General features: G+C 33.9%; 16 protein-coding genes and 1 non-coding gene across 25 annotated transcripts; 7 read left to right on the forward strand and 10 right to left on the reverse strand.

Annotated features, from left to right (window-relative positions):
- The first annotated feature begins 2531 nt into the window (after positions 1-2531).
- LOC132278345 (probable alkaline/neutral invertase F) lies at positions 2532-6618 on the forward strand. Its single transcript, XM_059780140.1, has 4 exons — positions 2532-3236; positions 4044-4481; positions 5084-5645; positions 6117-6618. The coding sequence occupies exons 1-4, from the start codon at positions 2532-2534 to the stop codon at positions 6413-6415; spliced, it is 2004 nt and encodes a 667-aa protein (XP_059636123.1). The 3' UTR covers positions 6416-6618.
- A 639-nt stretch (positions 6619-7257) lies between these two features.
- TRNAG-CCC (transfer RNA glycine (anticodon CCC)) lies at positions 7258-7328 on the reverse strand. Its single transcript has one exon. It is a non-coding gene; the product is annotated as a tRNA-Gly (tRNA).
- Positions 7329-16587: 9259 nt separating this feature from the next.
- LOC132276808 (laccase-6) lies at positions 16588-19878 on the forward strand. The gene is made up of 6 exons (XM_059778421.1): positions 16588-16798; positions 16934-17085; positions 17223-17467; positions 17653-17781; positions 18199-19140; positions 19300-19878. Exons 1-6 carry the CDS (start codon positions 16673-16675, stop codon positions 19428-19430), a joined length of 1725 nt encoding a protein of 574 aa, XP_059634404.1. The 5' UTR covers positions 16588-16672; the 3' UTR covers positions 19431-19878.
- A 1488-nt stretch (positions 19879-21366) lies between these two features.
- LOC132276807 (pyridoxine/pyridoxamine 5'-phosphate oxidase 2) lies at positions 21367-26596 on the reverse strand. Of its 2 annotated transcripts, XR_009470929.1 has the most exons (8): positions 26422-26596; positions 26272-26321; positions 26121-26178; positions 25884-25916; positions 25642-25737; positions 24820-24887; positions 23059-23226; positions 21367-22980 (listed from the first exon to the last, which is right to left on the reverse strand). XR_009470929.1 is itself a non-coding variant. In XM_059778420.1 (7 exons), the coding sequence occupies exons 1-7, from the start codon at positions 26515-26517 to the stop codon at positions 22879-22881; spliced, it is 603 nt and encodes a 200-aa protein (XP_059634403.1). In that variant the 5' UTR covers positions 26518-26584; the 3' UTR covers positions 21367-22878. The 2 variants fall into 2 exon arrangements, 1 of the variants encoding a protein (XP_059634403.1); XM_059778420.1 differs by lacking the exon at positions 24820-24887 and having other exon boundaries at positions 26422-26584.
- A 2399-nt stretch (positions 26597-28995) lies between these two features.
- On the reverse strand, positions 28996-30342 carry LOC132276809 (transcription repressor MYB6-like). Its single transcript, XM_059778422.1, has 2 exons — positions 30060-30342; positions 28996-29873 (listed from the first exon to the last, which is right to left on the reverse strand). Exons 1-2 carry the CDS (start codon positions 30190-30192, stop codon positions 29161-29163), a joined length of 846 nt encoding a protein of 281 aa, XP_059634405.1. The 5' UTR covers positions 30193-30342; the 3' UTR covers positions 28996-29160.
- Positions 30343-34401: 4059 nt separating this feature from the next.
- Positions 34402-36183, forward strand: LOC132279728 (dof zinc finger protein DOF2.5). Its single transcript, XM_059781761.1, has 2 exons — positions 34402-34535; positions 35061-36183. The coding sequence occupies exons 1-2, from the start codon at positions 34512-34514 to the stop codon at positions 35958-35960; spliced, it is 924 nt and encodes a 307-aa protein (XP_059637744.1). The 5' UTR covers positions 34402-34511; the 3' UTR covers positions 35961-36183.
- Positions 36184-38387: 2204 nt separating this feature from the next.
- On the reverse strand, positions 38388-43208 carry LOC132276810 (uncharacterized). Its single transcript, XM_059778423.1, has 3 exons — positions 42854-43208; positions 41571-41719; positions 38388-38741 (listed from the first exon to the last, which is right to left on the reverse strand). The coding sequence occupies exons 1-3, from the start codon at positions 43037-43039 to the stop codon at positions 38603-38605; spliced, it is 474 nt and encodes a 157-aa protein (XP_059634406.1). The 5' UTR covers positions 43040-43208; the 3' UTR covers positions 38388-38602.
- A 1606-nt stretch (positions 43209-44814) lies between these two features.
- Positions 44815-50173, reverse strand: LOC132276811 (protein LEAD-SENSITIVE 1). Of its 2 annotated transcripts, XM_059778425.1 has the most exons (3): positions 49958-50173; positions 49713-49869; positions 44815-45712 (listed from the first exon to the last, which is right to left on the reverse strand). In XM_059778425.1, the coding sequence occupies exons 2-3, from the start codon at positions 49804-49806 to the stop codon at positions 45006-45008; spliced, it is 801 nt and encodes a 266-aa protein (XP_059634408.1). In that variant the 5' UTR covers positions 49807-49869; positions 49958-50173; the 3' UTR covers positions 44815-45005. The 2 variants fall into 2 exon arrangements, with proteins under 2 accessions (XP_059634408.1, XP_059634407.1); XM_059778424.1 differs by lacking the exon at positions 49958-50173 and having other exon boundaries at positions 49713-49938.
- Positions 50174-51438: 1265 nt separating this feature from the next.
- LOC132276813 (bifunctional fucokinase/fucose pyrophosphorylase) lies at positions 51439-58897 on the reverse strand. The gene is made up of 7 exons (XM_059778426.1): positions 58412-58897; positions 57978-58260; positions 56490-56854; positions 56189-56315; positions 54156-55169; positions 53082-53815; positions 51439-52081 (listed from the first exon to the last, which is right to left on the reverse strand). The coding sequence occupies exons 1-7, from the start codon at positions 58730-58732 to the stop codon at positions 51683-51685; spliced, it is 3243 nt and encodes a 1080-aa protein (XP_059634409.1). The 5' UTR covers positions 58733-58897; the 3' UTR covers positions 51439-51682.
- A 436-nt stretch (positions 58898-59333) lies between these two features.
- Positions 59334-61328, forward strand: LOC132276814 (protein yippee-like At4g27745). Of its 2 annotated transcripts, XM_059778427.1 has the most exons (3): positions 59334-59817; positions 60037-60260; positions 61001-61328. In XM_059778427.1, the coding sequence occupies exons 1-3, from the start codon at positions 59725-59727 to the stop codon at positions 61044-61046; spliced, it is 363 nt and encodes a 120-aa protein (XP_059634410.1). In that variant the 5' UTR covers positions 59334-59724; the 3' UTR covers positions 61047-61328. The 2 variants fall into 2 exon arrangements, with proteins under 2 accessions (XP_059634410.1, XP_059634411.1); XM_059778428.1 differs by lacking the exon at positions 61001-61328 and having other exon boundaries at positions 59337-59817; positions 60037-60405.
- Positions 61329-65949: 4621 nt separating this feature from the next.
- On the reverse strand, positions 65950-69861 carry LOC132276815 (serine/arginine-rich splicing factor RS31). Of its 6 annotated transcripts, none has more exons than XM_059778430.1 (6): positions 69736-69861; positions 69427-69569; positions 67162-67274; positions 66790-67019; positions 66409-66660; positions 65950-66295 (listed from the first exon to the last, which is right to left on the reverse strand). In XM_059778430.1, the coding sequence occupies exons 2-6, from the start codon at positions 69530-69532 to the stop codon at positions 66265-66267; spliced, it is 732 nt and encodes a 243-aa protein (XP_059634413.1). In that variant the 5' UTR covers positions 69533-69569; positions 69736-69861; the 3' UTR covers positions 65950-66264. The 6 variants fall into 6 exon arrangements, with proteins under 6 accessions (XP_059634413.1, XP_059634415.1, XP_059634418.1 ...); XM_059778432.1 differs by having other exon boundaries at positions 69427-69590; positions 69736-69811; XM_059778435.1 differs by having other exon boundaries at positions 67162-67875; positions 69427-69590; positions 69736-69811.
- A 4014-nt stretch (positions 69862-73875) lies between these two features.
- Positions 73876-76060, reverse strand: LOC132276816 (AAA-ATPase At2g46620). Its single transcript, XM_059778436.1, has one exon. It carries the CDS (start codon positions 75606-75608, stop codon positions 74175-74177), a length of 1434 nt encoding a protein of 477 aa, XP_059634419.1. The 5' UTR covers positions 75609-76060; the 3' UTR covers positions 73876-74174.
- A 4226-nt stretch (positions 76061-80286) lies between these two features.
- Positions 80287-80760, forward strand: LOC132278346 (uncharacterized). Its single transcript, XM_059780141.1, has one exon. The coding sequence runs from the start codon at positions 80287-80289 to the stop codon at positions 80758-80760; it is 474 nt and encodes a 157-aa protein (XP_059636124.1).
- A 9365-nt stretch (positions 80761-90125) lies between these two features.
- On the forward strand, positions 90126-90910 carry LOC132278347 (uncharacterized). Its single transcript, XM_059780142.1, has 3 exons — positions 90126-90349; positions 90452-90605; positions 90692-90910. The coding sequence occupies exons 1-3, from the start codon at positions 90126-90128 to the stop codon at positions 90908-90910; spliced, it is 597 nt and encodes a 198-aa protein (XP_059636125.1).
- A 2096-nt stretch (positions 90911-93006) lies between these two features.
- LOC132276818 (protein TILLER ANGLE CONTROL 1) lies at positions 93007-95845 on the forward strand. The gene is made up of 5 exons (XM_059778438.1): positions 93007-93058; positions 93179-93215; positions 93331-94004; positions 94231-94381; positions 95648-95845. The coding sequence occupies exons 1-5, from the start codon at positions 93053-93055 to the stop codon at positions 95659-95661; spliced, it is 882 nt and encodes a 293-aa protein (XP_059634421.1). The 5' UTR covers positions 93007-93052; the 3' UTR covers positions 95662-95845.
- A 22609-nt stretch (positions 95846-118454) lies between these two features.
- Positions 118455-120813, reverse strand: LOC132276820 (cytochrome P450 78A3-like). Its single transcript, XM_059778439.1, has 2 exons — positions 119474-120813; positions 118455-119270 (listed from the first exon to the last, which is right to left on the reverse strand). The coding sequence occupies exons 1-2, from the start codon at positions 120443-120445 to the stop codon at positions 118635-118637; spliced, it is 1608 nt and encodes a 535-aa protein (XP_059634422.1). The 5' UTR covers positions 120446-120813; the 3' UTR covers positions 118455-118634.
- Positions 120814-128846: 8033 nt separating this feature from the next.
- LOC132276821 (uncharacterized membrane protein At1g16860-like) lies at positions 128847-134412 on the reverse strand. Its single transcript, XM_059778440.1, has 4 exons — positions 134031-134412; positions 132616-132771; positions 129424-129635; positions 128847-129322 (listed from the first exon to the last, which is right to left on the reverse strand). Exons 1-4 carry the CDS (start codon positions 134355-134357, stop codon positions 129109-129111), a joined length of 909 nt encoding a protein of 302 aa, XP_059634423.1. The 5' UTR covers positions 134358-134412; the 3' UTR covers positions 128847-129108.
- Positions 134413-142428: the final 8016 nt, after the last annotated feature.

Below are 142428 nucleotides of genomic sequence, written 5' to 3' on the forward strand. Positions count from 1 at the left end.
CAAGGTAGTGAAATTTTTTGTGGGGTAAGTTTTGACGATTTGGACATTATTTTCGGATAGAGACTAAATAAAATAGACATGTATGCGAAAATGTGAACTGCCTCTGCATAGACGGAATGTCCCTATGAAGTTTTATTGTTATCTTATATTGGTTTGGGCCTTTCCTGGGCAGCTTAGGTGGGGGTCTCTTTGGAGTGTGTGAATTGTGAAGTGGGGAAGTTGGTCAAGAATTGGATTAAAACAACATCAGCTTACTTGCTATAGTTGAAGGGCCCATAAATAAATGAAAGTTCAACCCATAGCCAAGTACTTATATGGCTTCAGAGACCAATTGAGCTGGGACTTGGGTGGGCCTAACCTGAACAATTTGATTCCCGTTTGAAAATTTTACTAGTGTGGATAAGATACTTGAAATCATGGGATGAGACTGAATTTAAAATTTAAAGTCCAAATTTATTTTGGACGGGATTTGGGAATTGGTTTTACTTACCCAAACAATCCGAAGAACCCAAAATACAATAAAAGTGTATAATTTTTATATTTTTAATGTTATACTGATATATATGATTTAATATTTATAGTAGGGTATTCACCTAACTTACACACACTTGCTTTAAAATTATAAATTGAAAAAAATTAATAGTAATTGAATTTCAGTCAAGAAAACAAAATGATAAAGAATATAAGATTTGGATTCTTTCCAAATTTTAATAAGAATGAATTTTATTAAGTCCAAATCTTATATTCTTTATTAGAATGTGGTTGAACCCTTTTAGTTCCCACATTCTAATAACATAGTTTGGTTGATTTATGTCCCTTTTATGTTTTTGTCAAGTGTACATATTATATATTTTAATGTTTATTTATTAGTAGGATACTATAATTTGGGATGATATGAGAAATCGAAAAATCCGTGTGGTATTGCGGGAGTTGAGATGTGATGGGTTCTCCAAGACTTGGGCTTGGCACGGGCTTAGAACCTTGGGTTTGATGTGGGCTAACCCCTTGGCCCACCCAAATCTCACCCCTAGAGACCAAGGACGAAAGTTGATATGGGGCCGGACCGTCTGGGGTCACTACTCACTAGTTGTAAAAAACTTACCAAGCTTAGCCCCAAGGCTGACAGGCCTCATGTAATGGAGCCTCATAAAAGAGATTGAAATGCTTGAAAGCAGATAAAATATTGTAAGAGATTTGTGACAAGTGTTAGCCGGTTGACTATACAAATAGATCTCATACATATAATACTACTATTTAGAGCTTACTGATAAAAAATTCCGAAATAACATATGATTGATATTAACTTAGGTATTTTTGTGTAATTAAGTCCGTAATTTTTTGGACATATTAGAATATAAATATTTGAAAATGTGTGGGATAAACTATTAAATCTAAATTGTTAAATTTAAGTTTAAATTATATGCTCTAAATAGATTCGTTTTAAATATTTGATCCAAATAAAAATAAATTGAATGCTAAATGGGCTTTTTATTCTCTTGCTAAATTTGTCCTTCTAATCTGTTATCCATTTACTCCGTATATTAAAATTTCATTTCAACATAAATGGATAATGTTGTCATACTTCCGTAATCATTATACAATTATATAAAAATAATAATAATACATGCAAAAAAATATAAATAAATAAATAAAAATAAAAAACCACACAAAATAGAAAATAATACATACACAAAAAGATAAATAAATAAATAAAAATAAAAAAACCACACAAAATAGTTGTCTAACAGATGCTTTAACAGCTTTTGGTTATGCAATTTTTCAATCAAAATATTGTCTCCAATTAGATCTCGTTTGTTAGTAAAATATTTTACTTTAATAATTTTATCACTATGTTAAGTTGAAAATCATGTCATCAATATTGGGCCTAATAAAGGAATTTTTTTGAGAATTGAAGCAGAAAATATTAACCTAGAGGTTAGCGTACGCATAAAAAATGCCGGGAACAGAAAATATCACAAAAATACCCTTTCATGATTAGTTAGACCTCTTGAAAAGGTCGACACGCGTTAATCAATCATTGGTCAATTTAAAATACAGTTACCCTCTCCTCTATCCAGCTGGAATGGAGAACAGTGCATTCCAGCTACTACTACAAACGCCTCGATAGATAAAAAGTTGATTCAAAAGACGATCATGCCCGTCATTACATCCCGAAAATACCTACCTACTCAAACCCACACTTTCCACTTCATGCGTCAATTTTCTTCAATAAACCCGAAATGGCACATCTGTAAATGTAAAAGATGGATGGGCGAATTCAGAGACTGCACGCTCAGCCTTCCCGATTTCCCATTAACTGACCGCCAACTGAATTCACACACCACATGCTCACTCGTCTCTCTAACAGTTTCTTGCTTCTTGCATCGCCACTACAATTAATCGTCCCCAACCCTCTCTCATTTTCTAGCTTCTTTTCTGTTTCTCTCTCTACATTACCTACTACTCTACTCTGCGATCGTTTCTTTTTCTCTCTCTACCTTACTTACTCCTCTTCTCTTTCTCTCTCCAAAATGAATGTCGTTATACCGGGACCGATCGTAACTTACCCCTCCAGCGACGACTATGATCAGGGATCTTCGTCGGAAAATAAACACACTCCATCGGACGATGACAACACATCGGAAAATATAATTGTTCGATCGAAAGTGGAGAGAAACGCAACCGACGATTCAACTGACACGGTTCTCTTCCTCGATATTAGCAAAGAAGGCACAGCTCCGAGTGATCATTCTCCCACTGGTTCGACGTCGGACGACAAAAGTTCAGAATCTTTAGAGGCAGAAACGTCGAAGGAGAAACCTCCGGAGCAGGAGAAACCAGAGGAGACGTCGATGTTGAGAGAAGCGGAGAAACCTGCGGAGCCGGAGAAACCTCTGATTTCTCCGGCAAAATCTGCCGGTGAAGAGAAAGAAAAGGTGAAGAAGACAGTAAAAATGCAGAGTACGTCGGAGATCAAATCTGAAGACGAGGCGAGAGGAAAGACGACGACGGCAACAGGGACGCTGAAGCCGTCGCCGAGCGTCGGTACGAATCTTGAAAACTTCGATTCGATCGTGTCTTCTGGAACTGGAATTAGTAAGCCTTTGGAGAGTGGTTCGACGATGATGGACGAAGCGTGGGAGAGACTCAAGAAGTCGTATGTGTACTTCAAAGGAAGGCCGGTTGGTACACTAGCCGCTCTTGATCCTAGTGCAGAGGCTTTGAATTACAATCAGGTACAAATCATGCATTCTTTGATGCTTGATATGCTATTAGAACTGGAGTATAAGGTTTTTCTTGATGATTAATCTTGAATTAATCATGTTCTTGATCCTTTTATATAGATATTTCTATGTGTGTGTGTGTGTGTGTGTGTGTGTGTGTGTTCTATTATCAATTTTTTGCGAGTTGTTCGTTTCCCATTGAAACAATATATACACATTAAAGGACACATAATTTTAGTGCAAAAGGTTAGTCATTTGGTCTCCAAATAAGCTGTGTGTAGAGAGAAAGATGACCACGGTTATATATATATATATATATATATATATATATATATATCTAAATGTATTTAATTATTTATGTGTGTATGTCAAGGGATTGAGTTTACCTGAATCAGAAATCAGTTCATGATTTGTTTCTTCACTATTTTTAAATCTTGAACCTAGTTGGATCTCTAATAGTGCTTATTTTGGCGGCTTCTTGTTTTATGTTACATTTAATTCTCTATCCTATTATTATGCTATAAAAAGTTGGTTCATCATGTCTCTTGGACTTCACAGTTCACACATTTGGTTGCCCCTTTCCTTTTTGTATATATATATATATGATCTCGATTACAGTGTTGAAATTATAAAAAATCTTCCAGTTTAATGCGAGAAAGAAATTTACCACCAGAGATTTCATATAGGAAATGAATTGTTCCTAGAAACTGTTTGATTTAATGGGGCTTCATTGCATATCTTGAGTGTATCAATGGTATGCTTACATGCAATTGCTACTTTTTCCGTTGTTTATAAATTCTGCTCATTTGTATGCGGCAGGTTTTTGTGAGAGATTTTTTTCCCTGTGGCTTAGCCTGTTTGATGAAAAAGGAACCGGAAACAGAGATTGTAAAAAACTTTCTGTTAAAGACTCTCCACCTCCAAGGCTGGGAGAAGAGGATTGATAACTTTACTCTTGGAGAAGGTGTGATGCCTGCTAGTTTCAAAGTCCTGTATGACTCGCACCGTGGGAAGGACACCTTGATTGCTGACTTTGGAGGAAGTGCAATTGGAAGAGTTGCACCTGTTGATTCAGGGTTCTGGTGGATTATATTGCTAAGATCATACACCAAGTGCACACGCGATCATACTCTGTCAGAAATGCCTGAGGTCCAGAGGGGAATGAAGTTGATACTCAACCTTTGCCTGTCTGATGGCTTTGACACTTTCCCAACACTCCTTTGTGCAGATGGGTGCAGCATGATTGACAGGAGGATGGTTGGTTTTCCTGCTATTTGATCATTTTTCGAAAAATTTATGATATAGCCAAGGGTGTTATGTACATTACATGTGTGTGGCATTAGTTTTGCAGTTAGAATGTTTAACCTCCACATATTGCACAGTCCAAATTTTATTTTACTCATTGTTAGGTTGAAGTTGTTTTCTCTGCCTTGCTTCATATGATCATGTAAGGCTGTAATTTGATTCTACCTTAACACTTCCCATGAATGAAAAGATCGACTTAAGAGTTTAGCTCCTCCTTTTTGGTGTCAATCCCATTTGCAAATGGTCAGTCACAACTTGAACACTGTTGGACAAGTAGCTAGGTCCTTGATTATCTTACGAGCAATTGATGTCATATATTGCTCACACTTTCACTTATTTGGCAAATTGATTCCAGCACCTCCCTGTACTTCATTGTGTGAGCTTTAAGTTGTGAGCTAGGTGTCAAATAGATTGGTACCAATTAATAGGGAGGGACGGCTTTTGAAGTTAATTCTAGGATGGGTTAAGAGTTAAGTCTAAATTGGTAATTGGGGATTCCAATAAAATTGCTCCTATTATATTTATGATTCAACTTTGACTTGCATTTGAAACAGGGAATATATGGTTATCCAATTGAAATCCAGGCCCTCTTCTTTTTTGCTATGAGGTGTGCACGGCACATGCTGAAACCAGAGCGTGGTGGCAAGGAATTGATTGAGCGAATTGACAAGCGAGTCACAGCTCTGAGCTTCCACATCCAAAACTACTACTGGCTCGACTTCACACAACTGAATAACATTTACCGTTACAGGACTGAGGAGTACTCCCACACTGCTGTCAATAAATTCAATGTCATTCCTGAATCTATCCCAAATTGGGTGTTCGATTTCATGCCCTTGAGAGGAGGGTACTTGATTGGCAATGTCAGCCCAGCTCGCATGGACTTCAGGTGGTTCTTAATTGGAAACTGCATTGCCATCCTGAGTTCTCTAGCTACACCAGCACAATCTACAGCCATAATGGATTTAGTTGAGGAGCGCTGGGAAGACCTAATAGGGGAAATGCCATTGAAAATTACTTACCCAGCTCTGGAGGATGGGCACGAGTGGAAGATTGTCACTGGTTGTGACCCAAAGAACACACGCTGGAGTTACCATAATGGGGGGTCCTGGCCAGGTGAGTGTCATGTAAACACTGTTTGATGTCGTTTCAAAAGCATTCGTACACCTTAATTTATGGTATTTCATGCATTGCTAGTATGAGTTGCTTAATAATTAGTATCTGTAATAAGCCCTTGATATTGTTGCAATTGCTCCAGATAGGTAAATGCATTGTGAGAAAGTTTGACCCCCTATTGTTAATCTTAACAAATTATTAATCTGAAAGAGTTCTATTTACAATGAATTGATCTAAAGCAACCCATCATAGCCTATTCTGATTGCATATATCTATTAAGAACTGTTTTAGGTAGGAAATGAATTATAACCTGAGAGTTAATAAGACTGGTGTTACCGAGGGAAGAATGTCTGATATATTATTGGCTGACTGACAGCAAATTAATGTTAGAGATGGTTTATTGCAGTCAGGATATATAGTACAAACAGTGGGCTAACGATATCTTGTGACAATCTGATTTGTTTTGTGTAGTTTTGCTATGGCTACTGACAGCAGCGTGCATCAAGAGTGGAAGGCCTCAAATTGCAAAGAGAGCGATTGAGCAGATGGAGCAGCGCCTCTCCAAAGATGGATGGCCCGAATATTATGATGGCAAGACAGGGCGTTACGTCGGGAAGCAAGCAAGGAAGTACCAGACATGGAGCATTTCTGGCTATCTGGTTGCGAAAATGATGATAGAGAACCCATCCAATCTCCTCATGATTTCTCTTGAAGAGGACAAGAGGATTGCCAAGCCAAGGCTCACCCGCTCCATGTCATGGACTTGTTAGATTGTTCTGACCATTCTCTGCATCTTAGAGGAGCCAGGTAAAACGTGCTAGGATGGAATATACCCGCAAACATTTGAACTTCTATGGGTTAACATTCTAGTGCTTGAGTTTCCTTGAATTTTTTGAATGGTGGCAAATATTATCCAGATCACATTCATAGACATAGTTTTGGCACATTATTACCGTAAACATGGAGATCTGATTTGGACATGTACACATTCCACTTGAGTAATAGTGTTCTATATTGATATTGTTTTCTGTTGAATCTACTCTATTCTGAATACTTGATATATATTATATATGGTTGGCTTGCGTAATGCACGTGTAGTCATACTTGTAGTGACTCTGTAAGCTTGAGGAAATTAGCCAACTTATCACACTTGTTGTGATTAATTCAGATTAGGCGTTTTAGTGAGAATTTGTGTTTACACTGTCAAATCTGGGAAAGCATTGTGTATCACATGGGTGATTTATGATTTAGACTTGTTGGGGCATAGTATGATATGATTGTTATATTGAAAAATATATATATATATATACACACACATATAATTTTCTCATATAGTTTATATAATGAAGATAATAAATATACCAGAGGCATATATGATAGACCACAGGCTCATAATCCGTCAAAATGTACAACTACAAAAACTCCTAAATCAAGAGGATATGATTGTTATATTGAAAAAAAATATATACACACACACATAATTTTCTCACTTAGTTTATTATGAAGATAAAAAATTTTCTCACTTAGTTTATTATGAAGATAAAAAGACCATAGAGGCATAATAGATGATATAGACCAGAGTCTCATAATCCGTCAAAAATATCAGAGGGAATGCGCATCCAGGGAATCGAACCCTGGTCAGTACCGTGGGAGGGTACTATGATACCACTACACCAGATGCGCTCGGTGATGGTGGAAAGGAGTGTATTTTATAGTTATCTAAACTTGGCATCTACATACTTCAGGGTTTTAGACCACTTGCAATGAGTCAAAGACTCTATGGGAGTCATGACTTACCATTAACCAACCTAATCTCTGTTGGATAACTAAAACCACAAATCGTGATTTCAACATCTATATTTCAAATTTCAGTTTGCATGCTTGATAATCATTTTTTTTTTTTGGCCAAACGACCTTAGAGATTAGAGATATATATCATAAGATCAACTCATTGATCACTTTTTTAACTTCTTCGTTTTTTTTTTTTTTTAATTTCTTTTCCGGTTTGTTGATTTTGAGTTTTATATCCATGTAAAATGCCATGTGTTTAACTCTCATTAACTCAACGATAATATTTAATGTAATAGAGTAATTAACTTAGAACATCCAGACATCTTTGAATTATGTTTACAAGCATTTTTCCTATTGAATCATATCTTTTATGAAGTCGCACTTAATTATTTAATTAATTAATTTAAAATATTACTATTTGAACCCAATTTTTTTTAAAAGCCAGACCTGACCTCTTATTGAATTGGAGTAGATCTACTTACAAAAATCCTATCTAATTCTAATCATATATTTAAAATGGATAGTACTTAGCTACCAAATAAAAGATAATAATGTATATCTTTAATTACCAAATCAGGACTTAAGTATTGTCTATTTAAAATACTATTATAACTTTGATCATTTTGTTTAACAAGAAAGTTTGAGCTTTATTTGCACACACAGTTCAAAATTATTCAAAATCAATCAAATTTAAAATTAAATTAAAGGGTAAAGTACACCACACCCCTTGAGGTTTGATAAAAAGACACTCAGAGAAAACTTACCGATTTTTTGGATAAAGACACTCCCTGAAGGTTCAAAAATGGACAAAGACACCCCTTTATATGAAAAATTGACCAAATTACCATTTGACCTTTTATGAGACTTTTTTAACTTTATAATTTAATAAATTAGACCAATATACCCTCATGAACAATTTATGCATTAAAAAAAAAAATTAAAAAAAAAAGTTTTTTTTTTTTTTTTTTTTTTGTTATTTACTTTATAAATGTCCCAACTTCTTAAAAATGTAGACGTCTAAAACGATTTTTTGATCCAACACATATATTTCAACTAAATTATATTTTGTTATTACTTCTTTTCTTTTTCTTTTTATTTTTTCTTTTTAAATTAAGATGCTTAATTCTTTCATCTAAAAAAATTAAACTAACTTCTTTTCCTTAAAAAGAAAAAATATGGTACCAGTATAACTTTATGTATCTTAAATTATATATCAAATATTATACATTTCCTAACATAAAAGGGAAAAAATATATATAATAAATCAAAGGGAAAAAAATAATAAAACAAAGGAAAAAAAAATAATAATAAAACAAAGGGGGAAGAAAAAAAAAAGAAAAGAAAAGAAGGCATGCATAAAGTTAAGATATATAAAGTTATACTGGTACCATATTTTTTATTTTTAAAGAAAAGAGATTGGTTTAATTTTTTTAGATGAAAGAATTAAGCATCTTAATTTAAAAAAAGAAAAAGAAAAAGAAAAGAAATAATAACAAAATATAATTTATTTGAAATATATGTATTGAATCAAAAAATCATTTTAGACGTTTACATTTTTAAGAAGTTGGGACATTTATAAAGTAAATAACCAAAAAAAAAAAGTGAACAATATATAGTTTTTTTTTTTTACTTTTCCTATGCATAAATTATTCATGAGGGTAGATTGGTCCAATTTATAAAATTGTAAAGTTAAAAAAGTCTCTTAAGGTGGAAGGGTAATTTGTTCAATTTTTCATGTAAAGGGGTGTTTTTGTCAATTTTTGAACCTTCAGGAGGTGTCTTTGTCCGAAAAATAGGTAAATTTCCTCTGAGTGTCTTTTTGCCAAATCTCAAATGATTGTACTTTACCCTAAATTAAATTAATGAGATTTGAAATCTCAAATATAACTTCTAATCCCATGTAAAATGGTAAAGTTTGACAAGATTTCAATTCTAATTACTAAAAATAGAAGAGTAAAGAAAAAAGTATTTTCTTTAAATAATTAAAATTTAATTTTTAATGCAAACCCACAAATAGAATTTGATTCCATTCCTTTTCTTTCTCAAATACTACTCTGTAGTAAATAATAATAATAATAATATAGGATATTAGGACCATAGTGTTGTATCAATCTATGATTTGTCCCTTCCTAGCCGGTCATCTGTCCCCTCTGTTTTTTCAGGGTTCCCAAACCAAACCAAACCAAACCAATCCGTGCTTCTGTCTCCTGCTCCAATTCTCTGAAACCTCGTAAATTCCTCCTCCTCAAGGCTGAAATCACCATACTCGAACTTCAATTTCATAGATATACATAGCGATGGAGAATTCTTGCGGGTTCATGTCGTGCGAGAAGCTGGATCGAATGGCGAATTGGGTAGGGACTAGCGTAGCCTCTGCGTTCTTCGCCTCTCTGGAACGTTGCTCCTGCATAAACCTAAGCACCTCTCACGACGACGTTGAAGACGAGGAAGAGGCCAAGGATCGTCCCCTCATGCTCACCAAACCCTTCTCTCCCAGCGATTCTACCCACAATGTCAACGATAAGCTCCCTCCCGTCTGACAACTATACATACATATATATATGTGTGTGTTTGTCTTATGTTATCTGTTTCTCTTTTAATTTGTTTTTTATTATATGCCAAATAAGAGATAGACCCTTTTTTTTTTTTTTGGTATTTGTGATGGATGAATGCGCGCTTGTAAAATTTTGTGACTAAATGGATGGGAATAATCTGTTTATGTGAAATTATACATGATTTCTATGTCTTATGTCTAATATTGTGCAGTTACTGGGAAAATGTAGGTGATTTTATGCTCTGATGTTGTTATGACTTGAAACCCTCCTTTTATTTTTTTTATTTTTTATTTATTTTCGGATTTCTTTTCCATTCTTTGATCTTTTTTTTGTTGGTATGAATTAAAATTACGTGCTAAGCTTATTTTCATTGAATTTTTCATTTTACTACTAGGATAGGTTGTTTTGATGCGCTTGTAATGGTTGGTTTAAGCAGTTCTCATCTTTTGTTTTTCTGAACTTGACAACTCCTTCAATTGCTATGGTTTGGAGCCTGGCTTCTCAAAATTTAGAAAAATGGCTCATTTACACACATAAACACATATTATATATCATGGATGAAATTGGGTTCAATATTCGAGTGTGGTTGGTTCTTTTGTGGAATACAATGTGGGAGGATTGTCTTGACTTGGATTGATATTGATGTCTTTCAATCTTTATCCTCAACCAATATACAAATTTTTAGATGAACATCTATGTTTGAAGTGGGTGAATTTTAAATTTCTCAAACTATTCTATGCATTATTTCTAGATCACAAAGATGTCTAAACAGTTTATTCCAGATTGTAGGCGTCTTATATTCTTAAGCACTCTTCTAGTATCGACATTATGCTTTCTAATTTCTAGCTATTCAATGACGTTCGAAGTTAGGGATTACAGCTGGAATTAGCATATTGGTTTTAGGTATGTCTTAGTGTAGGTTGGTGGAAGGGTGATAGCTCTGGTTACTCTTATGGCACCTTCCAACTTTTGTAGCCAAATGTACATAAAACTAGCTGCTTTAGCGGGATCTTAATCTTAGGAAGAGCATAAATTATTGAACGTCTAGCATCAGGTGATAGCATTCACCAGATTGATTATCAATATTTTGTAAAATTAGTATGACCCTTCAGATTTGATGTGTTTTGTTGTTTTCCCAAATCATTTGATTATGCTTTGGTAGTTCATTAATCAGTATATAAGATATAGGGATTATATTTGTTAACTTATCATGTCTATTGGCTTCTATTTCAGGTTAAAGAACTGTTTTCTTTTACAATATAAGGGTCTTAGTGGAGTTTGAATGAAATTGCATCTTTTCTTTTCATACTCTGCTGTTCTTTGGGTGAGTCAACTTGTTAACATTTTGAGTGAATACTATCGTATCTATGTGTGTGTGTATATATATGTAGGGCTTTCATTTATTTTGGTAAGCTTTGAAATCCTATTTCACCATTCACCATTCCATTATTTATAGGGTGGATTTGTAATTAAAATTACATGCTTTTGCATATATTGTGTTTAGTTTTCACCTCATGGCATAAATTTTGTGAATATTATGTTGTCTTCTAGTAAAGATCAAGTGGAAAGTACTAATCAAAAAAAAAAAAAAAAAATCAAGTGGAAAGTGAAAAGAAAAACAGAACTCTGGCGTTTCCTCGATGTCTTGGCATCATATTGTGAATGTCATAAAATTGATTTAGAAATTTCCTCTACGTTACGTTATTTAGAATGTTACACACTTGACAGTATAAATTCTATATGTTCTCTTGGCATGTGAGAAACGAGTTTGATTTTTCTGTCATTCTTTTTTCTCAAGTACAATTATGAAAAACAACTTCAAGTTTGTGAGAAACAGGTTCGATTTTAGGAGGAGCAAGGGAAAATATATCTCTGAGTTTACACTTATGTGAATCCCATCCAATCAGGCACCTGCAAATATCATTGATAGGTTTTCTCATCTCTTTTGGGCAAGCATGAGGGCGCTAATACATGCATCATGATAACATACCCAATTGGTTTTTCAAAACTCTCGTACCGTTAGTTACATGTTTCTTCGTGCATGTGAGATGTCCATTGTTAATCATAATTGTTGGCTTCAAATTCCTGTTTCTTCGTGCATGTGAGATGGGAGATTGCATGTGACTGATTGTGAGATTATAAATTACATATAGTTGGTAGAGGATTATGATAGTAGAATAAGTTGGACGGTACCATCCCCTAACCATAAAAAAGAGAAGGAAAAAAAAAAAAAAAAAAAAAAAAATTTATTTTCAGTATCTAGAGGTTAATTATTTCTTGTAACCGTGATCTCACTCTTTTTTTCTATAATATTTCATTTTCCCTCTTTTAGGTTATTTCATTTTTCCTCTTTTAGGTTATGATGATGACATACCCAATTGGTTTTTGGGTTGTTTAGGTAAGATGATTAGGTCATTGATCAAAATAAATAAAAAACAGAAGTACTCCAAACAAAGTGATCATGATATGATTTTCTCTCACAATAATAGAGTTGATAAACTTAAATTAGAGGTCTAAGGTTTGTTGCTTGATTTCTGATATAGTAATTAGTTTGTTAGTGACCAGCTCCTGATTGTGTCAGATGCTGCAGCAACAACTCAATTGATAAACAAAGAGGATGCATGGCTATGTCTATCATGTTACATCATCAATTCTGCAATAAAACATATGCTAATTAGTCAAAGATGATAATTTGCCTTTTGATAAATATAACCAAATTACACCCTAGCTTGTGACATTGAAACACAAGTGATGTAATGAAACCAGGATATATATATAAGGTGGATCACTAATTTAAGAGTCCATCAAATTTATAAAAGCTGGGAGTCAGTCCAAAACCAATTATGCTGTCTGAACCACAAACACTTTTCATAAGAACATCCATGTTTTTGGACATGTGACACAATGATCGACTAGGTGTATTCTGAAATTTAAAATATATATTATATTTTTAATTTTCAACATATTTGCGATCCTTGCTTCCCACTAAAACTTTATATTTTTGGACTGGACTACATGGAAGATTATTTCAGGAAGGGTACAAGTCCCTTGAATATAATTAATACAGAGCACAAATCTTTTTACACTTTTTCGACCATTAACCTGAATTAAATGAACAATTTATTTTTATTTTTTTTTTTATTTTGGGTAAATCAATACAAATGAACAAAATTATTGAAGATAATAATAATAATTATAATAATTATTTTTTTGAAAAGTATAAACAGATGATTTTGGGATCTCTTGTATTTCTATTTATATTTAAAATATATTATGCACACACACACATAGCTAGATAAATTGAACATTCATTGATCAGATCCTCATTCGTATAAGTTGACCAGAGTATGGTGTATATATACACATATAATACACACACAAAGAAGATAATAGTGGGAAAAAGAAAATTATGTAGAATAAACACACTCATATACATATATATAAATATATGCATATATGTATATATAAATAAAAAATTGAAGTTGTGAAAATTTGTTAGTTGTGGTGTAGTACTTAATTAAAAGATAAAAAAGGGTCAACTCTTTGGAGCTAAACTTTTGTCCACATTTGTATGGCACTAGTTATTATAGTATATTTTGATTGAAATTTTGTACAACGCTGACATCTTCATGCAACTAGACATAATATTCCATGCATTTCATTATAATTTTATAAAACAAACAAACGCATCGCATGCATGTTGTGTTTGTTATCTGAGATTCTGATTTTGATAGATGAACTAAATAAAGTTAAAGGGACAAGAAATTATAGAGCAAAAAGGTCTAAGCTATGGTTGGAATCTCAAGTTTTTAATTGGTGAATCTGATCATTTAAATAACTAAAATTAGTTATGGAATAGCTAATGTCTTCTTAAGCTCTCGCGTTTACGCGGACTTTGTAGGCCAACTGCTCCCATGAACTACTACTTTGTCGGATTAAATTAAAATTTTGAAAGATAAGAAAAGAAATATATATATATATATATATTAAAAGAAAGAAAATCTCAAAATTTATAACGAATTTTGATTATCAGTGAAGAACTGCTATATATAAACTATATATGTTGACAAAATCACCTGCAGGCCAGCAGTGAGATGCATGATAAAAGTTTGAATATCATGTGATTTGTAGACAATCATAAGGTCGGCCACACTATTTTTTTAGCTTGACCCCACTTATTTATATATAAATCACCTCATCTTAATATATAAATTTTGGAGTTTCATATATAGTTTGTACGCGTGGCTTTCCACCATTCCTACACCTTAGTTGTTTGTACGCGTGGCTTTCCATGTTTTAATTTTATATTCTCGTTCCCACAATTTTTTTTAATAATAAAATCCAAAACTAATCCGTGGTTTGAGATTTAATTTACTATTTAAATGTTGCATGCATGTAATATGGTGGTTGTTGCGGTGGTGTTACAGTGGTGATGAGTGATGACACCGGTTGTCCTTTATGATTGAATGAAAACATGGAATTATGTTGATACAATTATATATATATATATATATGTTATGAAAATTATAATTAGGGGTATATATATATATATAGTTTCCGTGTAAATCAACATGTAATCACACAGGCAAAATTGATTTCGATCCCCTTGGCGGACAACTATATATTTTTCAGCATTATTTCACTACTAAGGGTCATCGAGCTACACACACTCACAATATTATTTCTAATAGCACTCAATTTTTATTTATTTATTTATTTTAAAAAAAAGATAGATTTCGTATCATCTCAACTAATATCCATTAATAACCTAAATTTAATCTGACCAAAAAAAAAAAAAGAAAAGGTATGCAAGTACAATAGGTATATAAAAATTAATTTTCTGATTCGATCATCACATTTTATTCATCTCTAAATTCAATGTTGGGAGGGCGTACTAGGAAAAGTGTTTTCTGGAGGCACTTCAAAATATGTTATTTTTTTCGATAAATAATTTTAAATTAGGTTATAATAGTATATGACATAGGAAAGAAAACCCGAGGGCAGGATATTTGTTGAAGTGCAATATTACCACTATGAAATATTAGAACATCTACGAGTTAAAATAACCGAAGTATTTAGTGGTGGTGGTCACATTATAAAAGTAAAAAATATTACTTATATGAACAAAGTCAAAAATGGACCGGAGGTTTAGTAGGGATTACGAAAGCCTTCCACTAAAGGAAATGTCACCTTCGCGTAAAAATAACACGATAAATCAACCAAAAAAGGAAAGAAGTAGCACATTTTTATTATATTATTAATAAAGTTAAATAATATTTAACTTTTCGCTATCTAGTAGAATAAAATGTGAACTTCTAGCATCGAAACAGAGAAGTGTACGGTACATTTTTTTTCAGCACCAAAGATTTAGTTTTATTTAGCATTCAATTTTAGGTTTCATTTTTAAATTTTTTCTTTTTTTTTTTTCTTTTTTTCCCCTTTTCTTTTGAGTTTTAGGGGTTTCAATGGTAGAGAAAGGGTAAGATAGGGCGTGCACCAACTGCTTATGAGTAATGATTGAGCAAAAAGAGTGTTGAATAAAAGCACAGCACAAACGACACTTTTCTTTGGTCACCTTATGGCTTATACCCTTTCTCTTAATTAATATATGGGTGTATTATAAACTAACAACTTTTGGGTACTACTTTATTATGTCAACTTTGATATATATATATATATATATATATATATATATATATATTTCTCTCTAGACTAGTTATCTCAACTACAGTGCCATCATGGATGAGGTCGGACAAGATTAGAAGGTGCCAGCTGATAAAGTTTACACTAGAATCTTAGGAGGTTTATGCTTGGGAAGGGACTACCTTTTGTGAAGCCCCAGTCAACGGAAAATAAATAAATATATATATACATACACAAGGAATACACAAAGCCAGAAAAATAAAAAGAGGTTGGTACAAGGTAGAAATAATAGAGGTGGGGCAAAAGTAGAATAGGATGTGTAAGGGGACAATTTTGTGATTTTGTTGGAACCTAATGCGAAGAAAAAGCCACCTGAGATTAATAATTAAAACACAAAAAGAAAACAATATATACAATAATCGATTATTATTTCAACTTGGATCAAACTGATCTCAATCAAATCAACTAAAATCAAACTTGATACTCTTACTCTGCATGTTAATGATAAAAGACTTCATTGCGTGATCAAATGGTTAAGAATCAACAGAATTTGGGAGTTTGAACATAACCCTTTAGTGAGAAATTAAGGTGGGGCAAATAGTTCTTGGGATGGGTCCGAATATGGTGTTGGAAGGAAGTGTCCGTACGTTCTCAGTCAAAATACATGATTTCATTGGGTAAATGTTGATGTAATATTATGAATCAAAAAGAAAATGTGTGTGTGTGTGTGTGTGTGAGAGAGAGAGAGAGAGAGATGGCCAATCTCTTCTTCCCCGCAATTGGTCACATTGAATAAAACACGCTCCCAACAACTTATTATTACAAAACCATGTTAGAGGAATCATGAAAGCTGACAAACATAATACATCTTCACAAACCCCTTTCTCTTCTTCCCCTTTTAATATAAATAAAAGTATCATCATACTCATCACTACTCCATTTAAAACCCTCCATCCACCCCACCTCTAATCTCCACTCCCAACACTCTCTCCCTCTCTCTCTCTCTCTCTCTCACACACACACACACACACACACACAATGACCAACTTATTAGTCACTTTGTTTAGTACCCTATGTCTAAGCTTAGCACTATTCTACACCCAGACTGTTCATGTTAAGGCACAGTGGCCAGGAGGAAGATCAACCAGGTTCTATGATTTCAAGGTGCTATTAACTTTCATATATATATATATACACACACACATAATATATACATATATTTTTACTTGCTAAGAGTTGTTTCCATGCGAGTTTATACATGTCAAGTAGTTTGATCCTGAAATGTTTTATGAACAATAGGTACAAACCATGACAATTACTAAGCTGTGTAAAAGCCAAGAAATCGTCACGATCAATAAAATGTTACCTGGACCAGTTGTCTATGCCCAAGAAGATGACAGAGTGATTATCAAGGTCACCAATGAAACCCCATACAATGCTACAATTCACTGGTAAACCTTAGCATTGCGCTATATTCAATCATGCACCTAGCTAATACTCACATTCAAAGTTCGAGATTAATTATATATCAGACTAGTAGTACTCTCTCTTCATACATTATTTATTTATTTATTTTGGCTAATCGCAGGCATGGCGTCCGGCAGATACTATCCTGCTGGTTTGATGGTCCTTCATACATCACCCAATGCCCGATCCAAGCCGGACAAACGTTCACATATGAGTTCACACTGGTGAAGCAGAAGGGCACCCTTCTATGGCATGCTCATTTTTCCTGGCTTAGGGCCACTGTTTATGGTGCTATTGTCGTATATCCTAAGGCTGGGGTTCCTTACCCATTTAAGTATCCTTATGAAGAACATATCATTATCCTAGGTAAAATCAACAGCCTTCATTAGCAATTAAATTAATGGACATCCCTAAACTTGATTCATTTGTGTATTTTCTATTAAATAAGGTGTTTATGCATATTGTGTGTGTTTTATGCATACATATATGAACTCTATGAACTTATATTATGTTTATTGATTCAACCATTAAAATTCTTGGAAATATGGCAGGGGAGTATTGGCAGAGGAACCTTGTACAGCTTGAGCAGGCAGTTGTAGCGAGTGGTGGAGGTCCTCCACCGGCAGATGCATTTACAATCAATGGTCACCCTGGTCCTAACTACAATTGTTCCAATAATGGTAATTAAAAATTAATGCAGTATATAAACATATTGTTACTAGTAAGCAGCTAGCTAGGACACTAACAAAAATGATTTTCAAAGAAAAAGTCTTAATCACATAGATAAGACGAATCCAATTTCTGATTTATTCATTCAACAACAAACAATTTCATAGTTTTGGACTAATGATATCTCTTTAAACTATCATAGAAAAAAGTAACAACTACAAAATGATCTGTATTTTCTTTTGACTAATGTAATTTAGCACTGGTGAGAGAACACATGGACACTAGGTGAAAAATCAGCATGTAGAACCTTAAAATAATGAATTTTGTAACGTATCTTACTAGCTAATCTATTAGTCTTTTTATTAATATATCTGTTGTCTTCTCTTTTAATATATATAATTCTGAGAGACACAACTTTGTTATTTCAGATGTGTATAAAATTGATGTGGTCCCTGGGAAGACGTACCTACTAAGGCTAATCAATGCAGCCCTGAACATGGAGAACTTCTTTGCCATTGCTAATCACAAATTAACAATTGTTGAAGCTGATGCTGAGTACACAAAGCCGTTCACTGCAGACCGTGTGATGCTCGGACCAGGCCAGACCCTCAATGTCCTTGTGACCGCTGATCAGCCGATAGGAAAGTATTCCATGGCCATGGGACCATACATGTCAGCTCAAAATGTCCCATTCCAAAACATTTCAGCAATTGCCTATTTCCAGTACTTAGGTGCCATGCCAAACAGCCTAACTTTACCAGCCCCTCTACCAAGGTTTAATGATAATCTCGCTGTTAAGACCGTCATGGACGGGCTTAGAAGTCTTAAACCCCGTAATGTACCAAAAGAAATTGACACAAACCTTTTCATCACAATTGGATTAAATGTTCAAAAATGCCATTCCAAAACACCAAAAGCGAATTGCCAAGGCACAAATGGAGGGGTTATGGGTGCTTCTATGAACAACATAAGTTTTATTAAGCCTAATATTTCACTTTTGGAAGCTTATTACAAAAAGATTAACGGTCAATTTACTGAAGATTTCCCCGGGGTACCCCTTAAATTTTATGACTTTGTTAATGGGGCACCTAATAACATCCCTAATGATACCAACTCAATGAATGGGACTAGGACCAAGGTTCTCGAGTATGGAAGTAGGGTGCAACTCATTTTGCAAGACACCGGAACGCTCACAACTGAAAATCATCCCATTCATCTTCATGGCTATAGCTTCTATGTCATCGGATATGGTACTGGGAATTATAACCCACAAACGGCGAATTTCAACTTGGTGGATCCGCCTTACATGAACACCATTGGAGTTCCAGTAGGTGGATGGGCTGCAATTCGATTTGTTGCAGACAATCCGGGTAAGTACATACACACACAGACACAGACACACACATATATATATACATGTACATTATGTATATGCGTATGTTTATAGTAATTTATGTATATGCATATTCTTGATCATAATATAAGTTCTTGGGTTATTAATTTTTTATGGTGATTTTGATATGATGTAGGGGTGTGGTTTATGCACTGTCACCTTGAGATACATTTGACATGGGGCTTGTCCGTTGTGTTTATTGTAAAGAATGGGCAAGGACCTCTAGAGACCCTTCCTCACCCTCCTGCAGATCTGCCTCGGTGCTAGAGGATCGTTGGATTGTTGTTAATAATACAAAATGGATGGTTGTGATCTTTCCAATCAAGAATTCTTTGGGACAAGCGTGCAATTTGTTTGGTCCATTTCTTTGGAATTGTGGTGTAAAGAAAGTAATGATTGGGTGCAATAAAACTGGAAATTGCTTTTGCATTCATTTGTTTGAGTTTTATGTATGTGTATCTTTTCTTTTTCTTTTTTTTCTTTTCTTTTTCTATTTGGGTAAATTTTATATATGGATACATACAATTTGACGTACTCACCTGCCCAGATGTGGATGGTTGATCTAATGAAGAACTAGGGTTTGGCATGGTAGAACTATCACAAATGAAAGTCAATTCTCTCTCTTATTGGATAAAACTATTTTTTTCAAATACTTATCTATACAAGGTTTTAGTAAAGTAGGGAAAAAAAATTTGGTGAAGATAATTGTACAACACCGTCCCCAGTCATTAGATAGAAATCACCAAAAATTTGTGATTGACTGCGGATCAAAGAGTAGAATGGATGGTTCAAAGAGAGGAAACAAAAACCTAATAATGCATTCTAAGATTGATTTTAAGGAGAGATAATGAAAGGAAGTGATGATAATTCTTGGACCAGCCCGTCAAAGCATCCAAAATCAGGGCATGTATACCCAAATTAACATAAAGTTCTTTGGATATAATGATTAAGTACCAATGAAAAACCATCGAAAAGAAATCCCCGTGTGGAATCACAATCCAGGAATATGATAATCCTATTAAATTATAATTCAACTCCATCACCACCATCATATTTTTCAGAATGATTACTGCTAAATATATGATCCGTAATCTATAGTAAAAGATAGAGTAGGACAGGATATGCTAAAAAAAAGGGAAAAAAAAATAAAAAATAAGTGAGATTTTGGTCTAATCTGCAACTATATATATATAGATCAGTATCACAAGTTCAAGTTTTTATACAACATTCAACCCAAAAACTTTTGGCTTGTTATGGCTTTAAAAGTCATGAATTAGTCTCAAATCACTCTCAGCAAACCACACCTCCTACAAGTTGTGTGAATCAAAATGGACCTAAGTCACAAGTGACACACAACATGCACATAGACAAATACAGGAATAATTTCCAACCTTATTTTTACTCTCGTAATGGATTTGTAAAATTTCATGTTTTCCAAAAAAGCTAACAATGGCTAAATAGCCCATACAAAAGGGTTACACATTTATGAATGTCATAGATGCAGATCATGCAGTTGAAATGAAAATTGAAAGAGGTCTGGAATCGATGTGTACCTCATGAAAATTGAAAGAGAATTAGCAAGGCAGTAAGACAATTCAGTTTGTATGATGTCTATGAGTGGATAAATTCAGAATTTCTGATAAAAGTAGGTCATTTGTTAACATCCTGCCCATACTTGTAGGTGCATAAGATAAGCAAATGAAATGATTTATTTCTCAGCAAAGACACAATGGATTCATTCGACACTGAAAATACAGCACAACAGACTATATGCAACATTGGTTCAAAAAGTGAATAGAAATGGAGGAAGATACACAAATACAACCAAATGGGGGATCCTTTGAATGTTGGTTAGCTTCAAGCAAGCTGAAATTCCCACAGTATCATAATATAAAATTGGATAAAGGAAGACTGCGCAGCACAAATCAGAAAGGAAACATGAGGTCTGGAATCGATGTGTACCTCAAAAAATTGCAGCTTCAATTTGGATGCAGAAAACAACTTTCAACTCTGCGCACTCGATCATATTGTGAAATTTCCACAATGATATTCCTATGAAGAAGCATCAATCTAGGATTTTAAGTTTCATCATCTGCTGAATAAAAAATAGGACATATTCTAATACAAAGAACCATATGATGAGACTTCACTATATATATCCAGATACATGAATATGAAGAAAACAAACAGCCATAAATAGAAATTTCCATGAACCCAAGTCAAATACATTATTACCCCCAAGTAATACTAACTCAGATGAACAAACATAAATAGGATTTCCCATGAACTCATGTCAAATACATTAGTACACTCAGGTAGTACTAACTAACTCAGGTGTAGTACAATGAATTTAATGAAGTACAAACATCATCCATAGTATAATGCATCGCAGCAAGCTTCCCATGAGACTTGGAAATATGGACTCCCTTAAAATACTCAGCTACAACGCAAAATAATTGATTTTATATAAGGAAAGAATTACAGAGCTCATCCAACAACAAAAGAGTCCATACTTTACAAGGCTGGTACAACCACCCCTCAAGATATTGCTAGTCTTCATATATAGAGTACATAAAAAAGGGATGATATATAGACTAGCTCCACTCTTTTGTTTCTAATTGAAAGAGAACTATTGTTCAATCCTTTCCTTGGAAAGGCCTCTTGCTCAAATGAACATTCCACAATCTGAGTTAAGAAACAGAAAAGTATGAAGTTTCTCCACTTGGTTTTCCTTCAAATTTGGAGTTTTATCTGGACATTAGTTGAAATAATACTCATTTAGGCAAGATGATTTGGCATGAGAATCTTACATTCACCCACTGCATTGATCTCAAAGGCCGTATAACAAATAGAAGTAAGGAAAATGTTACAATTCTCAGCACATCAGTATTCTAATAATAACATATTTTTTACGCTGACAGATAATATGATGAACATTCAGACACAAGATTAATGCATACACAAACTTCAGGAAATGAGTTTTTAGTTTATTTGTTATTTAACAGCATAATATAAAGATGCAAGCAATTATTCTTGCATAATTTTTAGGGTTTTACTATTTCGTAGCTCTTAAATGTATATAAGTTCCTTTCGTCAGCTTACAATTTCAAAAAGAATTGTTGATTTTAGCCAATTTTATAGGAAACATAGCAACAATTTATTGCGTTGAAATTAATCTTTACGTATATTATAAAGGAATGTGATACTAGCACTCCACTTTTGTAGTCTTACACTCCACTTTATTTTATTTTTTTTCAAAGTAAAATGAAATGATTATCCTTCTAAATCAAAATAATGACTAACCAAACTTTGCTTAAAGGAAATTTGTTACCACTAAATAAAATCCCCTTCAAAAGCCTATCACTTTCTTTCCTCAATCTTCTCCCTTACTCCATAAGGACACCAACTGAAGAACCAAAGATTATTATACCATTTCACTTTTAAATTTACCACTTGTCAACCTCTAAACCACAGGCTTATCTAAGGAAGGTGGGAAAACGAAAAAAAAAAAAAAAAAAAAACACAGACTTATCTATAATATGATGAAATTTAAGGATTTAGAAGCAGAATGCAGATTCATGCAATTCACAAGGTCAGGAAATTGAGTTTTTCTTTTCTTTTTTCAGCTCAATTTTACATAAGCAAATTTCATCACAATCAATCATCAATAATTAAATAATTTGCCATCTTCAAATCTTAAATTACGAAGAAAAGGTTATGGGTTGATTTTCTCTGAGGTCCAAAACTTCTCTCCGTTGATATTCTCTCTGGACGTAAAGATCAGCCTCTCATTAATCTTCAAGTTTACGTAATCAACCTGTGTACAAGACAAATCTTGTAAATCTTGAGTGAAAACAAAGTCACAGGAAATGGAAAAAAGATGAAGAACTTGGACCTGGTCGGCATCTAGAACTAGCAGACAAAATGCACCAACTGGACCTGTAGAAGGATCTAAAGAGGGCGCCAAGGGTGGTTGTTCACTTAGAGAAGGAAGACCTGGATTAGGCCCCAAGTACTGCAGTCTTGACCTTGGGGAACTAGCAAACCAAGCTTTCTCTCTTTGCTGCATTGCAATTTTGATGAAATCATTTATTATCTGAAAGTAAATGAAAGCTAGTATAATTGCAAAAAATCATTAATGCAGCAGGTAGCATTGCTATTAGGCATAAACAATACTACAATTTGAGAAACAAACAATTTCCCTTGTCCAAACATGAACTGATGGTGTTTCACTAGGGAACCGTCTCATTTGACAGTCTGGTTTTGACAATTTTCTATACCCATTACTGTGGTTTACATAATTGCTCCACTGATTGACCTCATCAAGAATGACTAATCTTACAATTCAAAACCAGAGCCTAGAAGAATAAAATTTCAACAACTCCAATTTGGGCACTATGTCAGTAGCTGTAGGTACAAAGATGCTACAAATACAAGAATGAGAATGCTTTGCGTAAACCCAAAGAGAACAGATTTATCGGCAAATGAAATTGCATAAAATAAGGTTCCCATTATAAGCACAAGATAGAGGATAAAACCATCTAAAAGCAGTTTGTTTTAGTAGTACTAATCAGCTTTTCGTGGAATTAAATTGAAGACTCAGACTACAAGAAGTCCTTTAAATTAATGTAAATTTGCTTTAACAAAAGAACACCCAATTTTTGTGCTACATAATCCCTTCTCCAACAAGAAATGAATTTTTAATTCGTATCACTTGGAATGGAAAAGACATCTGAAAGACGTGTCAACCAGTTCCCATAATTGAGAAGAATTATAAGTTATTTGCATCTCCAATCTTATAATGGCATGGACAGTTTTGTTTCAGAATTCTTATCACTAGAAGATGCGCACATTGAATGATATGTTTCACAATTTGACAAATATTTAATTGCCTCAATAGTGGCTTTACTTGTCCGTCCAGGAACCACTGGGACAGTGTTGAAAACAATAAATTGTTTTACAATTTGTCAAATAATTAGTTTCCTCAGTAGTGGCTTTGTCCAGAACCACTAGTAATCCTAAAAGTGAAAAATATATAAGACAACTCATGCAAATCCACAGACCTTTGAATGCAACCCACAATACTTTAGGTAAGTTAACCTTGAACTGTTTAATGTGACATAATAACAACTAGCATATCTCTAGCTGCAATTATTCAAAAAGAATGCTCTTTATCACATCAACTTCAATTTGAAAAGACCATCTCTTTAACATGCCACTATTGCAATCTCTGCTGCCTTAAGAGATTAGTACAACTACTAATCAATGTTGGCCCACATTAAATGGTTTAGGGTGAAGTACTTCTAAATCTAGGCATCTCTGCGAGTTAGGGATCTACTTAGATCCTTGTAAATGTTCCATTTCCAGTTTGCCATCTTAATCCCATTCCTAGGATTGTCTCCATTTTCAAGGATGCTCCTCCAAATCTAGGAAATTTTTTAACTGGCTTTATTTTAAAATTTTGAGCTTTTAGTGATATAAATTTCCCTCAAAAGCTAGGACATTATGTGATTTCTTTCATCAGCCTTCTCCCTTACTTAGGGAGGAGATCAACATTGAAGCACCAGAAAGCTCGAGTCATTACACTTTTTAAGTTAGTTATGGACAACCTCTCACATGTCCTTACTTAAACTTGATCTCACCAGACTGCACATACTTGAGTTCCGACCTCCAGTCTTCGAGCTTCTCTGGTACAGGCTGTGAGACTTTTAGCAGCTTATGCACCTGAAAAGGATGTTTGCACTTGAGAGAATCTGACTTTCTTATACTTATCCAAACAAAAAAGGATTCTGACTTTCATTATCAAAAATATGCCTGCTTGGCTTGAGGTTGTACACATAAAGATCTAGAGTTCACAACTTTTTTCCCTAATATATGCTTCTTTGAAAGAGTAGGAAGGTATTTGTGCAGTAAACAAAGTAATGAAATGAAAGCCAACCTGGAGTTAATCCTAACTACCACTAATCTATCCAATTTTCTTATTTTTGGAGGAGCTAAGGAAGAAAATACAGAAATAGAGAGATAAGGAGTCCTTTTGCAACCATAATATCTTCAGTCCAAACAACACAATCTCCTCTAATAATGTAATCATTGGGATCTTACAACGTAAATCACCTCCATCACACCTTATATATACCTTTATTGGCACCACTTAGTTCCCAGGGTGTGATGTCCCCTGCTTTTGCTCCCCTCTGAGCATTGACAATGACAAATTTAAATGGCTAACTTGACGGTTCAATATTAAGCTATTCTATTGTGTAATTCTATTAAATATATATTCAAACTGACTCTATTAATCATGCTGAATGTTACATAATTCAAGTCAACAAAGAGTTTTTGGCACAAGCATACGAATGGGCCTGATCGATATCAATTCATGGTGACTGCAACAAACTGCTACATTCTTATGCAATGAAATAAGAACATGAAAAATGGCATATACAATGCAGTTGAAATCGCAGAAGGGATCCAATCTTACCTTAAGCTTCACAGGGTCGGCATTTGACCCATCAATGACATCAACTCTTCCATTGATTCGGAATTGCTCCCAAGAGTCGGTGAAATACCAACATATCTAAATCATAAAAATAATTTGGAATCAATTCGAAGGAATAAAATAATCAATCTTGAAATGAATTTTAAGTGACCAAATCAATAATACGGAGTATTATTGAAACAATAGAACAGTTTAACAATAAATTAATTGGGAGAGACATATACCTCAGCAAATGGGCAATACTTAAGATCATCAATCTGCATGTTTAAGAAAAAAAGTGAACTCCAATCAGCAAGGTTCCAACGGGTATAAGGAGAAAACCATCTCAGGATTTAATTAACAAAAATGAAACACGTTCAATATTGAAAAGTCTTGAATACCACAAAATTTACTGAGACTATTTTTAGTTTAATAAATAAAATTGAAAACCAAAATAAAACGGGTATAAGGAGAAAATCAACCTTGTGACTTCGGCAATCAGTGTTGATTTGAATCTTGTCACTGTTGTCTTGGAAACCTCTAAATATCATTAAAAAAAAAAAAAATTTGAGAAATTTCAAGACTTTATATATATGTGTATGTATGTATATATTTATATAGAGAGAGAGACACCTGAAAACAACAGTGCGATTGGAAGGCCGGCCATTAGATCCGATTGTTGCCTGAAATGCCCCAACAGCAAAAACAAAATAGAACGATTAAGAACAATTAGAGAAGACGAATCATTATATATATATATATATATAAAGTAGAGACGTATACAAGCTGAAAGTAGGAAGAGTGCTTGAGGTTGGAATTGGACTCCAACGCTTTCAGAAGTAGCTGCTTCCATGGCATTGTTAATGCTTCCATCGCCATAACTCACTCTACAGTCTCTGATTATTTGTCCCAAATTCAGGGGACGTTTGTGATAATATCAGAATCTCTGGGTACTTTTGCAATATTTACTTTTACGTCAACGTATTTGTTCGTTCCTGTGAGGTTCAAATTAACTGCTAAATTAGTAAAAATAAGAAAAATGCCCAAAGCCCACCCTGAGCCTGCTATATGCCCGAGCTCGGCCCATACTTCCTAGGGCTAAGCCTCCTGGGCCCGTGTAGACCAACCTCAACCCTGCAGACAAGCCCGACATGCCTTTTTAATTTTTTTTTTGCTATTTTTATACAAAAATAAATAAATAAAAAATAATAATAATTGCATCTAATGAGTTTTAACCTACAACATTTCTTTTGAAGTCACAAGAATATTCACTGTACTTGAATATACTTGAATTGAGACGATTAGTGAAGATTCAAATTAGATTTAGAAATTTTCTATCAAATTTGTCACAAGTTTAATCAGAGTCGGAATAATTTAAATTTGAATTCAATTTAATCCATCTCCAATTTTAGAAAAATATCTAATTGGTGATGCATGGTATATTCGCATAATGATCAACTCTCTGTCCCTAAGCCTATGAAGAAGCATCATTGTCCTTGTCATGTCTATTTCTTCTGTTTTTGCTAAATCGTCATCGGCGTGTGTTGTGTGTGAAATTGTCAAATTCTTGAATTGAAGTGCGTGCCAATTCTTGAATAGAAGTTGGTCACGAGTCCAACTAACCCCAGTCCTCAGCTACACTCGATCATATGAAAACAACATGCATAAGCCTAGGCCCATGGACTTAAAAGCAATTATTAATTTATTTTTTGTATTAAAAAATGATTCTCTCTTCTTTGCAGATTAGCTGCTGATTGGTAAAATCCTAATAAGCGTAACATCAGCTTCTGTTCCTACTAGCAGAAACACAATTAAAGATTTACACGTCACTGACAGCAATATATTTTGAAAATTAAGAAAACCCATCTGCAAATTAGTTAGGTATCTAGAATGAAATTAATGAGAGTTGGAAGCTTAATTGAGCAAAAATAGTAGACCCTTTCTTGTGATGTAAAATTTGGGTCCAATATATATGCAACCTTCAAGACCAATTAAACCCTAGCTACGTCCCAAAAATGGTACTCCATTTGACAGTTATCCATAAACTAGTGGCATTGTTGGACTACTACTACTTAGTTCATTGATCCATCCTCCAACTGCGCCCTATTTAATTTTTTTTTTTTTTAAATAAAGAAAAGGCTGATTAATGAAACAAAACAGATTATTATCATTACATCAACATCTACTCATATAAAATTAGTGAAATTTGTTTAGGGTCAAACTCTTTATCATTACTATTTAAAGTATCATACCCATTCATGAATATTAGAATTGTTTAAATCACCTAAATTTCATCTTTTTTTAGAAGGGAGGAGGTTTTGAAGAGTGTAAGCTTATCAAAAAAAAAAAAATCACAGGCCTTAATAAGACACCAATGTCATCGAGCGACTTCATATTTGCCTTCCTCTCATTTTATGTTTGTGAAGACAGGAAATTGATCATATCTCACCTTAAGAACGATTAGATCGAGAAGCCAATTCTTCAAGCACCATGTTTAATTAAAGGAGAAACCTCTTCCAAAGTATCATGAAAATTATAAATATATATGGATACAAATGAATCTATTATTTATGGATAGTCCTAACTCGTATATATAAGCATAAATAAATAAATAAATAAATAAATATATATATATATATATATATATATATATATATATATATTGACAAGTTTCATAATTCTCTACAAATAATGAAAATAATAATAATGATAATAATAATAATAATAATAATTTAAAAGAATTATGTTCCACCAGGAATCAAGTTAAGTACACAAACCAACAAGTAGTGTTCCAGAATCTGAAGTTATTCGCAACCTTAATAATGAATCATAGTTTAAGTTACATAATCTTTCTAAATAGGTGTTCTTTTTCCGTTCTGAACGCGCTCCCGCTCTTACGCTCTCACTAAAATTCTCACTGTTTATGACTTAATTTTACTATTCTCACGCTCACGTTCCCACTTTTGAATTCACTTTTATTCTCGCTCCCGCTTTATGTGACTTGAATTTTTAATTATAACGCATGTAATGAAAAATAGTTCAATTATCTTAGCCATACCCATATGGTTTTAATATTATTATAATTTTTGAAGATTTACGGTATCACGACTTTTCACACCTTACACATATTGCCTGTTTTATATATTATTCTTTTTCGGTATTCCTACTTTTTTTCAACACATGTCCATATTCTACACAGTTAATTTTTTTCAACATATGCCTATATTTTGCAAAGTTAGAAGGTATCCACACATAAAGTGATGATATGAGATATCACCATGTTGTGATAAATGGAATCTTAATCGTTAAGCATCTTATGTAACATGCACGTATAGTACGCGCATACACACACACACATGATAAATTTGGTAATTTCTCATTTTTCAAAGAAATTTGTGGAGAGTCTGGAGACTTCGTTTGGCGAGGAGGGTGAGCACGTGAAGTCTAAATTTCAACACGTGAAGTCTAAATTTCAAACACAACATTGGAACCCAAATCTTAAACCATTAATTCTACGTACAATCAGATCAATAAAGACTCAACAAAGGAGTCTGATTGAAGTTGATCCCCTTCTGTCTTGAGCAGTTCAAGATACTCATCATAGAGCTTCTGTACATGAGACTGACATTCAAGATCTGTGCCGTTGATCACAAGACCATGATCTTGATCATCATCACCCAAGAGAAATCTGACATCATCATTATCATTGTCATTACCACCATCTTTAAGGTTGGAATACTGTGAAATAATATCTACAAATTCTGTTCCAAGTTGTCTCTCTCCTTCATGGCTTGAAGTCCCATGATTAGCTCTAGTACTCCAATCAAATATTCTGCTTTTTCTTGACATTGAGAAAGAACTCAGAGTTACCCTAATGGGCTTTGGGTTATGAACCTTCACCTTTTCTGTCTCTAACATGTTCTTCTCCTTATTGTTGCCTTTTTTGTTTCTCTTCTTCTTGGACTCTTGTGGTGGCTCTGGTAACTTTTTGTGAGAGTCTGGATCAGTTCCTTGGCTTCTAAGTCTTTTACTGATATGGGTGTTCCAGTAATTCTTTATCTCATTGTCGGTTCGACCGGGAAGCCTTCCGGCAATCAGAGACCACCGGTTGCCGAGAAGAGCATGCAATCTGACGATAAGATCATCCTCATCTGGGGTGATGTTCCCTCTCTTGATATCTGGTCTAAGATAGTTCATCCATCTTAGCCTGCAACTTTTTCCACATCTAAGTAGTCCTTCATGCACAAATATAATATTTTTAAAATTAAAATAAAAAAATAAAAAATAAAAAAACACAAGAAGGTTAGAGAGTTAGTTTCTTCTCAATTGAATCTCCAAATATGAGTGAGAAAAAGAAAATATTTATTGCTATATATATATGTGTGTGTTCTTCAGAATAAAGAAAAAAATATATTAAGTACCGGCTTTCTTAGGCAATGATCTCCAATTGCCTTCACCATGAAGCTGAATATAATTCTTAAGCAATGTGTCCTCTCTAATAGACCAGGGACCTCTATGCAACCCAACTTTGGTACAGCAAGGAGCCCTTCCCATCTCGTAGTGTATATATATATATAATTATATTTTCATGTAAAAGACGAAGAAAGTGAGAGAATTTGAGAAGGAAAAAGCGAGCTAGGCTGATAGATTCTCTTCTCTTGAGCAGCACAAGAAAATCACAACCTACCTTGCGTTTCCAAACAATTACGATCTGGTCGATATATATATATATATTAATGATGGTGTGATTTTCCATAATTTTCATTGTAAAAGAACATTTTATTAATTTTTGTGGTCAACACTCAACAATACAAATAGACAGCAGGTGCCTACCCACCCTTCATATTATCTGCCCTTCTCCTACCCAAGTCTTATACATGCAGAAAATTACAAATCGGAGATTACAACTACATGAGAAATCATTTCCAGTTTTCACATTCATGAAAATAGAAAAAATAATAGGCACATATGATTAGACTTTAGATATTTATTCCTTCTGTTCTATTTTAAATGTTTCTTTCGAAAACTGTAAGTCACAATACTTGTAATTAGTCACTCTGTCAAAGAGAAGTACACTTAGGAGTCACATTTGATATATATAAATCACAGCCGTTCAATGGGTAGAGAGAATATATAGCAGTAATGTCAATCCTTCGAGTGGACAGTGTCCAAATTTGGAACTTCATTGAACTGTCACAGCTAGCTAATCGTTCTTGATGCATGTATGTTATTCAGACTCAGTGCTTTTGTTAACCGATCACTTTCACCAATTATGCATGTGGAGTAATGTATCATTAGTATGATGACTGTTCTGCCACGGTAAAAGCAAGCTGAGGTGGATCAATATATGCCTCTCCTTGCATGGAGATTAATTAACCAATGAGCAGCACCATTTAATCTGGACTATTATTTGATTTCACTCTCAAATTTTAATTTATTAATTAAATACAATGATTCCTACTTTATTTTTTCACTTTTATATTTCGTAATTTTTTTAATAATTTAAAGGATAATATTTAGTTACTCACCGATGAGTAATTTCATGCTACTCTCCCCTCATGTGTTCCAATAACAATATACCATATCAATTTTAATAACCAAATAATCCACGTTCTCAATATTTTCTCTGATCAATTATTGAATAACTTTTTTATTAAAACTGATGTGGTATGTTGTTATTGGAACACATGAGGGGTGAGTAGGGTGAAGCTACTCACCGGCGAGTAGTTAAGCATTATCCTAATTTAAATATATGACATAACTATTCTTAAAAAAAAAAAAAAAGGAGTATTTTTTTTTTCTAAATATCCTACAATTTTTTTAAATGATTCCTTACACTATTGTTTACTCTTGTCTAAGTTGTTTTTCTTTTTGTCTAACTCACTTTCTTTTTTTCTTTGTGAGTTTTCGCATTTTTTTTTTTTTTTTGGGAAGGAACACTCAATCTTCTCTTTTAAAAGAAAAAATTATATCATTTGAACTAACACCCGTACATAAATTATTAAACAAATTAATAAAATTTAATTACAACAATGGTGTGTAGTTAAGTAACCTTCCAAGAAAAAAACAGAAAAGGTAAAAATAAAATAAAATAAAATAAAATGGGTAGAGAGAATATATAGCAGCGATGTCAATCCCTCGAGGGGACAGTGTCCAAATTTGAAACTCCATCTGACACAGAGTGGACAGTGTCCAAATTTGAAACTCCATCTGACACAGCTATATTCAAACTCATTGCTTTTGTTAACCGATCACTTTCGCCAACTATGCAAGTGGAGTAATGTATACTGTTCTGCCCCGGTATAAGCAAGCTGAGGTGGATCAATATATGCCTCTCCTTGCATGGAGATTAATTAACCAATGAGCAGCACCATTTACTCTGTACTATTATTTGATTTCACTCTCAAATTTTAATTTATTAATTAAATGCAATCAATTGTTAGAATCAATAGGTTTTCTTATGATCATGATACTTCTCAAAAATTGATATTCTTGATCAATGGAGGAAGTATTTTTTTTTTTGAAAGAAGCACTCAATAATCATTCCATTTGAACCAACACTCTGTACATAAATTACTAAAGAAATTAATAAGAAAATTAACAGCAACTACTAAAATTTTATTACAACAATGGTGTGGAGTTAAGTAACCTTCCAAGAATAAATAAATAAATAAATAAAAAGGAAAATGATTCTTATACAGAATAGTCACACTAGACGTACTTTTTTAATTGGTTAATTATGCAACAAATAAGGAAGTAAAGCCCTACACTTAGTTATATTTGGTATAAATAACTAATTAAAAATTATTCCGTAATTCACTACAAGTGTTTAGTGGGTGTGGAGTAAGTATCGTGGGATTAACATTTGTAAAGTATATATAAATGGAGTTTAAAAAGGCCACTCCAAGCCCAGCCATAAATATCTGAGCCCGTCAACTCTTGTCCAATTAATAGGCCCAATACCCCAACTTGAGGTTCGTACAGGATCGACCTAAATCACTGCTTGGGCTTTTGGACTCATTTTACACATCTTCTATTTTGCAGCTTTGGTTCTGAAAATTGAATGCCACAAGTTGTGCACTCCTTTTCCAACATACTTGAGTTTCCCAAAAAAATCAAACATCATTTTGCTTATTTAGTAACTACAACGTACTTCAAAAGCTTATCTATAAAATACTTATCCAATCAAAATTCATATACAAGTTTGTGTTTTTTTCCTAATTATTTATTTAAAAAAAAAAAATAGCATTTCTCTTGGGTTATAATTAGATTGGACCATATAATCGAGTACCATTTAATAATTTATCGCATTTGTTGGTCCATCTCCTTATGCGATTTCATATCAATAATTGCATCTCTTCCAGCCAACTAATGAAATAGTGTCATGAAGAAACTTTAATTAAGTGATTAAGAACGTTTTCGATGATATAGTACTTTAACCAATATGAAGTTTGAATCCAGATTAAACTAAAAGTGATGATAAAATTGTACCTATGTTTAAAGATTAGCCTATAAATATATAATAGTCTAGGTACAAAGTGGATTTTGTGAGTTTCAAATAAATAAATAAGTATTGAGGACCGCTAATCACGTTGTTGATGGTGGGCTATGTTTAAAGGATTAGCCCAAAACTGTACAAGGAAGAAATTAATCAGAAATTAATAAGGAAGAAAGGGTCCAAGTCCAGGCTTTTATGATGGAGCTCAAAACATGAGAATAACTCTCAATTTGAAGCAGATTTTGGGTGTGTGGCGGATTGGAAGAATTCAAAATGAAATTGCGTGGTGTCGGCATCAGAAGGACCATCGCCTCCATTCTACCGCGCCATTAATTTGGGTCCCACTAATGTTTCCTTTTGTCGGCTTTTGTTGCCTAGCGGGTCGCGGCCCGCCGGAGGCGGGGTTGTTGTGACCACTGTTGGAGTGGATCCCATCTCATCATGTACCGTGTAAGGTTTGGAGTTTGGACCGACCTAGAATTAAGCTGCTAAATGAATCTATATATATATATATATATATGTATATGTATATGTATATGTATATTTTCTCTTTAAGTAAACAAACTCCGATATCCATTTGTCTCTAGCCTGCAAAGGTAAAAGAGTGGGATCAGGAGATTCGGCTTCCCTTCATTCACCGTCTCTAAGCATTTAGAGTCCTCAATTAATTGTGGATAAGAAAATATATGACCATTCATATGTTAAGAATACTCATTTAATCTTGTTAAATCATAATTAAACTCCTAACACCTGGATTCATAATATCTCACTCAGAATAACTTGTTTTTTATTTCCAAAGCATTTTAAACAACATTTGTATTTTTTTTACCGTTTCTTGCAATAAGTGAAAATTACAAAAGCAATACAAATGAGGCGGAACAAAAATGTTGTAATTAGATACAAATATATTTATTCCAATTCGCAATTTCCACACACAGATGTCACACACTGGTCACTCATTTTTCGGCTTTCCCTCCAGTCACAAATCGGTGATTAGGGTTAAGAGGGCGGTAGGAGGAAATAAGAAGTCTTCCCTCTCATAGGGTCAACAGAGAGAACCCCACCTCAGGACACACACTCATAATTCCACCCACAAGGAATAAAATAAAATAAATATACAATTAAGAATTAGTCAAAAATACCCACCAAAATAACACTAAGATACGATGAGATCATGAGCCTACTAAAAACAAACCATCTTTGTTTTTATTTAATTTTTTATTTGATTATTCATAAAGCAAGCCACCACATAAAGCCAACACACAAACAATAAAAACATTCTTTCTTCCATCCAAGGGCAGTTGCAGATAAAGGAGGTGAATTTTCTTTCCCTGAAGACATCACCTCCCTTTCTCAACCTTTTTCCTCTGAATTCATGGATACAGCTCAGTGGCCACAGGTGAGTGTTTACTTCTATATTTATTATGTAATTATATTTTCACTTTGAAAATTTTGAGATTTATCCTTTTTCTTTCCTCTTTGTTTGGCTACTATGGCTAGTTAATTAGAACTAAGCTACTTTCATTAGTTCTTGAGAAAATTGTTGTGGAGGACTTGTAGCTATTTCTTATGAGATTTTGGTTCAAGACTAATGCAAGTTGCATTCATGTTCAATTTATTTTATTTTATTTTTTGTTGTTTTTTCAAATTTAACTTTTAATATAATGCTCTTAAAACATAAAATCACTACTGCACTTTTTCCCTTCCCCCACCCCCTTTTGTGTTTTTTCCACGTGATAACTGATTAAAATTGAAAAAAGGTATTATTTGTTGTTATCATCTTTTTTTCTTTCCTTTCAAAATGAAAAAAATATCCTCAAGTGAAAACTATTTGGTTTAGTTTTTTTGTGAGCTAGATTGCTATGATCGGTTTATTAATGTTTCCTAATTAAGTTTGTAAGTGATGATATCTAATTTGTTTCAGGAGACTGGAGCGGTGAAAGGCCGTAGAGAAGATGAGATGGGTGGTCCGAATAAGGGTGGTATGTTAGAGAGAAAGGTGAGGGGTGCACAGAAGGAGCAAGAAGCCTTGAATTGTCCAAGGTGTAATTCAAGCAACACAAAGTTCTGTTACTACAACAACTACAGTCTCACTCAACCAAGATACTTTTGCAAAACCTGTAGAAGGTACTGGACTGAAGGTGGGTCCCTCAGAAATGTTCCTGTTGGAGGAGGTTCAAGGAAGAACAAGAGATCATCATCATCATCATCACTAAAAGTAGTCCCTGATCCAAACCCACCAACACTGCTTTCACACTTTTCTACTCATCAAAACAGTAGGACTAGTACCCATGAAGGCCAACATCTTAACCTAGGCGTCTCTCAATTCCTTAAACTGCCCAAAATTGAAAACCACAACAACACTACTACTAGTTCTTCAACTTCCTCCAGTAGTAGAACATGGCAAGTTTCAGCCCTAGAGCTGCTTAAGACTGGAATTGGTTCTTCTAGTGAATTAGGGTTGAATTCATTTGTGTCAACAACAACAACAACACCAACACCAGTACCTATGCTGAATTCAAATAATAGTAGTAATACAACATTATACACACCAGTCATGTTTCCTTTGCATGAATTCAAACCAAACTTGAATTTCTGCGGTGATCATGTTGGGATGAGTAGATTTGGGAGCTTTCAAGAGATTAATGTTCATGACGGTGGTGGAAGAGTAATGTTTCCTTTTGGATCACTACTACTAAAAGATCAGTTTCCAAGTAGTAGTACTAATAGAAGCACTGAAGTTGATCAGAATAAGGCGGGAGCAGGTGGGAATATTTATAGTAGTGGTGGGCAGTACTGGAATGGAATGTTTAGTGGAAGATAGATCTCGTATTGGCCGGTAATAAAGAGAGGACTAAGAGCAGCAGCAACTTTGTCTTTTCTTTTCACTTTTTCTTTTCATCTCTTTTTCCTTTAATTTATACTTTATTCGCATCGTTGTTTACCTGCTCGGAGTAAATTGTTCAGAACTAGCTAACATATAGTTGTAGAATAGATATGGTTTCTTTCTTCTATCACTTTACTAGTTAATTATTGTGAATATTATTTGAAAGTCACTATATATATATATATATATGTTACAACATTTCTGTGAATGCCAGTACTCCACTTTTCATTCCGAATATATCACACTCCTTTCCTCGTGTATCATGTGGTCTAATCCAATCAAAATTTATAGTATTAAGAAAAAGTGAACTATAAGAGTTTAATAAGGTATTAAATAAATAAAAAAAACTATATGAGTTTTGATGGAGAATGTTTAAATGAATCGTGGTGTGTTCATGGGTAATTGTTTCATGATCATCCAGAGTTTCGATCTAGCTTTTGTCACCTGTTTTGTTAGAGAAGAGAAAAATATATATCGAATTTTCTTGTTAATTATTTATTTTTACCCGTAAATTTTTTAATCAGAATATTATTTTTATAATGAAGTGATTTCATAATCACTAAGATGCATAAAATGATAAGGGAATTAAAATTGTTTTCTTTTTTCATTTAGCAAATAAATTCAACAATGATTTTAAAAATACTTAAACCCTCAACTTTTTACATTAAAAATGAGAAAAGGCACTACTAAATTTGCATGTGTGATGAAATTTTTCTGGTAAATTTCAAATTAAATCCTTTTCAAGGGGGTGATACACATTTTTCATATTTGAAATCCATTATTTTCAAGGGACCCACATTATTGTTTTTTTCAAAAATCTACTGCTGCCTTGGCCTCTTTGGTCAACATGTAGGTTCTCATTCGATGGTATACAACTAGAGAATCAAATTTGAAAACAAATATATGTTAGAGAATTTGAAGCAGTTAGGTTGTCCCACCTTGATGAGAGTAATTTAGGTTGCTACAAAGTATCTCTTTCTTATTAAAGATGTCCCATAACCCTTTGAAAAGTAAAATGGAAAACATTATAGCTTTCTCAAATTATGCTTCATTTTTGAAAGCTTTCCTGAACAAATAATAATCCTTAAAAGTTCTTTTGAAATTTCAAAACAAGACATGCTTTATGCATCTGTTTTGAAACTTTTAAAATATTGGAATTTTTAAAGGCCAGCAGGTTATTCTGAATATAAATAACCATTTTGGTTTGAAAATAAACCCTCAATTATTATTATTATTATTAGAACTTAAATTTAAGCTACTTACAGACTGTCTTGTCATAGGTCATAAGTGTCAGGTCTGACTTTGATATCCATAGCAGTTCAATTCTTGCGGCCCATTAAAGCACTTGCAAAAAGCAAGCTGGAGCTAAAGGAAAACAGAAACCACGTACGTGATCTCATTTCTCAATCTTTACATCACTTTGAATACATCACAGTAGAGCCAGTAATGGGAGAGATTAATGCAAACATTATCTACACTTCTCATTGGAGCATAACTTAGAAAAAAACAAGCAACAAAAGTTGCAAAATCTAAAGCCACAAAGCAAATTGAAAGTTTAAAAAGACCATTTACCTGCCTCAACTAAAAGCTTACCTAATCATTTTCTATATCCCCACTCAGTCTGCAGATGTCCCTAATATTGGAAGACAAAGAAAATTGTGGCCAACACCTACCACACTCTGCGCTTCAATGGGTCCCTCCAAACATACCTATAACCAAGCATGCTTGCAAAAAATTCCTCCACTCAGCCCATCCATTCAAATTTGAATACAATTCATTACTTATATATATATATATATATATATCATCTCCTTTTGTTTTTTTATTACTCCATGTGATTTCGTCAAAATGGTAGGCTCACCAGTCACCTCCCTATCATGGAAGTCCCTGTTTTTTTCTCAGTTTAAGCTTCTCCGTAAAACAAGCACTGTTTAAGCACTGGCATGCTCGAAATTAGGGTTTTCAACGTTGGATGACAAGTATCTGCACATGGCTTGCAACTTCATATAGCAATGTATTAAACACAATGTCAAGTCTTTCAACATTTAAAACACTGCAGCAAGACAAAATTGTTCAGACAGACAGATTGGCTGGGACGATAAACGCGGCACTTCAAAGCCTTGTCAATTAAACAGGCGAGCAAAACTAACATATCATTTCTAGTTCTTGGAACCAATATCATCCATCTCCTCGGCACTCTTTAGCAATTTTAGTTGCACCTTACTAGTATCTAAAAAAACCTTTCCAAACCTTTAACATTACATGTCCGGTTATATCATATATCAACTTTTTTCAGAGAAACTCTTTTCACGCACTTTCAATATATGGAATTAAGTTGAGATAATCGTGTCATCATCCTCCAGATACACGAAAATTCTACTGTACATATTTAATTTAATACAATTATTCTTTCAATATCCAGGGAAGACAGCTTGTAGAACTGTCGGGGCACAAAAACATTACATATCGAAATCATTTCCAGTTCTGACTTCTATACAGGGATCTAACCTTTCAGCAGCAGAAAGGATTGGAGGTTTTTACACCGTCAAAATTAAATGGTTCATGATGCAGACCAAAACTCACTGATCACCATTGATTCCAAAGATTCGGACCTTGTGCATGTTGGGGAACTTGGCGATAACTAGCACAATCACTGCAAGAGTGTTGAGGAAGAGCATTGGGTGTTGGTAGTCTGTTGTATGAGAGGCTATCAAGTACCTGTCAGGATAACAAAAGGAAATTGATTTGTGATGATCAGTCCTAGCTTCATAAAAGAACATATATATACATGCATGTGTGTCAATGCATATATATAATATGATATCCGGTTAAATATACATCATAAAAACTTAAGACATGCAACAGTCAGCAAGCCAAAACAGTGCATGGGTTTCAACTGTCAGTGTCCTACTTAAAAAATTCAAAGTGTGTATTTATAGATCAAAGAAGTTCTACAGACTTTGCATGATGCTCCATCCATATCTAGGTCAAACTAAATCAATTTCTAAGCATTATGAAATTTACAGTATGTTCATGGGATATGCAAACTAAACGTTGAGCATGAAATTTACAGTGCGCCAATTTCTAAACATTAGGAAAGGTCGGGCAGTAAAGGTCGAATTCCAGGCTTCCTAAAATTTCTAAACATTTAAAAAATTAATTAGGAAAATTTAGGCATCTCAGCTAGTAAAAGATTCGTATCTAGGTCAGTTACCATTTTAAAAGTCTGTGACCCTATGCTTGAAGGACAATCTTCAATCACAGTGTCAATGCAAACCAATGTGGAAGTGAATCATCCCTAACAGCCTAATTTACAGCGTCCATGGGAATCAAACACTTTGTTATGTAGTCCTAACAAACATGATACAAGATTTCCACTTTTTCCTTCTTGCAAGGTGATTCTAAGTGAGATTCCTTGCTTCTCCACACCCAACCCCCCCCCCCCCCCCCCCCCCCCACCCCCCAAAAAAAAAATCCTCGTCCCTCTGGATACTTGACCCCTGCACCTTAACAACCCTAAAATTTCTTCTTTCTACAGCTAAACCTTAATGTATCTAGCCCTAATTAACCTGACCTATTCTCCTATTCGAGTCCTATAGTTTAACACTAAAAATCCAAAATATCTGCTGTCCAGAAATTCCAACATACCTTTTGTCCTTAATTTCCTCCAAACCATCACTTCTATAACCAAGTTTAAATTCAGCCCATCTTAAACCCCAAACCTTCAATTTTTTTTTCCCACTTTTTACAACCATAATCTACAAACCCTCGTTGACCTTAGCCACCATAAATCAATCGTAAGAAGCACCATCAACAACTTCCAAGTTGTCGAATAAATTGTGTTTGGAAGCTGTTTATTCATTTTTTTTCATCTTAGAGGTTGGTTTGAAGGAGATGTTTTAGAATTTGCACTCTTAGGTTGTGGACAAGATGGATCACGTAAAACTGGAGCACATTGTTACCTTCTCCTCAATGCAGATTGCTAACAACATTAGTAACTTGAAGAAATTATTGGAATTATGACACAAGAAATATATTTTTGACAAAGATTATAGAAATATTACCAAAACTAATGTCTGAAAGAATTGTTTTCTTATTCGCTTCCTTGCCAACACACCACTGAATGCAACTGTGGTTTAAAGTAGCAAGTTCTTTTCTTGTCTCTGTCTTTCTTTGCAGTACTAATGTCAATTGCTAACATTGTTCAAGAGGTCATGAATAAGTATTAAAACAAGTCATCTTTTTACTAACCGATGATTGTACAGCATCACCTAAAAAACCACTTTCTATGTAATTCTGTGATATAAACATATATAACAACATTTACTACAAGGACCTTTAATGGAAAATGGTGCCCACAAAAAAACATGCCATCTCCTGAAATATAAAGAATTAGTGGAAGCTAGAAAGAGTTGCACATATATGTTAAATTGTTACTTTCATTTCTGACTCCAAATGAAGGCGATGGCTAATACATTTGATATGCGAGTAGAATCGTTACAAAAAGAAAAGAAAAAAAAAAATAGCATTTTAGAATCTCCATATTTGTTTTGGACCTTTGATAGATAGGAAGGGAGGAAGGTTGACCCAGAAAGAAAGGACAAAGTTACCAAGAAAGAAATAAACAAAGAAATACACTGCAACCCAATACCCACTAACTCGATAATGACTCGTAGATTTGTATGAATCAGTCATTCAGGTGAATGTTTGCAATCAAATATTACAGAATTAACAAATAGAAGGGAACATGTACAAATATAAACAGACTGAGAACGTACAAACCTGTAAACAGCTGAAAGAATATTAAACAAGCTAATGCAGAAGATTGCCAAAGTGCCAGATTTATCAAATCCTCAAATCGAAGGGCAAGGGAAAAAAACTAATATATATATATATATATATTTTGATTAAAAAAAAAAACTAAAATATTTATAATAATTCTTAATAGACTTCTTTTTCTTTTTTCTTAGTACTCGCACACCCATGCCTCTACTAAGACTTGAAGCCCTAGCCTCCCTTTGAAAAGTAGGGACTTAGTACCGCTGGACTACTGACCCATTGGCAATAGTCTTCTTTTTATATATAGGGCGCAATAGTGATTTATGAAAATAAAAGTCTCCACATGGGCACTCCCATCATTTTGAAAATTTGAGCCAATAACATCCAGACCATGGTTCGTCATATTGTCCGATACACGACGCATCGGCCGATACGCGACCCTTTTTTAAATCCGATATGCGACCCGGATCGACCAATTTACACTGATTTTGTCCGAGTCCGTTACACCGCAACCGTAACCGCGATTGCGAGCTATGGTCCAGACACAAAAAATAAATAAATAAATAAATAATTAATACTAATAATAATAAAATGCTTGTTACATGCATGTCCAAATATATATAATTGTCATGTGACCCACACGGGTAGTTTATTCAATAAGAAAAAGGCAGTAACATATACATAAAGATACTAAAAAGACATTTCTAACTAATGGCACGATAGTTAGATTTCCAAACAAAAAGACCTATACCATAAGAGTGAACTTACAGCACCACGGGCACAACAGTTAGGAATTTCCTGTTACGTGTGAGCTGCTTTCCATTGTCAATCTGCTCCCACCAAGTCAACCTATTATAGATCCCCTGGTCATCAGCAAACGGAGTTCCTTTTTTCCAATGAAAGAAGTGATAAGTGACCTAAATGGAGAAACATACTCCTCAATAGTTGTTAAACAAATTATGAAAACATAAACGGCAAAGTAAAGAGGAATTAATAATTTCAGCCTATCAAATAAACATTTTAAGTATTAGTTTTTCAATTCATAGTCCTCAAAACATATAAGAATAAGACAAGACATGAAACATAATCTTTCCAAATTCAGCTATATTTCAAATAATTAGGACTAGGAATAGCATAAAGTTTATGTTGATAAGGAATTATAGAAGAGGGATTTGGGAGTATAACATGAGTTCATTAAGTCATTTTGAAAGGTATCAGTAAAACAGTGAAACCATCTATAATGCCAACAATTAAGAGAAGAACCTAAGCAGACACGTCTTTTAAGTAAAACATCAAGCTGCAAACTCCAGATTGAATGCTCACCGCATCTAAAAGAGATGACTACAGACCTTTTCCATAAAGACCACTTATTACAATTATCCCCACCCTTAAATTAACTAAATAGTAAGAATAAAACAAACCTAAATAACAGGAATCTAAAAGGTAAAATAACAATAACTAGTCCATTCCTGCACTGTCACAAATAATCAAAGTAAAGTAGCATGACCATGCATTGCTACAACGGCATTAACAATACTCGCAATGATGACACAACACAATATAACATAAGAAGCGTGCTAGAATGGGAGGACTAGAAATAAACCTAACATCAACATAAGCAAGATATTGCCTGAAGTAACAACAACGAACCAAAACAAATGACAGACACTTGGAGAGAGTATAATGACGGAAAAGTATTCATATACGTAAAATCAAATGATTGGTAAAAGCTTCGCTTATGTATCCAATTAATCTAGAAGCTTCCCACAACATTGCCCATCAAAAATAGAATTATCAATTGCATCCCTGTTATACTCAACCACTACAACCTGCCTAAAACCCTAAACATACAAAAATACATACTTCAAATTAAATTAATATGTGAGCTGAAACCAGGAATCAGAAAACTACTCAGAAACCCCACATCAAAAAATACGAAATCCTAATTCAATATACGAAATCACTAATCTAAACAATAAGTCATCAAATCAATCACTTATGGAAGAACAGTTATAAATACAATTAGAGAGACAGAGAGAGGGGGGGCTTACGACGAAATGGGAGAGATTGACAATGGTCCAAGCCATGCCGGGAGAGCAGCCGAAGACGGAGAGGACCATGAGCCAAGAGAAAAAGAGAATCAATATATAGGTGGTCCAAACCCCTGGGTATGTAAACCACTCCGTGTTCCTGTTCAGATCCGGCGGTGGCACCGCCTTCACGTACAAATTCGCCATTTTTTCAACTCTCTTTTTATATCTAACTGACGACGACGACGACGATTGAATCGAGTTTTGTTTGAGATAAGGAAGGAGTTGAAGAATAGTGCAATGATTTCAATCTCAATCTCATCAATACCGAAACCTACACGTTATGTGTGTGTCTCTCTATCTGTGCCTCCGTGTCATATACTAGTCTCGACTATATCGTTGGCAATTGGTAAAATTAAAAGCACACCTGAAATTAATTATCCGCTGGCGATATAAAGTGAACAATTATATCTTTAAAGGAAATAAAATTAGCCGAATTTTTTTTTTCCTTTTGTCCTTTTTATTAATAAATAAAATAAATCAACCAATTTAATCGAGTCAAAAAAAAAAAAAAAAGTCAAGCATTGGGGATAACTTGATTCATAAGTTACAATATAGAAAAAGGCAATTCATTAATTTCGGACACAAATAATTTCAAATATAAATTCATTAGATGTGTTGTAAGGTTTAATATAGAGATATTTAGTTCTATACCCAACCAATTCTCTACCATAAAAATTGTGGAACAACACATGATTTGAAAATAGAAGAATATTTAGAATCAAGACAATTTGGACTTATTATTAGTGATTTATACAATTAGAGTATCATTAATATAAGTGACATCACACATAAAATAAATTCAATTTGTCCAATTCTTTATCATTACTCTTTAAAAAATTTAACCAGAGAAAAGAAAAGTTTGAATTCAATGCGAGTAGTTTGCCACAAGGCAACTACAACCCACCTATCATGAGACAGTTGATTTGGATGGTTGCTGTTAATTGCTTGAATAGGTGGGTTGTATCCGAACAATTGCTAGGCCAGCTCCAAATTTGCTCCAGTGACTTGTTTAGATTGGCTCCATTCCTAATTGCATCATTTAATTACTTAGATAATAATGCAACATCAACATGTGTGTTACCAAACACATTCTAAAACTTGAGTTGCTGAAGTCCATATTCAAAGCAATGGATGAGATATACAAAGCCTTCTCTCAGAGCTATCCTCCTTTAAGTTTAAGGCACCACCGATTGTTAATGGGAGTGCTGTCGCGTGGTAAGTATATGAACAGAGCTGGTGAGATGGTTGGTGTTCAGGTTCTTGTAGAATTGCTTGCTCAACAGGTTGGAGTCAAACCTTCTTCAAGGATATGCCTGCTGCTTCTTTACATATTGTCCTTGCCGCCAGTTATCAAATGCAGTGTTCAGCTAAGCCTTGAAAATAGCCGGCCAGTAAAAAAACAATCATGTTAACAATCGAACCATTCATAAAGGCTCTAAACAGACCCTTCAACAATCCCTTTGTTTCATCCTTCTATGTATATGCTGATATGGTTGCCTGAATGACATGAAAATTTATCTCACCCCACCTGAAATCCACAGACACACCATTTACTACAGCAGTAGAGTTGCACCCTGAAGCTAACGCTATATAATCTATTCCAGCACACACACACACACACACACACAAATTCTAATGCCTAAATCAAAACATACAGCTGCTAGTGAAGATGATGCGCTGGCAAGAGAAAGACTCAACGAGTTTGTTTAAGTTCAAATATAACAATATATCATTGAACAGAGATTGTTTGACAACAGTTGGTGTCCACCTTTTCTTGCATTTACCATAAAATTTATCCAAAAACTTCAGAGATTTATGATCCTCAACATAGGAATTGAAGTTCTTCAATTCATGATCAAATTAAGCATTATACCAACTATAAGAAATGAAACTTAATTATCCACTACAATACCACCCAATGCAACGAACTTCACTGATTCACAATTGAATTAATAATGTTTTCATTGTCAATGCACAAACTTCAACAAAAAGAAAGCAACTTTCAGATTTCACAACCGGAGGCATAATATAGATCATTCACTCAGAAATGATATTTTATTAATGTCAACTAAATTCTTACTTATGTCAACCACTATATATGTGCACAGCTTCATCTGAAATCAATGAGATCCATATCACCTGAATTAGAAACCTGATTCTCCTCTGGTACCTCGTCAACACCGCTCCCCCACCCAAGGTTGACAGCCAGATCCTCCACTGCTACCTTGATCACATCGGTTCGTACACCGATATCAGTAGCATACCTGCTCATACAGTACATCCCAGCTGTTACTGTTGCCACACCAACAGGACTTGGCATTAGCAACTTCAGAGGGGAAGAAAGAAGGGCGGCCAATGGAGCTCCAATGACAGATGAAGCTTGACCGCTTCGTCCAACCCCCAACCTGTCAACTGTCAGAAGCCCTGTTTTACAGTACAGGGCAAAGTCCTCACAGTTGTTCTGGAATACGTCATAATTCCCAAATCCATTTTGAAGCAGGTACATTGCTCGGTGGACGACTGTTTCAAGTGGATCTGATGCCGCAGTGGTGCAAGTGCCACCCCGTACTTTGGCAAGAAAAACAGATGGGCTAACTCCATATTCAAAGCAGTAAAGGGATCCATTCCGAAGAAAGCAATCTAGACAGGTGAGCACTACTCCACTATTGGGTTGCCTAAAACCACAGTCAGGAAAGATTGGACACGACGACGGGAGAATTGACATTTCATCATATGAATTGAGAGTGGTGTCAGAGCTTGAATGCACATCACGTCTGGGTGTAAAATGAACCACTTTGCTTCCTCCAACAAAGATACCTGCGTTGTTTGATGATTTACAATAGAAAGGTTGTAATTTGTGATTTGATTGGCTAGCTCAGACCATACAAGCAATACAGCTCTACAGCTTGTTTATTTATAGTTAATAACACAAACTAGAAAGAGATGAAATCATATGAATAATGAACCAATACAACATGAGCAACCCATCCATCTACCACCATAATAGGAAAGCAGTGTGAGAAGCCAAAAAGCTTAACAAATTTGACTTCAAATCTGTTGCTGCATGACATGGCAAGGGGAACTTTTGTTACGGATGAACATACAATTATTGTATACACTTCAATAATGGCATTTTCATGACATGTCAAGACTTGCAGTGCACTGGAGTGCAGTTAGTTGATCATTAATAATTTCAGGTTACTTACAATCATGTTATTTTCTTTGCTTTAGCAATTACATTTAATGCAAATATCTTAAGCAAAAGGTGTAAATCCTAAGTTAAAGTATAATGCAACAATACAGTGGTGTTACAGCTAATGAGAGTTAAGCAACTAGAAGCAATTTTTATTCAGAAAACTAAAGCAGGTAATAAACAACATATGCCAACAGACAGAGAGAGAGAGAGAGAGGACTAGTACAATATCAAGTTAAACATGCAGATAAACCAGGAGACCAACTTCATAGCCAAAAAAAGAAGAAAACTAACCATTACGAGAGATACTAACATGAAGTGAGGCAACAATGTTATGAATATTTAGCGAATATGGATCACAATTTAGATAATAACTCAATCTGATTTAGTCATCAACATGAATCAGGCCAAAAGAAGGCCAATAATTCAGATGCAAGCAATCAGAGCTCATTAGTAAATTGCAGATTGAGTGATTTGATGATGGAAAGGGGACTAAAACCTTGCAAGTGAGGAAGCACAACACAGAAGAGAACAAGGAAATTATTTCCTGTGAACCCCAAAGGCTAGTTTTTTGTTTTTTTTGTTTTTTTTTTTTTTTTTTTAACACATACTCATGAGTCATTCCAATTTTCATAACGTCATAAAATATTTAATTTTGATCATTTTCATACAGCCTGTCCTTAAAATTGCTTGTGATTTCAACAAACTCCAAAAATCTGTTATGCAGTTTATGCCAGATCAGCACACCCATGTGCAGCCTGTTATTTCCTCCTTAAACCCTCCATATATAGAGAAGTAGCCTTACGGGAAAAGGGAAAAAAATCTGCAACAACAGTGCAGTTATATGTAGTAGTACCAGGATCTGAAGAATGTGTGCCTACAAGTGAGCATGCAGATCTATCAGAAAGTGCCTGATCCGTTCCTCCTAGGTAGCACCAGCAGTTCCACTTCAATAATTCAATCCTTCTTCAAATTTGAGGTTTAAAATGTGATGATCAGGACAGGTCGATGAGAATCTTAAAGGCAAAATTTCAAGATCCCAAAGACAGATGATGATGCGTTATGAAACAATCCTTCAGGTAATTTTCCACTAGAGCCTTAAGTCACTGAAGTTTTAGTAATTACAACAATTTTTCTTCAGTCACGCTTGACTAAATGGTTTTAACTTATCAACAATTCTAAGATCTCTTTCAATGATTTTAAACATATTTTTGTGTAACCATTTCATCATTCTGATTATCACAAATGATCAATAGAATACATTTTTTGTTAGCTGGTAGGGTTAGGGTGAGGATGGGGGAAAGGCTGGTTTAGAATTTATGTATGCAAAGACATATCCACAAGATTTTTTTCACTAGCTTAATGCTTCCTGAACAGGAAGTTCACAGTAGAAAATACAATAACTCAAGGATATGATGCCACAGGGAATGAGATAAACTAATATAGCTTCCATTAACCATGCAAAAGGGCTCATTACCAAACATTATTTTCTACTTTGAACAGGTAAAAGACAATGTAGAAGCAAAACAGCCTATTGGGACAATCACAATCACAAACTCCTACTATCTTAGGCTTTTAGCTCAATCTTCTGTCGAGGCAGAGAATTCAAAGTTGTGCTAATGAATGATAAGCATGACAGTAACAAGGTAGGCAGCTTACATATATAGTTAACTTCATATGAATGTCAGCTACTGTCCTCTCCAAGTAGCAAGAAGAAAACAAATTTCAACCTTCCCCTCCTTCATGTTAAGTAAAAAACACGGCATAAAATGTGTGTGACATATAGAACTCAAAATTTTCAAAAGTTAAAAAATGCAACAAGTCCCAAAATCATTTTGGGCTAGTTGCCCAAGGTAATATTTTCTGAAACCAATTTATGTTGGTAAAATGAGATACACTTCGTGCTTCAGTTTTTAACAGGATGAAACAAGATCAACAACACTGATGTGACATTAGTCCCCACCTAGGCCTACTAAAACATCAAAAGGTATTAAAATATAGGCCAAAACTACCTCTTGTGGTGGTCTAACACTATCGCAAACAAGGGATTGTGGTTCAATGGCCAAGGAACAAATTTCCAGGTTGGCAGACCACCGCCATCAATGCCATAAATGACAACTCACAGGAGGGGAGAGGATTATCCCTCCATTATCCCCTGTAGCAGTCCTATATCACCTTTGTGTGCCATTAAAGAGAATCAAGGAACCACCTGTGCAAGTGACATTAATAAAGTGCTCCAATAATGTTTTTGGTTCTTGTTTTCTCCAACTGCTCCCAAAAAGCCCATCACTCTCTAATGTGCTCCAATCTCACACCACTAGGCCATGTTCAGACTAACATAAACTAATGAATTGAATCATTTTGCAAAATACATCAAACAAGTCAAGTGCTCAAGTTCTTGGGATAATAATGAAAAAACAAGAAAAAATAAATATGGTAACATGTGGTTTGACTGAGGCTATAGTATTATACAGGACATAATGGGAAGGGAAAAAAAAAAAAAAATCAATATAGCCGATCCCAAATATTCGGAAAAGTGCTTTGTTGAGTTGAGTACAAACTGTCCATCAAAACCATCAAGGGCTTAGGTTCGAGTCCCTAATGAGACAGGCAATAATCACTCACCTCATGAAATGCAATCATATCAACCTGAATAAACTGAACTGCAATTTGCCAATAGTTTTTTGAGAAAATCTAAGGAACACCAGAATTCTGATTTTCTTGTGTTGTGTTGAATTTGTTATTTAAATGTATAAACTCACTCTAACAACACAAACAGTGGAATTACACCCAGTTGTGTGGATGCTTTGGTTTATTCAGGTTCCAGATCATAAAAAGTTTAGGATCCAAGATGTTTCTCTTCAGTTCCTACTCTGAACCACAGAGGAAAAACAACCCAAAGAAATAGAGTACATTTATTCACCAAAATCCCTCAAAGAAACCCATTCCTAGGCAACAAAACATTTTGATGCTTTATGGGTAAAAGTTACAGCAGGATTTCCCAAACCAGAAACAGCTCAACAAGTAGTCAATCATGAAAATTTCCAAACACGAGGTTCCCATTCCTTGGCCAATGAAGGTGCTTTAGTAAAGGCATCAACATGGCATTTTTAAGTAGGCATCAGTATGATGAACTTGCAAGCAAAGAAAATTAGCAGAGATCCTTCCTTCAACGCCCGTAATACCCTAAAAGGAAGTCAACTTCCATACATTCCACAAAAAGCAGACTGACACAATAAAGAGAGAAAAAAAATTAAATGCTGGATTTTATTTATTTTTTTTTAGCCAATATCAGACATCATGATGAAACACAACTCAGAAATTGTGAACATAACCCTAATACCCTATACTAACCACAAAAATAAAAACAGAAAAAGGAAAACCCTAATATCCAATTGCACATTCACTTCAGATTCTAAAAATTAAAATAATTGAAACGAATATAGAAGGAAAAAAACTTAAATTACCCATTTTCCGGGGGAAAAAAAAAAACCAGTAACAAAAAATACAAAGAGAACCCACATTGCATGTTTCAGAGAAGTTCTTGAAAATCATCATTGTTGGGTCAACAGTACAGAGAGAATGCGTGCGGCGAGAGAAAGTAGAGAGAGAAAGTGTGGTTACCGTGGTGAGAGTAAGCGAAGACAGCTCTATAAGTGTAGATATGGTCGCCTGGTCTGATCTCATTTCTCTCGACTCTGTTGGTAAGGAGCCCCATGTCTTTCTCTCTCTCTCTAAATCTCTATCCCTCTGCTTCCTCTGCTCACAGATCACTTCTTACCTGCAACAAAAAGAAACCCAAACCGCTTCCAGAAATTAAGCTTCCTCTGCTAATTTAGCAAAAACAAACAAAATTAATTAGTACGTACAATTAAACCAAACAGTCTCTCTCTGTGGGGCTCAGAGTAAAAACAATGATAGGCATCTAGGTGTGGAGAGCGATGATTGGATGAGCAGAGCATCTGTCTGATGAACAACCATCACCAATAAAGCTAGTGATTATTGATGATGACGACGTTTATGGATGGTCTTCTTTTGCTTTAGCTTTTCCTTTCCCTTTTCCTTTTCCTTTTCCTTTTGACTCGAGCATGAGATGGGAAGGATTTGATTTTATGTGTTGATTTACATTGAGTAACGTTTGGTGTCTGCGCTTTCTTATTCCAATCAACATCGATATTCTTATTCGTTCCACGGAATCCAAGGAAAGTTTTGGTTTGTTTGCCGTCACACTGTCAATGCTTTAAGAAAAACGTCGTCGTTCTAGGGATTCACTAATCACTGATCTAGGCCTTAGCCCATTCAATCCCACATGTGACGTGCAGGTCAACCAGATTTGTTAGTCATCTTGACCATTTCCAACTTTTTAATATTTTCTAATTTGCAAAGACTAAATAAACTTTAGAAAATAATTGAGATCACTCATCGGTAACGATGAAAAGAGGAAGCTGACCAACACGGCAACACCAATTCAACCACTCTTCTCTTCTTTTATTTTTATTTTTATTTTTTATTTTTGGTCCCTTGACAAACTTGTGGGCTCCAACATTGGATGATGCCCACAAATACATTCATTTCCAAAATTAAAAAATTGGTCACTTTTTTTAATTTATTTATTTTTAACTTAACAAGTTAAATAAACTCTCTATTTAAAAGTTAGAAGAGATATTAATAGACTGTAATCATAAGCGATAAGTAAGTCAAAATGGCCTATAAATTGTTTGGAATTTAAGTTTGAAGGATAGAGTTCTTGATTAAAAAAAATTCTATTTCACAAGATGTTATTTCAAACAAACTAGTAGTAATTTTAAGAGTTAAAACTCCATTAAAGTGATGGAGCCAAAAGAAGAAATAAAAATATACTAATAGCTTTATTTGTTATAATTAGGAGGAGGAAATATGATAGTATAAAATAGAAAATGAAGTATTTGACAGTTACTCTTCCGTCTCATTAGTTGTTCCATGCATAGTTGAATATATATTTACACGCATATAAATATAAATTTATAAAGTATCTGACACATTAATTTATTAAATTTGGACTGTTTATTGAATGCCAAAAATATGGTTTTGACAGGATAGTTGGGACATTTCACATTTTACTCGTGCATTGTGTAGCATTGAAAACAGTGTAAGAAGTTTACACGGAGAGATTTTATTTTTTTATTTTTATCATTTGCAAAAAATTCATACACACCACTCATTTTGCCCGACCGAAACTCTCACCATCTACTCTGAAAGGTAAAGGAGATTTTGCTAGACCACAAAAGCCTTGGTTTTTTCCACTAGATTTACTTGTGTGCATAATTTTAAAAATCTAAACCTCCAAGTTCCAAACATATGCACATAAAAATTCTAATTATAATATTTTGAATATCATTCATTTGAGTTTGAAGAATAAACAGCGTTATTGCTAAACTTTATTGAACTTGAGTTACAAGAAGTTTCATAAATTTCCTAAATAAATTTAATAAAGAATCGCCATGAATTCTCCTAGGCATCTTCGCTCGAGACATTTTTTACCACCACGCTATACATAAACATATCTAAGAAATACAGTAATAAGCTACCTTCCGGAAACAACCTTCATCGAACTTCTAACTTTCTAAAAAGATGTTCCAATTGTAGATTTTCACATCAAATTCTGAATCCTCTTCTAGCGAACGTTTCAGTTCAGTGGCACGCTCAGCATCCTTGGCCAGTAACAATGCAAAACCCCCACCACCAGCACCCACAAGCTTGTAGCCGCAGCAGTACTGGTCAGCAAATGCAAAGAGTCTATCAACAAATACATTACTACAGTAAGGGTCAAGCTCCTGATGTAACCTCCAAGCTTCCGACATTATCACCCCAATCTCATCTATGTTGCAGTTCATTAGAGCTTCCCTCCCAACCTTTGCCAGTTCAGCAAGGCGCTTAATACTGGATACAAGCAGGTTGTCACGTCGGAGATATCGAGTTACCACCTTTTGTAGGACTTGATGTGCGAGTCGAACCTGCAAAGTAGGTGGTTGCCAGTATATAAATCAACAGATTTCAGAAAAGTCATACCCAACATCATCCATCGGAGTTATGATTGTTAAGCATCATGTCTCATGAATTCAGACATGTAAAAGTAATCATAGAGAATACATGTCAAACGTAGCTCATAGTTCTAATAAGCTTTGTCTCCAAACCCGACTAGAACCAAAAAAGAAGCTGCAGCAGGGTGGCTTCTGACTTCAAGGTAAACAACAAACAAAGAAGCAGTGGATGGAATCAACGTTATCAAATCCAATACCTAGGTAATACAAAATTTCATTGGCAGGACAGCGAATCCCAATAAAATTTAATCTCCTTACCTAATTTCTTTATTACCAAATTTAAGAGAAAGGAAGGGTTCAAAATCATCCGTGAATGAACCGATGCCAACTTTTTATGCTTATATATTTCTCACTAAGGCTCTACCGTTGGTAAGCAAGAGGAAGACCACTCATCTTCTAGGGATCCATAACAAGCCCTGAGAAACGTAAAGGATTGAGAACAAACCAGTTGGCTTCATAAGCATTTGAGTCCCAACTTAGCAATTCATCACAAAGTTAGATTAGAACCGGGGAAAAATAAATAAATCATTTGTTGGTTAATTTATGATAGTTGAATATTGCAATATCTAGGCATGCTGCAAATTCAGAGCAAAAGGTTCTACATGGGACACTATATTCCTATTGGACTTCAATGAATGGAGATGCCCCCACCTAGAGGGAAAGGTAGCCAAGATTGTGAGACCAGTTTTATATATTACATGATGTGGAAGAGAAGTATTATCTTCATTGTAATGTAATTAATATAATTTCCTGTTCATCTCAGGGACGTGGATTTCAGGAACCGCGCCAGAACCTCATTTTAAATTATTATATCATTAGATTGCATACTACTATAAATTCATGTAAGGAAATGACAAATTTTAAAATGCACCTTCAAATTGAAAAAAAACAAAAGAAAAAATAGCATGCTTACTTGACCAGTGAATACTACAAGCAATCGTTGCTGCAACTCTCTAATCAGCTGGCTAGAAGCCAACAAGGGAATGACTTGAAGCCGCAATGGTACTCCAGGAAAACTTGCAGTGAATTTAATGCCAGGGTATAAACCTCCAATTTGATCCTGCCAGCCTCCTCCTGTGCCCATGAGCTGTTCCAGTACCAAGACAAGTCTGGCAACATTTTCATTGCTTTCATCTCCATTGGTTATTTGGAGAAGTCCTTTTACAACAGCTGCTGCTAAGATGCTAGAAGTCCCCAAACCACTACCACGGGGAACATTGGCCCATGTCCTGATTTGCAAGCCCATGGACAGAAGGATCTTGTCATGAGTAATACCTGTCACGAGCAATGCAGATTTGACAAGCCGGAATGGATCATCACTGTCAAATGGAGCTGCAATAGAGCTACAATCTTCAATATACAGCTGGTTTGTAGCATCATCTCTAATCATCACCCCAGTAGTTTTTTTCGTCTCTATGATGGTTCCAATTGGTAGAGAACCTTCCAACATTATTGCCATATTCAAGACACAACCAGCACGCTCTAAGCTCCATGGAGGAGTATCACTCCAACCTCCAACAAAATCCACGCGAACTGGTAACTCAACCTTTACAATTCTAGACCAGAAATATTGATCTATGAAACCATCAACATTATTGACCTGGTTTTCTGCCACAGAAGTCCTATTGGAGGATTCCAAGAAATTCTCTAACCAAAAAAAAAATATATATATATATATATATATATAAATGTTACTTCAGAAGATCAACCAGGATAATAATACCTAGAAGAATAATATATGAATGAAATATTCCACTGGGTAAATTATAAATCAAGCAGAATAATAGAATGACGGATTGAAAAATGTACTTCATATAATAATAGAACAAGATTGCTGATGCATTTTTATTTTTTTTTCATAGTTCTTTCCCTGCTCATGATTTCTTCAAATTTTCAGCACATTATGTTTTTGTGATCATTAATGCCACGAACATTCATCATTACCACCACTCAAGAAAATACATAGATATATATATATTCATCTTACCTTTAAAGCCATATCTCACTGCTGAAGTAGTTTCATCGGCAACAGCAGCCCAAACTTTGTGCTCCAGTTCACATGCCATAGTTTCGTCACTACATGCTCGAAGAAGATCAACTTGCACCTGGTATGCCCTGCTTTTAGGATGGATCCTAGAATTTTGTTCCCTGGGGTTGGGACACATGGTTAGAAAATCTTTGCATATTTTGACTCCCGAGGCTTTGTTTTGCAAAATTTCTCCACACAATTGAGACAAGTTGCGCCCAAGCAAACCGAAATTAAGGCAAGCTTTAACAATTCCAGTCGCAAGTTCTGCCTGATGATTGCCAGAGCCCAAGCAAAGTTGCTTAAAATCGATTGACCTATGCAACTCCTCCAAACTGACACGTGGTGCCTTTTTCCATAAAGGAAGTAAAGATTCCTTTCTTTGATCACTCAAGCCCATCAGCCATGCCGCCAAACTAAGCATCTCAAAGTAAGAAAGTATAGGAAATATTTTTGCATTCCACAAGCACTTTTCCTGAGTGCTAGTTGAGCTCCAAAGATCAGATTCTTGGATGGCCAAATCATCTAAGATTTTTTTCCAGGGTCTCCCACAGAAAGTCCCATCCCTTGAAATTGAATTTTTTGGGTTATCATGGAGGCCACAGTACACAATAACTCGTTCAGTGCATCCTACTAGTGGGACCTCCCAAAGACAATGGCGATCTGGAAGCATGAACCTGAATGGATCATCTGCTGTACTATTGTTATCTTCTGGCACATTAACACCAACAACTATAGCTAGGGAACCAATTTGTGTCCCACCCGAAATGGATGAATCATATATAAGAGAATCTTCCCCAATTGAGACACCAGGTTCAATTTTACTAGAAACAATAATAGCAGATGCAGCAATGTCAGACATAGTGGTTGCCGGAGTGGAACACAGGTGTCTACGACCTAGAAGTTCTGAACTAGTTCCACTTAGGTGTTCCAAGACTTCACTTGAGGTTCCAAAATGTAAGAACAATAAATCATCTGCAGGGAAATAGATAAAAGAATCAGCGTGGAATCTTCTGATGGCAGACACATGATAATTCTCAAGAATTTAACAGTCAAATATTCAATCCAGCCATTGGTTTACAATCATAAAAAGTAAAATAAAAAATAAAAATTCTAATAATTATATAATTAAATTATAGTATCAAGTGTGGCTATAATGATAGAGGCAGAAGTGTGGGTAAAAATCAGCCTCCTGGAGTGCAAGTTCAGCATATTGACAACCATTTTAGAGAATTGAAATACATCACCTGCTTTTACATGGAAACAAACACAAATCAATACAAGTTCAATCAAGAAGGAATGAAACACAACAGAACTTTATTTTCAAGGGAGCATGATTATCAAGCATTGTTCCCTCAATTCTCCCTTACCCGGCTTCAGGAAGACAACGCAATAAACTTAAAATATTAATGCACCTTAATATCACAACTATTTTCATGCAAGGAAACATGGAGAGGTACACAAGCATAAATACATATACACATACAAAAATTTAATATGCAGACACACATATTCATATGTCTACACTATAGAAAAGAAGTCAACATTTAGAGTCAAATTGAAAATACAAACAAGTTTATGCAGAACTATGTATGTTCTTTCCCCAAAGTTATGCTCCTAGTAATTTGAAGGGAAGTAAAAGGTTAACATGCAGAGGCCACATTTCACCATACTCAAAAACAGAACGATCTTATATGGATCTTGCAAAAGTCAGCCTTAACATGTTACTTAACCACAGCTATGGCATGCCATAATTCTTTTACTTCAAGAAACGTGTATGTTAGTGTTTGGAAGAACCATTTGAATTGAATGGTATGCTCATTCAAAGGGTTTTAAGGGCCTACACTAAGCCCTTTACTTAATGAATTACTTAATGAACCATGTAAGTTAAAACCACAATCATTGAGAATGAGGCAGCATCAATAAAGCACAAAATAAAGTCAGTAACAGCACTATCAGTAACATCATGATACAATAAACGAAGCTCAACATACAAGCACAACAGCTGAACATCTGTTGTCTTCCCAATCTGTTGACAAGTTCTTCACCCGTAGGGCGTGGTCGCAACCATTCATGTTTTACAGGTACCCAAGCTGCTACAAGATCTTCATACAAACTCATCTGCGCAAGTTCATGGAATATATTTCAAAGATTAACAGACGTCAGTATTAAAGAAATCCCTTAATATTAGAAAACCAAATAGCCTTAATGATAACATAGAAAATATGAAATTTCAGGAAAAACCTAAAGTTAGATCTGACAAAAATAGTGAGGATTGAAAATATAGTGGCTTGCCTCTTTTCTGCTCTTTAGAAGCTCTGAAATCATAGGTTTGCTGGAACAGGCAAGCGTAAGAAGATCCACCCATGCTGTACCTCTAACTGCTATTATTCCAGTGTCAAGTAATGTTCTACCATCATCTAGAATGGCCCTATGATTAACAAGCTCCTCCATACTGGGTTTCTGAAGAAGATTCTCCACTGAACTGAGTGAATAAGTTTCATCCGAGATCCCAGTTTTGGATGCCACAATAACACCATGGTTAGAAGCAATGTCAAGGGTGATAGGAACAGTGATGATGCAGGATGTGTCATCCGGAAGAATCATGGTGGAGGCATCAAAACAAGGTAGAACATCCCCGGTCATAATAAATATCCCGCCTGCAGAGATTGAAAATTTTGTTCAGAATCCACATTGTAATAGGAGTTACCTTTTTTATATTAACAACTGTCCTAGCATGTAATTCAGAAAGTTACAGAAGTTGATAAAAATAATACAGTTCAAGAAAAAAAGTTTCTCGCTACTCAATTTAACAATTCTTCTTACACGAACTGGAATTTGCAAGGTAATGTGGCGATACAGGATACTTACCCACAAAACGTGTGGCAATACAGGAGCTTAAGGATAAACAGAAATGTAGACATATGACTCCATACAAGTAATATAGTTGAAATCAAGATACATATCAAAGTATCCAATCGAGAATCAGTTAATAGATTCAGTTATACCACTTGTAGAAATTCTGCATCATATAATAAATTAGGCAGGTCAAAGGCCATACATGGGCCTAATGTCATGGTGGCTACGAGTAGAATGTAGTGGTATAACTCATTTTCTTTAAGGCAATGAAGTGGCAACATAGCATTAATGGTTTTACTAGGTTTTAGCTCCATACCTAAGAAGGTAGTGGTATAAATTAGCTTCATAAGTGTAACAAGATAATTGTAACTTTAGCTCTATACCTCAAAATGTTTGATGCAATAATTCATACATTTGTTAATTTTCAAGATTCATATTACAACTTCCAAATTCATAAAGTTTGAATGGCAAAATTCACATAGCTCTTTCAATTATAAAAAATTCACATAGCTCTTTCAATTATAAAAAATTTACATGTATGGTCTCTTCCTTTGATGTAGATAAAGATAAATCCAAATGGCACCATGATAATTAGGCTAACTAAAATTTTTGGACTATGAGAAAAAAACAAAAACTCAAAACACGGATCAAAGAAACAGAAGTCAATGCATATTTGAGGCAATGACACAGTTCACACCTTATGGTCCATATGAAAAAAGACTAAAAATGATATATCCCAACGTTGTCACCTCTACAATAAGTAAAAATGTGCACCCATGTAAGTATCACATAGTTCATGGGTATCATAAGTGATTTATCATACTAAATATGAGAAATAGAGTGAGATGAAATGCATGTTAATATGCATCCAAACATTGCCAGTATGCAGCATTTCCTCAATTGCAATAAAGAGGGCTATGTAACCTTCATTTTTAAAAGCTTGTCTTGCACAAGAAGAGATTGCAAGAATATGGTCAAAAAGCAAGGGAACTGGGCCATCAGGGTCATCGGCGGCCAAATACGGAAGTGGTAGGAAAACTTTCCCCATAGGATTCGCCCATGGGACCCTTTTAGAGTCACCTCCAGCAGGAACCAATAGAATATGCCTCTTGGCTATCAAGTTGATGATTGACTGGTCAGGAACTCCATTGTTGGATCTTTCCTCAGGTATGGAAGACCCAGAACTAGTATTGCTTGCATTTCCTTCCTGCTTATGAGAAATACGCTATCAAACCCAGAAATTAAAGGTTTTTATACAATGGAAAGTTAGAAAGTAAAGAAATTTACTATGATAATACAACGTATCGATCACAATAACTGAAGTGACGATTCAACAGAATGGATAGCAACTGAACTACCTGTGCATCGAGCTGTTCATAGTGGCGAGCAAGGGCAAGAAGTGCATTGAGAGTGGCAGCGCCGGACCCGATCCGCTGGCCATCCGGGTCGGGCACGGCTAGAGTGACGGTGGAGCTGGCGATCCGGCCGCGGAGCTTGGCTCGCTTGAGTTGCCAGTCGTAGAGTTCAGATTGCTCGGGGCTAGCCGCCGTGAGGATGATTGCATCCCATGTCGGAACCCTAGACGAGTGTCGGACCGATAACCTTAACCGGTACCAAGATTTACGTAAAATTGCGGCCAAGTCCACCTTCTCTCTGGTCCTCCTCGATCTCTTCTCCATTATTACGTGCTCTCTTGAACAGAGTGAAACCCTAATAAGTCATTTGTCTCGGCCAATTAGTTCTTGCTTCGCCATTCTGAGATGTACCGACAATCTCTCAGTAAGAAGATATTACTTATGAGAGTGTATATTCATGTAAGTGTGCGTATATATGTACATGTATATCTATGTATATATTGATGTTTGTATTTTGTAGTTAATAATATCAGTGATGGTGATGAGGTGAAGGGTGATCGAGTGCAGTAACTGTAAAGAGGAAGAAACTGGATCACCCGCTCTTTAACCGAAATGGGTAGATGGAGTGGACCCTTCTTGACGAAATGGAAAACTAAAACGATGTCGTAAGTTAAACCAGTTGGTTGATTGAATTTGGGAAAAGCACAAGAATGAATTGGCGTCCCTCGGACTCGAACCGGAGACCTTCAGTGTGTTGGACTGACGTGAAAACCCACTACACCACGACACCTTCTTTCTTTTAGGCAAATGAATTAATTATTCTTGTGGTTCAAACAGTTCATACGTTCTTCCACGATTCCTCATCCTCTCCGTCTATTTTTCTTCCTTGAAACCATCCACTTTGCAGGCGTAGACAATTATTTAGCTTTCACTCTCTCTCTATTTTCTTTATTTTTATTTTCTAGGTTTTATTTCTTGATAGGTTAGGTGATGAGTGGGTCCATGTTTTTTTTTTTTTTTTCCTTGGGCTACAAGAGTGGGTCCATGTTGATTATGGTTATTTTTAGACCATCTACATCATACAATTATAATTTGATAGGTATATTTTGTTTGCACAAAGGGTTTTAGTGTTAGAGGGAATCCCATCATATCAACACCTAATTGTTTACTTTGATTTCTGTTATAGTATCTTGTTCGAAATCATCACCCAATCTAATATTATAGTTCTATTGGCCTCATCAATTCCTTGACAAATCATTGATGGCCACCGGGAGCAAAGTTCTGATCAAGATTGATTGACCAGTGATTCTTTCTTGATGGCGGATGTAGTCGGGCCACGGTTGTACAGCTGCTATAATTGCCGGAATCATGTTGCCCTTCACGATGACATTGTTTCTACAGGTTTTCAGGTGAAGTACCTTTGATGATCTTCTCCAACTCTCTTTTGATAAGCTAATTTGATTCTGAAATCAAAATTAGTAGCACCCTTTTACTCTAATAGATAGACGAGGATTTTGTTATAGTCACAGAAAAAGAAACTAATCAAACAGAGTCATAAGTATGTCATTTTTCCCAAGTGTTTTATACGCCACATATGAAATGCTTATTGAACACAAAACTTTATTCAGGCAAAAAATGGGCGAGCCTTTCTGTTTTCTCATGCCATGAATGTTGTGGCGGGGCCTAAAGAGGACCGGCACCTTATGACCGGACTTCACACAGTTGCTGATGTACACTGCTTGGATTGTGGTGAAGTTCTGGGTTGGAAATATGAACGAGCTTATGAGGAATCTCAGAAGTACAAGGAAGGGAAAGTCGTGCTCGAAAAATTCAAGATTGTGAAGGAAAACTGGTAGGGCTGCTCTTGTTCCAGTACCATTGTATTGTTGAAGCAAGTATTGTGATATGTTTGGACCTTACATATATTGTATAGAGACTTTTGATTCACTGTAATTAAAGTTGGGTATTGTTTGTCGGTGCTGTTATTCATTCATGAATTTCTTGTTAATTACCAATCTAGAAATAACACCAATCAAAACAGAGCAAAGAAATACTATCATGTAAAGGTATACTGTATTTTTTTATAATGTAATATATAATCCTATTACATCTAATATATAACTTCTCAATTGAAATGGTAATGTAAGTTTTAACCTTTTTACGTTCCGTTGAAAGTAAGAAGTCGTTTAAATTAAAACTTTTGAAAATTGCTTAGATTTCGTAGTAGGTGTGATTATGAAGTAATTTATTTAGATTCGGATATATCTTCAGTGAGAATTTGAAGCGTTTCAGTTTCCTTTAGAAGATGTGGGTGATATATATATATATATGTATAATGTAGTGAGATAATTGAGTAATACTACTATTGAAAGCATTTTCTTCTTCCATGGAGGAGTTGGTTGGATCAAGACTGTACAGTTGTTTCAAATGTCGAAACGTGGTCGCTATTCATGATGATATTGTTGCTAAGAATTTTGTGGTAAAAGTGGTTTTTCTGCTTGCTTATTTATGTTGTTGTGTGTTGTGTGAATATATATGAACATATTTTTTCTTCCTTCCTGAATAACTATGTGTGTATATATATATATATAGGCTGGAGGAGGAAAAGGAAGAGGGTATTTGTTCGGTCGTGCGATGAACTTAGTGGAGGGGCCTAAAGAGGATCGGCGATTGATAAGTGGAGTGCACATGGTTGCGGACGTTTACTGCTCGGATTGCAGAGAGAAGTTGGGATGGAGGTACGAACGATGTTACGATGAAAGAAACAAGTTCAAGGAAGGCAAATTTGTTTTTGAGACCTTCAAGATTGCCAAAGTACACGATCCCCCTTTTTATTGTTGATGTTTACCACTACTACGTACGTCTCTTGTGACCATTTTATATGCTTTTATCATCATATGATTTATCAATTTTCACTTGATTTTGGGAATGACTCGATTTGTAGATGTGTTATTAGAACCGCAACCTAAGCAAACACTAATCCCAATAAGTATCTCCTTTCTTTTCCCGAAAAGAAGATACAAATACAATCTCCCCCCTCCCAATCGACTCTATCTTGCCTTCACAAGTTTACAAATATTTACTGGTATGGTATGATCTTTCTTCCCTAAAAATTTAAAAAAAAAAATGGTTTAGAGTTTCAGTGGTACAGAACATATGGTAGAGCCTTCTTGGCACATTTACAACTAACTTTTAACCCCTTGAAAACCAAAAATGCATTAACCATGACGCACTAGTAAGAGGTGAATATGTGTAACAAAGAACTTTCACATTACCCTCGGAAAGCCAAATACATTTGGCATGACTCCTTATGAATGGATTTGTAATTGTTATACCATCCAGTCTTAAAAATATTAAATATGTATTTTATATACAAAAAAAAAATTAAAACTTACATATATAATGGAATTGGGCAGATTTTAGACAAAAATTCTTGATATGTCTCTTATGAGATTTGACCTCCCTTTAGAAAGTAAGAGACGAATACAAATAAGCCCTTGGCGTGTTGGTATCCTTGAGAAATTGTCATTCCTAATAAGCATAAAACCTCAAGTTAAATTTTTTTTTAAAAAAAAAAAAAATCAAAACCCTGAGGAAATTGTCATTCTAATTAGCATAAAACCTCAAGTTAAAAAAAAATAATAAATAAATAAATAAATAAATAAAACAAATCTAAGGCTTTGTTTGGTTAGGTGAAAACACCCAGTAACTTAATCGTGCAAATTTCTCTCCAAAATAACTTCTATTCTGAGTTAAGTTCCAAACGCAAATTATATATTTATATATGCAGAATATCAATGATAATTTGGATAAAATTGCTCAAAATAAATCATGTTTCTAAATAGAATTTTTTATTTTTTTTAATTGTCTGTTTTATATTTCAATTCTAGCCTAAGTCACATAATTCTTATCAACAGGTGTCGCTTTCACACTCCGAGCGCACACGCGCTTTCGCTCCAAATTCTCACTATATATGACATAATTTTGCCGTTTTCATGCTCTCGCTTTCAAATTCGTTCTCACTCCCGCTTTATGTGACTTAGATTCTAGCTACTCATAATCCATACATATATATATGGTGAAAATTTTAATTTTTCTCCCAAACAATATTATTGCCTCCTTATCTCTAATTTTTTTTTTTTTTTTTAAATTTGTTTATCTTAAACTAATAATTAATTTTACTTAAAAGAAAATATTATGAAGTTCTTGAAAGTCACCTTAGCAATGACATGGTCCAATGAGGAGTCAACAAGTGTTCAATATGTTTTAAGAGAAGTCGGCGAGTTGAGAAAAATATTATGAGAAAATTTAGATTATGAGAGAATTTAGGATAAGATATTCAGTCACCTCATCAATAAGATTGTTACTGAAATGTAGCAACTAATATTTGACTTGAGTCAAATAGGTTGTTCATTGTGAAGGAAAGGCAATGATATTATGCGGAAATGTAGCAACTAATATTTGACTTAAGTCAAATAGGTTCTAGGAAGGAAAGACTATGGCATTCGGCTAAGATAAAACAACTAAATCCCTGTGAAATAGGGATTTTGTTAGAGGAGAGAAGGAAAGATTCAAAAAAGGGCAGCCAGTAATGACATGGATAAATTTAAAAGCCACAAGTAGTTGTTGGGCCATTTAAGGGAAGATACGGCTGCCAAATCTATGATTGGTTGCTAAAAATTAGAAATTGAAATTAACTAAAGTAAGGAAGTTTGCAGCCATGATGGGAGATCAAAAGAAGGTTTTGGAAACGAAAAACAAGCGTACAAAAGGGCAAAGCACTCCAAAGTTCGACCCAATTTAAATTACGAAAGGAAGAAAATCAAGAAGGAGATTCTTGGAGCAAATAAATAGGAGAATAAGTTGATTAAGACTTCTATAAATAGAAGTATTGTAATTCATTCAAAACCATCCAGCACCACCCACAAAAAGCATGAATCAAAAATTTATCAAATGACTTTACGTCAATTATCTTCAAATCTTTTGTCCAAATCTAAGTTCCAGTAACTTATCGTTTTTCTTGTAATGTCTAATTATGCTATTTACAATTTAATCATTATTTTTATTCAATTGAATTCAATAACAAATCTTTGATCAGATTTTAGTCATTTAAATCCTATTATTTCTATTTTACTTTACTTTACATTGTATTTTTATTTCTTTTAAACACTATTATAAAAAGTTCTTGCATCAATTGCCTGAAGTCAGCCACCAAAAAGAGATAGTTTGGTGTTCAAATTATTTTTGAGTATTTATATACTCGCCCGCAAACTCCATTGGCCTTGTGATGCTAAAAAAAAACAGAATCATTATTCTAAATATAAATAATAGAAAGGAATATAAACAATTATATATTTGAATTTAATAATCCATCATTTTACTTCATAAGAATAGTTTTGGTATGCATAATTACTTTTTTTTTTTTTTTTTTTTTCACTTTCATGCTATCCAAACTAACAACTAATATTTTTCTACAATTTTCTTAGATAAATTTTCATACTAACCAAATATATACTAAAAAATCTTTTTTCTTTTCATTCATTTTACTTTTCTCCCCGTTTCTTTTTTCTTTCTTTCTTTTTCTTTTTCTTTTTCTTTTCTTCTTCTTCTTCTTCTTCTTTTTTTTTTTCTTTTTTCATATAACTAAAGGGAGCCTAAGAATGTTGCTACCTTTTGGTTAATCTGTCGTCAAAAGGGAGCACTTGTTGTCACATGCTCTTACTTACACCTTTAATCTCAAAAATACCCCTTAATGGTTTTTATTAATTGCAATTAGTCATTTTCTTCCCACAATTCCAACAGACCCAGTACTTTTAAGGTGCATTCTCATAGACCTCCATCAATAGAACATTGTTCCCCTTCCTCTCTAATATTAGAATCTCTTTCTACATCCACCACCACCACTTACCACTTACCACTTTGATAAAGCCAAAGCATCACAAGAAAAAGAACAACATTCTAGAGAGAGAAAAACTCAAAACAGAGGATACATAATATTATATACACGCATATAATCATCTCAATTACAGACCCTTGGAAATACAAAAATTATACAATCCCTAATGAAATTAACAATCAAATAAGGAAATACTAAAAAAAACGTAGCCGCACCAAAGAATCAATCATACATTTATTTGAGACAGATGATGGAAAGGCTTGAGAGAGTTATGAAAGCAAGTTAAGGCTTTTCAATGTGTTCAGCTAGGGTGAAACCTGGGCGTTTCAACTCGACCCAAACCGAGTCCACACTGTTTAAGCCTTCCAAGGCATGAAACAGTACTGAAACGGTAAGGTTAATTTGTTCAATTTGTAAAACAATTAATTCAACTGGAGTTTTCTGCACAAATTTGAAAGTAAAAGGATTTTTTTGATTTTTTCCCCAAGACAAATATTCCTATATATTTGTGCAAAAAAAAAAAAACATTCGCTATATAAAAATATGCACAAATACATATATATACATATGCATATAAATTCCAAACCCATTAATTCAAATAAAAAAATTATGAAAACTACAAAATATCCTTAATAATCATTACTTTTTCTTTTATTGTCTTAAAGGGATTTTAAGTATTTTAGTTTTTAAATAAATATTTTAGATATTTCATTCTTCAAATTAACAAAATGTCCTTATTTACTTTTTTTTTTTAAATATGAAACTTTACCCATTAATATATTGTGATTATTTGCTGTAAAACTTGCAAATATTTATCAATAAAGAAAGTTGAGTAGTTACTCAATTAGAGCAATCTTTTTTTTGTGTTACACAAAAATTTTGAATTATTTATACTATACCTTTTGTGTAAAAATATATCCTCAATAATAACAAACCAATGTCATGTTTAGGCCCCACATAATTTTTACAAACAGGCTGTTTATTCCTTAATGTAATGAGGAAGGAGGAGAAAATGTATAAGTTGATTCATTAATGTGACGAGAGAGGAGAAATAAATATGTTGATGTGTATGGATAAAATGGTTGTGTTAAAATACATAATAATTTCACATTGATGATGTAACAGTGTATCTTAACAAACTGCTGAAGATAAAAAAAAAATAAATAAATAAATAAATAATATAAAATAAAATAAAATTACGCATTATAAATTGCAATTGTCTACCAGAGAGAGAAAAGAGGTCTGAAGATATTGAGAAAATGATATGCCAGCTTCATTCCCTCGACACGAACTGCACCAATTAACATTTTCTTAAACATCAGGGGAGAAAAAATATATATAATAAGAACTTGATTTAGCTGCCAATATGTCACGTAGTACAATTAAAACTTCATTACTCACTAGGGGAGATAAAAAGAAGTATTTAAGAATCACATTAAGTCCTTTATGACATTTTTGTAAAAAGTAAGCTCACGATAACATCACCAGACAAAACAATATTAGAAATTAGAACAAAAATTGACTGCGACATTTTTGTACAAAGTAACTAAGACAACATCAAAGGGCAAAAACAATATTTAGGAATACAACTAACTTTTTTTTTTTTTTTTTTTAACCCCAATAACACCAAAAATGACTGCTCGGCTGCTCGCTCAAAAGAAAAAAATATATTGAGTAAAATTTAAATCATGAGTAAAATATAAATCTGCCAATAGTAGTAATATAGATTAGTCTGAACAGAACTGGAAAACCTACATATCCACTTCAGCCTCGCAACCAACCAGCTGAAGTGTGTCTATCTAATGATAACCAGAAACCCATGCATATTTCAAACCCATCAAATAAAAACTACTAAACTAGTGCAACCCCTACATGATGTAAGCAAAAACTGATGCACAACCACAGTACCCCACAAATTGACTAGCATTAAGCACATTGATCCCTTCAAGTTGATAATCTCTCAGGTTCTTGACCTTCGCACAGGTGATCGGCTGTAAACAGGGAAAGCAAAACCGTAAATGAGTATGTCAAGAACAAATGAGAAAAAATAATAATAATAAATAACAAAAAATGAGCATGTCAAGATTGGTTGTTCCATATCTACCTCCGGTATCTGCCATATTCAGGACTCCTGGCCCTATCAAATGCTGGACCATTGTATTTATCATAGACTGGACTGTGGGCCCTCCCATAGTCGGGGCTAGGCCGACCCCTACGATGCACTGGACTTGGTGACCGTCTGTAAGGACTATCTCCACGCCTACCATAACCTCTTCTAGGGCTATCGAATCTGTCTTCCCTCTCACCATCATCTCTTAGAGCATATTCAACTGATACTACCCTATCCAAAATCTTGCTGCAAAATCATGAACCAACATATAATTTAGCAGATATACTAGTTTAGAACAAGGGAGATATCAACATTTTCAACCAACAAATATATATATATATATATATATAAAGACATATATGTGTGCCATTTAACCTCATGTGAGTACGTTCAAGAGCTTTTGTGGCATCTTCCTGTGTTTCAAACTGCACAAATGCAAAATTTCGCCGAATTCGGACATGAAGAACCCTCCCATGAGGCTCAAAGTGTTTTTCTATGTCACGAACCCTTGTGTTAATAGGATCGAAGTTTATCACAAACAGAGTTTTGGTGGGCCTCTGGTTTGCCATTGATCTAGAACCTTCACGATGCCGGCCACGTTCACCCTGCCACAAGCAAATTAAATTTTCTCACTAAGATTAGAATTATGATGGAATTTGAACTTCAGGACTAGAGAGAACAATGGACCTGCCACATATTACTAGAAAGGTAATATAATTTGCGAGGGATAATAAGAAACCAACATACCCTAGCCCACTCCACCGACAGCCTGCGCCTGTCATATCCAAATGGTGCACTGTCAAGACCACGAATAGCATCTTCAGCATCACGCTCATCCTCAAAATAAACAAATGCAAAGCCTGCAGAAACAAACCGAAATAAGAGGACGTAGTAGTAAAACATGACTCTGGTCTCAGATCCACTCAGCAGCAGGCAGTTTATCAGCCAAATCAGTATTTTTGTTCCCTGGCAAGAACCAAGTAAAAATACGACACCTGCAAATAAGGATGTAGAGGCCTTGCATGATGAACTAAATCATGATGATGGCATATTAAAGGTTTAAATCCAAGGTTTCAAATCTGAGTTGTCATTGCAAGGCATGCTTCGCGATTTGAGCACGAGTTCAGTAATGTAAGGCATTGCATGATAGAATTCATTGATCCGCTTATGATCAGTTATGGTAGTCATGGCATGATAGAAATTGATCCCCTTATGATCAGTGGAAGTAGGCATGGCATGATGATTTGACAGATCCCACCATGACTATTCTTGTGAAATGGCAACTTTGGACGGTGAGGTGAGTGAGAGACAGATGAACGAATGATCAGGTGAATGAAATGCAGAACAATTCCATCTGTGAGTAGAATGAGAGCAAGCAGGCAGGTATATTTCCTTTGCATTAGAATTTTTGGCACAGAAGTTGCGAGCCAGATAGAAGCTCGTTTCCCTTAGTAGATGTTCCTGCGTCAAAACAAACACTTAATATGGAGGTCTTCTCCAAAGAAATTTCAATATTTTGGCTGCCATTTTATTTACCGCCAGGATACAGGATTGGATATACACACTACATAAGTAGCCATATATCCATATCTACAGAATCAATGGCTTGACAAATTATTCAATGTCAAAGTCATCCTTGTGCCTTGTAATTCAAGGGGCGAACACAACTTTTTTTTTTTGATAAAAAGGGGCGAACACAACTTAAGAAAGAACCTTTATTCAACCAAAAACTTGGCATAGGTATGCCCTAAACTGAACAGTATAGACACAGAAGGGAGGAAAAACAGGTATTGCGAACTAGGTAGGGGGAGACAGAGAGAGAGAACCCATAACAAAGATGACATAACCACGAAGACTGTAAACCCTCCAAAAAAAAAAAATAAGCCACATAAGCGAAAATATAGCTTCTTTTTAAGTAACTACCCAGGCCTGTCTAACAATCTCTAAAACGGAAAACTCAAATGATTAGAGGAACCAATAACGAATAAAAGCTACTGATTGGATGCATACATGATTGAAACAGGCATGGACAAGAAAATCCTAGACTTAATATTTGAGAAACATGGGGGGAGTCTAACAAAAAAAAATGACATACGCACCCAATCCAAGATTGAGATCCGCTAAAGAAGAAATGAAAATAGATTAAAACCTCATGTCTAAGAAAAATATCATGGCTCCTATAAAAAAATCTATATTAAAAAAATCAAATAATTAGAACTAAAGTTTCGTTAAAAGAAGAAAAATTGAAAAAATAAAAGAAACTACTGATCAACATATAAATGATTAGAAATCACATGGGCAACATTACACCCAATCCAAAGAGTCCGCTTATAATAAAAGATCATTATAAAAACTAAAGTAATTACATAGGCAACACTACACCCAAACTAAAAAGTCCGCTTATAATAAAAGATCTTTATAAAATCTAAAGTAATCACATAGGCAACACTACACCCAAACTAAAAAGTCTACTTATAATAAAAGACCGCTAAAAAAATCTGAAAATATTGTGTATTCAAATCTAGGTAGGACGGAATAAAGGTAAAACCCACACAAAAGAGAGAAGGTTTCAAGGCTGATCAAGGCAACGGAGAATTGTGTTCCTAAATGAGGGAAAGAAAACGGCATGTAAGAATTGGTCCTTGGTTAGGTATAAAGGATTCTCCTAAGTGTCCCAAATCAACCACAATGGAAGATCAGTATCAAATTTTACAAAAATTAAATATTGAAAAATACCAGTAACTTGCATCATTTGGAAAAAAAAAAAAAATGTGTTATAGCACCTCCGGAATAAGACTAATCAAAGTCCCTTTAACTTTTATCGCACATTAAAGTGTTATTTGTTAACCATATCAAATAAGATTAGCCACAGGAAACATCAAATACCATATAATTTTCTATGGGTTATATATATATATATATAAAGAGAGCAAGAGAATGCTCATACGATAAAGAATAAGATGATATATATTAAAAAAAAATAAAAAATAAAAATAAAAGCAGTTAAAGTACCAGATTTCATGTCGACGCGCTCGACCCTTCCATATTTGGAGAACAGTCGCTCCAAGTCCGTTTGGCGAGTCTCGTACTCGAAGTTACCACAGAAAACAGGCCTCATTTTCACAATTCTCTCCCTAAAAATACCTTCAGATCACCTAAAAATCCATCATTCACAACTGAATGAACTCGTGAAAAAAGGAAAAAAAATGTTTAATTGCCAAGAAAACTGTACCTTGAAACCCTAGATTTTGAAAAGTGAACTTTTGCAAATAGATTCAGAGAGATACTGATAGCAATCATCGAGAGATTAATAAAAGGTACCTTGCTCTTCGATTCGACGATAGAAACCCTAGCAAAGAACGAGAAAAAAATCGGAGAGGAAAAAGGGGTTTTGGCGGATTTATAAAGCGAAACAAAGCCCTAATTTAGGCCCTTGCATCAGTGGGTCACACGTGGCATGGTGCTGTTCGTCTAAAATACTAGGCAAACGCCCAACAAGTCCCCTAAAACACTCCGAATTGACTAATGCGTCTTGGCATTGGAATTCTAATCTTATTTTTAGAGAGAATGAAGGGTAAGCCTGAAAATTAAATATATTGTTTTTATACAGTAATATGTTAGTTATATTTTTATAATATGTAAGTTATATTATATTACTATAATCTCCCTCCTAACTGTTGTCGTCCGCCACCAAGACTACCGGACTAGTATTGCTCTAAAGTCCTCCAGCGTCCTTCACTAGGGGTTACAAATCGGATTGTCACTTAATAATCTCCATTAACAGCTAAATAGGTTGTTAATTGCTGTTATTAGGTTTGAATTTTGGTCTTGGGCTTTCCTCAGTTGAGCCTCCATTTTGGCTTGTTACCATTTTGGGTTGTAATTGGCCAAATGGCCCACACTGTAACTATCCTTATTATTTATATATATTTGCTTAAAATTCCAAAAAAAAAAAAAAAAAGTTAAATTATATTATATTCAAATGATTAAGTGCAAAAAAAAAAAAAAAAAAAAAAAAAAAGGGCATTCTGAACTAGTGCTTTTTTACAAATAGCATGCTCCACTGAATTAATAATTTGTTAGGGCAAAATCATCACAAAATACTATTTTATTATTTTTTATTAAATTTGTTATTTTTATTATATTTTCTTTCATTTAAAAATTAATTATATCATTTACCTTAAATTTATTATTTATGTCAATTTATCATAAAAATAAATAAATAAATAAATAGAGTTGTAACTATCATTTTTTTTAAATGATTAACTTGTTATTAAAATATTACCAATTAAAACAAAACTTATTGTTTTCGATTTAAACTTTTGGCGTACAAAATTACCTTCTTTAATTTTTCATACAATTAAAAATATGTTCTTTTCATGCAATATATTTATGAAAAATTAATAAATTATTTTAGAATTTTTTACTTAATATTTTGATTTAAACAATTAATTACGAGAATTAAAGATAATTTTTTGCAAATTTAATGGAGAATATGTGATCAAATTAGTATGATTTTATTTTCATAATTTATTTTAATAAAAAAAATAGATCAAATGTAATTCAATATGGAATGACATTATTGTCATTTAATGAAAAGTAGCCAAACAAAATATACTTTAAGAGGTTATGCAATTTTTTTTTTTAGCAATTTATTCAAAAGATGTAAGTTATATTATTCAAATGTTTATAATATATAAATACCATATATGCAATTTTTTAAAATAACTAATATCTTGGCTTAAGTGGATTGCATTCCACAAATGCTTAGGGATATTAACCCGTTGTGTCTTGATCTTATTGGAACGGAATTGAGATCACCCTACGAATGGAATGGAATGTCTATTTCAATCATTTATTTGTTTGAACTCCGCACTATTAATAACGAATATATAAATAACCATTTCTCTATTAGTTATAGGTTTTGTTGTGAGATAACTACACTTAAGTAGGGTTAGGAATCTTAAAGTAACAAAATTGACTATTTTAAAAGTTCATATTTTTCTTTGGTTGAATTATGTAAATTAATTAAATATGCATCAATAACTATTATTTAGGTCTACACTCCAAGATCTTATTACAAAATATTAAATTATTCCCCTAAAATCAATTACTTTCTTAAAATAATTTATTTACTTAAAAAATTTAGGAAAACAAGATCTTTCCCTTAACTTTGAACAATATGGTTGCAACTTTCACATACATTAGGCAATCAAAGATTAGTTCTCAAAAAGAGAAATGTAATTAAACTCTTTCATGCAAATAATATATAAATCCTCTTTTTGTGGTGCATGCTTGAGATGATCATCATTTGGCTAAATTAATTATACTTTTTTTATAAATATAAAAATGGTTGGTATGTGTACCATTTACTGAAACAATCATTTGGTTTTTTCATGATCTTCCTCCCCGCGCACGTGTGTGTGTGTGTGTGTATATATATATATATTTCTTTGCACAAGAAAATTTTCACATTTATAGGTTTATATTGGTATAAATTAAGAGATATGATTAAGGATAGTATCTACCTATTTACCGGTGAGTAGAAAATTTATACTTACCCTGTGGCGTAAAATTAGAAAACACGTGTCTCTATAATATAAAATAATAAAAATTAAAATATTTGAGAAGTATCCCGATTAAACTCAATATGATCACGCTACTCTTTTTGTCCAGAGAGTGAATGAGAAGGGGATCTTGTCAAAAAAAAAATATTTTAAGCTAAAATTCCTAATAAAATAATATTACAAGATACAAAGAATAACTATAAATGTAATAATACATAGATATTTGTTTTCCGCCAAAAGGAAAAGAAGATCAGAAATAAGTAATAATAATCTATCATAAAAAAGATCACTATTTACAGATTAGGGTTTTAGTGGAATAGTTTGAGAGAGAGAAAGAGAGGGATAGTTATATTAGGATTTGATTTGTATCCATTTGGGTTGACCGGGTGAGTAGGCAAGTATTGTCCTATATATATATATAATGAATGATATTTCTACTGAATTATTTGTATATTTTTAAATTGAAATATGTATGTTTGAACCGATATAGATTAGCACAATTTTTTTTCTTTATATATATATATATATATATAAGTTTTTTTTTTTTTTTTTGGTAATATATACATCACATGCAAAAATGCCCTTCAAGTTTAAAGTCAACGGGAAAATCTTGTTTTTTTAAATTTATTGAATGAAAGAATTATTTGATTTAGAAAGGATATTTTGGTATTTTGAAATAAGAGTTGAGGAGGTATTTTAGACCTAAACAATAGTTTTCAGTACATGTATAATTATTCTGCTTAACTCAACGGAATTGAAAAATCAACTTTTAAAATAAACTTATTTGTTATTTAGGGCTCTTAATTCTACTCAAATGTAGTTTTTCTTTTCCTTTTTCCTACATTTTTGAGATAAATTTTAATTTTAATGATAATTTAGTTATTATGATTGTCAAATGTGTGTTTGTGTTTAAATTTTTGTATAAATTTAAGTTTGGATAATGGTGTCCTGAGGCATCCATGCAAATCTATAAGTATTCTTTGAAGTTGTATTTTTTACTAATTCATTGGGTGTAAATTTGTGAGCATTGGACTAATTGATAGACCGTCTAATTTCGTGAACGGTGTACCCAAAAACCTCCCTTAATTTGCCGGTGTGTATATATATATATATATATATATATATATATATAAAAACTAACTAGATGTAAATTAGTGAATGAAACTTGTACCAGGGTAAAACTCTCTATCCACACAGATCACCAAACATAATTATGAGGGTAGTGGTGAATTTAGCATGGTTTGCCCATGCTTTGGTTTTTTTGCAACAAATGAATACAGAAATCATAATTTCGAATTAGTTCTTTTATCGGATTAAATTTATATGTTCCATTTTTTTTGGTTTTTGTGGACAAAGGAATACAGAAAAAGATGGTCACCTTGGAGTTGGTTGCTACTCGTTAGTCATCACTGTCATCAACAGCAAAAGCAATTTGAGAAAACAAAGATAATCAAGAAGATGAACAATGCTTATTTCCGCATCATAATTTTCTCTCCTTTCATATATGTATTTTTGTTGCTGCATTCTTTGCCAATCGGCTGAAATGAAATCCGATAAAATCAATCGCTGAAATCCGGGTAAAAACAATTTTTTCTCCTTGGTGGAACGAAGGATCTGTTTAACAGTTTGTTCCAACTCATTTTCATCAAATTCTTAAATATGGTACAGGCCAAAAACATGCCTTTCCATTTTTTTTAAATCTTGTCTTTCTTTTGTTGTGTGTTGACTCCCTGTTGAGAACACATTTTCATTAACCATAAAGAAATATTACTGCATTAAAGTAAGCTTTATTCTCATTTACCAATAGGACAGTATCTTGCTTAGTTTGTTGCCAATCCATGTATCCTTAAAAAAACAAAAAAAACATATACATCTATCTATATAGATATAAACATTTGTGTACACAAACACGTGTGTATATACATATATATATATATATGAATCAATATAATTGGTATTAAATACAAAATCGATGAATTAAAAAAAAAATACAAATTTGATATCACCTTTAAAAACAAAAACAAAAAATCTAAATCACAAGCTTCAGTTTTCTATTTGATTTTTCCTATGAGATAACACATAGATTTCAAAGAAAATCCAAGTAAAAAAAGATCAAAATTGATTGAGAGAGTGAATTTACTAGTAGTAGTATAGTCTTGTATGCGCATAGGTCCAACTTATGGGCATTTATCATCACCTTGTATCCGAAACCGAATCATGATCTGACGGTGCAGTTTTTTTACAACTCTTCAACCTCAATAGATCGTACAACTTCCGGATCTCTTTCACCGCCGGAACACTATCTTTCCAAGCTGCGCCACCGGACTCACCCGAACCTTCAGCCGACATGTCGCTCAACCGCCGTCCGATCTTCCCGGCCACCCTAACATCAACGTTGGTCTGCAACGCCGTGATCACCGATTTCAACGCTCGGCTCGGCGAGCTCCGGTTCATAATCATGAGTTCGCCGATCTCCGCCGGACTCAGCGTCGCCCCGCCGTGGAAAATCTCTTCCACTTGCGGGAATAACTTGTGGTCTTTGAGCCCTAAATAGCTGTTGGCCAGGGTTTTGAAGGAGTTGAAATCACAGGGCGGGAAATATATATGAACATCGATGCGTCCAGGTCTCAGTATCACTGGATCGATCTGTTCTTTGCTATTCATAGTAAAAACCATCACTTTCTCATCACCACAACAGGAATTCACAATTCCGTCCATAAAGTTGAGCACACCTGATAAGCTCACCGCCGTTGATTTCTTCCCGACGAACCGATCCAGATCTTCAATAACGATCATAGACCTGCTTGTGGTTTGTAACAAAAGCATTATGAGATCAGAATCGTCGGAAACTCTCGAGAGATCGATGTCGTAGACGTCGTAGCAGAGGAATTTGGCCATCGCAGCGACGAAGCTGGATTTACCGGTACCAGAGGGGCCGTAGAGTAGATAACTTCGCTTCCAAACACGGCCTAATCTGTGATAATACTGCTTCGATTTTAGAAACGTTTCCAGATCGGACTTCACCTTGTTCTTCAGATCTAAATCCATGGCGATTGTATCGAGAGTCGACGGATGCGTGAACGGAACGGATCTCCACCGTCCGTTGTACTGATGATCCGATTGCGCGTTCATGTAAAGCTTCACTTCTCTCCTTCTCTGCTCAATTTCGTCAGAAACCGTGTGAACATGTTGCAGATAAGATCGAAGAATCCGTTTCTTGTCCTTCCTTTTGATCTTCAAAACGAAAGTTCTTCTGCAACTTTTTGCTTCATCTTTGAGGACTTGGTTCGTCCACGAGACTCTGGCTCCGAGAAACGTGTCGCGAACGGTTTGATTATCGTCAAGACATAGAACGATATCATTTGATTTCTTGCCGGAGAAGAGATTTGTGAAGTCCGAGTCTTCAATGGAAGCCAACGAATTCACGTAAGTGAAAACTTTTCTATAAAACTGATTCGCTTGATTGTTTTCATTCAATTCTGGAACTTTGAAGAATTGATGAACATGAACCCGATCTTCAATCCAACGAGACCATTTTTTAAAAACATAAATTAAAGCACTCCTATATAACAAATATCTTACGAGAATTAATGCACATACAATCACCAACAGTGTAATCAAAGGCATCTTCAATTCAGCTTTGGTGAATTCTTCGTCGAAAATCCAACAATTTTAACATGAAAACTTTTTGCTCTGGGAAGAGCAAATCATTTTCGCGAATAAGTGATGCAAAAGATTGTTCATCGGCGTGAGAGCTAAGCAGTGATTGTCTCTAACTTTATTAAAAGGCTAATGAGTGTAGAAGAGAAGGTTAGGAGAAGAGAAAGGGATGAAGGAAGGGCTTTTAGGCTTGATTTCTTTGTATAATTTTTGGTTTAATATATATATATATATATATGGGAATTGGGGATTTTGCTAACCCAATTGTGTGTATATATATAATAAAAATACACGCACACAATATCATAATAAGCAATGAATAATTGAATACTCCTCTGTTTCTCCGTTATTTCTAACTTGTTTCCAGGGTGGACTCCTCTAGTCTTTATTATTAGGTTATGTATACAGTTGGTTCTATTCATATATATGTGTACGTACGCACTTACTAAGTCGGTTTCGCTCATAAAAGGATTGTTACCTAGATAATTCTAATCTAAGAAGCTCGATCTAACCCTATTCTTATGCATAGAATCAAATTAAGTATATGATTTTTTGGCTAGCTAAATTGTCAATTTTTTTAATATGTATATATTTTTTTCTTTTTATAATATGAAATAGTTCCGTTTAATTAGATGAAAATAACAAAGAAATGAAATATAAACACTCTATAATTTTGGTTAATAGGTAAAAATTTATTTTTACATAAAAGAAATTTTTTATGAACATACAAAAACTCTTTTTTATTATTATTTTATGGTAAGAGTCATGCTATTCAAATAATAAGATGATAATTTTTAGCATGAAGTATAAAAAATATAGCTGGGGAAGAAAAAGCTGAATTAGTTGCACACGGTTTGGACGCGGTATTACCACGGCACTCGACTTTATCCTACTTTTAAGGCCACGGAAATTGATATGGCACTTGTAAGATGATCCAAATGTTTTAACTACTCTGTTTGACATTATTGTCTTTATTCCTTTATTTCTATATAAAAATTAATTCTATATTACAAAATGGTATTATTATATTTTCCCTCTAAATTAATTCTATCCGTCAACTCCATACTTAAACGTCAACCACTCTGTTTTTCTCACTCAATTGTCTACCATTTTTTTTAATATTTGCAATTGCTTGTCGTTGCTGTTACGACATTTGGACTTCTTCCTTTGTTCGACGCGTAGAGAAATTGTTCGCATATTTCGTCACTCGGTGGCACAGACAAGACAATGTATGCCTCCACCTTTTCTTATTTTCTTCTCCTCTTTCATATCTATTTTCCCTTTTGTTTGTGTTTTGTTATCTCTTTGTTTTTTTGTTTTTGTTTTTTCTTTGTAACCGTTTAAAAGATGTGCACTATTTGCCTTGCCCTAATTTTATTTATTTGTTTATTATTATTATTATTATTATTATTTAATATTAATATTAATAATAAGAAAGAAAAAAAAAAACATTCACATACTCAAAAATGCATGCCCTTTTATTTTAAAAGGAAAAAGTTATACTGTCATGAGCTAAAATGTCTTAATTGTTCACTGTCATTGTCAACTCAACCGTGTGCCCCTAATCTTCGTAAAGACTTTTGTTCAAGAATAAAAAGCTTCTACTTTAAGTTGCTTGGTTATTACAATTCTAAAGTGGAAAATACAAAGACAATATTGTTGAAAATTATCATGATCTCTCTGTATCATCTTTTCCTTTCCCCAGTTTACTTTCTTGTAATCTCTCTAGGACTTTCGGTTTATGTTGTTATGAATAAAAATATGAGTAAATTACATATCTCATTTGAGATTGTTACCCTTACCTTTTTATATTTCAAGGTAAATTGTACTAACACCTCCTCCTGAGGTTTCAGAAAATGTCATTCAAATGCATGTCAAAGCTTTTTTGGACAATGATATCCCTTCAAGTTTAAAAAAGTTGCAGATACACCATTTCACACGATAAAATGACCATTTAACCCTTTGATTTGTCAACAGTCACATAAAAGTGTAAATTTACCAATATAACCCTTTCTAACTAATTTAAGGGACCAAAATAACCTCTCCATCTCAACCTAAATCCCACTGCTGCCACTACCACCACCACCACCATCTCTTCTTTCTTTCCCTTATGTATGTGCATATATATATAAATATATACACATGCATATACCACGAGAATATATAGCAAAAACCATTCAATCCAAAATACTGCTTAGTAATCCTCAAAACAACCGCATCTGCCTCCACACCGAAACCTAATTGAGCATTCAAGAATCCAAGTAAAGCAAAAAATAATAATAATAATAACATACTAGCACCTAGATTGGAGCTGATTTAGAAGTAGAAAAACTTTCGTAGAAGTCTCCAAAAGTTGAGACCCCCCCCCCCCCCCCCCCAAAATTGATCAAGGATAGGGGTGGCAAAAATTCCCAATCCGGTGGGGAACCGCCCCACCCTCGCCCCATTTAAAGCGGGTTTGGAGAACCGTTTACTTAAATGGGGTGGGGATGGGAGTTAAAAAAAAAAAACCGGCCGGTTGCGGGGCGGGGGCGGGGGGACTAAGATCCCTGCCCCATACCCGCCCCGTTTAATATTTTAAATTATTAATTTATCCTACCATGTTAATATATTTACCAAATTAACCTTCACTTTTTCTCTCTCTCTATATATATTGAAAACCGTATACTCATTTGGTTTCAATGTTTCATACGCACTGCTCTTGTGGGACCTCCTTGAAGTTTGGTTTCATTCTCACATTTATGATGCATTTGGTAGGAGAAAACGACATCGGAAAGGACAGGGAAGAGTGAAAAGGAGAGAATTAAAATGTTGTTTGTTTGCTTTGGTAAGAAGGAAAGTTGATTGAATTAAAGAGAGAAGGGGATGTTAATTTACTTTTTGTAAGAAGAGCACCCCACACGCGAGGCAGAATTGTATAGATTTCCTGATATAAGTAAACTTAAATGTCTGTTTCACTCGTTTTTAGCACTTGATTTTTGTGAATCCAAAATTAGCGTACTGGAAGGAACCTTTGGAGCCAACATAGAGACCGTGAATATAGGGAAAACATAATCAGACAAAATCACATCTCAACATGCGTAAGTCAGAGTGAAGACACATGCATATAGGAAAAAGTAATATTACCCTTTTTTGTGAACAACAATCCAAGAACCAACGTGAATAAACTTTGATTGTTGCACATGTGCATGCGTATTAGAGAGAGACATGGATTCAATATGCGTCTCCACAAGCACAGAAGCATTGATGGATCATGGACACCATTCTGCAATGGTTGACGTGGAATGTGTAGCTCTAGAAACTGCAATTATGCCTATACTTTACAAAAATAAATTAGAATAATATCTACAGCTTTGGACTGTCTATGCTTTTAGAGGCCGCAGGTTGAAATTGGTCTAATGAAAAACCTATGACACCGTTAATTATTTCTTCTAAGGGCCCAGAAAAAGTTGAAGTTCAATTCATTAGGCTCTCTCTTCAAGAATGAAATACTTCAGCTGATACTTGATGCCAATCTAGTGAGATTTTCTGAGTTGAATTAAGGTGCTTGATGAATCCGATACCTCTCTAACTATAAATGACAGCCTTCATTTTGCTTAGATATACAACTTGCTTGGAATAATACCCTTCCTAAGTACTCATCATATCACCTAATTATGGCGAGTCAGCAACCACCAGCTCGTCCATGGTTCCGGTTAGCTTCTATGAATCGCCCTACTGCCCCAACCACTTTGGCTCAGGCTCAGGCTCAGGCTCAACCGCCTGCTCGCCAGCCAAGGCCACCATTTGTCCGACCCACATTCAGGCCCCCAGTACCTGATCAACCTCAGCAGAATTAATTCTTTACCTCGAGCACCTGCCCCACCTCCAACACCACCTGTTGCTGCAGCTTCTCCTGCCACTGCTTCGCCACCAACACCTCAACCACCTTCTCCTGTTGCTGTACCACGTCCTGCCACTGCTTCGCCACCACCTCAACCACCTTCTCCTGTTGCTGCACCACCTCTGCCACCACTTCTGCCCCATCATCTCCAAGCATCATCCATTCTACTCCTCCATCTTCTTTGCCTTCTCTAGTACCAAAACAATCTCCAATCATCTTTTTTTTTTTTTTTCCTGAATGAACCATCTCCAATCATCATCCTTTCTACTCCTCCATCTTCTTTTCCTTCTTCTCCAGTACCAAAAGTATCTCCAATCGTCATCCATTCTACTCCTCCATCTTCTTTGCCGCCTTCTCCAGTACCAAAACCATCACCAAAGTCCACAGTTCCTCCAGTTGCAACCTCTTCTTCAGTGCCACCTTCTCCTAATCAAATAATACTTTCAGCTGCTTCAACTTCATTGCCCACTTCTCCAGCTCCCAAAGTAATGTCATCACCGGCACCACCTTCTTATACCTCCGCCACCGCCACCGCCACTGTCAATGCCCGTGCCGCCACCCCAACATACTCCCCAAAATCATCAGCCCTTTGGCAAAAACCTCATGTACTCTATCCCCCAAGATGGAGCCCGTTTCTACTCCACCCTCTCCTCTGGTCCTTCCTACTGCCCAAATAAAGTTTGATGGCAAGCCGAAAACCAAGATTCCAGTGAAACCTGAGCAGAAAACTATATCGGTGCAAGAAACCATTAACAACCTAGAATGATACCCGACACCTCAACTGGTGACTTTGAAAAGCATGTCAATGTTGTTCATAACGGGAAGTCAGAAGTAAAGATCAACATAGAAACCAAAGATCACGAAGGTTTTCATAAGAAGTATTTGGATTATGAAGATTTTGGGAAGAGAGTTATAACAATTGCAGGTGAAAACAGAGGTGCTATTATGGAATTGAGTCCCTCCCGCAAGAAACATGACATTGTGGGCAACCCTAATGGTCTTCACAAGAAAGGCGGCAATCCCACAGCTTCGATCAGCGAATGTGAGAAATCCGAAAGGGAGAGTAATGAAGAAGGGAAGTCAGCATTGAAAACTACATTCATGAACAGCAACGTGCAGGGTGTGAACGATTCCATTCTCTACAACTCTTTTTTCACTCACCATGATCCTGGTGTTCGCCTCTGTGTCTTTGGAAAGGCCAACGGTGGTGGCCATGGAGCTCAGCTCAATGACTGAAATAGTTGGAGAGAGAGAGGGTATAAATAAACTTGAGTTTTACAAATTTATGTAATGGGAATAAATGAGTGATTGATGATAAAAGAAGCATAGGTTCTGATTCCCCATTCTTACAATTAATTCCATGCTCATGTTTGTTTAAGTTTGGCATGATTGAATAAACTAGTAATGGAGGAAGTAATAAATGGTGGACTTTTGTATGTATAATAGTATTACTATTTGAGCAAAGTGATTTGATGCTATTATTTGTTGAAATATTTTGGCAACAGTATATAAATGGGTTGGAGAGCATGAGGAGGGATGGAAGATGGAGTTGAGCCCAATTCTTTTTTGCAACTGGTATATATGTGGCCAATTACTAGGCCGAAACATGGGTTTGATGGCTCGGCACGGGCCTTCCAGCCCAAAAATTCCTGAGGTTGAGGTTGATATCTCACGCACCACACACGCACACACAAACCCATGTCAGGAACTCATTCCAACAGGGTTTATGTGGAGGAATAAATGATATGATGGTGTCGGGTGACAAAAGAAGGACAATTGTGATACCAAACACATATATCTTAATTTCTCGTTCATGAGGTGGATGTGGAACCCACTGGAATTCAACAAGCGAGAGAAGGAGACCATAGAATAGAATTGTGTTGGTCATCCATTGTACTTAGCATACAAAGCCAATAGTATACATACGTTATAAGTGGGTCAGTGCATGTGAATTAGTTAAACAGCTGGCTCATCAGAATGTGCGTCTCTCAGTTCCCATCACGACGTACTGTACTTCTACCCTGACTACATTGCTATTTTGTGAACCTAATGCAAATGGAAGGAAGGAACTATTATATATTCTGCAGAATATGAGGACAGGGTTAAGTATGTTGGGACACAGCGAAAGCAAAAGAAAGAAAATAATAATTTAAATTACAATACAAGATATATACGTGGTTCACCCAAAATTAAGGTTACATTCACGAAAAAGAAGAGATTCACTATATATGTACAGGTATTATAATAGTAGAGAATTTCAACATAAGACCATACACACAAACTCATGATCGAGTTCTACGTGTACTCCACGAGATTGCCTCTTGCCATCAGTGTTCACTCTACCACTACCAAACTCGTAACTCACCCTTACCATCAAAGTACTCCTTCACGAGGTTACATCTTTTTTAACTCATAACTCTCAACAATAGTCTAAGTGTTTATTTATAAAGTCACATACCCAATTCCTTTGTGGATAAGGATTACAATTTATTAGAGCTCACAATTCACGTCTTTATAAGAAATTACCATAAAAATACATTTTAAAATAGAAACTAATAATAATGGGAATTTGAGACATAATTCCTAACAATCTCCACATTGGCTCAAATTCTATTTTGTCAATCATCGCTTCTCATGGTAATTGAATCTGGACAATTTTTAGCAACTTCAATCTTCTTGATTTTATTGCAGAACTCGGATTATCCCTTCACTATATGTTGCTCAATTAGTCAAACCCGAAGGCTCCACCTTGACTACTCAAGCTCCATGCCATGTAACCATGCGATTGACTCCACTTACAACTGAAACCCGTTGTAGCACATGTTTCGTGTGTTTTCTGGACTCCACTTACAACTGAAGCCCATTGTAGCACATGTTTCGTGTGTTTTCTGGATTTCCTTCACCTTTGGCTCTTATACCAGTTGTTGGGACACAGCGAAAGCAAAAGAAAGAAAAAAACAACAATTCAAACCACAACACAAGATATATATGTGGTTCACCTAAAATCAGGGTTACATCCACGGATAAGAAGAGATTCACTATATATGTAGAAATATTACAATAGTAGAGAATTTCAACACTGGACCATACACACAAACTCTTGACCGAGATATTACAATAGTAGAGAATTTCAATACCGGACCATGCACACAAACTCTTGACCGAGTTCTCCGTGTACTCCAGGAGATTCCCTCTCGCCATCAGTGTTTACTCTACCAAACTCGTAACTCACTCCTACTATTAACGTACTCCCTCATGAGACTACATCTCTTTCAACTCATAACTCTCAACAATAGCCTAAGTGTCTATTTATAGAGTCACATACCCAATTCCTTTATGGACAAAAATTACAATTTCTTAGAACCCAATTCACGTCTCTATAAGAAATTACCATAAAAATACACTTTAGAAACTAATAATAATGGAAATTTGAGACATAATTCCTAACAAACTACACACATAATTTTGAGTACCTCATCACCATTTCTATCCTCTCTTTCTGTCTCTCTTTCTAGCAATGTCCATGTTCGATCTGCCTTCTGGTGTTTCAATGGTGGCCTCATGAGTCATGCTGATGCCTATATTCATTGACATGCCCTTACTGTTTCTACCACGCCACTCCCTACAAACAAAATTTAAAGTAAAAAGTTACATACTTTCCCACCTTCCACTTCCTTCTGTCTATATCTATTTTTAAATTTTTTTATCCAAAAATAATAATAATAAAAGTTAGTGTTTAAGAGCTCGTTTGGAAGAAAATAATGCAAAATGGGTTTCAAATTGATCATTAAACCCTCCCTGTACTTGCAATGAATTACCTTCCATATTTTACCCCTTCTATGCCCCCTATAATTTACTATCTGGCTTCCAGAAAAAGTTGATTGGATTCAAAATCAGGCATACCATCATCATATCACGTATACTGTTACTTTTGGCTTAAATCACGTCAACTCTCACCTTCAAGCCATCTACACCAATCCATGTCTTCTCAGGGCACAATGCAACTTCACATACCCATTATATATATATATGTATGTATGTTTACCTCGTCTCTGTAGTGCACATGACTCTTAATTTGTACTCCACTTCTTGTCCTACTTTGTGCTACTTTTAGATCTTGCCCTAAAAACCCATTTACGCATATCTTTAGGCTTAATTACAACATACATATAATTTGATTTTAACTTCTGGAAAAAGACAGTACAATGTTGCTTATCATCTGATGCATGCCAGACAATTCACATTTCAATGATCTCCACTGTAATTAGAATCTGCAAACCCAACATCACCACCAAATTTATGTCGTTCATTAGAAATGTACTCGTCCTCCTCCTTGTACGTGTTATGTGGTGATAGAGCTATTGAAAGGCTACAAATGAGCAGGGAGATGTTCAAGCCTAGGCATGGCCAAAAAGAGTGTGTGTTTCTATGTTTGTTTGCTTAACGTGTGTTTGTTTGCTTTGCCATTAATTCCAAAAAAGAGACAACAGTCAATGCAATTTAACAAAACGTTTTCTCATCAAATTCACTATTAAGCTAGCTCAGCATTAATCACACTTTAAACCTTTACTTCCACACATTTTCTTTTAAAACATTCCCTTAGCAGAGTGATCATGTCATTAAACTATATATATACACACACGCACAGCAAATATATATACAATATGCACATGCATTTTCTGTTGGACTGTAATGCAGACCACAAATATTGTGATGAGGAATGATTTAGAATGTGTTAGCTTCATAAAAATTCGCGTGAAAGGGATGATACAGGGCGGTATCCATTGGTAGGTCGGCAACATGAGCTTCTTTAATCTTTATATCATCTAAAGACTTTGAGTGCTGCGCTATGGTTCACTAGATTCGCTTTCTAAAAACACATTTTCTTACTTTCTGGAAATATCTTTTTCTTTGCCCTACCTGTAATCAAGAGGGACCACAAGAAGCAAACCTACTGAACCATTAGACATCTCCCCCCCCCCCCCCCCCCCCCCCCCCCCCCCACTCTCAAAGTTGAATCACTTATTTAGCTTTTGAAAGAATCCGACACGATCAATCTTATCAGCTTTAAGGCAGCACCAAGAGCTAGATAGCAAATAGTCCATGGTCTCCATGTTTGAATGATTTGAGCTTTTTCTACAACAAGACATCTCACTACCAGTCAAGTTACAGCACTCCTAACAAAACTACATCTAGTCTTCTATGGCGCAATGTTTTTGACCTCAAATTAATTCACTTGGAACATTCTATTTGTTAACATTTGATTTGCCCTTCAAAGTAACAACTGATCATTATGCTTGCTTCATCTATAGGGGACCTAGCTTAATTACTAATTAATACCCTCTTTCTTGTGTCTCAGCTAATTAACATTGATCCTGAATAATGTTATCAAGTCATATCAAACTCAAGAAAAAAAAATTAAAAAAAAAAATCTGAAAAAAAAAACACAGAATTCAATTTCTAAAAATTCCAAAATTGACTGGCTGGAACTGATCAAAGTGGATGGGAAGGCTAGGGATTGAAACAGAATGAAGTTGATGAGATGAGGCCAAATATATATGTTTGATCTTTTTTTCATTCTTATTTTTGTTGGGTACTTAGCAACACAAGTTGGGGTTTTTGATCATATTCTGGTTTTTGTACAGAGCACTGATATGAAATTTATAGCTTAGCATTTATATACACTCTACTCTGTATTTGTTAGGTCCTCCTTGAATTCAACTAGACGTCAATGTAAATGAACCATAATAAGTATGAAATCCACACTCAAAATTTTGAATTAAGGATTATATTAGTTCAATATTTGAACATAATCTTTTTTCTGATTCCAGTTCTAATACATGAATTCCATACTATATATCCTTAGTTGTGTATCAGAGTTGATATATATATATATATATATAAAGAAAAAAAAAAGAAAAAGTGGGATGATCCAGCTATAGTGGGTGGGCTCCAAATAATTTCAGAACAGAAGTTTCGAAGACAAGGAAGTGGAAAGCCCTTTTCTTTATTTAACCATGACCACCAGAGAAGAATGAGCCCCGTTTAATGCTTTATACTCTCTATATGGATCCATAAGCTACTTTTCTATTTGTTGGTGGAATGCATTAGTCAATGTCAAATGTGATACATAAGCTACCATATTTATATATAAGCCTGTGAGTCAGTGGCATTAATTGATAAAATGTTGATGTGATTCACACTCTTGCATGTGCATAAAAGTTCAAAGGCGAAACCACAGGGCATAAATCACTTTATTCCATGGGCATAACCTCTGTTGGACTGCACATTACTTTACAAAGAAGCATATGATTAAATAAGATTCATTAAACCCCATGAAGTACATGATCCTCCTCATCTATCTGCTCATTAACCAAAACTACAGAATTTCCTATAATACGTTATTATGCTAACCGCCATTCTGATTGCCATCAAAGTGTTTGTGATAAAGACTAAGTTTTCATTGTGTTAGGTCAAATTGGAAGCAAACTCAGACCCATCAGGTGACGAGACCCATCAAACTCTTGGATGATGTATAAAATTAGTCTAATATTTTAAGGGAGAAATGAGAATGGAGTGCGGTTCCACGATTCTGGATCCCCACCTAAAGGGATCTTTCCTTCGTTTTGTATCCTTCAACAATTTGATGATAAAATGTAACATCATAAAATAATGATTTAATATAATTATTGTATAAACAATATAATATTATTGCATAAAAGAAGTCATATAAAAGTTGTAAATGTTCCTAATGCGGCACAGGAGAGATCCCAAATCATGGACCCATTCTGGTAACTTCACAGGGATGTATAAAAATTAAGTTTTGTCAACAAGTCATCTTTGACCCTTTCATTGTGTTACGTCTGGGTTATCCTAAGTTAATATATAAATCAAACATTTACAAAATTAAATAATGTGTTGTTGGGGTGATTTTGGGGTTAGACAATGAATGGCCGTTGTGGCAGAAGGGGTTTTTGCTACAGTTTCGCTGAAATAACAATACATCCATATTGACGGTGAATATTGACTCTCCGATCAAAACAAAAACTGTAATTTAAGATCAGATAGATAACATAATATTGTATCTCTTTCTATCGATTTTATTTTATCTGTTTGAGGGTTTGTATTCGTTCACTGTTTCTGGGGACGACCTTCTTCTTGTTCATCTGTATTTGTTTGTTGGCAGATCTCTCTATTCTTCCTTCCAGTCTCATAGAAACTCAAATCATCCCTTAGAAAGCCTTCCAACCATCAGTCCACAAAACAAAGGTTCATCTTCTAAAACAAAACAAAGGAAAACCAGTTTGGAATGTCATTAGTGAGGTCCTTTGTTAACGGTATCTATGAGTTTCTCAATATAAAAAAATTGTTTTAAACATTTTTATTCATAAAGTGATATTGCAAGCTCCTAACACTTGAATTTTGATAAAGATTAGGTTCGTTTGTTTCAACGGTAAAATACTCTTTCCAGAAAATATTTTTATTTTTTTAGGTAAAATATTTTTTTAATTTGTATTTTTCGATATTTGGCAAAGTTCTAGATGAAGTGAGCTGGATGTATAAAATAACTTAACAAAAATTTATGGATAAATTATTTTTGTAAAATTTTAATATATTCGTAAATATTTTGCAACAACAAAACATCAAAAAAAAAAAAAATATATATATATATATATATTTTATATTCAAACAAACGGAGCCTAGGTGTCAAATTTATATTATTTAAATTTACGATAAGAGACTATTTAACTTAAAGGATCCAAGCCCATTTAACTCAGAGAATCCAGATCCCAAATTAGAAGCAGCTCAGGTTTAGCATACCTATCACGTGCCGAGACTCATCAAATTAATGGATAATAATATATACAATCAGCCAAACATTTTAAGGGAGAAAAAACAATGGAGTATGGTTCCATGGAGTATGGTTCCATGGAGTATGGTTCCCTCAAAAGGGAATTCTGTTTTATGATCTTGTATGTGGAGTGCAATGTAGCACCGCAATAACTTTATTTTAACAACTTTTGACAATTTTAAAATATGAAAGGTTTTTTGAGAATTCATTGGAGTGCCTTATTTGAATCTGAATTCCCTCAAAAGGGAATTCTATTTTATGATCTTGTATGTGGAGTGCAATGTAGCACCGCAATAACTTTATTTTAACAACTTTAAAATATGAAAGGTCTTTTGAGAATTCGTTGGAGTGCCTTATTTTCAACTACTTGCTATATTTTGAGTTTGAGAGGTTATTTGAGAGTTGCTATATTTGGTAATGCTTTTGATAATTTCAAAATATGAGAGTTCTTTTAAGAGGTCATTAGAATGCCTAATTTTCATCCACTTGTTATATTTTGAGTTTGAGAGGCCATTTAAGAAGAAATTTGAGATGCTCTTTAGAAACTATTTAACTTAAAGGATCCAAGTCCATTTAACTTAGAGAATCCAGATTCCAAATTAGAAGCAGCTCAGGTTTAGCGTACCCATCACGTGATGAGACTCATCAAATTAATGAATAATAATACATACAATCAGCCAAATATTTTGAGGGAGAAAAGACAATGGAGTATGGTTCCATGAACCTGAGTTCCCTCAAAAGGAAATTCTGTTTTATGATGTTGTATGTGGAGTGCAACGTTCTGTAGCACTGCAATAACTTCACGACAAAGTGTAACATCATGAAATAGCAATGTAATATAATTATTGTATAAGTGATATAAAATTATTGCATAAGTTATTTAAAGTTATTATATGAGTGATATAATTACATTTTGTACCTATATGAGTGTTTTTATAATGAACTCGTGCTTTCATTATTTGGAGCCTCTCCAAACAACAAACAATTTATCTACTTTACTATTCTTCGAGCTAAATGGAGTATAACATTTAATTATGATACATAACTCATTATTGAATCCTATATAGTCCATGTAGATCGTCAGGTGGCCAAACGACATGTTGATACGTTTTTCAAGACAATATCAATGAGTCCATTTTTGACTCGAAAGAACAATTTTCGAGTTAAAACGGGTCAGACAGCCGAATTCAGTCATTTAAGGCCAATTCAAGCAATTATTGATTGAATTCCATCATTTACGGCCTCAAAACCCTATTATTCTATCTTATAAGAGGCTTGTTGATTATTTCGGAATTTGTTCCACTCGGATTGTTCACATTATTAATAGCTTAAGTTTTTTTTTTTTTTTTTTTATTTTTTTTTATTTTTTTTTAATGAAATGTGATTTTCTTCTTATGTAATAATAAGGTTTGCTGAGGCTGCTAGTTTCCTTATGATATTTTTTTCCCATTATAAATACATGTATTAGTAAAGAGCACAATCATGTTTCGATTATCAATAATATTTTAGATTTTCTTTTAACTTTGGAAAGTGAGAGCCCGGGACTTTCTCTTCTTTTGTTTTGAGAAAATAAATAAATAATAATAATAATAAACATATAACTAAACCAAAAATCATTGATTAAAAAATTTTCAATCAAAATGGAGGCTAAAATTCATCTAATCATCTTTCTTTATTTTTTTTATATATATATTATTAATTACCAGAATGTTTTATTTGGTTGGAAAAAGGGTTGAGAAGAGAAATTGTTAAGAAAAATTTAAACAAGAGATAAGATGACGTGGTAAGGATAATCTCGGCACAATTTCAAGTTCAAAGGGATAGATCATCTCCCCAACAAATCTGGTAACAAACAAATCTCCTCTGATTTCACAAACGAACTGAGGGAGAGCATCGCTATAAGAATGAAACTTTACCAGTAAATCAGGTATGACGAAAAACGATTATTAAATTCCTGCCATTCTTTTAGACCTTCGGTGAGTGACTTGATCGTCGGAGAGCTCTTAGCAGGCACTACACCGGTATTGTCAAGATTCATTGATCTTCTACTCTTTTCTTTGCAGGAAAACGGTGTCGTACCGGGCCGCGTGAATTTCTTCCCCAACAGTTGGCGCCATCTGTGGGAAACGATGATTCCCTTAAATTAATAAATTACTCGGTTGGGTATATGCATTTGCGGTTCGGTATGGTAATTGGAGGTGAAACATCTTTGTAGGGATCCAGTCAAAGAGAAGGGTTTGGTGAACACCCCCAGACATCCCGAATGATCCTAGTGGGATCACTACCTCAATAAGAATTATCCGACCTATATCCTCCCAAACTCAATGATGGGGGAGAAAATGGGGAAGACCGAGATAACGATCCTCCTTACAAGTTCGTGGCAAAACAAAGCCAAGTCAGAAATCGACATAAAGAGCCTCTTCCTCCTCGAAATCCCCAGCCTCAGACAGGCACAACCTTTTATGTTGAGGAAAAGACAGAGAAAATTACCTATTTCGACCTGCAAATTGAGGATCTCAAGGCGAAAATGGAAGATGTAATGTAGGTTATGAAAGGGAAAGGTCCTACCGCCATAGATGACCTGGTGCAAAGGACCAACTTGCCGTTCAGCCCCGCCATTATGAAATGCCCCATGCCTAGTAAGTTCAGGATGCCCTCGTTTAAAAGCTTCGATGGGGCCAAAGATCCCCTCGATCATCTGGAGACCTTTTAAGCTCTTATGCATTTACACGCCGTGTCGGATGAAATCATGTGTCAAGCCTTTCCCACTACACTTAAGGGATTGGTAAAAGTTTGGTTCAATAAGCTGAAGCCAAGAACCATCGACACCTTCAAAGAACTGAGTAAGCAGTTTGTGAGCCACTTCATTGTAGGTCAGAGGCATAGGAGGTCAGCCACCTACTTGTTGACTGTGAAACAGCAAAAGGGAGAGTCGATCAGGGAATACATCACCCGATTCAACACAGAGATGCTGTAAGTAGAAGAGGTGGACGACAAGGTGGTTTTGACCGCTTTCATAGGAGGACTCCAAACCACCAGATTCTTGTTCTTCTTATCAAAAGAACCTTCCACCAGCATGGCAGAGTTGTTGATCAAAGCGCAGAAGCACATGAACATTGAAGACACCATGAATGCACGGAAGGGAAAGGAAGGGAGGACAAGAAGAAGTCATCCACAAGCGCCAGGGATGAAAAGGATACCAAATATAAGAGATCATTCTTCAGCCAAAGTGATAGGACATATCGTGAGAAAGACTCAGATAAGTATGCCGACTACACTCCTTTGAATATGTCAATTGACCACATTTTCTTACAGATCCAAGACGATGCGTCTTTGAAATGGCTACAGAGGATGAAGTCTGATCTAGCGAAAAGATCTCGAGATAAGTATTGCAAGTTCCATCGGGATCATGGGTACACTACGGATGATTATTTTGACTATAAGAATCAGATTGAGAATCTGATTCAAAGGGGTTACTTACAAAAGTTTGTTGCCAATGAAGGGACAAACCCTAATAAGCGCATTCTGGGGTAGCAATCAATTAGGGAAATCAGTATCATCTCTGGATAAGTAGACCTGGGAGAATCCAACTCGGCTCAGAAGGCTAGCGTGATAAAAATTGTCTCAGAGCTGGTATTAGCCTTATCAAGTCATTCAAAATAAAGATTGGGGGCATGTCAGTTAATCATTTTAAATGGAAAATAGCTCCTCACATGTTTTTTTTCTCTCTCTCTCTAATAAAGTCACCATCACCAATGAGATGGATGGCCCTCATTTTTTACGTAATAAAATAGTATGTTTTTAGTTACCTACCTATGTGGTAATACTTTACAGAAAGTTAATAAAAAACCAAGCTCCTTTAATAAAGGGATTAAGCGAGTAAAGCTCGTGAAAACAGTTCATTTATTAAAGGGATGAGCTGAGTGAAGCTCGTAAAAATTAATTCCCTTACTAAAGGGACGAGCTGAGTGAAACTCGTAAAAATTAATTCCCTTACTAAAGGGACGAGTTAAGTGAAACTCGTCAAAATTAATTCCTTTATTAAAGGGACGAGCTAAGTGAAACTCGTAAAATTTTATTCCCTTACCAAATGGATGAGCTGACTGAAACTTTCAAAATCTACTATTGGATTTTCAAAAGAAAAATCCAACTTTACATCACTAAGAGTCATTAACTATGGGTTTGAATCCATGTCTTTCCTAAACAGAACCTTAATTTGGTATCTGTATTAATTTCACCATTGGGAATAGTACCAGCAGGAATAATGCCCGAAGGTAAAAAAAAAAAAAAAAAAAAATTGTACCTGCATGAATAGTACTCGCGGGAACAGTACCCTCGGGGAAATAAAAAAAAAAAATGTACCCACGGGAACAGTGCCTGAAGGTTAAAAAAAAAATTTTACTTGTGGGAACAGTACCCTCGGGAACAATGCTCGAGGGTAAAAAAAAAAAAAAAAAACACCCATAGGAATAGTACCTTTGGGAACAGTGCCCGAAGGTAAAAAAAGAAAAAATTTGTACCCGCAAGAATAATACCTCGGGAACAATGCCCGAGGGTAAAAAAAAAAAAAAGTACCTGTGGGAATAGTACCCTTGGGAACAGTGCCCGAGGGTAAAAAAAAAAAAAAAAAAGATGTACTCGTGGGAATAGTACCCTTGGGAACAATGCCCGAGGGTAAAAAAAATTAAAAAAATTACATTCCCAAAGCCAAGCGAGCAAGCTTGGGAATGGGTGACAACTAATAAGGAGAATTTAAATAAGAGATAAGATGACTTAGTAATGATAACCTCGGCACAATTTCAAGGTCATCTATCCAACAAATCTGGTAATAAACAAATCTCCTCTGATCTCCCAAACGAACTAAGGGAGAGTGGCGCTATAAGAATGTGGCCCTACCAGTCAATTAGGTACGACGAAAAAAAATTATTAAATCTCTGCCTTTCTTTTAGACCTTCGGTGACTGACTTGATTTTCGGAGAGTTCTTGACAGGCACCACACCGGTATCGTCAAGATTTATTGACCTTCCACTCTCTTTTTTGTAGGAAAACGGTGTCATACCAAGTTGCGTGCATTTCTTTCCCAACAAAAATGATGGAAGAAACTTTTATTGCTTAATTAAAAAGAAGGAAAGAGAGGGAGGAAACAGGGACCCTCACTAACATATTTTTACCCTTCAAGAATTTGGACAAAAGAAATAAAAATTGCTCAATAGACATGAACACCTTTTTTGTCCCACAATTGTTTACAAAATTATTTTGTCATATTAATTTATATAACAAGATTGTATAGGAAACATTATTATTTCTTTATTCGAAATGTCTTGTCCATTCTCCTCTTCCATTCATTTTTTAAATTTCTCAATCTTGTTACCAAACGGAACACAAAAAAAAAAAAAAAAAAAAAAGAAAAGGTAAGGGCATGCAGGACATGTCGAGACTAAGAGCACAAAGAACATGCCACGGGACGCTGAGATGTAGTGCTTGGTCAAACATTCCAGGCAGTCTCCTTAATAATTTCTCAAACAAATTATAGGCATGTTTGCGGGTCCCATTCAGTTTTACACGTGTCGCATTATGAGCCTTCCACTGATTTGGTTCCACTTTTAATTTCCACTCTTATAAGTCTCTCTCGCACACATTTTCAATCTATGATCAGCTAAGTTGCACACAACAAACATGAAGGTACACACGTTTGTTTACTCATCAAAATCTCCTTCAATTTCTCATTCTTTTCCTAAATTAGCCACTCATTAATTATCTCTCTACTCTTCACTGATATTTTTTTTTTTTTTTGATATACAGATCTTCAACTGGGTACATCGTAGGTTTCATCATAAAGGTCTATACACATTTTCTGATATATTATTGTAATTATTACATATATTTGTGTGTAGTATGTGTATATGATTATGCATGCTTATTGGATCACATTCGTTGAAATTTTTTATGTGCAGATGGAATTGGTGGAAATGCGAAGAAGCCCGAATTCGTTAGAGATGATTCGGACACACAAGCGTTACTTGAACGGGTCATCCTGATTGATGTGTTTGATGGTTGGAAGGATGGTATTCTCACAATTGGCACACTCGGGTTCGAGCCATTGAAAAATTTCAATTATGAAAAATTAGAATATCCAATCACCGAGGACAATGATGAAGAAGAAGAAGAAGACTGTGATGATGGGGAAGAATGTTTTGATAATGAGGATGAAGACGATAACAATGACATGGAAGTCGAAAGTGAACTTAACCCTCTAGTGGTCACAGCATGTAGGCATGGTTTTGGTATGGACAGTTTTACTGGTTCAAACTGTGATGAAAATGCTGCTGCCAAAGCTGACCTCATCATGGCCATTGATGGCACTCCTCTTTGTTCGAGTCCTCATGGACTTTGTTTCGACTCAAACAACTCAGAATATGGTAAGAATAAGAAGAAAGGAGAGCGAACCACTCTTGCAGACTTGTTCTCTGCTGATTCTGATGCCAAAACAAAGCCAGATCATTGCAAATCCTTGCCTGAATCCGGTAAGATTCGCACTAGTCATAGTGAGAAGAATTGCCCCAAATTCTCCAAGAAGGGCATACCTCGTGATGGAGGCGATTCACATCCCATACGAAAACTACGCGGAGTGAGTACAACTTTTTTCTTGCATTCTAAATGTGTGTTTGTGTGCACAATGCACTTGTATTTCAGTAATTAGTTGGTGATACCTTGTCATTGCTGTAACAGTTGTGTCAAAGTTTTTTCTGGAGTTTTCGGATTCTAAGTCCTCATTGGACATGAGAGTGTGTGTTGAGTTGGATGTAATGTATTTATAGACTCACTAGTTGATTTTGTAATGCTTACATATGTAGTTGATGAAAAGGATGATGAAGAGGAAGATCCATCCAGACCTTGAAGGCAAGATTAATAAGAAAGACAGTCAAATTAAGCCCTGTGGGTTGGAACTTCATAACGGGGAATATGGAGCCAATGGTGAATCAACTACTCTTCTTCGAACTCAGGGTATTCATTCTTCTCATATTTATCAATATTCTACTTCTAATGGGATTTTACAGTAGCTTTTTACAAATGAAACTTTATGAAGTGACAGTCTTTTGACGTTTTTCTTCTTAAAAAATATTAATAATAATTTCTCTTTAAACTTACTTGGTTAAAATATTCTCACGAGGGGCTCATATTAATGTACATAGGGTTAGGGTGGGATCCACCATGTTGTGATAAGTCCCACTCCAATTTGTTGGGGCCGGATCCCCTGTTGTTTATAGGGGATCCGATGTCCATTATTTTGATGTACAGTATGGCGCATAAAACAGAGAAGATCCTGTCTCACCTGTGAGAATCGACTTGGGTCGAATTCATGTGTCTTTAAAGATGCTATCCAACGTGGATAAATAATAAAGTAGTGACTGTCATTCCCTTACCCTCCCACAATTTACCAACATTTGCATGAATCTCATGTGGTTCAATGTAACCAAAAGCAGAACTACATTAATTTTTCACCCTAACGTCAAGTTTCTTTGCTCCTCTGGCTTAATTCAGCAAGTTGTTAGCACCATCTTCTACTTGTATGTATTAGATCTATATATATAAGTAGACAAATGGTTAGGTCAATGTGCCTTTGTGTCATTTTCCTCTGCGACCTAATTGCACTCATCTAGTGGTTTTGGGTCCCTGCCAGAAAATAACTCAAAACATGACGCCAACTAGAAAGTTTCAAATTTCCTCATCAATTTTCTTTTCTTATATATATATATATATATATATATATATATATATATGCATCCTAAGGAGTAATGAATAATGATCCAAATGCTTCCCCTCCAATCAAGTTCAGCTCTGGCCCACCATATTATGTCTTGTACGTATGGCTCACTGCCACGTATATAGATTCTTTGCTTTTTAACCAACAGACTATGCAAAACCAAAAGAATAATGATAGGATATTCTATTGGAGAGTCCGTACATGACGCACAATGTCTAACTCTGGTAGCGTAAAATTATGGTCTTATAATCGTTACCAAGTGGTCTAAGTAGAGCATTTAACTTTTCAAGCGAGTTTATTCGGGTTCAAATTCTCTCTCTCTCTCCCTCTCTTAATTTGTGAAAAAAAAAAAGAGTTTAGTCTTATAAGAATGAACGGATAAATGATATACCCCAACTCTCACACAAACATGATCTTTTGACTACATAGCATCATTGCTTTATACTGATTATAATATATAGTAGTATGGTTAATTGTGGCACTAATATCAATTTTGTGTGTTGCAGATGCTATGGTATGAGCCGAGTATGAGGTTCTAGAAAAGTATTATTGCTACTGTCCTGAAATATTAAATTTTCTTTTCCAATGATGTATGTATCTCAAGTTCCTGTATTTGAACTTTTGAACCATGTGAATTTGTTTTTATGTCTTCATTATTGTTTTGGAATTTTTATGTGGTTTATTCAGGGCTTGGTTGTCACAAATATTACAGGCTTTGATTTATTATGTTTAGGCAAATTGATGCCACCCTTTTTAACTAATTATTGGACATTTATTAATGATAATATATATATATATATATATATTAAGAATGACTAGTAGTGCACACTAGTTCGTAATATGATATATCTCACCTAACTAAAATCAATCCGACTTAACAACAACTTCGCAGTGTCTTCTCACTATAGATAGTTAACAGTAGTGTTGTTGGTCTTTATAATAGTTTTTAGAATTAGATAGGTAGAGACATCCGTTAATTAAGCTAATGACCTTTTTTCCTTGTTGGCCACGTAGATTCGTCCCATCAATCAACTCCATTTGTCGTTTTTTATTTGATAGTATACCTTGAACAAAGTTGTTTCTACCTACACTTTTTTTCGTCTACAAAATTTCAATACACTTTTAATTTGTATAATTTCTTATTATTATTATTATTATTATTTTTTTATCATAAATCCTTCCCATCCTCTTTGAGGTATAGAAATAATACAATTGGACTAATGACCCATTAGTTTTTAATTAATTTGTAGTTTTTTCTTCTTATGATATTGGTCTTGGTAAATTTAATGAGAAAAATATAATTCAAAAAACGAAAAAAAATGTAATTGAAATAAATAGAGATGAAAAGTTAATATGAGGAAAAAAAACACATCAGGAGGAGAGAACAATAAGTTTCATTTAATAAGAGAAGTGGTAAAGAAAAATTATTAATTAAAAATTAATTTTTCTCTGACAATTGTATTTTCTAAAAATTTAAATTTTTGAAATTTTGAGTACTTTGAATTCAGTTTGAGAAAGATATATAAAATTATTACTTTAATAAAATATTAATACTAAAATAAAGTACCATTTTAACTAAACAATGTTGTGCAAATTTTTTAAAAATATGATTACTAAGGGTGGCAAAAGTTAACACGACCCGCCAACACGATTCGAACACGACACGAGTTAAACGGGTTTGAGTTGATCTTAAACGGGTTTCAGTCATAAACGGGTCAACACGATTAACCCGTTTAATTAATCGTGTCGTGTTTGAGTTGAGGGGTTCAACCCGTGTAACCCGTTTATATACGTTTAACTATATATGTCGTAAATAAATTTGTATTTAAGTTCTAAAATTACTATATAAACTCGTGTCTTATAATTTAATCTTTTGTAAACTAGAAACTATTTAATAATTTGGTTGCTTAAAACTTATATATATATATATTTTTAGTATTTATTATTTTATTGAGTAATATTAATAATTTAAATAATATATATTTTTTTTATTATAAATAGGTCATTAAACGGGTTACATGTGTAACCCGTTTAATAAACAGGTCGGGTTAGTGTTGAAAGTTCTTGACACGATTATTAAACGGGTCGTGTTCGGGTTGAACTATTTAGTATAATACCCTTAAGTTGACACGACACGATTACGACCCGCGAACACGAATTGTCACCCCTAATGATTACTAAGAACAAAATAGAGAAGTACTTTAATAACATATAAGGAGTAGCTATAGAATTTACATTTAACAAGTGACAAATAAAAATATTAGAATATCTCCAGCGGTTTGTTAAAATACTCTTTTATGTAAAATATAAACTGTCACCTATGATATGTAAATTTTTTCCATCTCCAGCAGTCTTTTAAGATATATTGCCACATCACCAATGTGTAAAAAAGTTGTATATTTTACATAACCTTTTTACACTGCTAGATCAACATATTTTATTTCTTATTCTATTAAAGAATCAACCATATATTAAGTAAGTTTGTAAAAATTATGTGGGTCCTGGCATGACACTTGGCTAGTTATTATTGGGAGATATATTTTTACACAAAAGGTATAAAACAATCGTTGGAGTTCAAATTAAATAATTCAATTTTTTTTATGTAAATCCATCATGACTCATCAAATTTACAAAAAAAAAATATATATACAGCAGTTGGAGATACTCTTAGCATATACGAAATTATTAGTATTACTGACATTTTTGTTATCTTAGTATAGACTTGAGTTTTTCTTTTGTCCCAATACTCTAAAGACTCTGTATATGGAAATTAGTGTACATTTAACAAAAATGTATGAGGAAAAATATTCATGTATCTTTACTAAAAATGAGGGGACATTATGTAATTTATCTCTCTCTTGAATCCCTATAATCAATATTATACATTGTGTGTATTATTGTAAATTTAAATGAAGTAATGATAGGTTACAGCAAAGTTTACCTTAATAATAAACTTATATTTTTATCTTCTAAAATTATTCACAAATGATCTTGACCTTTGAATTTTTTTGGATACTTGATCTCTTATGCGTTTTCTTTTCGTTGATCAATAGGTATACATCTTCGATCGATTGATCGAAAATGTTCTAGGCATCGATCGAAGACTACTAGTACTTCAGTCAAAGACACCTACAAGAGAAAACATGCAAATTGCGTGTTGGTACGAAAATTGTATATGATGGATAATTTACCATATATATATTTCCATGCATTAAAGTTTCATTTTAACCATGAATAGTTTTACCAATGGATAAAAGGAATTTCTTACACTTATGAAAAAAATAATAATAATAATAAGGAATTTCTTATACCTATGTCTAAAATGCAGGAATAAAATGCAAAATAAATGCGACAATGCATATTAAAATTATAACAATAATACAATTTTAAACAATTATCAGCAATTAATTTCAAGATTCCCCCTCAATTGCTATATTTTCATTCTAAATTGAGGAAAATTTAGTTAAAAAATATTTTATACATGTATTTCTGTCTATTATATGTATGCTTTATATGTGTGGATAAAAAATAACATAATGAACACTGATTGATCATTGATGCAACAAACCAATGTCTTCAAAAAATACTTGCAACTTGCAAGCAAGGTTATATCATCTTATATACAATGGTTGGCCAAAAATATACTATTCAACAACTTTAGAGTGGAAATGGACTTGGGCCTTAGTGGTTCATTGATGAATGATCGAAGAGTTTTTGGATATGAGAAGATAAGCACGAGCAATGTTCACATTTGCAAATGGAAAATATGTATTGGATCCATTTATATGTGTTGGACTCCAGGAGATAATGTATAGAGGTTTTAGTTGGACCAAGGCCCAAAGAAAAGAAAAGGTCTAGTCAGTAGAAGTTGGGCTTTAAGGACAGCAAGATAAATGCCATTTTTATGCTTCTCTTTAGTTTGGTGGAGTACTTTCAAATACTAGTGACAAGATAAGCCCAACCCAACACTTCAGGCCTAAAGCATCCCAACCATGGCTGCTCTCATTTGGGACTATCGCCCCCACACTTGGGTGGAAGTGTTGAGCTTGCAAACCATAGAGCACTTGTGGGCCCATCAGCACCTCTCGGCTCTCCATTCGGGGGTTCCGACATTTCAAGCAAATCATTTCTGATTTTTATTTATTCAGTTATTTTCATATTTTATTTACCAACCGGATTAAAAATTAAGGGTCTTAACAGTTTTCAATATATCTAAAAACACAACAATTTTTGAAGAATTAATTTTTATTAAATTGTGCTTTTAATTCTTTTAGCTTTGTATAACTAAAGAATTTTCTTTCTATTTTTTATTTTTAGTAATTGAACACAAATAATCAAGAAGGTCCTAAGTTATTCTCTGCATATTTTCACTCACAACTCTTTACTGATTTTTTTTATGAAAATTAAATAAAATTTAGGCCAGATTAAAAAGTAAGGGTCTTAACAGTTTTCAATATTTTAAAAAACACAACAACTTTTGGAGAATTAATTTTTTATTTTTTATTTTTATGAAATTGTGCTTTTAATTCTTTTAGCTTTGTATAACTAAAGAATTTTCATACTATTTTTTTTTTCTTTTTAGTAATTGAACACAACTAAATCATGAAAGTCCCAAGTTATTCTTTGCATCACTCACAACTCTTCACTGATTTTTTTAATGAAAATTAAATAAAATTTAGGCTATAAGTTAATAGAAATATTTGAAAAGTTGTATCTAATGTAAGTATTCACACACACACACTTTTACTCACACCGGGCTCGAACCCTCATCTCCTCACTTCTTCGAGGATAGAGATGTTATACCATTGAACTAGAGGTCCTTTGGTAGAGCACCAAATAGACTTAAGCTTTTACTTATTTATTATTATATTCAGGAATGTTATAATTAGAAAAAATTACAAATGCATGGACTTTTTTAGATCACCATCTACTATTTTTATGGATTCAAAGTCATGATATTTAAAAAATGAATTTAACTAAAAGATTGATGGGAACATAAGAAAAATAATGTTCATATTATTCAAGTTCCCAAACAACTCTTACTATTTTGACAATCGGTGATATAAAAATAAAAAAATAAAAAAGAACTAAATTTTAATCAACGGCCATCAAAATTATACCCCCTACAGCAAAATCACTTTTAGATCACCAAAATCATGAGAATACTTTTGTGTGTGTAAGTACCACTTTGGTGAAAAGTGCCATTTTTTTTTAAAACAGACAACAATTTTTGTACAAACCATTTTGATGACCGGTGGTAAAAGTTAATTCATTTTTTTTTATCATCGGTCGTCAAAATAGTAAGGTAGTTTGGACATTGAATATAATAAATATTGTTTTTTCTTAAATATTGTAACTGACTTCATAAAAAAGTAAAAAGTGGTCTAAAAGTTCATGTATTTGTTTGTAATGTTTCCTTATATTATTGAACTAGAAGTCTTTTACTTATATCATGCATGTTATTATTATTAGGAAAAATTACAAATGCATGGATTATTAAATCACAATTTACTATTTTATGAATTTAAAGTCATGATGTTTCAAAAAAAATGAATTTAACTAAAAGATTGATTGGAACATAAAACGATAATGCTCATTTTATTCAGGGGTGCAAACAACACTTACTATTTTGACAATCGGTGATTAAAAAAAAAATGAACTAAATTTTAATCAACGGCCGTCAAAATTATACCTTTGTGAAAAAAAAAGTGAAACCACCTTTACATTGCCAAAATCATGAGAATACTTTTGAACATGTAGGAACCCGTTTGGTGAATAGAAGTACAACTTTTTTCTATGCACACAAATATAACTTTTTGTATAGACCATTTTTACGAACGTCGATAGTTGAAATTCATACATGTTATTGTTAGGAAAAATTACAAATGCATGGACTTTTAGATCACCACTTACTATTTTATGAATTTAAAGTCATAATGTTTCAAAAAAAAAACTAAAAGATTGATGGGCACGTAGAAAAATAATGTTCATTTTATTCAAGTGCTCAAACATTACTTACTATTTTGACAACAGATGAAAAAAAAAATGAACTAAATTTAATCAACGGCCGTCAAAATTATACCTCTGTGTATAAGAAGTGGTACCACTTTAACATCACCAAAAATCATGTGAATAATCTTGTGCATGTAGGTACTACTTTAGTGAATAGAAGTACGATGATAAATGATAAAAGTTAGTTTATTTTTTTGATCACCTGTCGTCGAAATAGTAAGGGGAGTTTGGACATTGAATAAAATTAATATTTATGTACAAGTTAGTTTTTTAGTCAACCTCATTTTTTTTTTTAAATAGTAACTTTGACTTCATGATATAGTAAAAAGTGTTCCTAAAGCTTGTATTTGTGATTTTTCCTTTTATTATTGAACTAGAGGTCTGTTGATGGCACTCGAAATAGACTTAAGGTTTTACTATATTCATTATTATTAGTAAAAATTACAAATGCATGGACTTTTAGATCACTATTTACTATTTTGTGGATATAATTAACTCATGGTGTTTCAAAAAAATGAATTTAAGTAAAAGATTGTTGTGAACATAGGAAAAAGATGTTCTTTTTATTCAAAGTGTCCAAACAACCCTTACTATTTTCAAAATCGATGATAAAAAAAATAACAAAATTTAAATAAATGACCGTCAAAATTATACCTTGTGAACAAAAAGTGGAACCACTTTTACATCACTAAAAGCATGAGAATAATTTTGTGCCTATAGGTACTACTTTGTGAAATAGAAGTACAACTTCTCATGTACGCATGTATCACTTTTTATACAGACCATTTTAATGATCAATGATAAAAAGTTAGTTCGTTTTTTTTTATTCATGCATGTTATTATTAGAAAAAATTACAAATGCATGGACTTTTAGATCATCATTTACTATTTTATTAGTCATGATATTTCCAAAAAAAAATAATATTAACTAAAAGATTGACGGGGAACATAGAAAAATAATGTTGCCCAAACAACCCATACTATTTTGACAATTGGTGATAAAAAAAAAATGAAATAAATTTTAATCAATGGACGTCAAAATTATAACTCTGTTAACGAAAACTGGTACCATTTTTACATCATGGAAATCATGAGAATACTTTTGTGCATGTTGGTACTACTTTGGTGAATAATGCTACCACTTTTTATGCACTCAAATATCGCTTTTTGTACCATTTTGACGGCGATAAAAGTTAGTTCATTTTTTTTTATCATCGATTGTAGAAATAGTAAGGGAAGTATGGACATTGAATAAAATGAATAATAATTTTTTTTTTCAAGTACACGTCATATTTTTAATCAAATTCTTTTTTTTTTTTTTTTTTTTTTTTTTTTGAAATATCATAACTTCACGAAATAGTAAAAAGTGGTTTAAAATTTCATGTATTCATAATTTTTTCCTTAAATTATTGAACTAGAAGTCCTTTGATATAACTCAAAAAAGACTGAAGCTTTATTATATTCATTCATGTTATTATTAGGAAAAATTGCAAATGCATCACCATTTACTATTTTATAGAATTAAAGACATGATGTTTCAAAAAAATGAATTTAACTAAAAGATTAATGGGAACATAAAAATAATAATGTTCATTTTATTCAAGTGCCCAAACAACCTTACTATTATGACAACCAGTGTTAAAAATAAAATGAAATAAATTTTTATCAACGACCGTAAAAACTATACCTGTGTAAACTAAAATTGGTACAATTTTTACATCACCAAAATCATGAGAATAGTTTTGTTCATGTACTTGGTGAATATAATAATATATCACTCATTGTACATACCATTTTGATGACCGGTGAAAAAAGTTATTCCATTTTTTTATTATCGCTAGTCAAAATATTAAGAGTCGTTTGAACATTGAATAAAATGAATAGTATTTTTTTTTTCATGTACACGTCAGCTTTGAGTCAATTTCATTTTTTTTTTGAAATATCATAAATTCCACTTCATGAATTTGTAAAAAAGTGGTACAAAAGTTCACGTACTTGTATTTTTCCTTGTATTATTTACCAGAGGTTCTTTACATATCTATTACATTCATGCATCTTATTATTAAGAAAAATTACAAATGCATGGACTTCTAGGTCACCATTTACTATTTTATGCATTTAAAGTCATTATGTTTCAAGCGAGTTTGGTTCTTCTCCTGGTGTGTAAGGAGTTTGGTCCATCTTAAACGAGATTGGATGTCCATGGTTGGATGATTGGTGAGTAGCGTGTAACAGGATATCGGATATATTCAAGTGTGAGTCGTCAGTCTCTGGTGAGTGTGGGGTTCATTACTTTCCTATTTGTTTTGGTCCTTGCAAGGACGTCGTTTGTCGTATGTCTTGTCCTTTATCTAGGAGTTGTGCGCATTCGTAGATGAGCTGACCCATGTGTGGTTTGTTTTGCTGTTAAGTTCACCGGTAAAGGTTTGGTTGAATGGGTCAACTTACTCCCACAGAGAGAGGGGATTATAGAAAAATAATATTCATTTTATTAAAAAAAAACCCAAACAACCAATACTATTTTGACAAGCGGTGATAAAAAAAAATGGACTAAATTTGGTCGTCAAAATTATACTTCTCTTTTCAAAAGATACTACTTTGGTAAATAGAAGTACGATGATAAGTGATAAAAAGTTAGTTCATTTTTTTGATCACCGGCTATCGAAATATTTAGGATAGTTTGCTCTTGAATAAAATGAATAGATTTTTTTTTTCTTTTTCATATACGCGTCAGCTTTTTAGTCAAATTCATTTTTTTAAATATTATAACTTTGATTTCATGATATAGTAAAAAGTTTGCCTAAAGTTCATATACTTGTAATTTTTCTGTATAATATTGAACTAGATATCATTTGATAGTACTCCAAATAGACTTAGGGTTCGTTTGGTTAAATTGAATCAACTAGAAAAAAAGGAAAGAGAAAATTTTTAAATTTTTTTAGAGTTTGGATAGATGGAAAAAGAATCGTAATAAAAAATATAGTTTCTCGCATTAGACTAGTTTCCCCCAAAACTTTTCTCACACAAAACACACGAAAATAATATTTTTTCGTGAAAACTATTTCTTTTTATTTGATGTTCCTATTTTATCCAACAACTTAATCATGTAAAACATCTAATTAAGTTTCTCTTATAATTGAGTTTCTTTTCTACTGCGTTTCAAAGAGGCAAGTTCTCTAATAATAATGGACTTCTAAAAGGCAAGTTCTCTCTAAACATGTTCTCTTACAATATTATTTAGACGATTTTTTTTTTTTTTTTTTTCCAAATATATAAATTATATCTGATATATATATACACCTCTATTATATGTATAGATAATAATATATATTTTGCTCTTTTTGTGTTCTCTAATTGAAAGCCCATGAGCCCAAATTTTTTTTTTTTTTTTTTTTTTTAAGCTTCCTTATTTCTCTGAAATGAATAGTTAGTTCTACTTATACCTAAGAAGCCTTGAAGTATTGTTTTAATTTAAACAATATAAATGAATATAAATAATTATATTATTAAATTTAATAATTTATCATTTTATTAAAACTTTGATAAAAATAGACATCATCAAATACAAATTTATTTATTTTTTTAATATTTGAAATCATAAGGGTAATTTTGGTATTCACAATCCTTTTTTCTTCATTTTCATACTATCAAAATTAACATACTAATATTTTCATACAATTTTCCTGAATAAATTTTGATGCTTATCAAATGCTTGATAGAAAATAACTTTTCGTTTCATTTTCCATTTCTTTTCTTTTCTTACTTATTTCTATTTAACCAAACGGAGCGTTAAAGTTTTACTTATATTCATGCATGTTATTGTTAGGAAAAATTACAAATGCTTGGACTTTTAGATCACCATTTACTATTTTATGGATATAAATAAAGTCAAGGTGTTTTGAAAAAATGAATTTAACTAAAAGATTGTTGGGAGAGAGAAAAATAATGTTCTTTTTATTCAAGTGCCCAAACAAAAGATAATAAAAATAATAAATAATAAATAATAAAAAAAACCTATATATATATATATATATATCAACGGTCATTAAAATTATACTCTGTGAACAAAAAGGGAACCACTTTAGCATCACCAAATCATAAGAATACTTTTGTGAATGTATATATCACTTTGGTGAACAGTAGTATCACTTTTTATGCACACATATATCACCTTTTCTACAAACCATTTTAATTACCAATGATAAAAAGTTAGTTAATTTTTTTTTTTATCACCGTTCACTGAAATAGTAAGGATAGTTTGTACATCGACTAAAAATGAATAGTATTATTTTTCAGGTATGTAAGTTTTTTAGTCAAATTCATTTTTTTGAAATATCATAAATTTAACTTCATTAAATAGTAAAAAGGTGTCCAAAAGTTCATGTGTTTGTAATTTTTCCTTATATATTATTGGACCAGAGAACCCCAAATAGACTTTTAGCTTTTACAAATATTCATGCACATTATTATTGGCAAAAAATACAAATGCATGGACTTTTAGATCACAATTTACTATTTTATGGAATTAAAGTCATAATGTTTTAAAAAAATAAATATAACTAAAAGATTGATGGGGAACATAGAAAAATAATATTCATTTTATTCAAGTGCCCAAACATATAAAAATAATATTTTGACAATCAGTGATAAAAAAAAAAAAAAAAAACTAAATTTTAATTAACAGACGTTAAAATTTTAACTTTGTTAACAAAAAATGTTATCACTTTTGCATCACCAAAATCATGAGAATAACTTTGTTCTTGTGTTCCTAAAGTTCATGTATTTATAATCAACAAAAAATGTTAACCACTTTTACATCACCAAAAAGCTACCAATTTTTATGCACACATAAATCATTTTATGTACATACCATTTTGATGACTGGTGATTAAAAATTAGTTCATTTTTTTTATCATCGATCGTCGAAATAGTAAGGTTAGTATGGACATTGAATAAAATGAATAATATATTTTTTTTAGGTTAGTTAAATTCATTTTTTTGAAATATCATAACTTTGACTTCATGAAATGGTAAAAAGTTGTTCAAAAGTTAATATATTTGTAATTTTTACTTATATATTGAACTAGAGGTCCTTTTACTTATTTTATATATTCATGCATGGTATTATTGGAAAAAAAAATTAGAAATGCATAGAATTTAAAATCACAATTTACTATCTTATGTTTCAAAAAAATGAATTTAAATTGATGGGAAAATTGAAAAATAATGTTCATTTTATTGGAGTGCTAAACTACCCTTACTATTTTGACAATCGGGGATTAAAAAAACAATGAACTAAGTCAACGGCCGTCAAAATTATACCTTTGTGAACAAAAAGTCGTACCACTTTTACATTACCAAAATCATGGAACACTTTTGTGCATGTAGGAAGCACTTTGGTGAATAGAATTATCACTTTTTATGCATACATATATCACTTTTTGTATAGACAAGGGCGGAGCAGGATCTGAAGGTTTATTATATTCATACAAAAATATATCTAAAAAAAAAAAAAAAAAAAGGACACACACCCACACAAAAATACATATATACATACAAAATTTATATAGAGAAAGGAACAAAAAAACTTTGAGATTAACCTAGATTGCAGTGTGCGTAAAAATTATCTACATCCATGAGAAAAAAAATGATTCAGTAGGTCAATAAGGTTATGGAAAGAATCGTGATTGAGTTGGAATTTTAGGATAATAAGATAGTCACATTATGGAAAGAACTCTGTGTGAGTTAAAATTTTAAGATAGTCACATTAAATTTTTATATGAATCAATTTTTATCGAGATTCTATAGTCGTCATTCAAATCACTTTCCTTTAGATAATATATCAATTATCTTTTAAATGTTAATTAAAGAAAGAATTTTTTTTTTCTTAAGAGGGCCAAGTATAGATTTTATACCATATTTGCTATATTATTTTTATTTTTATCTATACTAAAAAAAATTACAAAACATAGGGGGGGGGGGGGGGGGGGGGGGGCCTGAAATAGTAAGGGTAGTTTAGATATTGAATAAAATGAATGGTATCTTCTTTTTTCTTTTTTTAAAATGTAAACATCCGCTTTTTAGTCAAATTCATTTTTTTTGACATATCATAACTTTGACTTAATGAAATAAAAGTGGTCCAAAAGTTCATGTATTTATAATTTTTCCTTATATTATTGAAGTAGAGGTCCTTTTGGTAGAAAACCAAATATACTTATTTTACTTATTTATATATGCATGTTATCATTAGGGAAAATTCCAAATTCATGGACTTTTAGATCACCTGTTATTATTTTATGGATTTAAAGTCATGATGTTTTAAAAAAATGAATTTCACTAAAAGATTGATGGGAACATAGAAAAATAATTTTCATTTTATTCTAGTGCCCAAACAACCTACTAATTTAACAATCGGTTATTAAAAAAAAAAAGAACTAAATTTTAATCAACAACCATAAAGATTAGACCTCTGTGAACAAAAAAGTGGTAACACTTTTACATCGCCAAAATCATGAGAATAATTTTGTGGATGTAGGTACCACATTGCCAAATAGAAGTACCACTTTTTATGGACACAGATATCACTTTTTATACAGACATTTTTTATGGATGATGGTGATAAAAAGTTAGTTTATTTTTTGATCACCGGTTGTCGAAATAGTAAGGGCAGTTTGGACAATGAACAAAATGAATAGTATTTATTTTCTTGTGCACATCAACTTTTTAGTCAAGTTCATTTTTTTTGAAATATCATAACTTTGGCTTCATAAAATCGTAAATGGTGATCCAAAAGTTCATGTACTTGTAATTTTTTCTTGTATATATTGAACTAGATGTCCTTTACTTATTTATATTCATACATGTTATTATTAGAAAAAATTATAAATGGAAGGACTTTTAGAACACCATTTACTATATTATGGATTTAAAGTAATGATGTTTCAAAAAATGAATTTAACTACAAGATTGATGGGAACATTAGAAAAAAAAAAAAATGTTCATGCCCAAACAATCCTTACTATTTTGACAATTGCTGATAAAAATAAAAAATGAACTAAATTTCATTAACTGGCGTCAAAATTATATCTCTGTGAACAAAAAGTGGCACCACTTTTACATCACCGATATCATGAAAATACTTTTGTGCATGTAGATACCAGTTTGGTGAATTGAAGTACCACATTATGCACATAGATATCAATTTTTGTACAAATCAACCGGTGATAAAAAGTTAGTTCATTTTTTTATCACCAGGGTGTCGAAATAGTACGAGTAGTTTGGATATTGAATAGAATGAATAATAGTTTTTTTTTTTTCATTGTACACGTCAGCTTTTTAGTCAAATTCATTTTTCTGAAATATCATAACTTTGACTTCATAAAATAGTAAAAAGTGGTCCAAAAGGTTATGTATTTCTAATTTTTTTCTTATATTATTGAACTAGAGGTCCTTTGATAGATCTCCAAAAAAACTTAAGTTTTTACTTATTTATTTTATAATTCATGCATGTTATTACTAAGAAAAATAAAAAAATGCGTGGACTTTTAGATCCCAATTTACTATTTTATGGATTTAAAGTCATAATATTTCCAAAAAATGAATTTAGTTAGAAGATTGATGGGAACGTAGAAAAATATTGTTCATTTTATTCAAGTGCCCAAACAACCCTTTCTATTTTGACAATTGGTAATAATAAAAAATGAACTAAATTTTTAGTCAACTGTCTTCAAAATTATACCTCCTTTAACAATAAGTAGTACCATTTTTACATCACCAAAATCATGAGAATACTTTGTGCATGTAGGAACCATTTTGATCATCGGTTGTCGAAATAGTTAGGGTAGTTTGGACATCGAATAAAATGATTAGTTTTTTATTTTTTATTTTTTATTTAACCTTAATGGAGGTTACTGGATCACTTTCTGGACAATTGTCGTGCACAATTTGAAGAGAAGTGGACAATGGTAGCTCTGTGAGGGAGGATTGACTAAGCGCACATAGAGATTGATAAGGAAGAGAGAGAGAGTGAAAGTAAGCAAATGGTTGTCCTATGGAAAATGACCCAAAGATTTTCATTAATTTTCACCCTCCTTGATATTTTGATAGTGATAGCAGCAAATACTACTTCAAATGATTGAGTTATGACCATGGTGAGATGTTATGCCAAGTTACAATTATATACATAATTAAAGGAGATAATTATATATATATAATGTCCTCATACAATTACATCTTTCATCTCAATTATCGGTTACTTTAATATTTATTTAAAGAGTTCTTACCCAAGTCCTTATTTAATACAGTTTCCTAGTACCCAACTAGGGAGAACACTGTATCGATCCAACTAATATATATCCCAACAACAACACCTCTTAACAACTTTATCTAAAAAAAAAAAAAAAAACTCCTCTTAACATAAAAAAATACAACCTCGTTTATGGATCTTTTGTAAGATGGACAATATATATGAGCTGATTTCAAATCTTGTGAGAGACGTCATAATTGAATAATCTCAATTAAGGTGGTATGAGAAACACCTTCTAGGCATTCTATCAACTCAACGCGCGCATATGGTGGCCGGTGATGATCAAGAAGTTCAAATTAAAGAGTCATCTGCTGCTATCTGTAACACAAAGCAAACACGGTTCCATGAGTTTGTTAGTTAGATTTTGTGCTTCTTAGAGAAAGAATTAATATTCAAGATAACCTTTCTAGTCTAATCAAATAGAACACGAAAACGATGTTTGAATGTATGGTCTAGTGGAGGAGTCACTATACGAGATTAGGGAAACATCACGATCTTGTGTTAAGGATAATTCAATTCATTTTGTGAAAGCAAAGAATACAATTATATGTGGATGAGGAACATCAAGAAAAAAAAGTCTTCGGCTTCTATGATTAATACTTGTTAATCCGCCCCGTGATTTCTGGGATATGTCATCTAGCTGCAATGATGAACGTACTGTGGTTAGATTAATAATCGTGATTAAGCAAGTTCACCTACTAGCTACACAAATTAATAGCAACAGTTTGTAATGAGACACACATTAATAAGAAATTCAATTCAATTGGTTAACATTATAATTTCAACATCGATCGTATCCACACAAGTATAATCAAGAGTTGTATCCTCCTAGTGGTTGGGTACTTGAGAGTTGAGACACATGATGTGCCTGCTTAGCTATTATAACCTCAGAGGAGAGTGAATTGTATTGCTTCAAGGACAAGATATGTTTGCCTCTTTCTCTGCCATTTTAACTGTACACCACATTCTTTTGTCAAAACGTACACAGTTGCACCATCAACCATTTCTTAATCTTTTGCCTCAACCTCATATTACAAGACCCTTCCAAGCAATCACATCACAAGTGTGCACAAATGCATTTTAATGATGGAAACTGAATAGACCCTCGTAAATCATTCAACATATCTTTTTTTCTCTCTCCATATATATAATATACACACTGCACGTATGATTACATATGTGTGTGTGTATATATTTGCTTCAAAATAAAGATATTAGCAGTTCCGATACCTGTTGAACAAGTACTCGAGTATCCACCAAAAGCACTTCATGATAAAGCAAAAGAAACAAACCTTTGCACAGTTCTACCGCATAACTCCAACTATTCTTGTGTGTTCCAACTTCCATGCTCCTACAACAAAAATAAATATTACAATGATCTAAATATATTCCCTGTATATATAATAATAATAATATTAATAAGCAATAGTTAAAGTTTTAATTATTTATTTCAGCAAGTTGCAAAAAAACTTTCCACTGACTATTCAAAATTAGCACAAAATCCTCCACTGGCTAAAACTTTGACGGAAAAATATTATTTACCTCCCATGAGATTAGGTCTAAATATAGACGGTATTCCTAACATTTCAAAAATTACCGAAATCTTCCTCCAAATTCACTTACGCTTTGTTTCCGTAGTTATCATTGTCAAATGACGGTAAAACCCTATAATATTTTATTAATATAACATAAAAATTAATCATTTTTTGAAATTACTCAATTGCCCATATAAATAGTTTTGGTGTAACAAACACTGACGGGGCGTTATAGTTTACCGCCACCTCAACCACCATCCCTCTCTTTCTTCCTTCTCCTGTAATTAGGTAGGGAGGTAAGTGATATTTTCTCAAAGTTTGACCTAAAACTCTCCTTGACTCAAGAATTATTGGAACTTTGACACCTGAAATTTGCACTATTTATTTTTTTGGGTAAATAATTTGCTCTATTTATTTCCACTACCAAATAGTTTTTTAATTACAATTTTGGGATGCTTTGTCTAGTGAAGTTTTGTCTAGTGGTAACCATCCAAACTTCCATCTATCATATATATATATATATATATATAGTGACAACTAATTAATCTGGAGGAGGAGGATCCAGCTAGCTGCTAGTTGATTAATGAATTAAAATATATAACCAGTTAAGAAGGACCATCTTATAGTGAACTTCATTTGTTCCTTATCCAAACATAGGAAATCATGACGGGTTTTGTTTCTAGTGTGTGGGATTTATTTTCAAGTCACAATCTGATAATTTCCAGGGTTCCAAGGCAAGCCCAGATGAGAGATGCTTTGGTAGACAATTCATACTCTTATCTTCATTGAAATCATATAAGAATTGCACCGTTGGGAGGTCTTTGTCAATTCATTAAGAGAAAGGTATGAGTTGTTCATTTCATTACATCATTGTCATTGGCTCCATATATGTCGCTTAATTGTCCTAATTACATCGCACAAACAATCAAACCACACAATGTTATGCACAACTTTCACATTTTCCATACAAACACACCCACAATAATACTAATAAATTTGAATCCCAACAATGTTGCAAAACTAATCTTCGTCTAGGACAAAACACTATCATGATTGATATGTTTTAATTTAATTACCATATGTCATGCTTAACTTTATATCCAAACAAATTGGGCAAGAAAACTAGCAGGATGATGAAATTGTGACACAGCCATCAACAGGAATTAATTTTTTTTATTCATAAATATATTTTTATTAGAGTGAAATGGAAGGAAACTGCAAGCAAAAGAACAAAGAAATGAGAAGGGACCAGAACCATTAACTATAAAAATTAAAGATTAAACACTAATTAATGACAACCATATAGCTTTTAACACAAGAATTTTTAATAGGGGGTGTTGACACCAAATTGACATGACAATTTGTCATTTATACAGTGGTCCAGATCTTTTTTGTGCTACATTTGTGGACCTCCACGATTGATCCAACTTGCAAAATTCCTTAGCTTAATCTAAACAAAATTTTGTGTTACTCAATGAAATACACCTGAGTGGTTCATTTTAAGAGGTCCTAGTTTTTGAAATTGAAGACTTCGATCCAAATATGGTCTTGCTGAGGTCAGTATCATTAAAGGAGAATTTTTTTTATATGACTCTAGATTACATAATCTAATCTCTGTCAATAAATACTGTTACGTAAATATGTAAATTTTATTTAATTTTTTATTTATGTGACTTTTTATTATCGACTCCAATCATATAATTCCCGACGATGAAATAATTTCCCATCATCAATAAATCAAAATGTTTTTAAAATTGTTGAGCCCACTCTATATAATAGCATATGTCTGAACCTAATACAGTACAACCACAGGCTCACATACATGTATTCTTGTTTTGAGTTCACTTCATTTATTCGCACAATAAGATTCAATTGACTGATGGTGGGCACAAATCCTTTGCAGTGAGAATCCTATGCGATCCCTGTAATAACTTTTAAGTGACTTATATTTTGCCATATTATTCTTCATTTAATAGCTCTTGAGGCAGCTTTTGGTGCATCAATTACAAAAAATTAAAAATCTTTTTCACCACCATTTATAAATATCTTCACTCTCAAAATAAGGTATGCATATAATGCAGACTAAGTAATGTCACATATAGACGTAATTCAATTTAACATATTATGTTTGACAATTACATCACCATTTATAAGTACATTTCACTGTCATTTATAAATATCTTCACTCTTAAATTAAAGTATGCACATAAATGGTGATGTTACTTTTTAGACTCCTGTAATATTATTTTTTAATGATATTATTTATAAATAATGGTATAATTGCTAAACAAGATCTTAATCGTCAAATTATAATAAATGATGTGACCAAATATAGATCATATACAAACTCACTGCAGGGGGCCCAATATCAAGTTTCCCTAAGAATAAAGTGGTGACGTGAGTTAATGTCTTCTAAATAATTCACATAACATTTTTATGGTACAACTGAATGGAATTAATGATTGAAATGAATGGGATTTGACTTTTGAATAATAGATTGGTTGCTTTTCAAAAAAAAATAATAGATTGGTCACACTGGATTTAGATTGAGGGGACAAAGAAGATGTTACAGCATGTGTTATAGGGTCAAATGCAAAAAATATTTTTAAAATATATTTATAATGTATATCACATTTTTTATATATAAAAAAATTCCAAAATTTTAATTTAATATAAATAAGTTTTTTTTGATAAATTTAAACTCTAAATTGACTAAATTATTCTTACTGAACCATTTTATAAAATATATAAAAATAAATAATTTTGTAAAATAATCGAAAATGACATTATTGGACGATACCCCAATCATCTCAACAAAAAACATCTCTAAAATTTCAATCTGGTGCAAATAGAACCCTTTGACAAATTTATACCCTAAGTTGACTAAATTATCCTTACTGAACCATTTTATAAAATATATAAAAATAAATAATTTTATAAAATGACAAAAAAATGACACTATTGGAGGACACCAGCAATGGATAAGTAAAGATAAAAATATAAAATAAAAATAAAAGTATAAAAAAAAGTAAAGATAAAAAAATATATATATAAAACAAAGATAAAGTAGTGCAAAATAAAGAAAATAAAATTTTTCCTAATTCCGAAAACCAGGGCACACTGATATTGGGATTTTTTTATTTTAATTTGTTTGTCTAACATCGTTGGCATGAAAAAATAAAAAAGTAGAAAAGAGTAAACTGGAATCACAAAAAATTCAAATTCTAGTTCTACAAATTCTCAATGTTTTAAAAAAAATGTTTATAGATATATATAAAGAAAAGTTTCAAAAAAAAAAAATATATATATATATATATATATATATATATATATATATATATATACATACATATATATAAGGTAATGTGCAAAAAACACCCCTATACCATAAAAGGGCAAAACGGGTATTATAACAGTAATTTAAGTCAGAAGGGGATATTTTTGCATAATGTGAAAAGATTAAGGGCGTTTTTTGCATACTTTTTTAAATAGGAATAAAAATATTACGCGAAATATACTTTAAGGGTGTTTTTTGTATTTATCCCTATATATATATATATATATTAGTAAGATCATTTTGATACGAGCCAATTTAGAAAACAATGCATTTCACCATATTTATTTTATATTATTTTTCTCAAAATTTGTTAAAATGAAGAATTTAAACATACAAGGGTTTAATTTTATTTCTCATAAACCATTCAAAGTGATGAATAATTTTATTAAAAACGTCCCTCCCAATTCTTTGTCATCCCAGGAAGGTGGGAACATGATATTTAGTGACACTCTTATCAAACTAATCCGAGCAATCAACACCTTAATGGGCCCAATCAGGCCTACAAACAAAACGTTCTGTTTAAAAAACATGATCATCTTTAATCCCACGAATTTAAATCAAGAAAGCAAACACAAAATACTCAAAATCCTACCGAAATACAAATACTTAAGTAAATATTTATTTTGATGATGTAATACTCATGTAACATAATACAATAAAATGCAACATTACAACGCGTTATGAAAAACAAAAATATTGCGTAGTGTTACAATCCGGGACCTAATTGAGCGAAAAAATGCAGTACACAAAATTGTACTTGAAAATTTCAGGTCCCTTTCTTTTATATTTAGGGCAAGTTAACGTCACTGTCTTAAACAAACCCATATTTGTCTATTATGTTTTTTGTTGTGTATAAGATAGTATCCGCCATTTGAATTAGACAACATATCTGGACCATCTGGTTATGGGAGTGGTATAAAAAATAAAAATAAAAAAAAAAACCTAGTGGTCCTAGCGCTAATCTCTCAACTTTGGTGGCAATATATATTCTCGGCCTTTCTGGCAATATGATCATCATCTCTTGGAATTGTCCAAGACATGATCATGTAATGGGCCAGTCTCATGGATACTATGTCCTCTCCACCATATAAATTACGGTGTTGGATTAGCTTCAACTTTTTTGCTGACACAGGTCAATAGGACAACACCCTGGTGTGACTCAAGTATCTCTTTGTGGGTCTTGATTAAGAGGGCTGCCTTTGAACCGTCGCGACCAGTCCCTGTCTCACATTACCTGCCAAGAGTGGCTCACGGTCGACAAGGGAAAGATCACGGAACTAGACCCACACTTATTTAAAATGCCACGGCATTTTTCCTTTGTATACAGTAAGATACGTCCAATTTTCGAATACTATCATTTTTAATACACAACACACCAGTTGTTGTTGCTAATTAAATATAGGTTGATGCTATTATAACTAAAGAGCATCACCGAATTGGTGCACCGAAGGACTGTCAGCTCTCAAATGCCTTTATTGGGTCCCACGGGCCACTGCAAACATTTGAGAGCTGAGAGTCCTTAAGTGGGATAATTGGAATCTCTTATTTTTCCTAAATAGATAGGCTATTTAATTATAATATTTGATGAAATCTCCACCTATTGTGCAATAACTAATAATTATAACAAAAACTAGGAGGAGTGATCATTTAATTAAACGCCCTAGTACTGAGGAGCCTTAATTAATTAATCTTGTGTTTTCATCCTTCTACTTGTCTCATATATTTCCTATGTGAATTAGTCGTATTTAAGAAACAAATTGAAGTATTCTTACCCAATTATTTGGTCAGAAAGTAGCAAGTCTAGTTGCAGTGGGTATTGACTCAATCTCAAGAGCCTTGAGTTATGAGGTGGGGGCAAAAATGGTTCAGCCAATAAATTAATAAATACTTAGATTTCTTGTCAAATCTTTTCTGACCATTTCTGTCATTTCTTTATTTTGAGGTTGACTTTAAGTCCGGTTCATTCAGAAGTCGTTGGCTGTTGAGGAAATTAAGAACATAGAAATGTTTGATATGTTGAATGAAACAGTCATTAAGCTAACAAGAATCTGCAATCCATCTTAGGTTGTTAAATATAAATAATTTTGAGTAAAATGGAAATATGAAAAGTTTGAAATTTCTGTTGAAAGATCAACCAAATGAAAGGATTTTTTATTTTACTGTGGGAGATGAAGAAGAATGATCTTTATATTAGTATTTTTATAAGGAAAATAATTAGTGCAGTGAAAATTATAATCGATAAATAGTGCAAGTGGAAGGCAAACATGAGTCTCACTTTCATCATCTTTGGTTATAATTTTCACTGTTCATATTAGTAGTACCATCGAATTAATAGTCCGTCGTGCGAGCTTTCTACTGGGTCCTTGCGCCAAAAGCGAGAGAGACCTTATCCTCTCTCTCTTTCTTTTTTGCCCCAATGTCATCAGACGGGAGACATGGGGACGTTAAAAAAAGGGATGCTATCAACTTGTAAATTTCAAATTTTGATTTAAATATTAATTTATTAGATGGCATAAGTTTTTTGACGTATTATCAATATTTTCAGTCTGCTATAACAACTTTTTACCTCTTCCTTTCTTTGGGATTGATTTGTGGCTGTTTAAAGCTATTTTTCTAACTTGAATTAGCTTTATGTTTTCCCTTCTTCAAATTTATTTCTTTTCTTTCAGAGTTGATTGCATTAGTTTGGTATAAGAGCTTTGGTTTTGACTTTTCGACGGCTCATTCATGCCTAATTGACAATAACCGAAAGGAGAAAATCGTAGGATACATGTTTTGACTGAACCCTTCCCCAAACAACATGAAGACGAGATAAAGTTTTTGTAGAGACAAGTTGAGTTTTTGACTCAACTATTGGATCAACATGTCAGATGATGATAATGTTTCGGTGGTGAATGATGATGTGTCAAGCATCGAGAATACTACAGAAAGTTCGTTCTATATTCCGCGTTGCCATAGATCACCTAACAAGCGGACTAATCGACATTAGCTAGTAAATATAAAATTCGAGATTCTGAGTTTCATGAGAGGGAGGCCAATCTTGAAAAGGATTTTTGCAAATCGTTTTTACAGTAACACATCCCCCAAACTAATGCCTATTCTATTTGATGAAAGGTGTTGGGATAGAGAAATTATTCATTGCAACCGTTGTAACATATATCAAATTTTTTTTTTTTTTTTTTGTTTTATTGTAGGTCCATTTTGCTTTGATGAAATATTTATAATCATGTGTTGCACCACGCACTGTTATAATGGTTGCAATAAATAATTTCTTGTTGGGATGGTGACTTTAAGGAGGAAATTCCTGAATTTGCAAAATATCTCAGTGGAGAAGAAGAAAGAAGAAAATGAAGCTAGTTGACTGGAGTAACCCTTCAATTTTTTTTTATGTAGAACTACACATGGAATCATATGAGTCAAGAATATCTATGAATTGAGATGAATTAGCCATGGATAAGGAAGTTACAAAAGAAAAATCTCAAAATGAAGAATACGTCGTTGATGATGAAGCTTTTGGATCCACTGGGATAAAAAATAATGAATGTCACTTTTATGACATGATTTGAGGTGAATTTTTGGAGCGTACTACAATTGCTAGGTGCTTGTTGAAAGAAAAAGTAAAGTTAATTACACTTGTAGTTCAAGATATGTGTTACCTCAAGTTTTGCAAATCTATCCAATTTCGAAGAATATCTATAAAAATTCATATTTATTATGTATTCTTTATTAGTATAAAAAGATTAAAAGATTAAAGAATTTGATACGAGTTTGAAAAAGAAAAAAGAAGGGATGAAAAGTCATGCTCGGATTTTTAATTGACCGTGAAAAATTGCTCCAAATTCAGTGGCCAGTTCTTTCCAACCGGGAACTCATACAGACAAAATTTCTATTTTCCTGCATTGAATTATATATTTTTTAAGAAACTTTTCATATTCTTAAATTTTTCTTACTTTGTGTAATTTTCTGATTTATATATCAATATCATGGTAGTACAAACAAAAAATGAGTCGGAACTATGAACCAAACACAACAATTATTAAGAGAGATTTATGATAACTGTAACTTGTATTACTTTCACCCTGTATATACATCAAGTTGAAACTAAAAGAAAGAAACATTGATAGTGGGTTAAGAAAAAAAAAAAAAAAAAGACTTTAAGAAAATAAAAAAACCAACCATTGCATAGACGAAGTAGAGACAGGACATTTATATAGAGATGGTACCCATCTCAAGAGTGACTTTTCCTCCCCCCTTTTTTGTTTTTTTTTAATCCATTTTTTCCTTTTGTCTTACATCACAACTTACTAAGACATTGAAGTAGGCGTACGCCTAGGGCGCACCTTTGCCTTGAGCGGTTTCGCCATCTCACTCGAGAGCTTTAAAACCTCCGAGAGGTCCACGCCACTCCGGTCCGACGGTCCCCACTCGAATTCGTGTAACAGCGACGCCACCCAAAAGCTCACCGTGGTCAACCCCAAAGCCTTCCCGGGGCAAGTCCTCCTACCCGACCCGAACGGTGCCAGTCTCATATCCGACCCGAACACTGAAAGCTCCACTTCTTGCCCTTCCATATTCAGGAATCTCTCGGGCTTAAATGCCAGTGGGTCAGCCCACACCTCTGGGTCCCGCATGATGGCCCACATATTCACCATTGCCGTGGTCCCACTCGGCACTTGGTACCCATCAACCTTCGTGTCAGTAATGGCTAACCGGGCCCACGACAGTAGTGGGCCCGGCGGGTGTAACCTCAGAACCTCCTTCACCACCGCTGGTAGATACACCATCGCCGATATATCAGATTCCGTTACCGCACGTGATCTCCCAACAACCTTGTCTAATTCATCGTGAACCCTCGATTGAACATCAGGATGAAGAACCATCCTCGCTAGTACCCACTCGATCAGAACCGCCACCGTGTCAGTTCCTCTGAATATCATTTCCTGTAACACCATATACAACGAATTAATAACATTTCCATAAACAATTTAATTAGTATAAACCGTACGTACGTGTTGTACGTGTTATACATACGACGCATATGCTGTATGTATATACAACATCAATTTAAATATATAAAAATATATACATATATTGTTACGTGTGTTTAAGTGAAATATTATAATATATATTTTTTGCTGCTTACCCAAAGAACGGCGATCATATCAGACTCTGATAATTTGTCGGGACCTTCAAGGGAGAGCAAAACGTCGACAAAATCCCGGTTTATGTTGTTGGATTGGAGTCGGTGTTGGGAAATGATTTGACCCACGAACCGGTTCACTTTGGGGACGAGTTCGGAGCATCTGAAGCGGATTTTTTGTGGGTCAAAATCAGCTACGCATGGAAGGTGGTCGGACCAGTTGAGTGTGCCCAAAAGCTCGTACCCTTCGTCTACTAGCTTCCTCAGCTCATCAGTTTCGTAATTACAAGAATCAAGTCTGTATTTTCGACCGAAAACAGAGCACATCATGTTGTTGAGAGAGGCCCGTTTCAGTGCGTCGCGAACACTTATGTACCCTCTGTGGTCCCCGAACATTTCCACCATCTGAGTCGCGATGTCAAACCTCTGTGACTCGGACGCTCTGATTTGCTTCGGACAAAACAGATGTGTGGCTGCGATTCTTCGAAGGGTTCGCCAGTAAACACCGTAAGGAGCGAACCCAATTGCTCTGTTGAACATTAGGCTGTAAGCTGATTCCTTCACCGGACGATCAGCAAACACAGAGCTATTCAAGATCTCTTTCGCTACATCTGGATTACACGTAATAATAACTCTCGTCTCACCAAGACTGAATGCCATTAAACGCTTTGCTCGGCATATTTGGGCCGCGGCAGCAATCCGGTGGTGCGCGAGACCACTCATCAGCCCCATGCTCCCTATCACAGGTACACCTCTCGGACCCGGAATAGGATTACCCTTAGAAGCCGACACCAAACCTTTCCTGAACCTATACTTGCCCCAAGCTGGACCACCTGGGTGAGCCCAGTGAAGCAAGCTCATCACTACCCAAACCAAACCCACAACAAACCCGAACCACAAAACGTTTAACGAAGTGAAAGCTTTGCATTTTGAAGCTAAAGCAAATACCCAGAAGCACTCTATCTGTGTTGTCATAGCGGGAATATGAGAATTAATATTGGACGCTCACACACACCCACACGATCGACTAATGAGAGACAGAGGCTATTGCTTTTGGCGCAAAAACAAAGCTAGACGCATGCTTGGTATATATAGGGCCGGAAGAACAACTGAGATAAAAAAATAACCGTTATACCCGCAAGTAGGACCGTATAACTGAAAATTATTTATATATACACTCCTGTAGTCCTATGTATAGTATGTATATGTGTGTGTGTGTGTGTGTATATATATATATATATTACAGTAGATGGTGATATATGAAATTTAGTGGAGATTTAGAGCTAGCCCGCCGCCACGAAGGCATGAGGAAAGTGGAAGCACTAGGAACAGTGAGCGGAGCGTGAGCGTGAGCGTGACGATCCAATTAAAGGAGTTTGCGTGCTCTAGCTCTTTCCTAGAAGGACATATCTTATTTATGCTTATTATGTCGCGGACCCTCTTGAGGGCAAGAATAGTTTTCTTCCTGTCAAGATCTATTGAGGTCATGTAATGTCGGCACTGTTAGTCATGAGGTGTGTTTGGTAATACAAGTTGAATCACGCTCTTACATTATAATTGTAAGAAATCTTGTTTGATTCAATGATCTATGTCATCATGCTTCACTTAAAATAGTTGATCTGTTAGGTGATATAGAAAAGTTTCGAGATAGACTAGAAGTGTTTAGTTATTATTAGTGAAAGTTACTGAAATTATTTTAATTATGAATACAATCAATTTGAATAATAGTCCTATTAAAACATAACATTATAATATCAATATTCTCATGAATAATAAGATATGACATGAATCATTTCAGAAAACATAATAATGATCTCTTCCGGATAGCTCACTTAATTTATCTTTCATACTAAGATTTAAGAATAAACATTTGATAGTTCTTCAACCAGTTAAGTGATGAAGTAAAGTTGAGCTTTCAAGTTCATTAGTTAAAATTTCTCAGTTGGTTCCGAGAAAAAACTTATGTAATTTTTTCCTTTTAAGTTGCATTCAAGATAAGCTTACATTAATAATAACTTTGGTTTTGGTTGTTTAAGTTATTATTCATGTCATTATACAAAGTTTCCTCGCAAGGTTGATCGTTCCTCCAGAAATAAAGATAGAATCAATCTACGAGGATGTCTAAGATAGGTCACGGATTGCTGACTTAGGAAAACAATATAGATAAAAGTTTGTTAACTAGGACTTTGCTTCTTGACATCCCTATCCAAAATAAGATTCTAATTTTTTGAATCAGCAATGTACAAATTGCTAATTCAAGAAAATAATATAGATGAAATTTTGGTGGGATTTACTTTTTAAAACCTATTAAATTTTCATCCCAAATATAGTGGAATACATTTTCAGCATAGATCAGCAGGATAGGATCACTTACGTCAAGGTAACTTGGAGTTGAGATTGATGTTATTTATAAATAAGGAAGGTTTCTATCTAACCACAGTATCCACTAACAGCACTTCCAGAAATTTCATTTACGGTGGGAGCGTGACCTTTAGACAAGTCGAGTGGCGCGTGATCCCGACACATCCCCACGACAAAATTAACATGGAGCAGTAATTTTTAGCGAAAGGTCAATGACACGTCAGCGTAGTGTGGCTTGAAGTTGTCGGGGTCAGAAGGAGAGGTTGCACATGACACCCATGCAACTCAGTGGCTCACATACACCGTCTGTAGGCCGTCTGTAAAGTGTGGCGGGTCAGAATAAAATACAAATCGCGATCTTTTGTGAACGGTCGCTGTTAGAACGCCACGTATCGATAACATGCACGGTCTATGTAGATGATGGTGACAACTCGTACTGCCCGCGCACCAAAGCCTCTGCCCCTCATAAAAGCAGAATTTGTACACGCGGCGTCAACTTGGGGTGAAAAATAGAATGACAGCAATATATACACGGATCCCTAGTCATCGTTGAATTTATTAAAATGCCCTTCGACTGGTCCTGATTATTTGTTTCTTCCTTGGGTGGTATCGTCATTTGAATAATCCGACAATGGACATGATATGATCAGCTTCAATGTTTGGCGTGAACAAAAATCTGAATTCGGGGACCCACCTGTGTCTATTTCCGTTGATTCACTGTACGGCTGTCGTTTGACGTTGGAAGGATGAGTAATCCCTGTCCGTTGATCTTTTGATGAGTAAGCTTCCAGGTGCTCAAATGGATACAAATATATGGGTCTGAGTATTATATACCATCAGTCCTGTAACGGAAAAGCTTAGGACCAAACAAAACCTAGACTAGAACGAGACTTGGGTCAGTACACCTCTCTTTACCAAAATATATATATATATATTACAATTTTTTAGTTTTAACTTTTAACAGCTAATCATGAATGGCTGCTAAATAGATGAGGTTTAATTCTTTAGTATTCAGCGTAGTACTATTATAATGGAGCCTTAATCATCAACTGACCAAGTCTTTCGAATTTATTTAATTGGTCAAACAACCTCAGATATGGATAGAATAGGTATTTAGAATGTATAGCTTTAAACTAGACAAACTCAAATAAGGTGGTGATTAAGGATTTGTTCTAGTTTAAAATTGGTTTTAAAAAAAAAAGGTTTATTTTGAAAAATTAGTTAGAGAAAAAAATGAAAGATTCAAATTCAAAGAATTAGGTTCATATACCTTTCCAATCTCCAGGAAAATCATAAATACTTGGTGTTACCTGCAGTGTGGAGTGAAATAATCTTGAAATTCATTAGAATTTTTGGGATTGTCCAATTCACCATGAGTGAGACCTCATATAATAATATAATTATTTATTTATTTTTTAAATCTGATTGACTATTCCATATGATTAGGCATATGATTAGGTAAGTGTCTTGGAAGTTAAGCAAGCTTTGCACTCCTAATACTCACAGATTAAAGAACCTTAAACGTTGCAAATTTTTAATTACTAAAACAAATTTTTTTTCAAGCACTAATGAGGTGTGTTGTTTTTCATATCTCTCACATGCCCTTTAAATATAATATAGTGAAGACCATATATAAGCAAAGCAAATCAAATATACCCATCGTTGTGTTGTTACCTTCCTGGGTAATGCCATACAACTTCCATGAAACTTCGCCATGGGGTGTCATCAATTAACTTTAGTTCCGGGATTATCATAATTCTCGCAATAAAATCCAACGAAGTCATGACTTATTGTACGTCTAGTCCTTAATGGAGACATTATCACAATAGGAATCTTTCAAAGATATTCCTTTCTTTTGGGCCTCGGAGAATAACACAGACAAAATGTCATGAATGGGTACTGAAATAAGCTTTGAAAATAAATATAATTATTTAATAAAGTTGAGGAAGTCAAGCTTGTTTATTTAAATATAATGTTCAATGCACTCACTGTGCAAAATAATGACAAATGTTAAATTTATATTTAAGAAATGATCGTTTTACTATCTTACCATTACGTGACATAATCAGAATTGTACTTACACTTTCATTTATTATTCATCATAAACACGAGCATGACCATTGACCATGAACATGATTATAAGAATTATTTGAACCGCCAGAAAGCCAAACTAAAATACTAACATATTATATTTTGAGTTACCTTTGAGGAGCCATTTTTGACCCGCAGAGCCTCATTTTCGATCTAAATCAAATCATCGATTAATAGTCACTAGATTTGCTTATTAACTATGTCACTTTTCGACCCAATTTCGTCATTCAAGCCTCCATATTTGAGTTTTTAGTACCATCATTGAAAATTTTCAAAATTTTTATTAGTAGTTAAATCAACTCAGATTAAGCTGATTTTTTAGTTAGTTTTTTTATTTTATTTTTTTTCAAATTTGCTCAATTTAGGAGTCTTTAGGATACCTTTATACGTACTAAAGAATATTCATGAGTAACATGTTAGTATGCTAAATAATAATAATAATAATATTGTTTTTCTTGGCAAGTTGTGAATGCAAATTGCTTCAGCGTACTATCAATTTAGCTCCTTTGGGCAAAATACTTACAAGGAGGTCCTGTATGAAATATCTACTAGTATATTAAAGAAAGATTAATATTGTAATAAAGAGGGACCTTAAATATGAATGTGATTAGCCTAATCTTGAAAAGTAAATGCGGATTTAGAAACTCTTTATATTATAGTGCGCAAGTTATTGCCTAACCCACTTGTTTTAAACAACTCAACCGATTCGATGCCATGATCTGATCGTTCATGAGAGAGAAATTCCGTTCTGACTGGTTGTTCTTGGTGGGGGGTGGGGGAGCTCTAAATATTCTTTATATATATATATATTTCTCTTTCTTTTTCAAAATTTGAATCTTTGAATGATTTGGTGAAGAAGAAAAAGTTGAGAGTCCGTGGTCCTTTGAGAAGCTCCCTTTATCGGGTTCTTTGGCATGCACAACTTGGTTTCCCTTTCTCGGCCACTTGTGCTTTGACTGAATGTAGATTGTATAGCTTCCAAAATATATATATGATGATGGTCTTGAAAAAGAAGAGTTTGATCTGTCCTTTTTTGTGGCAAGAAAGATTTGATCTAGTACTATCTCTAGATATTGTTTTAAAATTTGTCCAAAATGTTAGAGGAGATATTTAAAAACTTTGTAATTTTAAAATGTTGCAGACATTGTTAATATGGGAGAAGAAATTAGATAGGGTTTATGGTAAAATTAAGACAAATTTTCATAAGTTTTATTTTTCATTAATATCTGTTTGTCCATGTCTTAAGGACGATGCTGGCTTAATAATTAATAATTCTTCAATATTTGTTGGAAAAAAAATGGTAACTATTTTCATTAAAAATATCTGTTTGTCCAAGTGCGGTGCTAGCCTAGTTGTAGAGCGTGTATTGTTTACCCGTGTTCGAAATTCACCGGTACTAATTATTTCCCCTCAACAATAAATGAACACCTCTCTATATTCAAAATATCCTCTCTTGTTTCTCTAACATCTTAATTTGAGATTGTGTTTTAGATTGTGTTTTAGAGCGTATAAAATCTTTTGTGATTCTGTTAAATATGATAAATCACTAAAAGGGTGAACCTAAATGGTAATTTTGTTGTAGTGCATCTTTTCGTGTGTGGAGGGAGTACTTTTTGGTTATGTTGAGGGCATACCAAAGTGAGACCATACAGATAAACAACAAAAGCAAAATATCCAACCAAGCTAATATTCTCTTCTCCTTATCAAAGATTTGATTCGAGACATAAAATGGTTTCAATAATTTTATTTGTCTTCCACAACTTTGCATTTCCTCTCTATAATGTTTCTTTTTTCTTTCAATTTTTGTATTAAAAATGATTGGTTTCTAAGTGACAAACTGGTCACAGTTCTAAATATTCACCAAAATACAGCATATGCCTCCTAGCCTCTTCTTACGCATGCTTCTAAATATAGGGGGGTATTGATTGGCTTTTATCAATATATTAAAGTGATTCTATTTTTATCATACTTTTCTTTATTATGATAATTATCCCACCCAACCCAACCCAACCCAACCCCTGGTTTTGATTGCTTGATTAAGATTTGAAGCCTAAATCAAATCTTGTTTCAAATTTATGATGGGTAATGATAAGGAGACGGATAGAATGGTGAACAAATTCGACTATTATTATATGAGTAGAAATTGATGTCGCAGAAGATATTAATGACATCATAATAATATCAGACTCCTCTCAAAGATATCAATCAGATTCAGATTCTCCTACTTTCTAATTCCAAATTTCTTCACTTATACATCATTCACAATTTTTAGGAATGCTAACTAAATTGACACTACAAGCTAGATGAACCGTGTTTAGTGATGTAGATGACTTGCTTTGAATTGCTTGACCACAAAAATAAAAATAAAAGTGACAAGAATACAATTTCTCTTTTATTTTTTGTGAGTAAAGAAGACAAAAAAATCTTTTCAATTTGCACCCAAATTTCTTTTTCAATAATGTTTTGATATAGCTTTGGGGCCATCATTTTTTTTTTTTTGATTGAGGATACAAATTGAACGGGCTCTGAAAAGAGATGTTAGCAAACAAATGACCCTACATTTTAACACTTTATATTACAAAAATAAAATAATAATTTACTTAAAATTAAAATCTAATATTTAGCTATGTTGATGATGTTTTTTTATTTGAATATTTGACCCCGGACACCCCGGACACCATTTACATAGAATTAAAAGCAACCTTATCAATATTGGTGTGCCTATCTACAGTTCTGGTATGGACATAAATGCTGCTACTGTGTCTTCCATTTTAGCAAACAACTATACATACATATTGTGACAAGAATTTATAATATTATATGCTAAGCATATGGAAATTAGCTGGACAGATTACTAGTTGACTGGGGAGTCAAGTGAAAACAACAATTATGGTCAACCTGGAATTAGTCACTTTAGCTTATTTTAATGAAAAGTTTGTTTAAATGCTTTAGTCTTGATGGTAGGTAATCGGCAGTTGCATCTTTCCACATTATCTTACCGGGCGGGCGGGCGGGGGATAATTTAATCAAATTAAAAAAGATGTGTCCCGTCATTAATTGATGTTTTAATTTCAAACACTTCAAATAAAAAAATTTGTACGAATATAAATCTGGATCTTCTCATTTGATATTATTTGATAATGGCATGTGTAAAGACTATATCTAGCTGTGGTAGATATAGACCAATTCAATACTGAAAACTGCACCAGTCAAATGGAGAAATGGCAGCCTTCAAATGGTCGGTTGTTAGGGAGAAGACAGGTAGGCAGGGTGGTTTGACCGCAATGAAAGTGTTGTGAATTCGGGTAAGAGATAATGTTAGAGGGGTCGTGTCCTACATTAGATTCCGATGGAGAAAGTATTGATAGAAGGGAAAGTAAACAGTTTTACCAAATAACTTGAGCTTTTGAATCGAATGATAAACATTTGGCCTAGTATTGCGAGTTCAAATCAAAATGAATATTATATTTAAATTTTGAATTGAACGGCAAACACTCTATCCATTACACTTCCAGGGATACGAATCTCCCGTGATTACAGAGCTTGCGATGCAATAATCTTGACCATTTGAAGGCTGCCATTTCTCCATTTGACTAGTGCAATTTTCAGTATTGAATTGGTCTATATCTACCACAGCTAGATATAGTCTTTACACATGCCATTATCAAATAATATCAAATGAGAAGATCCAGTTTTATATTCTTACAAATTTTTTTATTTAAAATGTTTGAAATTAAAACATCAAATAACGACTCAAACACCTCTCGGGTGAATACTTAGCATGACACCAAATTAAGAATTGAACATGTTCTGATACTACTTATATATAACAGGTCAAATGTTTAAAATCCGATTCAAAAACTTAAGTTGTTGGATAAAATTGTTTACCCGTTCTTATAGGACCAAAGCCCTCATCATCCGGATCTAATGTGAAACAAGAACCTGTTATCGAAGGGGCGTGTTTTCAGCCACCTTATCATTTTCCTTTTCTTATCATTTTCGTTTAAATTTACTGACTAAAATATTGTTCTAATTGATAACATGGCGATTATATAAGAGGAGATCTACAACTGATGGAAGTCCTATCTACCCATGCATTGTAACAGCTTCATTCTACTCATCTTCCCACAATTTGGTCAAGTGGATGAACCTGGCACTGTGTCTATGTACAATGGTTTAAATGCAGGAGGATTGCATCTCACTCACAAAAACACTGACAACAAGGTTTCAATTAAGGAATGTATTATGTAAATGCATGCACGTATTCATTGTACATATGTGTAACTACTTGATGGTGTTTTTGAACTATTTCTATTAGCTTCAATATAATAATATTTGTCACACCAATATCTTGAACTTGCATAATAAATAAGTAGTGTAGATTGTAAGTGAGATATAAATATAAATTGCAAAATTAGGCTCGTGGTAGCAAAATTTAGGGGAACTTCCACAGGCTTCTATAGCAGAGAGGATTTAGATTGATTGTATATACTCACAGATGCACTTTCATCATGTTTCAAAGAGCCAACTTTGGGTTTATGCTCAAATTTGCATGTCAAGAGGAGCAACTTTTTTCTATTTGATTAGCGAAATGGGTTGTTTCATCACTTGACAACGTTACAAAAATTGTTTACCTTTCAAAAAAAAAAAAAAAAAATGCAAAATTGTTTAATCAACGAATGTATAACTTATGCGAACGGTTTGGTTTCCTTCCGGCCGTCCGTAATCATGATTTTCTAGGAGGCCCATATTGTGTACGAGGTCACATTAACCTAGAAAATGGACAATCAAACACAATCCATTGATGCAGTAAAAGTTATCATTGGGCAAACATTTAACGAGTGACTACGACAGCATTTTCCGGAAACGCTAAGAAGCCTTTCTCCGCCTTTAGTATAAATAAAATCAGTTGAAAACTAATGGATGAGAAAACGATGATGAAGGCCTTTTCTAATTAATATTAAGAATATAACTTAATAATGTTAATGACGCAAAATATACAATAAAAGTTAGCACCTATTCGTAGATCCAGCAATCTCGGTCAAAATAAAGTAAAAACAAAATGTTTTTTTCCCCAGGACGAGGTAATTTTTACAACTATATGAAAGTTATAAACGGGTTAAATAAGTGTTAGTTAATGATCAAAATCTGAAGCCCCTGCTTGTACTTTTTTCATACTTCACATTTCACTGTTCTAAACGTTGTACAGAGTTCTGGTTGGTCATAAAACTAGCCCGTTCGGAGACCCCTATAATCAATCCATCAACATCAACTGGAAGTAGTAGTTTTCGCCACCTACATCCTATAGAGATGAGCTCTGATGGCTGAACAATCGTCACAAGATTATCATTTCTGCGGAATTTTCCAATTACGCTAACACAGCTTCCTTCTTTTATGTACCTGTTAAAACTCATGAAAACTACAGCTTATTAGATTCTAAGTAAATTTGTTATAACAGATGAAACAGATGAAAGATATAAGATTCTAAGTAAATTTGTTACCCTTCTTCCAGACGCAATAGACGAGCTTCAGCTGAGAGGTTTCTGTCTCCTAACCATTTCCTCAAGTGAGCAGATAGAGTTCTGCATTCTCCTGTAGTATTAACGAGTCTGCTCTCAACGATCAGGGGAATAACTTTACAATCAGGACCAGCTTTCACTAGAGCTCTGATACCAGACTTTCCATCTGTGAGGTAAAAGTCTGTGGAGAATCTCTGCCAGGGAAAAAAACCCTTATACATCAGCATTAACCACCTTCAGAGATATTGGTTATCAGAAGTTCTTGTCACAGTATATTCAACTTTGATCCAATATATGACAACATACAAGGCACTTCATAGGGAAAAAAAAAAAAGATTTAACATTACATCAGCACTTAAAGGATACCCGTCTGTTATCCAGTTCAGCACTCAGACTTTGCTAATCCTGTCTATCCTTTCTCGCATGCCCAGGAGGAAGACCAACAGCGAGTGTGGTCTGCACCTCAATATAGTGGATGAGGTTACATAATGGCCTATTACAGGGGCCATGACTGAGTTGCCTAGCGTTATGTTACATAAAAACACTTTTTTATCCTAGGTAAAAAAAAATCAATTCAACAAGGTCTCCACACTATTGACGACTGGTCTAATGCTTCCTAACCCATATTCTGCTCTACCTAAAACTATAACTTCAACCACATTTAGGGGTGGCAAATTATCCCATCTTGGCAGTTACCCACCCGATTGGGACAGGAGTGGTATAATCGGGGATGGAGTGAGGGGATAAAACTCTGTGCCAGTGTGGGGCAGGGTCAGGCACTCCAGCCCTACCTCGTTTATAATGCATAATTACTAAAACAGTCCTATATATTCCTAAAGATACTAAAATTATATCCCATAAACTAAACCACCAAAACCCTAATATCGTTGTCCCCTTACCATCTCATAAACTAACACCATTTCTATTGTTTCGAAGAAAAAAAAAATTCTAAATGGGGCGGCGCGGGTGGGCACGGAGATGGGGTATGGGGTCTTTTGCTAAACAATTTTGGGTGGGGATGAGTCTACTTTGTAAAACGGGGACGGAGACGGGAAAGGGGACCTTGCCCTAAACCCACTCGTTGACATCCCTAATCACATTCTATCATATTTTACCTTACTGGCTTAACTTATAGTGATTTCTCCCCTTCCCCTTACCTTTAACATGAACAGCATCATTCTTCCTCACTGATGTAGTTTCTGTCTTCACTACACATGGCCAAACTCTATTAATTGATGTTTGCTCATATAATTTCCAAATGGTGTTATTTCAACCATTTCATGATTGTAATCATTTCTTGTTCTACCCCTTCTCGTCTTACCACGAATCTTCTCAACATGTGTGTTCCCACCATGCTCATTTTACGAACATATTATTCCGACATTCTAAAGCATGAAGTATGGCTAATCTAATAATTGTTTGATAGAATTTACCTTTTAATTTTAGGGATATAAATTGTTTGAACAATATGGCATGCTTTCATTTACAACATAAGACTTTAATTATACAAGTAACATCAAACATGGAACACAATGCCCCTCCCTAGCTCATTTTTCAGGAACCCCACGGAGTTGATGCGTACTGTTTACTCGAACATTCTCAATAATACTCATAGGAGACCTGGCAAAGATTTTGCACTAACTATTAGCTACTTCAAAAGATAAGATACTAAGCATGACACAGGCAAACTTTAGGAAACAAAAGAATATTAAAAATTATGTATCGGCAACCTCATATCCTTGAGTTTAGATATTTGATAAATCTGATGCATTGACATATACAAGCCTAACAGACATAACCAAATCCATGCAACATAGGCCTAGCCTGATAATGCATGTTTGAATATGATAGCAACCACTTCATGTAGATAACATTAAAGGTTAGGCCTGTATCTAGTTCACAGCTCCCAGTACTCTCGATTAAAGATTAATAACACCAGGTAATAACTTTTTTAGTCTCTGTACATATTGGTTAGTGACCTATAGATAGAACCAAAGTTTTCATTGTTGAAGTCCATATGTCAAAATAAGTTTGCTATCACTTAATTTTCTTCAAGATATGGAGAATCAGTTAACTAATGTCAGCAGCATGTACAACAAAACGCAGAGCAGTATTCATGTTGGCTTGCTGAAACTGAGTAGTTGTGAAGCAATTGTTCATGACCATGACATATGTAAAGTAGGAAGAGTAAAAAGTAGACAATGAAGTGCAAATAATAACTGACAGATTTAAGGCAGAAATAAATAGTAGGCTGGGGCAACACAAAAGAAGCAAGAGAATTGGAACGGATGGATAGCAGGGGAAAACCTTGGGTTGAAACTACTTGAAACTGAAAGTTTGTCTAAATTCACAAAGATTTTTGGGGCTCAAATCCCCAGCTTTCACAATACAAAGGTGTAAATTTCAATTTCGAAAAATAAAATAAACAAGTAAAACTAAATAGTACATACCGTATAAATTCCTCAAAGTTGTCATCAGTCGCCAAAGAAATTCAACCTCCAAACTACCAAATTTCTCTTCATATCCACCTTATACCTCTTACTAACCTCATTTCAAGGTCTATAATCTGCCCACTTTATGGCATACCAAACTGATGGTAAATGAAGCAATAAAACAAATTTACAATGAGAGGAACAATACAACTGAAGGGGAAAAGAAGTAAGGCCAGGCATAGAGGTAATGCCAATTGGGAACCTCGTGAACGAGCCAACAAGATCAAATGGCAGGTAAAAAGTATTGCAGCAGCAGAAAAGAGTGAGTTTGTGTTGAAAGCGTTGCAACAACAAGACAAAGGCAAAGTAAAGAATGCAGGGTAAGGTTGAGGTAAGTCATGATAGCGTCAGATTCCTGTTATAGTGGAATGGATAAAGATGATTTATATAGCCAATTTCAAGCGGTTACAGAATGGTTCAAGAGCTGAGGTTTTAGAATCCAAGTGAAAGTTATTCCATGAAAGAAGAAACAACTTAGGTATTACACGAATTATGACAAGTATTTGTATAAACTTACATAAAATTAGAGTAGAGACTAAAGAATAAAGAAACAAATTGACATCAGCCTTAAGTATCAAACAAAATGAACAATGCAACCAATCTTATTAAAAGTGTACAGAATGTGATCCACAACCAACGTATGGACTACCATTCATTTGCTTCAATAGAAAAAATAGCATACCTCAGAATATGTTACTCTCCACTGGAAGCATGATATATTAACATCTGCAGGCCTCAAACCAAGTTTTCCAGATTCGTACAACAGAGTAGATGTGTAAACACATCCGGTGGCCTTCTCATATGAAGATTGTAGGGAGACATTCCCACACGAGACAAGCTGAAATCATCAGAAAAGCAAATCGCAATTGGCCCACCATCAACCATAAGGTACTTATTAGCTAGCACGTGCAGTAATGCAGTGCTCAAAAATTACAGACGAAGATAAAATAATAATAATAATAATAATAATAATAATAATAAAGACATACACATGAGAGCAAGCAGGACCAAATGGTTCTCATGGGATCATTTGTATTTTCAGAGAAATACAAGTGACTGCACAAACAGGCTTGTACTTGTATAGTTGTATTTTTTAGCTTAAGCATGTATGGAAGTCATTACAAGTTTCTGCGCCAAGTATCTTCTGGATAAGGAAAACTAATGCCGTGCTCTATTTCACAAATATCTAACAATGAAACGTGGCCAGGCCAATCAAGTCCAAGTTGTCAGTCATCTTGTTTAAAGCAAGACTTCTTCACTCCTTTGTTTTTTTTTCCTTAGTTGGTACTCACACACACATGCCTCCTTGGAGGCTTGAACCCTTGACCTCTCTTTGGGAAATAAGGGTCCGATACCGCTAGGTCACTGGCCTTCTGGAAACTTCTTCACTCCTTTAAGTTAACCGGACCAATAAGGGAGAGGGGGAAAGAAATTGCCCACTAGTTATTATGCACCAAAAAGGAAGGGAAAGAAATAAGAGAAAACAGCAAGCATCATTTTATTTAAGCATTTTCATTTCTTCTCACATTTTCAGGAAAAAACAAGTAGAATCACTTGTTTCAAGTAGAATGTTAATTATGGGCAATGTGCTTTTTTCTTTTGGAGGATAATGTTAATTATAGGAACCAATATTTCCCACCAATTTACTTCAAGAATGATATGAAATTTCCAATTAGGGCAAAACGCAGAACGTTAAATTGCAGGGACCAAAATCAGTATAAGGTGCAGAATAATCATACTATTGCATTCATGGGTACTGAAAAAAAAAAAAAAAAAATCATAGCACAAGATAACCAAAAGTTTGATCAAGCCAAATAAGCTTCAGTGACACCATAGGTTTCAACACACAAGATAAGTCCTCCCCGGGTAAGGTTGGTTCCATCCAGAGCCAACCATATTCCTCATACTTTTCTACTTGGAAAAACCTATGTGTACGCGAGTGACAAGGAATTTCAACTCTATAATCTCATCTATTATGTGTTTAAAGAAGGGTGTTCTTTACTCTCTCTTTTTCCCAAATGTGTAGCGAAACGATACAACAAACCCTAGGAATGGAATCAAAATACATAATAGAAAGAGAGAGAAGAGTGAGATTACCCCAGTGATCTTGACGAGCTGGCCATCACGAGCTAAGCGAATGTCGGAATCGGGGAATGAGTGAAGGAAGAGGAGCAAGGAACCGTTTCGTCTCCAGTTGAGCGCGTTCCAGAGCAAAAAGGCAGTGACGAGAGCAGAGAGAAAGAGGAGAGAGACGAAGAAGAAGGCGTTGTGGACCACAACGAGGATGAAAATGGAGACTCCAAGGCCAATAAAGAATAGAGAGACGAGCACGTAGATTGCTGTGTTTGGGATTGGTTTGCAGCTGTACCAATGGCGGTGATGGTGGTTCTCTCTCAGATTAGGGGGTTTGGACAGGTCGTTCATCCCTCTTTCTCTCTTCTGTGCCCTTCACTTCACTGCCCCAAAAAATACTTTTTTTCTTTTCCCCCAAACAACTTTAAATACATAAATGTGTGAGTTTACAACTTTGTCCAAAATACACCCTTTTTTTTTCTTCTTTTTCTTTTTTATTTTTTTTTTGAAAAAAAAAATAATAAATTCATAAATTATACGGTCACATACGGTCCCCTCTCACATTCCCATGCGATAAAACGCGGGAAAAAAAACACTCAAGGCTTAGAAAATAAAGAAAAGAGAAATGAGAGATAACCTAATTGTATTTGATTTAGAAATTATGATAAAATGCAAAAAAATCTCAATGGTTAGAAAATACAGAAAAGAGAAATGAGAGATAACCTAGTCGTATTTGACTTAGAAAAAGGTGAAATGCAAAGAATTCATCAACTATCACTGTTTTGAAGGAAATAAAAATACATATATAATAGATAAACAAACTACATAAAATATTAATTTCCAAACTACATAAAATATTTGTAATGTCTTCTCTACCGTGTATGTTCCCAATAATAAAAGTTTGTCATTTGTATTAAACATTATTAATATCGTGACTTTTTACAGTTGTGGGTGTTCAATTTTTTTTTTTTTTTTTTTTTTTTTTTTTTTCTCTTTGCACAACCATTGTGTTACTCACCCAATTATAATTCTCCTTAGCATGTGACTTAACCATTTATGATTGCAAAAAAAAAAAAATCTGGATTCTATCCATTAAACTTGTTGAAATTTATTTAAGTAAACGTCTCATTTTTTTAAGTGTTAGAAATTAGATTAATAGATGTATAGATTAAAACCTGACACTCCAAATGAGTATTAAGTATCAACTCAAAATGTGGAGAATATTTAAATGTCTCATTTTAATTAGTCTCACTATTATATTAATGCTATTTTTATTTATTTATTTATTTATTTTCTTTCGGAATCAATACTAATATGGAATGACCAACAAATGTAGGTTAACTTTTCCATATTCCCAACCCTTTTTTCCTTTTATTAAAGAAAAAAAAAATCACTTTACCTCATAATATAAACTACAATTAATTTATATTCGTAAATTTTGAGATTTTACCATCTCTTTCCCTTGCCCGCCCCCTCGCACGGGGGGCGGGGGGGATTAATTGTTTTGCTTAAAAAAAATTTCCCTGTTATTTCTTTAGTCTTTTAAGAACAAATAGAGGATAAGTGGAATGGTTTCTTTTTTTCCCTGATTATGCACATATAACTGTCTCAAACTAATTTTAAAAATAAAATAAAAAAAAAATTATTTTCATAACTCATTCACATCAATAAATTGTTTCCCCATAAATCAATCAACTTTTTATGTTATCTTTGAAATAAATATATGTGTATATATAGAGAGAGATAATAATATCAATGAGAGAAAATGGAAAAGCTTTCAGCGAGAGAGAGAGAGAGAATGAAAAAGAGAGAATTTTGTTTCATTCAAATGTTGTTCACGAGTAGCATATAGCCATAGCCTTTTATAGGCTCAAATTTTAGCTTCTTCTGTACGCCACCAAGGGTGTCTTCCCAAGTAAGTTTCAAAATGTGATCATATTTAAGGACCCCACACATTTAGATATACATAACACTCCCCCTTAGGGTCCACAAAACTACACTAAGAATATACCTCGTTAAAACATTGCTAAGGAAAACCCAGTGGGACAAAACCCTAGTGAAGGGAAAATAGTACAGTATTCTTGTGTATCTGAAAATGGTATTGCATAGATTAAAAACTACCTCATTAAAACCTTACCAGGAAGACCCAGTGAGACAAAACCTGGACGAAAGAAAAAAGAGTACATCATGCTAATACCTCTTTGATCAATTGTTCCCCCTCATTAGTTTAACCCTGAAGATCTTTTAGTTGACGCATTCCAATGTTGTACACCAGCTTCTTAAATGTTGTAGTTGGAATCGTTTTAGTGAATAGATCTGCTAAATTTTTACATGAACGTATCTTTTGAATATCAATATCACCCTTTTTTCTGGAGTTCATGTGCATAAAAGAATTTTGGTGAGATGTGCTTGGTCCTGTCATTTTTAATATACCCTTCTTTCATCTATACAATGCATGCCGCATTATCTTCATAAAATACTGTTGGGCTATCTTTTATTGATGAGAGACCACATGTTGTTCTAATATGTTGGATCATTGATCTCAACCAAAAGCATTCCCTATTTGCCTCATGAATTGTGAGTATTTCAGAATAATTTGAAGAAGTGGCAATCATTGTCTATTTCATAGATCGCCATGATATAGCTGTGTCGCCACAGGTAAACACATATCCTGTTTGTGAATAGGCTTTATGTGGGTCAGAGAGATAGCCGGCATCTGCGTATCCAACTAATTGAGAACTTGATACTTTTGAATAAAACAATCACATATTAGTTGTGCCACGAAGATATCGTAATATGTGTTTGATTCCATTCCAATGTCTGCGAGTTGGTGCAGAACTATACCGTGCTAATAAATTGACTGGACAAATTATATCAGGTCTTGTGCAATTTGCAAGATATAAAAAAGCACCAATTGCACTGAAATAGGGCACTTCAGGATTAAGGAGTTATTCATCATCCTCTCAATGATGAAAATGATCTTTCTTGATGTCAAGTGATCGGATAACCATTGGAGAGCTCAATGGATAGGCTTTATCCATATGAAAACATTTTAGAATCTTTTATGTATATGTTGATTGATGGATGAGAATACTGCTCGAAAAATGTTCAACCTGTAGCTCAAGACAGAATTTTGTCTTTTCGAGATCCTTCATTTCGAATTATTTCTTTAAATAAGTGGTCGTCTTTTCGATCTTATCCAATATTCCCATAAGATTCAGATCGTCAACATATACTCCAACAATAACAAAACCAGATTCTGATTTGTTAATAAAAATGCATGGACAAATATGATTGTTCACATACCCTTCTTTAAGTAAGTAATCGCTAAGGCGATTGTACCACATTCATCCAGATTGCTTCAATCCATATAAAATCGCTGTAATTTTATCAAGTACATATTACGTGGTTTTGTTTCAGGCATTTTAAATCCTTCTGGGATTTTCATATAAATATCACTATCTAATGATCCATATAAATATGTTATAACCATGTCCATTAGATGTATATGTAATCTTTCTGTGACTGCCAAATGTATTATGAATCTAAATGTGGGTGCATCTATTACAGGGGAGTACGTTTCCTTATAATCAATACCAAGTCTCTGTAAGAAATCTTAAGCTACCAGTCGGGCTTTGTATCTCACGATTTCATTTTTCTCATTACGCTTTCGTACAAATACCCATTTGTACCCTAACAGGATTAACACCCTTAGGTGTCTGGACTACTGGTCCAAATACTTCACGTTTAGCTAATGAATTTAGCTCTATTTGTATCACTTACTTCCATTTTGGCCAATCATTTCTTCGTCGACATTCTTCGACGTTTTGAGATTCCGGATCCTCATTATCAATATCAAGAGCAATGACATATGAGAATGTGTTGTCGACAATAATTTCATTTCTATTCCATCTCATTTCATAATTTAGTGAGATCTCATCATTTTCAGGTACCTATGCCTTATCAAGAGCCATATCATCATCTGTTGCCTTTGTCTCATCAATATTTATTATTTTATCATTTTTAGGTACCTGAGACTCATCAAGAGGCTTTGCCTTATCAAGGGCTATTAACTCAAATTGATCAATAATATCTATTAGTCTTTTTGTGGCCTCTTCAAGAGTGCCAGCTTTTCTTTGTGATTTCCTTTTACTAGGAATAATATCTTTTGCACCAACTGGTCTATCACGCTCCAGGCGTGTTTTAGATGCATTTGCTGCATTACTGACAGAAGGTCCCTCAAGGACAGCAATTCGTGCTGGTACATTTGCAGTTGGTATATGCGATTTTATTACTTTCTTTGTATCAGTAAATGCATTAGGTAATTGATTTGCAATATTTTGCAAGTGAACGATCCTCTGAACTTCTTGTTCACATTGATTTGTACGAGGATCAAAATGAGACAATTCCAGGGCATTCCAAGTAAGATCACGTTGCTGTTGTGCCTTTTCTTCTCCTAATGGTGGGAAAACAGTCTCATCAAAATGACAGTCAGCAAATCGTGCTTTAAAGACATCACCTGTCAAGGTTTCAAGATATCTAATAATAGATGGAGAATCAAAACCAACATAAATTCCAAGTCTACGTTGAGGACCCATTTTAGTGCCTTGTGGTGGTGCAATTGGAACATAAACAGCACAACCAAAAACTAGTATGTGAGAAATATTTGGTTGTTGACCAAAAACAAGTTACAATGGTGAGTACTTATGATAAGCAGTTGGTCGTATACGAACTAATCATGCAGCATGTAATATGGCATGTCCCCAAACTGATACAGGTAATTTTGTCGCATAAGCAAAGGATGACCAATTAACTGAAGTCTTTTAATAAAAGATTCAGCCATACCATTTTGAGTATGAATGTGTGCAACATGATGTTCAACATTAATTCCAACGGACATGCAAAAATCCTCAAAAGTTTAAGAAGAAAATTAAGCGACATTATCAAGACGGATTGTCTTAATTGGGTAATCAAAAAAATGTGCCCGTAATTTAACGATTTGAGTAAGTAGTCTAGCAAATGCAACATTATGAGTAGAAAGCAGACAAACATATGACCATCGTGTTGGGGCATCAATTAAGACCATAAAATAGCGAAATGGTCCACAAGGTGGATGAATTGGCCCACATATATCCCTGTGAATTCGTTGTAAAAATATGGGAGACTCAACAATGACTTTTAAAGGGGATGGTCTGATAATCAACTTACCTTGTGAGCAGGCGGTGCATAGATGATTATTTGGTAAGATGATTTTTTGATCCTTTAGTAGGTGTCTATGTGAATTTTCAATAATTCGACGCATTATTGTACTCCCCGGGTGACCAAGTCGATCATGCCAAAGTATAAAAGTTTTGGGTCACACAATTTTTTATGTATGACAACATTTGACTCAATTGTCCTAATGGTTGTATAGTATAACCCAGAAGAGAAAATAGGAAGTTTTTCAAATATCTACTTCTTGCATAAGGTAATGGAAGTAATGTAGGGATATTCCACATTTCTTTCATTTGCGGTCTTAATATGATACCCATTACGACGTAAGTCTTTAAAACTCAACAGATTTCTCCGAGATCTTATAAAATATAAGGCATCATTAATTTGCAATCTTGTTCCATGTGGTAAAATGATGTTGGCTCGTCCAGAGCCTTCAATCAAGTCGGTGGGACCTGATATTGTACTGACACTAACGTCTGTCAGAGTTAAATAGAAAAAATATTTTTGATCTCGAAGGATTGTATGTGTTGTTCCACTATCTGCAAGACATATGTCTTAACCATTTATTTTGGAACTAGTCAGATCCATTCTTATTCATGCAAATTTCTTTATCAGAAAAGAAACATTTATAATAAAAGAATCTTTAATACAAACTAGAAGATAAAAACTTTAATACAAGAAAAATAAAAACATAGTAGATAGAACATGAAAAGAAAATAAGATTAATTGGTGTAGACATTTCCATCACCAATCAGGAAGTTTATCTTTCCATCACAGTCCTCAAAAAAATCTGATACATCCAGATTTGTGATATCAACTGGCTCATCATAATTAATAAAATTCATTTTCCAGATTTGTGATGGCTCATCATGATCAATAAAATTCATTTCCTTTTGTTTCCCATTTTCTTTCATTGAGGCTTGGTAAAGTTCAGCCAGATGCTTAGGTGTATGACAAATGCTTTGCCAATGCCCTGTCATGCCACACCGATAACAAGTATTATCATGTGCCTTGAGAGGTTGAGCCACATCCTTCCCTTTTACTTCATTTCATTATAATCTCTCTTTTGGGGATATGGTGTGGATCTCTAATTGATATCCTTCACAGTAATAAGAATGATTTCTACCATGACCATATTCATTATTGTGGTTATTATTTTTACTACGACCATATTCATTATTGTGGTTATTATTTTTACCACGACCATATTCATTTCTACCACTACGACCACGTCCACGTCCGCGTCCACGACTACTGGAGGAGGCAACATATGTTTCAGGGATCGGTGTCGATCCAGTTGGACGTGTGATGAGCACTAAAAAGTGCGTATTTAAACCCCTTAAGCTTAGGCATTCTAGTACCTTTATGTATCTTACTTTGTCATTTTAGATTGATTTCGTATTATTTTCATTTTCAAGCACTTATCCCGAAAATAAGCTAACTCAACCAAATAAGAGTTTATTTGAAGCAATTCTGAGATTAAACAAAGAAAGGAGCAAAGTGGAGGAAGAAAGAAGCAAAATGAAGCAAAGCAGTAAGTTCGATCGATCCAAATCTAAGGTTCGATCGATCGAACATTAATCGATCTCAGCACTTCAAGATAGATCCAAGTCTTGACCCAAAAGCACTTAAGTCCAAAAGTTCGATCGATCCAACATCATTCTTCGATCGATCGAACACCTTTGTCCTTATCCAAATGATTGATCTTATCCATAGCTGTCCACCCACTAACCACCTTTGTCCTTTTCCCAAAAATATCTCCCAAAATATCTCGGATTTGTCTTTTCCCAAAAAGCTCAGCCAGTTGGATCGATCCAGCCTCAGTTTGATCGATCTCAGCCAGTTCTTCCAAGTCCAAGGTTCGATCGATCGAACTTCCTCCAAGTGCAAAAAGTTAAAATTTCAGCCCATTGAAAGTTGTCCTTTATCCAATCATTGGAGAATATTGTGTGCACGACCCTAGCTCATTTGGGGAGTGATTTTAACCTACCTATATAAGGATAAGGATTGTTTTTTAGTGGGGGGACACATAGGAGATAGGAGACCAATACTTGAATTTTTTGGAAATATACCATCTCTAAGAAAGCTTGGAGGAGGAGGCTAGAGACACTATCAGAGATCTTCATCAACAAGGAGCAAACCTTTTCCATTGAGTTAGCCCTTGAGGGTTGGAGCATCCTCACCATGAGTGGCTAGACATCCTCTTGGGGCTAGAGTTAGCCCCAAGCATGCTTTCTATATCTTAATCTTGTGTATTATTGAGGGATTAGTGTTGTAATTAATGTTTTGACACTTTGATATATATATAGATCTTGTTTAGTCAATGATTTGTGTGGTTTAATGCTTCCAATTGATCATTTCATTCTATTCACATGTCTATGTATGCTAGAATAGATGTTTGTAATACCCCTAATTTTAAAAGGGACAGTCCCGGAATTTAATAAATTGTTTAAATAGTATTTTTATTTAATTAATTGTTTAAATTGTATTGTCCTGGAATTTAATAAATTGTTTAAATAGTATTTTTATTTAATTAATTGTTTAAATTGTATTTTTCTTTAAATTAAATTAATTGTTATTTCGTGAGTTATTTGAATAATTGCGTTTTATATTAATTGGTTAATTATTGTATTAAATGGTAATTATTTAATTGTTTATAATTGAGTTATCGTAACGTAGGGTTTAGGTTTTATCATAGCCGCCATCTGTTTCAACTTAGGTAGTTTCATGGGCCGATTAAGGTTGGAATTAGGGCTTAGTCTCTAATTTTTACACGGATTAGGGTTATTGTTTTGGGCCTATAAATATGTCATAATGTGGGTTTAGGGTTTTGGGAAGTACGTACAACTCTGTTCACGTACCTAGATACAGAGAGTGAGAGACAGAGAAACAGAGAAAACTTGAGTGATCTACAGAGAAGTTCAAGAAGAAGGGAACAAGGGTTTTCTTCTGGGTTTAACCAAGAGTAGCAGAGGAGTAAAACAACAATTTAGAAGGTGGTCAGAAAACCTCAGAGACGGTGGTTTAGAGTTTCAAAGTCTGAAACTCAAAGGCAAGTTCTGTCCTTCTCTTTCCCTTTAGTTCGTGTTCTGTGCATGCCTAGTTAGACTCCAGGGATGAATCAAGTATTAAAACAGATTAAATTAAAGTTAATATTAATCTTGTAAGCATGATTGAATCAATTTTTTTTAAATCGTTGCATAAATCT

This window comes from Cornus florida, unplaced genomic scaffold, assembly GCF_030987335.1.
Source record: "Cornus florida cultivar Cherokee Brave unplaced genomic scaffold, ASM3098733v1 CherokeeBrave_3.0.0_Hap2_Chr10, whole genome shotgun sequence".
In the NCBI taxonomy this organism is placed as follows: Eukaryota; Viridiplantae; Streptophyta; class Magnoliopsida; order Cornales; family Cornaceae; genus Cornus; species Cornus florida.

Coding starts and splice junctions, on each gene's coding strand:
- LOC132278345 (XM_059780140.1), top strand. CDS start 2,532: ATGAATGTCGTTATACCGGGACCGATCGTAACTTACCCCTCCAGCGAC. Junction 4,482..5,083: donor GCATGATTGACAGGAGGATG/GTTGGTTTTCCT, acceptor CATTTGAAACAG/GGAATATATGGTTATCCAAT. Junction 5,646..6,116: donor TAATGGGGGGTCCTGGCCAG/GTGAGTGTCATG, acceptor TGTTTTGTGTAG/TTTTGCTATGGCTACTGACA.
- LOC132276808 (XM_059778421.1), top strand. CDS start 16,673: ATGACCAACTTATTAGTCACTTTGTTTAGTACCCTATGTCTAAGCTTA. Junction 17,468..17,652: donor AGAACATATCATTATCCTAG/GTAAAATCAACA, acceptor GAAATATGGCAG/GGGAGTATTGGCAGAGGAAC. Junction 17,782..18,198: donor CTACAATTGTTCCAATAATG/GTAATTAAAAAT, acceptor TTGTTATTTCAG/ATGTGTATAAAATTGATGTG.
- LOC132276807 (XM_059778420.1), bottom strand. CDS start 26,517: ATGGCGATGGAAGCATTAACAATGCCATGGAAGCAGCTACTTCTGAAA. Junction 25,917..26,120: donor CTGATTGCCGAAGTCACAAG/GTTGATTTTCTC, acceptor TTAAACATGCAG/ATTGATGATCTTAAGTATTG. Junction 22,981..23,058: donor TAGTTCTAGATGCCGACCAG/GTCCAAGTTCTT, acceptor TCTTGTACACAG/GTTGATTACGTAAACTTGAA.
- LOC132276809 (XM_059778422.1), bottom strand. CDS start 30,192: ATGGGAAGGGCTCCTTGCTGTACCAAAGTTGGGTTGCATAGAGGTCCC. Junction 29,874..30,059: donor ATCATTGCCTAAGAAAGCCG/GTACTTAATATA, acceptor TTGTGCATGAAG/GACTACTTAGATGTGGAAAA.
- LOC132279728 (XM_059781761.1), top strand. CDS start 34,512: ATGGATACAGCTCAGTGGCCACAG. Junction 34,536..35,060: donor ATACAGCTCAGTGGCCACAG/GTGAGTGTTTAC, acceptor AATTTGTTTCAG/GAGACTGGAGCGGTGAAAGG.
- LOC132276810 (XM_059778423.1), bottom strand. CDS start 43,039: ATGGCGAATTTGTACGTGAAGGCGGTGCCACCGCCGGATCTGAACAGG. Junction 41,720..42,853: donor TCAATCTCTCCCATTTCGTC/GTAAGCCCCCCC, acceptor TTCTCCATTTAG/GTCACTTATCACTTCTTTCA. Junction 38,742..41,570: donor ACTGTTGTGCCCGTGGTGCT/GTAAGTTCACTC, acceptor TTATCCTGACAG/GTACTTGATAGCCTCTCATA.
- LOC132276811 (XM_059778425.1), bottom strand. CDS start 49,806: ATGGGGCTCCTTACCAACAGAGTCGAGAGAAATGAGATCAGACCAGGC. Junction 45,713..49,712: donor CTTCGCTTACTCTCACCACG/GTAACCACACTT, acceptor CAAACAACGCAG/GTATCTTTGTTGGAGGAAGC.
- LOC132276813 (XM_059778426.1), bottom strand. CDS start 58,732: ATGGAGAAGAGATCGAGGAGGACCAGAGAGAAGGTGGACTTGGCCGCA. Junction 55,170..56,188: donor GATGTTCAGCTGTTGTGCTT/GTATGTTGAGCT, acceptor ATTTCCCTGCAG/ATGATTTATTGTTCTTACAT. Junction 53,816..54,155: donor AGTGAGATATGGCTTTAAAG/GTAAGATGAATA, acceptor TTTTTTGGTTAG/AGAATTTCTTGGAATCCTCC.
- LOC132276814 (XM_059778427.1), top strand. CDS start 59,725: ATGGCGGATGTAGTCGGGCCACGGTTGTACAGCTGCTATAATTGCCGG. Junction 59,818..60,036: donor TTGTTTCTACAGGTTTTCAG/GTGAAGTACCTT, acceptor AACTTTATTCAG/GCAAAAAATGGGCGAGCCTT. Junction 60,261..61,000: donor AAGATTGTGAAGGAAAACTG/GTAGGGCTGCTC, acceptor ATATATATATAG/GCTGGAGGAGGAAAAGGAAG.
- LOC132276815 (XM_059778430.1), bottom strand. CDS start 69,532: ATGAGGCCTGTTTTCTGTGGTAACTTCGAGTACGAGACTCGCCAAACG. Junction 67,275..69,426: donor GCGCGTCGACATGAAATCTG/GTACTTTAACTG, acceptor TTGTTTCTGCAG/GCTTTGCATTTGTTTATTTT. Junction 67,020..67,161: donor TGTCGGTGGAGTGGGCTAGG/GTATGTTGGTTT, acceptor TGCTTGTGGCAG/GGTGAACGTGGCCGGCATCG.
- LOC132276816 (XM_059778436.1), bottom strand. CDS start 75,608: ATGCCTTTGATTACACTGTTGGTGATTGTATGTGCATTAATTCTCGTA.
- LOC132278346 (XM_059780141.1), top strand. CDS start 80,287: ATGATACCCGACACCTCAACTGGTGACTTTGAAAAGCATGTCAATGTT.
- LOC132278347 (XM_059780142.1), top strand. CDS start 90,126: ATGTGTCAAGCCTTTCCCACTACACTTAAGGGATTGGTAAAAGTTTGG. Junction 90,350..90,451: donor CGATTCAACACAGAGATGCT/GTAAGTAGAAGA, acceptor ACCTTCCACCAG/CATGGCAGAGTTGTTGATCA. Junction 90,606..90,691: donor GAGATCATTCTTCAGCCAAA/GTGATAGGACAT, acceptor ATTTTCTTACAG/ATCCAAGACGATGCGTCTTT.
- LOC132276818 (XM_059778438.1), top strand. Junction 93,216..93,330: donor TCGTAGGTTTCATCATAAAG/GTCTATACACAT, acceptor TTTTATGTGCAG/ATGGAATTGGTGGAAATGCG. Junction 94,005..94,230: donor CCATACGAAAACTACGCGGA/GTGAGTACAACT, acceptor TTACATATGTAG/TTGATGAAAAGGATGATGAA.
- LOC132276820 (XM_059778439.1), bottom strand. CDS start 120,445: ATGACAACACAGATAGAGTGCTTCTGGGTATTTGCTTTAGCTTCAAAA. Junction 119,271..119,473: donor ATATGATCGCCGTTCTTTGG/GTAAGCAGCAAA, acceptor ATGGTGTTACAG/GAAATGATATTCAGAGGAAC.
- LOC132276821 (XM_059778440.1), bottom strand. CDS start 134,357: ATGAACGACCTGTCCAAACCCCCTAATCTGAGAGAGAACCACCATCAC. Junction 132,772..134,030: donor AGCTCGTCAAGATCACTGGG/GTAATCTCACTC, acceptor TGATGATTTCAG/CTTGTCTCGTGTGGGAATGT. Junction 129,636..132,615: donor GGAGAGTAACATATTCTGAG/GTATGCTATTTT, acceptor TTTCCCTGGCAG/AGATTCTCCACAGACTTTTA.